Source organism: Scyliorhinus canicula, chromosome 8 (genome assembly GCF_902713615.1).
Source record: "Scyliorhinus canicula chromosome 8, sScyCan1.1, whole genome shotgun sequence".
Lineage (NCBI taxonomy): Eukaryota > Metazoa > Chordata > Chondrichthyes > Carcharhiniformes > Scyliorhinidae > Scyliorhinus > Scyliorhinus canicula.
In genome coordinates, this window is record NC_052153.1 from 96880397 (window position 1) to 97024575 (window position 144179).

The 144179-nt window shown below is 46.8% G+C and overlaps 1 protein-coding gene across 1 annotated transcript; it reads left to right on the forward strand.

Moving 5' to 3' along the window:
- Positions 1-32792: 32792 nt before the first annotated feature.
- si:dkey-96l17.6 (kinesin-like protein KIN-14I) lies at positions 32793-105811 on the forward strand. Its single transcript, XM_038803882.1, has 13 exons — positions 32793-32874; positions 38804-38970; positions 50735-50868; positions 56266-56363; positions 59178-59279; positions 62431-62530; positions 66057-66249; positions 77784-77964; positions 80252-80462; positions 82980-83140; positions 95387-95589; positions 99462-99540; positions 105647-105811. Exons 2-13 carry the CDS (start codon positions 38882-38884, stop codon positions 105692-105694), a joined length of 1599 nt encoding a protein of 532 aa, XP_038659810.1. The 5' UTR covers positions 32793-32874; positions 38804-38881; the 3' UTR covers positions 105695-105811.
- The last annotated feature ends 38368 nt before the right edge of the window (positions 105812-144179 follow it).

A 144179-nucleotide genomic window follows, 5' to 3' on the forward strand; every position in this document is an offset into this window, starting at 1 on the left:
GACTACAACTTTGCTCTGTAGCACAGGGTTGTTAGTAGTGAGAACTCCTCAACGTATTGCGCGTGATTTAATGGTCTTGTCACGCCCGACTTGATGTTGGGACGAGGCTGTTGAATCTCGCGAGAGGCCTGGATTGAGATTTGTGGCGCTCGAAGTGTCGTGTGAGATTTAACGGAATCTCACAGTGCATCATGATCTGGATCTCACTCTCACTGGGCGAGATCCAGACATACAGAGTTAAATGCACCATTAAGCTTGCCCAATTTACCCAGGGCCCGGATTCACCGGCTGCATCAGCGAGGTCTCAAATGGGCACCATTTGGCACTGGTTCACAAAGTCATGATCTGGTCATGCTGGCACCTCGGGGGGTCTCGCTGGGGGATTGAGGTCCTCGGGTGGTTGGGGACAGGGCAGGGTGGTACCTGGGAACCTTGGTGTTGCCAGCCTGGCACCTTGGCAGTGTTACCCAGGCACCCTGGAGGTACCAGGGTGGCACTGCCAGGCTGGCATGGGAATTGCCAGGATGGCAGGGCCAAGGTGCCAGGTTGCCCATGCCATGGGTCAGGCCCAGCAGGGCCTTGCTGATAAGAGGTGTGGTGAGGGGGATCGAGAACCCCAGAAGAGGCATGTTGGATAAAGTGGGGAGGTCCTGAAGCTGTGTAGTGGCGCAGGGTGGTGGAGGGCGGGAGGGGGGGGGGGTGATGCGGAGTCAAAAGAATGGGACTCCCTTTAAAAATGACCAATAAGTTGAGTTTGTCAGTGCAGCACGTGGCTTAAAGAGTTGCCGAAAGGGGTACTTCATCGCTGAGGCCAAAGTGCTGTTGAATAGCGGGGTCTTTCTCGGTGCTGCAGGTGCTGAGAAACACCCCACTAAATGCACTGTTCAGCAGACTTTAACTTGAGTCCACTGAATAGCGCCCATTAATGAATTAGTTGGGGATTTTCTTCAAACAGCTTTGAGAGAAGTTACAGCTGAGCTCTTACACCATCTAATGGATGTGTTTTTTAAATAAAAAAATCTTTCCCTCAATTAACAACTTGAAAATCCATCTGATCTTTTCCAAGTACAGAAAACGTCAATTTCCCACTCCCTTAAACACTTATCTTCTTTTAAAATTTTCACTTCATCATGCTTTCATCATGTAATGTTTAGAGTTTATAGTCCTAATTAATAAGCTATTCAAGGTTTTAATCTCAACATCTCTGTGTTTGCACCAAAGATCATTTGTAAAAGTGAGTTGATGCTCCCTAAAAGTATATATATATGACATTTTTGTGAGTTTGCTGTGCTACAGGTAAGCAGTTATTTAGTCCACTTCGCCAAGGAACTTCTGCCAGTCTTCTGCCAAATTTACAGCTAGAGAATACTGCAAATTAGGGCCTTACCCTTTCTTGTGATTAGAATTATCATTGTACCTCCATCACAACCCTTTTTATCATCTGTTATACTTTGGAATGTTTGATTTCTTTTTCCAGATAAATAATTTGGAAGCAGAGTTACATTTAAAGGTTATGTTTTAAAGCTGTGTAGGACTTCAGTGGATTTCAATTGAAAGAAATTAGATGAGTGTATAACAAATGGTTGCTCTGCTCTGATATCGGCCAGTCTATGCCCCTGCCAAAGTTGAAAGTTCTGCCAAAAGCCTTTAGTTAAAAGGGAATGAAAAGCAACTCATTAACTTTCCTTGCAATCAGTAAATGGCATACTACTGTTCCTTGTTTGTATGCTCAAACCCATTGTGTTGTAAACATATCGAGTTTAAAAATACAGGCACACCTACTACAGAGGCACAATTTTATCAGGCTCAGAAGGTTTGAATGCACAATCATAGAATCATAGAATTTACAGTGCAGAAGGAGACCATTCAGCCCATCGAGTCTGCACCGGCTCTTAGAAAGAGCACCCTACTTAAACTCACGCCTCCACCCTAACGCCATAACCCAGTAACCCCACCTAACCTTTGGACACTAAGGAGCAATTTAGCATGGCCAATCCACCTAACCTGCACATCTTTGGACTGTGGGAGGAAACTGGAGCACCGGGAGGAAACCCACGCAGACACGAGGAGGAAGTGCAAACTCCACACAGACAGTAACCCAAGGCCAGAATTGAACCCAAGATCCTGGAGTTGTGAGGCAGCAGTACTAACCTCTGTGTTTTTTTTTAAATTTTTTTAAATAAATTTAGATTACCCAATTATTTTTTCCAATTAAGGGGCAATTTAGCGTGGCCAATCTACCTACTCTGCATATTTTTGGGTTGTGGGGGCGAAACCCACACAAACACGGGGAGAATGTGCAAACTCCACACGGACAGTGACCCAGAGCCGGGATCGAACCTGGGACCTCAGCGCTGTGAGGCGGTTGTGCTAACCACTAGGCCACCGTGCTGCCTCTAACCTCTGTGTTACCGTACCACCCCATTAGCGTAGTTGTAAATGATTCTGTCCCAGCGAAGCAAGGCAACTTATTGACTTGAGGAAACATTGTGGTTTAGAAATTCATTCAGGTTATGCCTCAACGTGGGCTGAGTCGCCAGAGCAGGCAATGCTGTGTGCTGCTAACTGTCTGACCCAAGTAGTCTTCTTCATGATAGCATTGGAGAATATTGTGTCGCCATGCAGGTAGTGGTCCACAGCATTGCCTGCTGTCAGGCAATTGACATAGCAGCCCTACGCAAAGAGACTTCTTCCCCCAATATGTCAATTCTTCCAGACTATTGCTTAAAGGCAATTTGTACCGATTGCATTGCGTGACTTTGATCATAACTGTTGTTATGTCTGTTAACTTGTCTGTTTTGGCTTCTCTTAGTTGTTGGTTCTTTTTTGAAATTATTGGATAGAAAAAGGAACACAACCAAAAGTCATAAAAATGTATGACTATTGCATGCCCTTCCAGATGCACATCCATTAATTCAAAGAAGAGCTAATAGTTTGGTTCAAATCACAAAGGAATTCTATTGTCACATCCCTGGGTATCATATAATTATACATCCCTATCATAAAATTATTGGGCAGTATGGGCACACCTTTAAATGCAAGGATCTCAGATTTCTCAGAGTGAATAACTTTGTACTGGCAAAAAAATACCTAAGGCAAGAGCATAAACTTGGAACATAATTTTAAAATGCATTTAGTTATAAGTTAATTTTCTAAAAACAAAAAATACTTTAACTGTTTTCTCACATAAGGGCTAGGAGTGAGCTGCTTTTATTTAGATCCCAGATCAAAATCACGGGTGGGATTCTCCAACCCCCCCCCGCCGGGTTGGAGAATTGCTGGGGGGGGGGGGGGGGGGGCATGAATACCACCCCCACCGGCTGCCAAATTCTCTGGCGCCGGAGATTCGGTGGGGGCGGGAATCGCGCCAGTCGGCGGCCGCTCACAGTGGCCCCCCGGCGATTCTCCGACACGCGATGGGCCCAAGTCCCACTGGTTCTATGCAGGTCCCGCCGCCGTAAATTGGACTAGGTCCCTTACCGGCGGGACCTGGCGGCGCGGGCGGGCTCTGGGGTCCTGGGGGGGGACGCGGGGCGATCTGGCCCCGGGGGTGCCCCCATGGTGGCCTAGCCCGCAATCGGGGCCCACCAATCCGTGGGTGGGCCTGTACCACCACTCCATCCTGCCGGGACCCGCCGCACTGCGGTACGGGAGAATCCCGCCCCACATCTCTTGTATCCTTTTTGGCTTACTTTATGCATTGGTAATCTAGCATCCTTTGTACAAGTTACAATTTCTTGAATTATTCAGTGCAAAGTAAGTACTTATATATGTTGATTTATCAATAATGATAAATCATACTCTTTTAAAAAGTTCTGTATTATTACTTCATAATGAATGATAATGCATCAAGTTATTCTGCAAATTATATGAATAAATTCTTTAATTGTTGTGCCCAATTCATTATGGCTGTGTATAACTAGCATTGCAGTTCGAAGTAGTCATATCAAAAGTAGCTATTACGTTATTATTAGTACCTAGGGAGTAATATTACTGAAAGATAGATGATTCCAGTTTATAATATTACATGCACAGTAGTTTTGTTTATTTTACAGACTGAAATTCTGGGAGGGTTTTCTCAGAAATTGGATCTGTTACATACACATCAGGTTTCAAGTAAGTATTAACTGCCATAAAAAGGCAACATAGCTGTTTGAGTTTTTTTTAATGAACAAATCCTATTCTCAAATACATCTAATTTAAAATTTGCCCAGAAAGATTCATTTTAAAATCTTCAATGATTAGAGGACTTTAAAATAGGATACAGTCACTTGGCGAACTTTTCTGATATTTTTTCAGTGTCACTTGTGAGAAAACCGCAGAGAGTCCCGCTGCTTCATTGGAGGAAAAAGTCGGCATATATTCAGTGCCTTAACCAAAAATCTTTATCCCATGAATTTCACGCTGTGCCCAATGGCTGCCTGCCTCTGATTTGCTCACCCAGCACGGGCTAATTCATAGAATAGAATTTACAGTGCAGAAGGAGGCCATTCAGCCCATCGAGTCTGCACCGGCTCTTGGAAAGAGCACCCTACCCAAGGTCAACAACTCCACCCTATCCCCATAACCCAGTAACCCCATAACCCAGTAACCCCACCCAACACTAAGGGCAATTTATCATGACCAATCCACCTAACCTGCACATCTTTGGACTGTGGGAGGAAACCGGAGCACCCGGAGGAAACCCACGCACACACGGGGAGGATGTGCAGACTCCGCACAGACAGTGACCCAAGCCGGAATCGAACCTGGGATCCTGGAGCTCTGAAGCGATTGTGCTAACCACCATGCTACCGTGCTGCCACGGTGGCTGCAATCAGTGGGGCTCACCATTTAAATACGTCCCCAGTGCTTGTTCCAAGTCCAATCGGGGGAATGGCTGTCAGAAGGACTGCACCACACTTCACCAAGGGAGCCCTCCGCAAGCTTCTTGATGGGGTCCAGCAGAGACGGGAGAACCTCTGCACTTGATCAGCTAGTCATCTGCCAACAAGTCATCAACCCGCCTGCGAGGCTGTAGCAGTAATAGTGAGCTCACTCCATAAGAGGACAGGGCTGCACTACTTCGTCACAAGAAGATGAATGACCTTCCTTGTGCAACCAGGGTAAGTCTGCGTCCTCATGTGTGCCATAGCACCCTTTAACACACTCCTCATACCTCCAGGGAGATCTGACTCCCACACACTTTGCGGGGCCCCAGCACTTGCTGTGTCGCCCCTCCCACCTCCTCATTGTCTCCTCTGTTCCTCACATCCTCAGTGTCACCGCCCATGCATGCCAGAGAGCATGCCAACTGACCTTGCATGATTCTCGCCATCCGACCCATTGTAGGATAAACTGAAGCACAATCTGTGTGATGCCAGCCGGAGTGATGCCAAAGCTGGAGACCCTTAACCCATTTGAGGAACAAGCTCTTGAGCTTGTCAGCGAGGAGCCAGACCGTGCCAGAGCAGAGAGCGAAATGATGGCAAAAGACACAAATGTTAACCCTCAACGCATCTAGCCATGGAGCGAGATTCATGGGAGTTACCTTTCTCCTGTCAATGTTCCCCTGTCCTGCACTAATACCATCTCTCCTCCATTGGAGGTCAATCAGCTGACCAGCGTGGACCATTCTCGTGGCCCCTGGACATCACACACAAGCAGCTCTGAGGGAGGTATCTCGCCGACAAGAATCAAGGAGGCGTCACAGCTGTCACCTGCACCCTCCACCAGCACAGATACTTGCACCTTGGTGGGAATAAGTAGCAGGCAGTTTCTGAGTCACTCACTGGTGAGCGGCTCACATCTGATCAACAGCAGGAGAAAGGAGGAATGTCCCCGAGATCCAGCACTCGGAGGAATGCCGAAGCCCAGGACCCTGCTAAGCCCCAGGTAATGACGTGCCCCCTGGGTATGATCATCCCGGAGCTCCAAGAGCTGGAGAGGCAGAGTCACGAGTATAAGGAAGGGACAACAGCATCCCTCCTTGAACTGCAAGGCTGACTGGAAGAGTTCCATCGTGTTCTGTCCGAGGAGATGGTGCCATCACTCTGATGCAGTTAGGCCAACACCGCGAGTGTGGCAATTGCAGTGAAGACTTTGGTGCAGGACATGCACTGCATGGTAGGTGATGTCTGCTCCATGGTTCAGCTCATTACCTCTATAGCTGAGGGGATGAGCTGCATGGTGTCAGGCTTCAACTACATGATGCAGGTACTGGTGGGAATCCATGTGTGTCAGTGCCAGAGGATGTTGGGACATCTGGATTTCATTCCAACTGCCCATCTATCCCATGGAGGAGCCCACGAGTCTCCGGGCACCCGAATGGAAGAGGGTCGGCAGGAGTGCAGCCCAGAACCTCACACCCAGGAGACCCTGGGGATGTCCAGCCATCTGACACCCCCCTCCGAATGAGCGATACATCTTCAACCCCCACACTCTGAGGAGGGCAGCACTGCAACACATGTGCTGCCTGAAAGCAGGTCAGGACCCGCCAAGGTCAATTCAGGCCACATGACGTATAAGTCAGCAGGCCGCCTCAACCTCGTGGACATAGGTGAAGCTCGGCACTAGTAGAGAAAACTCACCATTGTAAGATGTCGCTTCTATTAAAATTCACTTTGTTCACCCATAAAGTGCCCCCATGCTCCAATGTCATGGCACCATGTTCCACAAACCCCTGTGTAAACTTGGAGTTTCCACCCTAATCAGTGAGAGAATGTCAGCTCTATGCCTCTTCCACCACCCACATTGATGATGCAATAATGTCGCTCGGCTACTGATGCACGTTCCCCCACAGCTCACACATCACACTCAGGCTTTTCATATCTGCCAGTTGTGAGGAGGTCAAGATCTGAAAACATGTGAGAGTCTGTCCACCTCCTCGGTGGACGGAGAATCACACTGGGACCCCAGACCTCGGAAGAAGCAGCAGCAGCTGCCATGTGTCATTCAGCCTTTTGGGGCCCCTAAATCACCTTGTTCAGTAGCACGTTGCACTCAGCTCTCTATCAGGCCGGAGTCGCCATTTCACTGAGAATAAAAGGAGCATCGCTCTGTCCTCACTGTAAGTCATCATCAATCTCCTGCAACATCTGGTCAGTCACTTTAGCTCTCTGCCCATGAATAGTGCCACCATGATGATGATATCCCGCAGGCCCCACAGTAGTGAGAAGGTGTAAGGCTCCATGGTGCGAGAGGTCTTGACACCCTAGACCTTGTTGTCCCCAAACCAAGAGCCAATAAGGACATCTCTAGCTCTGCGCGCCATGCATCCCTGGCCATTGCCCGAGGTCTTCCTCCTTCACCTTCACCGATGTCCTCGGCCTCGTCATCAATCCGAGGAGATGTGGCACTCTTCCATCTCCTCCTCGTCCATCTGCTCGTCCTGCTGCAGTGCCTGGTTGTGCGGAGGGCAGCAGACAACAATGATGTGGATCACCCTCTGTGGCTGTATTGGAGGGTTCCCCCAGACCGGTCCAGGCACCTAACCGCATCCTGAGCAGACCAATCGCCTGTTTGTCCTGTGCATACATAGGCCAATGAGCTTCATTGTACTGAGTCTCAGCAGATGTTTGGGGCATCTGCACTGGCCACCTCCTGATTGGACACTCTTTGGCCCTGAGGAGCTATACCGCCATCTGCTGCTATCCCTCAAAAATTGCTGGGATCTGTGAGCATCCCAGGATGTAGCTGTCATGGACGGTCCCCGGGAAACAGGCACACACCTGCATAATATGCATGGCATGGTCACACATGATCTGAACATTGAGGTACTAGAATCTCTTGCGGTTCACAAATGGATCCCTATCCCACCATAGCCTTAATGTGCTGGTTCACCTGATGTACATATGAGCCCACGCAAATAGCGCACCTGCCACCTGCCTTGTGGATTTATGCACGGCAGACTGGTAGATACTGCAAAGGCCACCTACGCAGCCCTGAAATGAGCCCCTGGCATAAAGTTTCAGAATGGCAGTAACTTTCAAGGCCACAGGCAATGGGAGACCTCCAAGTCCATATGATGCCAACTCTTGCATCACCTGGCATAGGTGATCCACCATCCCCTGGGACAGACGCACCCTTGTTGACACTGGACCTCTGACATTTAGAGATAGGAAGTTCTCTGGTGGTAGACTCATGGCCAGTATTGTCTCTTCCAAGACTCCACCACCTGAGGCCCAGCACCCAGCAGACCTTGCCTCTCCCTCCGCTCAGGACCCTTATCCTGCCCACGTGCAGCGGCACATCGATGTCACTGCTGCCGCACAGGTATCAATTGAACTGCTTGCTCCATCATCTTCTCAAATCAATAACTGAATGGAAGAGAACATAAAAGTGGTATGAGGAGTTCTGACAATTCCCTGATCCACAGTCCTCTCAGGTTCTGGAACACCCATCCATCCAAACCCCCTTCCCTGAATGCCTTTCCAATGAGCCCCACACTCTCCCCTCTCACACAATAGCCAATTCCCCACAACTGCCCTGCTCTTCCTGACAGAAGTGCTGTGAATCTTGAGTGCTTCAGCAGTCCCCCTGCCTCCAGTCTCAAATGGTCGTGTGACTAGCGTGCGTGGTATTGCTTCTCGGACTCTTCTTGCTGGGCTTGTGGCAATTTCTCTGCTGACCGTTTGGCTTCTAGAGTGGCAGCTGGAGGTGGGCGGGAGCGGGTAAAATCACTGAGTCAGCACAGGGAGCGACTTTGGTATCCCTGGGCGGGGTCCTGTGAAATTTAGGTTGCATGGGCATGGTGGGGGCTTCTGACAAGGGATGCTGTGCAGCTACATGAGAGCAGAAAACACCCTCACACAAAGGGGAGGACGAGTGCAGTCAGAATGTACCCCCACCGTCAGGCTGCAAAATGCATCCTCAAGGTATGAGTTGTCTGGATTTATATGTCGCTTGTGGAATGCTGCTGAAGGCTTAACCGGAATATTGCTCCTACGCCCAATTCTCTATGATGCCAGTGGTCTGGGCCAACACGGCATGCGAAACTTCGGACTTAACTGAAGATATCTGGGGCTGGCTCTGGTGTTTGGGATGGAGGTCGTCAGTGACCCTGGACCCTGGACCAACACAGCAGTGGGTGGATTTTCCAACTTTAGTATTTTCATGAGGCCCATCTTCCAACTTCAAGAGTGTTCCTGCAGGTCCATCGTCTTTCTTTAAATGAGGGTCAGTGATGTTGGGGGTCTTTTAAAAATGCATCCATATATGATGATGGGATGTGTGCCATCAAGCCTTCCTCACCACAATGAATGGTCTGAAGGGTGGGGTCTGATGTAGGAGGTAGATGGGTTGGGGTCGGCTCACCCTCATGCATGCATGCTGTGGGGGGTGACCCATAATTACCATGGGAGGGAGGATGCCCTTGTCAGCTGGAGGAGGAGGGGGGGGGGGGCATGGGGATGGGGCGGTGAGAGAAGGATGGGGGGTGGGGTTCAGTCCCCAGACCTCGGTATCGGACCGCCCGCTCAAAATGGCAGCCTGATACCGGGATTCCAACAGACTCCCACAAGTTCTTCTCCATACATACATTTGCATGGAAAAGGAGAAGAAATCGCCCCTGGGTTCTGCCCCTAGCGCCAGTGGAGACGAGAAGCGATTCTACTCTGGCAGGAGTACTTCATCTCCAGAATTGAGATTCGATCCCCTTATGGCATAGCTTCCTGTCGGCCTCTGAAACAGGAAACACTCCCGTCCCTGCCCCCGCCAGATGGGAAAATTTCACTCATGGTCCCAGAGTGAAAGATGTGGACGAAGGAAAACAAATTGCAGGATTTAGGATATGTGCCCATTGATACCAATGCTTTTTTTCTCTTTAGAATATTATGTTGCCTGGCTTTAATTTTCATCTGTTACCCTAGCCCTCAAAGAACTTCAGATGACTAGACTAGAGTTAGAACGAGTACAAGAAATGCTCAAATCCCAGCAAGCGATTATCACAGAAAAAGAAGAGAAAATATTTTTGCAAGCAACTTCAGAACTGAAGATACCAGATGGTCCAGATTTAGAGCCACAGCAGAAGTATTCACAGGAGATTCAAGGATCAAAGATAAACCAAAAGGTAAATGTAACTGACAGCTCCTCATTTTATTTGTCTATCGACTGAACTGTTATAGCGAACAGAAACTGTGAATGTTTTTAATCTTGTTTATTTATCTCAGGCCTGAATTCTGCAGCATTTCAAGGCACTCATGTATACAGAATAACCTCATGAATACTTTCTAGAGTTGAAACACTGACATTAGAAATGATATAAGTTAATTTGTAAATACAATGTATTCATTTGTACAAACATCAAGAGAACATCATCAAAAGTGCATTCAGGGAGAACCACAAAGATAAGTACAGATGAATAATGCCCATCTAGTTTGTCTCTTTTTATTTCCCCTTGACTTCATTATCCAGATGATCTTTCCAGTTATTGATTGCTGTTTGAATGATGACGAGCTTACTGACGTTAATTTTGAATTTCTATTCCATTAATTTGCGCCATCTTCCTTTCACCTGCAGAAATTATTCTCGCGATTAACCCTATATTAGTCTAAAGAGAAATCTTCACTTATGCACTAATCCTGTATTTCAAGTCTTGTAATGCGGTATTTGGAAAATCTCAAATCTCTGAGGATGCTGCATGAGGACAGCTATAGTTACAATACCTGCTTAAACTGCTCTGAGTTAAGAAGATCAGCAGAACTCCAGATATCCACACTTAAAGGCAAACATGGAGTTTTGGTCTGCAGACTTTGACTGCAAGTCAAACTCATGATAATAGAAAAAAACCTGATGGTAAAGTTAAACTTTTTCCATCTGTAAAAAATAATAGTAAGAAGTCTTACAACACCAGGTTAAAGTCCAACAGGTTTGTTGTGAATCACTAGCTTTCAGAGTGCAGCTCCTTCATCAGATTAGTGAAGAGATGGGTTCCACAACCACACATATAGACAAAGTCAATGATGCAAGATAATAATTTGAATGCGAGTCTTTGCAGGTAATTAAGTCTTTATAAGTCCAAACAGCGCAACTGGAGAGAGAGATAATCACAGGTTAAAGAGGTGTGAATTGTCTCAAGCCAGGAATGTTGGTAGGGTTTCGCAAGCTCAGGCCAGACGGTGGGGGCGTGAATGTAATGAGACAGGAATCCAAGGTCCCGGTTGAGGCCGTACTCATGTGTGTGGAACGTGGCTATCAGTTTCTGCTCGGCGATTCTGCGTTGTTGCATGTCCTGAACGCCGCTTAGGAGAATGCTTACCCGAAGATCAGAGGCTGAATGCCCTTGACTGCTGAAATGTTCCCCGACTGGAAGGGAACATTCCTGCCTGCCTCACAATCCCCTCTTACTCCCTATCTTATGTGCTTGGCGTCCCCCTAGCCTGACATCTGGCAGTGTCAACCTGGCACCCGAGCATCTTGGCACTGCCAGTTTGGCAGTACCCTGGCACTATGGCAGTGCCACATGTGCACCCTGGCAGTGTCAGCTGACAGTACAAAGGTGCCCAAGTGCCAGGGGGAGTGCTCGGGTACACCCTGCCTTGATCTGACCACCTAGGGGTTCTTAATGGCCTGTGAGACCCCCTGAGGTGTCATTACACCTGTTCCACATTTAAGTGGACCAGTACTAAATGGCACCCTGGCCAGGTCTCACAGGTGTGGCCATGGGTTCCGGGTGCTGGGTGAATCCTAAAGGCTCATTTAAATATGCATACCTGAATCTCTCCCAGTGAGGGAGAGACCCAGGTCTCACGGGTGGAGCAAGCTACGTGACTCACAATCAGCCCAGTTCCAGGTTTGGAGCACGATTCAGGGCTCTTGCGTGATTCACCCATTGCACCAAGATCCCCGCTAGTCACGACAGGGGTCATTGAATTGCACCCAATGTCTCAAGATATCTATTCTCAAGGGAATCACCAGCAATCATAATACAATTACATTTGGCCTCTCATGGTTGAAATGAATGATGAACTCACTTTTACAACATCTTAATTGCACATTTTGCAGCCACATAGTCTGGATACCTTAACCTATATTCCTTAATAATATTGCTGCAACAGTTTATACACCTGAACTCAGGCTTTTAAAAACATTACTGCAACAGATATAAAATACAATATATATACCAATTTCTTACATTAATTACACTAGCAATAATATTTTTTTTTAAATGTGCTTAAATTATATTTTCATTGCAGCTCCCCAAGCTGCAGGCAACACGATTCTATGATTGGTGGTGGAACCATTTCCCTACCTTCTTCATTAGGTTGGCAGCCAGGTGGCAGAAGAAATGCTTGGAACCCTCAATGTAAAATTAAATAGGTTTGACATTGGAATGTCCATTGGGGTCAGTGCTCAGGGAGGCAAGTAGTGTGAAGCTATCTTGATTAATAAGGCAATTAGGGGTTACGGGGAGAAGGCAAAAGAATGGTGATGAGGAACATATCAGCCATGATCGAATGGTGGAGCAGATTTGATGGGCCGAATGGCTTAATTCTGCTCCTTTGTTTTATGATCTTACAAACAATCCTATAGAATTACTGCCAGGTTAATAAAAACACACAGAAAGCTCAACGTGTCTATATCTACACTAACTACCATGCAGATCACCCCGTCCAATATAATGATTTGATTGCTAAGAATTCCTTGTGAACAGTTGAACAATTAATAAAATAGCATATGTCCCACTCTCCTGGTACATATTGTACAAAGAGAAAGTGATTGATTTTGGTATGCTGCATTAAATGGCCAGGTGGCAGGCATTCTGACCTCCCACTCACTCCGCCACCCACTCCAGAACAGGCTTCACTCACATGCAGTTGATGAACTGCAAACATTAAACAAGCACAAAATGGCCACTCACTGTCCAGCTGTTAGTGAGAAAGGGGGCTTGCAATTCTAGTGAGAAGAGGGCTGGCATTAAACAAGAGTCTTCACAGCCACTGGCAGTGGGTTCTGGGGAAATGATCGGTTAACTTGTCTTGAATGATGATGATTGAAAATTGAAATGAAACACATATTTCAACCACTGTTTAGCTTTAAGAAAATCTGTGAAGAATGTTCAAAAACATATTTAACTTGAGGTCTTTTTTTTTTCTGGCAAGAATTGATCTGAGAACTTCTATGTTCCCCTCGAGGATTTCACCTGTGACAATTGCAGTTTTTCTCTCATCATTTCTAATTTCTTTCTGTAGAATTTTGTAAATAAATTTGGAGCAACGAAGATTACAGCGATAGAAAAATGGGCTATGGTCATAGGACCACCAGAAGAAAATGAAGAAATGGATTTGTGCATTAATGGTTCAGAGGTAGGATTATTTAAAAATATGTGAAAAGTTAAATTAAAACTGTGCAGAAGTAATGATCAGCTCATAACACAATCTTTGAATTCCAATTCAATTCACTACTTGTGATATCAAGAAAAGAGACTTTATACAGAAAAGACTATGGGCCCTATAAACATCCCAGTAGTAGTACTAAAGACTGTACTCCAGAACTAGCCATATCCCTAGACTTGCTACTCCATTAGAGCTACAATGCTGACATCTATCCAACGGTTTAGCAAAATCGCCCAGGTCCCTGTCCACAAAAAGCAGAACACTTGTCTGGAAGAATGCAGCTCCAACATTATTCAAGAAACTTGACACCATTCAGGCCAAAGCAGCCGACTTAATTGGCACTCGATCCACCACTTTCAACATCCATTCCCATCAACATCAGCGCACATTGGCAGCAGTGTGTACCATCTACAAGATGCACTATAGCAACTCACCTCGGCTCTTTCGATAGCACCTTCCAAACCCGTGATCTCTACCACCTCAATGGACAAGGGCAGCGGATGTATGGGAAAACCACTACCTGCAAGATCCCCTCCAAGCTACACACCATTTTGACGGAACAATATCACCATTCTTTCACTGTTCCTGGCTCAAAATCCTGGAACTCTAACAGCACTGTGGATGCAACTACACTACATGGACTGCAGCATTTTGAGAATGTCACTCACCACCATCACCTTCTCAAGGGTAAATACGTATAGGTGATTCAGATCCATCAATAGGCAATAAACAATTGGCACTGATACACACAAGATATGAAATAATACATTTTAAAAAGTCCAAACTGATCAATTATAACCCGAGCAGTCTATTCAATATCATCAAAGTGATAGAAGGTGTGACCAACAGTGCTATCAAAAGGCATTTACACAGCAATAACCTGTTTATCAATGCTCAGTTTGGCTCTGCCAGGGTCACGCAGCTCCTGACACTATTACAGCCTTGGTCCAAACAAAACAACTAAATAATGACAAAATAACCAATTCAAGCAGTAAGTTGAAAGTGACTGCCCTTGACATCAAGGCAGTATTTGACTCAGTATAGCTTTAAGGAGCTTGAATAGAATTGAAGTCAATGGGTAACAGGGGAAAACATCTCCACCTGTTGCAGTTATACCTAGCATGAAGGACGATGGTTGTGATTGTTGCAGGCCATCTCAGACCCAGAACATCATCTTAGGAGTTCACTAGGCTTCCCTGCCTTCAAAATACGTGGGCTATAAAATTCAGCCCTATATGTACCCAAGCATACTAGGCTGATGGTCATTCAAATTTAATGCAAGTTATGGCCCTTCCCATGATGAAACCAAAATGGCTGCGCAGTACTCTGGTTGCAAAGAGCAGAAATTAACCACCCTCCACAAAGTAGGATAGGAGATTTGAGGGGTTGGGAGGGTCCATAACCTCATGGAGAACTGTGCCCAATTGGCTCCTGGCATGTTTCACAGTCAAAGAATTTTACATTCAGACTGGCTGACTGTCCCAAGAGTGCGGGAAGCCTATTTGAATATGCAAGGGCCCTATAAGGGCATATACCAGGCCTTTGCCTTTTTGCCAAATTGAGCTAGTCTCTGTTAGAGCAAACTCCCAAGTCTGTTCGTGAAGAAAACACTGCGACGAGGATGCTTTGCCAGAGATGTTTATTAATAACCACAGAGCTTGCTAGGAGGTCTTGTGGCACATTGGTAGGACCACTACCTCTGGACCAGAAGTTCTGAGTTCAGCTCCAATGTCAGGAATTGTTGGGCCACGGAAGGAATATTTGAAACATGGTTGAATGGACTGATGACCAGTTCAGGAATCCTTCCACCACTTACCCCACCGTTCCCCAAAGAGAAAAACAGTGTGGGTGTGAAATTACACTGAAATTAAACAGAGCTTGCTTCTCCACTCTGATACCCTCTCCCCCCAGCTCTGGTTGCCTCTTCTTTATATACACATCTGAATATAATGAACTAATCAATACCCAATACCTGGTCATCTTATTATCATAATCTACAAGGTATTTCTCATTCCTGTCCACTGAGATGGAGCTGGGGAGGCTGAAGGGGGCAATCCAATGTCATCTGATCCTTTATACTTCTAGTAACATCTTGAAATTGCCCATATATTTCCCTCAAATGTTAATTGACTGCATCACCAAACTTTTTTTGAGTCTTTGTTCTCAGTGTAGTTTCCTCGGGGCAGTTATTTTCTTCCCCTCTCCCTCCCTCCTTCCCCCACCCACATTACAGGGTGAATGGCCTATTTTATGGACGAGGTCTTGATTGATGTTTAGACCCTGATACAGGGGAAGGATATGTATTGTTACAAAACATTGACTTCTGTCTGGCCTCTTGCTGCAATGTGCAGATTAACTCTTTCAGACCCCTCAGATTGTTTGTTTCTGACGCTCTCCGATTATAAGTGATGATGAATGCATGTAGTTTGCTTACAAAAGCTGAATGGGATATTTCAAACAAGATGGTTAGAGTTCTGCCTGTGGTGTTGGTTTAGAATGAGCCCTTAAAGGAACTCCGTAGAAAAGTAACAATTTTTTCCATCTAGGATGACTGTCCCTCTAAGAGGGCCACATCCTTCTTCAATGTCTTTTCATGGATCTCCAATCAGTATCAGTGACTCAATGCAATTTATAATTGCAGAAAAATACTTTTCACTGTACCTCGGTACACGTGACAATAAACAAATCGAATCCAATCCAATCCAATTTAAAAGGAAAAAGTCTGCTATGCCTGAACTTTCCATTATCTTTGGAAATAGGTGAGCAGTGAGAGCATACAGCCAGCGGTGGTCTTCGGGTGATCCCACCTTTTCCTGGCGCCACCTATGAGGCCCTGATTGAGGTTATGGCAGACAGGAGAGCTGTACATTTCCTTCTATCTGGAAGAAGAGCCCCGGTAAACCAGATCAACCAAGCATGGAAACACATGGTTGTGTATTCCAGTAGCCTCACATTCCTCTCAAAGCAAGCTTCTCAGCTCTAGTAATTGTAACTCTTTGCTCATGCATGAACAACCATGTTTAAATCTCCCCTCTTATATAGCTTCACATTACTGCCATGAGCACGAAAGGCTCCACACTGTGTTCCCAACAGCTATGCTCCAACACATCCCAGATCCTCGGAGCTCCCCATCCTTGCTACTTGAAAATTGCTAACTGTTTTATCTCAACACTTCAAATGAGTTCGGCAACTAGCCCAACAGCAACTAATTGGGGATATGTGGGTTGTTGGTCCCTCCCGCCCTCCCTCTGAAAACTTAATCATGAGTGCACCACTTATGGTCCCACCAGAATCCAAACTCACACCCACAGGTTATTGAAAATTCATCCTCTGGAACATATCAGCTTTTGAGCCTGATGATAGAATGCTTATAGAAGGTAATTCAACCTTTGAATTCCATACCTACTCTCTGCAAGGACAATTCAGCTGTTATCATTCCACTGCTTTTTCCCCAGAACACTGCATATTTCAAAAAATAGTCATTATAGTTTTAATTTTAACGAATTATTTTTGTATATTTATAATTGACAGCCATAAACGTGATGGGCTATGTTATCATGTATTACATTAGGAAGATGACCAAGCAAAGACTCGCACTATGTCATCACTCCATCCGGAGAAGACCTACATGACAGAGGAGAGCGCGCTGGGGACTGATCAGACAGAAATCGAAGTTGTACAGGTCAGGTTGGAGAAACTGAAACGGACACTGAGTAAAAAGGAAGAGGAAATTATTGAGCTTTTAAAAAACAAAAATAAACTAGAAAATGATTTTGCAGCATGGACCAGAACACAGATTGTCCAGGTTGACACATCAAGTGTAGTACTATTGAAGAGAGTTTTAGAAAAGGTGAGTTTTAAACGTATAACATTTTTACTGTTCAATGCAATCATGGTAATTTTTATGTAATGATTGTTCAGTTGGTCTGACCAATTCCCATTAACTGTGTCACATTAACTAAATTGCTTATTATCATTCATATTTTCAAGTCAGAAAGTTATGAGTTCAATCCCAATCTTGTAATTAACCTAACTGGTATTCCAGTGAATCTTTGAAGGGATGTTTCATTGGCTGAGGTGATGTCTTTATGATGAAGCATTAAGCTGAATTATTTGCGAATGACCATTCCTTTGATGTTCCAGTCCTGATGGTTAGATGGCTGAGTGATAGAGTGAAAGCACTTGCGGTTCATGGCTACATAGTTGTGGTGTTCAGGTCCAAATATGTTCAATCAATGGACTTCGAAAAAATCTACGACTTAAAAGAAAACCCAGTATTCTCGGTGCTGTTGCCAATTGTTCATAGTAACAAATAAATTGCTGGTTTCGGTAAACAATGACTCAGGCACTTGTTTGATATATCTCTTTACTGATTGACTGATTTTACTGGGTTGCATTTTGAGCCCACGTTAACCATCAATGAGGATGGTGACGCAGGCACAAAGTCCCGTGAGAATCGGAAAACTTGATTCTCGCCAAGATTGGGTTTTCCGATTTTTCATGCCCCTCTTCGATGATGCAGCAAACGGCGGGAACTTAATTTAAATACATTATAATATCATTAATGGGCCCTCCCGCTGGTACTTTTCACATTCATTGCACACTGGCGTGATGTCACGTGCCATGATTTACATCAGCCATATGAAAACGAGAACCTGGCGACTTCACCTCTGAACAGGATATCGGAGATGAGTGATCAGGCTGCCATCACCTTCCAGGGTGTAAATTGGAGAGGGGCAACCGGATAGGATGCAGGGGCACCCAGATAAGTAGAACTCCGGTCCGTCATTGTGGATGGGGAGGAGGATGGGGATGGGGACGGGGGTTGTGCCTCAGAAATTCAGGGGGAGGGGGTTGCTCACGGGCCTTTGGAGTAGAGACAACCCCGGTAACTATAGACCAGTGAGCCTTACTTCTGTTGTGGGTAAAGTCTTGGAAATGTTTATAAGAGATAGGATGTATAATCATCTGGAAAGGAATAATTTGATTAGAGATAGTCAACATGGTTTTGTGAAGGGTAGGTTGTGCCTCACAAACCTTATTGAGTTCTTTGAGAAGGTGACCAAACAGGTGGATGAGGGTAAAGCAGTTGATGTGGTGTATATGGATTTCAGTAAAGCGTTTGATAAGATTCCCCATGGTAGGCTATTGCAGAAAATACGGAGGCATGGGATTCAGGGTGATTTAGCAGTTTGGATCAGAAATTGGCTAGCTGGAAGAAGACAAAGGGTGGTGGTTGATGGGAAATGTTCAGACTGGTGTCCAGTTACTAGTGGTGTATCACATTAAAGATGACCTGGAGGAGGGCGTAGAAGGATGGGTGAGTAAATTTGCAGATGACACTAAAGTCAGTGGAGTTGTGGACAGTGCAGAAGGATGTTACAAGTTACAGAGGGACATAGATAAGCTGCAGAGCTAGGCTGACAGGTGGCAAATGGAGTTTAATGCAGAAAAGTGTGAGGTGATTCATTTTGGAAGAAATAACAGGAAGACAGAGTACTGGGCTAATGGTAAGATTCTTGGTAGTATGGATGAGCAGAGAGATCTCGGTGTCCATGTCCATAGATCCCTGAAAGTTGCCACCCAGGTTGAGAGAGTTGTTAAGAAGGCATACGGTGTGTTAGCTTTTATTGGTAGAGGAATTGAGTTTCGGAGCCATGAGGTCATGTTGCAGTTGTACATAACTCTGGTGTGGCTGCATTTGGAGTACTGCGTGCAGTTCTGGCCGCCGCATTATAGGAAGGATGTGGAAGCATTGGAAAGGGTGCAGAGGAGATTTACCAGGATGTTGCCTGGTATGGAGGGAAGATCTTATGAGGAAAGGCTGAGGGACTTGAGGCTGTTTTCGTTAGAGAGAAGAAGGTTAAGAGGTGACTTAATTGAGGCATACAAGATGATCAGAGGATTAGATAGGGTGGACAGTGAGAGCCTTTTTCCTCAGATGGTGATGTCTAGCACGAGGGGACATAGCTTTAAATTGAGGGGAAATAGATATAGGATACATGTCAGAGGTAGGTTCTTTACTCAGAGAGTAGTAAGGGCGTGGAATGCCTTGCCTGCAACAGTAGTGGACTCACCAACACTAAACGCATTCAAGTGGTCATTGGATAGGCAGATGGACGATAAGGGAATAGTGTAGATGGGCTTTGGAGGGGTTTCACAGGTCGGCGCAACATCGAGGGCCGAAGGGCCTGTACTGCTCTGTAATGCTCTATGTTCTATGTTCACTACTTTGGTCCTCCAGGTCTCAAGGGCTCTGATGGCTGGTGTGCCTGATTTCGCTTCTCAGGTCCCCCAGGGCTTGTGGCCATTTTCTCCGCTGAGGGATTGTCCTTCTAGAGTGGCAGCTGGAGATGGGTGGGAGTGGGTAAAATCACTAGGTCAGCACAAGGGGCACCTGTAAGGTCCCTGGGAGGGGTCCCATGAAATGCCAGGCTGCATGGGCAGTGTAGGGGACTCTGAAAAAGGATGTTGAGCAGCGACATGAGAGCAGAAGACACTCAGCGGGGAGAACGAGTGTGGTCAGAATGGATCCCCAACCCTCAGGGTGCTAAGTGCATCCTCAGGGCATGAGCTGTATGGAAGGCAAAAGCCACGGGTTATGCGGGCCAGATCATCAGGAACTAGAGTCTGGGTGACTGGCTGTTCAAGATGGGAGGCTTGTTTCATCCACGGACCATGAGAGCTGGGGGAATGAGTCTGCCACCTAAGGATGAAGGTGACTGTAAATTGATGCCTCAACATGAATCAGGTGTGCCTCGCCTGACAAACAGGGAAGCCAGATGCGTACCATCTCCCTGACCCTTCATTGATGAGTCCGCTGTGCCAATTTAGTCAGCCCAGCTATGCATTAGTGTGTCACTGATTAGCAGCCAATGGTTAACCCTTTGGGAGCTGAGCCCCCAAGTATTGAACACTAAGGTTTATACCCACCTCTCCATGAGGAGAGGTGTCACACATGGCTCCCTAATGCAAGGTGGAAGGGCTGATATGCACATCAATCACCCTCTTCAGGACAGAGAAACATGGAAACATAGAAAATAGAAGCAGGAAGAGGCATTTCAGCCCTTCAAGCCTGCTCCGTCGTTCATTATGACCATGGTTGATCATCAAGTTCAATATCCTGCCTTCCCCCCATATCTCTTGATCCCTTTGGCCCCAAGAGCTATATCTAATTCCTTCTTGATATTACGTTTTCATAGAATCATAGAATTTATAGTACAGAAGGAGGGCATTCGGCCATCGAGTCTGCACCGGCCCTTGGAAATAGCACCCCACTTAAGCCTACACCCATAACCCAGTGACCCCACCTCACCTTTTTGGACACTAAGGGCAATTTAGCATGGCCAATCCACCTAAACTGCACATCTTTGAACTGTGGGAGGAAACCCACGCAGGCATGAGGAGAACGTGCAGACTCCGCAGACAGTGACCGAAGCAGGAATCGAACCTGGGACCCTGGAGCTGTGAAGCAACTGTGCTAACCACTGTGCTACCATGCTGCCCTGGCCTCAATTACTTACTATGGAGTGAATTCCACATATTCACCACTCTCTGGGTGAAGAAATTTCTCCTCACCTCAATCCTAAAAGTTTTACATCTTATTCTCAAACTATGACCCCTAGTTCTGGACTCCCCCACCATTGGGAACATTCTTTCTGAATCTACCCTGTCTAATCCTGTTAGAATTCTATACGTTTCTGTAAGATCCCCTCTTACTCTTCTAAACTCCAATGACCATAATCCTAACTGATTTAGTCTCTCCACATATGACAGTCCCACCATCCCAGGAATCAGCCTGATAAATTTCCGCTGCACTACCTCCATTGCAAGAACATCCTTCCTCAGATAAGGACAGCAAAACTGCACACAATATTCCCGGTGTGGCCTCACCCATGCCCTATACACTTGCAGTAAAATATCTCTATTCCTATTCTCAAATCTTTTCGTTATGAAGGCCAGCATACCATTTGCCTTTATTACTGCCTGTTGTACCTGTGTGCTTACTTTCAGCGACTGACACACAAGGACACCAAGGCCTCGCTGAGTATCCACCTCTCTCAATTTACGCCCATTTAAATAATAATCTGCCTTCCTATTTTTCCTACCAAAGTGGATAATCTCACATTTATCTACATTATACTGCATCTGCCCTGCATGCTCCACTCACTCAGCCTGTCAAATCCCGCTAAAGCATCTCTGCATCCTCCTCACAGCTCATCCACCCATCCAACTTTGTATCATCTGCAAATTTGGAGATAATACATTTTGTTCCCACGTCCAAATGATTAATATATAATGTGAACAGCTGGGGTCCTGTCATAGATCCCACTAGTTATTGCCTGCCAATCAGAAAAGGACCCATTGAGCCAACGTTTTACTTTCTGGCTGCGGACCAGCTTTTTATCCATCTCAAGACCCTACCCGTGATCCCGTGTGCTTTCATTTTCCACATTAATCTGCTATGTGAGACCTCATCGAAAGCCTTCCGAAAGTCTAAATAAACCACATCCACCACTTCTCCCCTGTCAATTCTATTAGTTACATCTTCAAAGAATTCTAGTAGATTTGTCGAGCATGATTTTCCTTTCATAAATCCATGCTGACTTTGTCTGATTACACCACTGCCTTCCAAATGCTGTGCTATGCAATCCTTGATAATGGACTCCAGCAACTTCCCTACTATCGACGTTAGCCTCACTGGCCTATAGTTCCCTGTTTTCTCTCTACCTCCCTTTTTTGAATAGCAGGGTTACATTAGCTACTCTCCAATCTGTAGGAACCATTCGGAGTTCAAAGAATTTTGGCAAATGACCACCAATGGGTCTACTATTTCTAGGGCCACTTCCTTAAGTACTCTGGGATAAAGATTATCAGGCTCTGGAGATTTGTCCGCCTTCAATCCTATTAATTTCCCCAACACCATTTCTTTACTAATACTAATTTCCTTCAAATACTCACTAAAACTTGTGCGTCTCAGAACTTCTGGTACATTATTCATGTCTTCCTTTGTGAAGACAAAAATAAAGTATGAATTTAGTTCCAATGCCATTTCTTTGTCCCCTGTTATGAATTTTCCCATTTCTGACTGTAAGGAGTCTACATTAGTTTCTATTAATCTTTTTCTCTTCACATACCTATCAAAACTATTACAGTCAGTTTTTAAGTTCCCTGCTAGTTTCCTTTCAAATTGTATTTTCCTCTTCTTAATCCCTTGGTCCGCCTTTGCTGAATTTTAAACTGTGCCCAATCCTCAGGTCGATTGTTTTTTCTTTCTAATTTGTATGCTTCTTCTTTGAATCTAATACTATCTCTAATTTCCCTTGTACACCATGGCAGTGGCAGTGGCTCATTTCAGGATGCACATGCCACCTGTGCAGTATCTCCCAGTCTGCCACACACAAGTGCACATGGCATGTGACAGAGGCGCTATTTGCAAGTGTCCATCTGTATGTCAACTTTGACTGGGACCAGGCAAGCCAAGATGTCAGGGCCATGGGTTTCACCCACAAAGCTGGCCTATGCAGGTGTAGGGCATCATCAAATGTACCCATGTGGTTCTGCGTTCCCCATGGCAGCATGGACGTCGTTTGTGAACCAAAAGGAATATCACTCCCTGAATGTTCAGATTGTGTGTGTTGCACCATGCACATTATAGAGGTGTGAGCCTGTTTCCCAGGCATCGTCCATGACAGCTACACCCTGAGATGCTTGCAGATCCATTTGTCTTTGAGGGAGAGTAGCAACTGGAATTATGACTCCTCAGGGCCAAAAATACCCACTCAGGAGGTGGTTGATGATGCCGCTCTGGAGGCCACGAATACCCGCTGAGACTTGATACAATGAGGCTCGTGTGACAACACATGCACTGGTCGACTAGGTGATAAACCTGCTCAAAATGCTGTTCCGCTGCCTGGACTGGTCGGAGGAACCCTCCAGTACAGCCCCCAGAGGGTGTCCTGCGTCATTGTGGTCTGCTGTGCTCTGCACAACCTGACACTGAAGCTGAGCGAGTAAGTGGACCAGAGGGAGATGGAAGAGCACCACACCTCCTTGGGTAAGGTGGAGGTCAAGGAGGGGGGCAAAGAACAACCCACGGAGGTTGGGTGATGGTCAGTGACTGCATGGGGTGCAGGGCCAGCAACGCCATCGTTGTCTCTCAGTTTGCAGACAACCAAGACTAGGCAGAGCCGGACTTACAATGAAACACATTGTGCCTCGGCCCTGACCAATGAGGGTGTCTGTTGGGCACCAATCAGGCCCTGATAGCTCTGTATTTTCTGATAGACTCAGAGTCTATGAGCAGGCAATACAGAGCAACATCAGATCTGATTGTTTGACTCCCCATCGAGCAGGAAGACACTGGTGAACATTAAGGCGAGTAGGAGGGAGAGAGGCAGCAGTCAAGGCGAAGATATCCTGTGTTTGCTTTCCTTGCTTTTTGCGGATTTGTGAAAAAAGCTTCAAAGGTGGAAAGTGGTGTGCCACAAGGGTGGGACTCAGAAGTATGGTGTCATTAAGGAGAGCAGGGGTGATCTGATCCACGGGCCAGGACTGAGGAGGGCTGAGCCAGCTATAGCTAGGCAGCCGACGCAGCAGCGAGGCAATGTTGTTGACGTAAGGTGTGAGGCCCTGCTTGGGCTGGGCGAATTGGCAAGAAAAGCCATGAGGGAGGAAGGTGGTAGGTCAGCTAGCCAGTCAGGACCAGGGATAGCAGTTGTCGAGGAACAAGGGGAGCAGGGGCATCTTGAACCCAGGGCTGAGGAGGACAAAAAAAGCCTGCTTTTTCAGAAAAGTCATATTCATTAAAATCAAGAAAGATCAGTTAATGTGAAGCAACGCTACAAATCTGGCAGAACAAAACACAGAAAATTGAAGTCAACAGGTCGAAGCTAGGCAAAAAGACAGTTTATAATTTTACTTTAAAAAGTTTGAAGTATTGATCAGTGTGCAAACTTCACATTCATCCTCATCCACCCAAAAGTATGAGTGAATTATCTCATCACTTAGACTTGCTGATTTCTGTAGAAACCACATTGCCTGAAAAAGTTGAAAAAGAAGTGGAATCTAAAATGGCGATGGAACTACAAGATATTTATTCAGTTGAAGTGAATAAAGAAACCTACCCTGAAGACATTGTCGATGGACAAAATCTGTACCACTGAGTATGATGGAATATTTTTTACTAAATAAACCAGAAAACATAGGTAATATGGGAAATTTGGAAAAAGAGTTTGTGCTTGGAGGCCAAAAGCAGGTTAGAAGTCTTCACAAGTTCCATTTTCTGAGGGCAAAGAGAAATGGGATGACAGAACTCAGTAATTGCATTTTTTTCTGGAAACCTCTAAGGCAGTCTACTGTTATGTTTGCAAATTTTTCCCTGCCCCTGGTAAATGTAAACAAGCGTTCGTCGATGGGTACGGTAACTGGAGATGAAGGAGTTGCACTCCGAAAGCTAGTGACTTCAAACAAACCTGTGTTGTAAGGCATCTTACTGTGGAGAAATTTTGGAAGTGATATTGCCAATAATGAAACTTCCAAAGCTCAAAATAAAGCTATGTGTGCATTTGTTCAAAGATGTAAATTACCTGGAAGAATTCAGTTTGAAAAGAAGTGTTCTTATTGAAGGAAAGTACTGAGACGAGTTGTTGCCACAGTCAAACTGCTGTCTTCTTTGGCACTACCTCTAAGAGGACATGATGTGTTATCACTGTCAACTCGAAGTGGTAATTATTTTAGTCTGCCTTGAATATCTCAGTGAATTTGATGAGCTTCTCAAAGAGCATTTGAAAATTTATCAATATTGTGGCTCAGGGAAGACCAACATTTTAATGCACAGAACCTACAATGACTTCATCACTATAATGGCAGAGCGGCTCACAAATCAATTCACTAATGAAGTAAAAGATGCTACACATTGGCCGGGATTCTCCCCTACCCGGTCTCCGCACATTTAGGGGCCAAACCCTAACATTGAGGGGCTAGGCCTGCGCCTGAGTAGTTGGCGCTCCGCCGGCTGGCGAGGAAGGCCTTTGGCGCCACGCCAGCCGGGGCCAAAGGGACTTCGCCGACTGGCGGAAGTCCGCGCATGCACCGGAGCGTCAGCGGCTGCTGACGTCATCCCCGCGCATGCGCAGGGGAGGGGGTCACTTCCGCCTCCGCCATGATGAAGACTATGGCGAAGGCGGAAGGAAAAGAGTGCCCCCACGGCACAGGCCCGCCTGCCGATCGGTGGGCCCCGATCGCGGGCCAGGCCACTGTGGGGGTACCCCCGGGGCCAGATCGCCCCGCGCCCCCCCCCAGGACCCCGGAGCCCTCCCGCGCCACCTGCTCCCGCTGGTAAGGTGGGTGTATTGATCCATGCCGGTGGGAGAAGCATGACAGCGGCGGGACTTCGGCCCATCGCGGGTTGGAGAATCGCCGGGGGGTGGGGGGGCACGCAGACCGGCGCGGAGCGATTCCTGCCCCCGCCGAATTTCCTGTGCCGGAGAATTTGGGACACGGCGGGGGCGGATTGACGCCAGCCCCCGCCGATTCTCCGACCCGGCGGGGGATCGGAGAATTCCGTCCATTATTGCATTATAATTAATTTACCACATTATGCGACTCATGTGGACTGATTAACATTAACGTTAAGCTATCTGACCAGCAATGGTGAAGTTGTAGAGCAATTTCTTTGTTTTGCCCAGCTACACTCCAAGATGTCTGAGTGTTTGGAATTCATCGCAAATCTAGGTTTGGACATCAAAAGTTGTCACGGGCATTGTCAATAATGCCACAAACATGGCAGGAAAAGTTTCAGCTCTACAAGCAAGACTAAACAATGCATGCTCCTGTGCATTATTCATCCAGTGTTCCAGTCACTCTTTGAATTTAATATGCAGCGCTGCAGTTGAATCCTGTGAGAGCTGTAGTTTTTTGACTTTGTTCAAAACATGTATGCCTTTTTTCAGTTTCCATACATCAATAGAATATGTTGCAAACACGCTTGGAATAAGTGGATTGAAAACATTTGATGGTCAAAATAATTTGTGACACTAGGTGGTCCGCTCATGCAGATGCTGTTTTGGCTTTGAAAATGAACTTTGTGGATATAAAAGAAACCTTATGCGATAGAGTTGCATCAAATTCAGAAAAAAACATATGTGAGAGCTGAAGTCACATATGAATGATGGTATGAATTCTTTGTATGAATACCATATGTGAAGTCACTTCGCAGAGAAGTTTGAAAAGTATGATACTACTTTTGTTTTGTGGAATCATTTAATTTAAAGAATTCATACCATCAACAAATTGCTGCAAAATGTTGACACAACTTTATTCATAGAATCATAGAATTAACTGTGCAAAAGGAGGCCATTCAGCCCATCGAGTCTGAACCGGCCCTTGGAAAGAGTACCCTACTCAAGCTCATGCCTCCACCTTATCCCCATAACCTAGTAACCCCACCTAACATTTTAGACACTAAGGGGTAATTTAGGTTGGCCAATCCATCTAACCTGCAAATCTTTGGACAGTGGGAGGAAACTGGAGCACCCAAAGGAAACACACGCAGAGACGGGAAGGAAGTGCAAACTCCACACAGACAATCACCTAAGGCCGGAATTGAACCCGGGTCCCTGGAGCTGTGATGCAGCAGTGCTAACCACTGTGCCACCGTGCCATCCATTATTGGATGCTGCAAAATTGTTAGCCTCAGTTAACAGTTTTGTCATGGAAGTTCAAAATGACTATAGCTCAATGGAAGCAGAGGCACAAACATTCACAAAAAATACAAGTCCCTCTGATGAGGAGATGCATGTAAGATGCAGGAAGTTGTTTTTCAATGAAACTAGAGGCAATGAAATCACTTTAAAAGGGAAAGAGAAAATCATCATTGAGATTGTCAGTGTAGGTGTGACACAATAATAGTCATAGAATCATAGATGTTTACAGCATAGAAACAGGCCCTTCAGCCCAGCTTGTCCATGCCACCCAGTTTCTATCACTAAGCTAGTCCCACTTGCCCGCATTTGGCCCATATCCCTCTATACCCACCCTATCCATGTAATTGTCTAACTGTTTTTAAAGGAGAAAATTGTACCCGCCTCTACCACTGCCTTTGGCAGCCTGTTCCAGATGCTCACCATCCTCAGTGTGAAACAACTTCCCCTCTGATCTCTTTTGCATCTTTCCCCTCTCACCTTAAACCTATTCCCTCTAGTTCTAGAATTGCAGAGTAGAAGTGAATCTCAGAAGAAAATTGTTGATTTATTTTAAGACCATAAGACATAGACATAGGAGTGGAAGTAAGGCCATTCGGCCCATCGAGTCCACTCCACCATTCAATCATGGTTGATTTCAACTCCATTTACCCGCTCTCTCCCCATAGCCCTTAATTCCTCGAGAAATCAAGAATTTATCAATTTCTGTCTTAAAGACACTCAATGTCCCGGCCTCCACCGCCCTCTGTGGCAATGAATTCCACAGACCTACCACTCTCTGGCTGAAGAAATTTCTCCTCATCTCTGTTCTAAAGTGACTCCCTTTTATTCTAAGGCTGTGCCCCCGCGTCCTAGTCTCCCCTGCTAATGGAAACAACTTCCCTACGTCCATCCTATCCAAGCCATTCATTATCTTGTACGTTTCTATTAGATCTCCCCTCAACCTCCTAAACTCCAATGAATATAATCCCACGATCCTCAGACGTTCATCGTATGTTAGGCCTACCATTCCTGGGATCGTCCGTGTGAATCTCCGCTGGACCCGCTCCAGTGCCAGTATGTCCTTCCTGAGGTATGGGGCCCAAAATTGCTCACAGTATTCTAAATGGGGCCTAACTAGTGCTTTATAAAGCCTCAGAAGTACATCCCTGCTTTTATATTCCAAGCCTCTTGAGATAAATGACAACATTACATTTGCTTTCTTAATTACGGACTCAACCTGCAAGTTTACCTTTAGAGAATCCTGGACTAGGACTCCCAAGTCCCTTTGCACTCTAGCATTATGAATTTTGTCACCGTTTAGAAAATAGTCCATGCCTCTATTCTTTTTTCCAAAGTGCAAGACCTCGCACTTGCCCACGTTGAATTTCATCAGCCACTTCTTGGACCATTCTCCTAAACTGCCTAAATCTTTCTGCAGCCTCCCCACCTCCTCAATACTACCTGCCCCTCCACCTATCTTTGTATCATCGGCAAACTTGGCCAGAATGCCCCCAGTCCTGTCATCTAGATCGTTAATATATAAAGAGAACAGCTGTGGCCCCAACACTGAACCCTGCGGGACACCACTTGTCACCGGTTGCCATTCCAAAAAAGAACCTTTTATCCCAACTCTCTGCCTTCTGTCTGACAGCCAATCGTCAATCCATGTTAGTACCTTGCCTCGAATACCATGGGCCCTTATTTTACTCAGCAGTCTCCCGTGAGGCACCTTGTCAAAGGCCTTTTGGAAGTCAAGATAGATAACATCCATTGGCTCTCCTTGGTCTAACCTATTTGTTATCTCTTCAAAGAACTCTAACAGGTTTGTCAGGCACGACCTCCCCTTACTAAATCCATGCTGACTTGTCCTAATCCGACCCTGCACTTCCAAGAATTTAGAAATCTCATCCTTAACGATGGATTCTAGAATTTTGCCAACAACCAAGGTTAGGCTAATTGGCCTACAATTTTCCATCTTTTTTCTTGTTCCCTTCTTGAACAGGGGGGTTACAACAGCGATTTTCCAATCCTCTGGGACTTTCCCTGATTCCAGTGACTTTTGAAAGATCATAACTAACGCCTCCACTATTTCTTCAGCTATCTCCTTTAGAACTCTAGGATGTAGCCCATCTGGGCCCGGAGATTTATCAATTTTCAGACCTTTTAGTTTCTCTAGCACCTTCTCCTTTGTGATGGCAACCATATTCAACTCTGCCCCCTGACTTTCCTGAATTGTTGGGATATTACTCATGTATTACTCATGGCAGCAGGGTAGCATGGTGGTGGGGCAGCAGGGTAGCATGGTGGTTAGCATAAATGCTTCACAGCTCCAGGGTCCCAGGTTCGATTCCCGGCTGGGTCACTGTCTGTGTGGAGTCTGCACGTCCTCCCCCTGTGTGCGTGCGTTTCCTCCGGGTGCTCCGGTTTCCTCCCACAGTCCAAAGATGTGCGGGTTAGGTGGATTGGCCATGATAAATTGCCCGTAGTGTCCTAATAGTAAGGTTAAGGGGGGGGGGTTGTTGGGTTACGGGTATAGGGTGGATACGTGGGTTTGAGTAGGGTGATCATGGCTCGGCACAACATTGAGGGCCGAAGGGCCTGTTCTGTGCTGTACTGTTCTATGTTCTTCTACTGTGAAGACTGACGCAAAGTACTTATTAAGTTCCTCAGCTATTTCCTTGTCTCCCATCACTAGATTACCAGCGTCATTTTGGAGCGGCCCAATGTCTACTTTTGCCTCCCGTTTGTTTTTAATGTATTTAAAGAAACTTTTACTATCATTCCTAATGTTACTGGCTAGCCTACCTTCATATTTGATCCTCTCCTTCCTTATTTCTCTCTTTGTTATCCTCTGTTTGTTTTTGTAGCCTTCCCAATCTTCTGACTTCCCACTACTCTTTGCCACATTATAGGCTCTCTCTTTTGCCTTGATGCATTCCCTGACTTCCTTTGTCAGCCATGGCTGCCTAATCCTCCCTCTGATAACCTTTCTTTTCTTTGGGATGAACCTCTGCACTGTGTCCTCAATTACTCCCAGAAACTCCTGCCATTGCTGTTCTACTGTCTTTCCCACTAGGCTCTGCTTCCAGTCGATTTTCGTCAGTTCCTCCCTCATGCGCCTGTAATTACCTTTATTTAACTGTAAAACCTTTACATCTGATTCTACCTTCTTTCTTTCAAATTGCAGACTGAATTCTACCATATTATGATCACTGCTTCCTAAGTGTTCCCTTTTATCAATTCTGGCTCATTACATAACACTAAGTCCAGAATAGCCTGTTCCCTCGTGGGCTCCATCACAAGCTGTTCCAAAAAGCCATCCTGTAAACATTCAATGAATTCCCTTTCTTTGGGTCCACTGGCAACATTATTTACCCAGTCCACCTGCATATTGAAGTCCCCCATGATCACTGTGACCTTGCCTTTCTGACATGCCCTTTCTATTTCGTGGTGCATTTTGTGCCCCTGGTCCTGACCACTGTCAGGAGGCCTGTACATAACTCCCATTATGGTTTTTTTGCCTTTGTGGTTTTGAGTGCTTTTAGGCAGAAATTTGGTGATCGTCACTGCTGTAAGAAATTAAGTGAATTCTACTGGGAGGAAATTGACACAAATCTTTTTGAAAGTGAAGTGAAAAAAAACATTCATTTCATTGATAAGGATGAGTCTGTGCTTCAAGAACACCAGCTGATTTATACTGACTTTTATGTGATGGTTTGCATGTGTAAACCATTCTGAACATATTTTTAACAATACCCGTCACAGACGCTTTGGGAGAACTTTCTTTTTCTGTATTGAAAAGAGTTAAAAATTATTTGCAAAATACAATGATTCAGGAACATTTGACAAGTTCAGCAATATTGACGATTGAAATTGCATCTTTACAAGATTTTACCTGCAATTATGCAACTGATGATTTTGTGCAGAAAAAGTATTTTAAAAATTGTCATGCCAACAAGGGATGAAGCAAGAAAATCCTTAAAAGCTGTCCATCTTCCATATTCTCTTTAAATTCTGTTTTTCAAAATGAATAATTGCTGGCCTGATTTAATGGCTGTAGATGGTCATTAGCTGATAGTTCTCACCACCATTGTTCTCAAGAAAGTCTCTTCAGGACAAAGAATAGAATCCTGAAGACAGAGCATTTGATCTTGGATTTGGATTCACTGGATACGCCACTCACCTGAAGGAAGTTAACTTTTGAAACTGAATGAGAATCTGAACTATACTGACGAGCAGCTTATGCATCCTTTGGTTGGAGTATTTACTCCTGCACTGGACTGACTTATTCTGTCCTACACTGACCTATGCTGCGGTGATGTCTTTGGCTGATATTTCTATCTCGTTGCTCATTAGAAAGTTCCATGTTTGCATACCTCAAGACACACATCGCAATATTGACCATCTTTATTGTCATTTTGGCAAGAGGTGAGCTTGAAATTCAATGCAACAACTATGAAGACAGTTGTGTTTTCACAAGTTAAAAATGCAGTAAAGTAGGGTAGCACAGTGGCACAGTAGTTAGCACTGCTGCCTCATGAAGCTGAAGTCCCAGGTTCGATCCCGGCTCCAGGTCACTGGCTGGGATTCACCCCTACCCGGCGGGGCGGGGGGTCTCGGCGTAGCGGAGTGGCGCCAACCACTCTGGCGTCGGGCCTCCCCAAAGGTGCAGAATTCTCCGCACCTTTAGGGGCTAGGCCCGCGCTGGAGTGGTTTCCGCCACGCCAACTGGTGCCAAAACCGGTGCCAATGGCCTTTGCCTCCCGCCACCCGCATCGGGGGCTGGCCGAAAGGCCTTCGTAGGGGGGTCTCTTCCGCCTCCGCCATGGTGGAGGCCGTGGCGGTGGCGGAAGAAAAAGAGTGCCCCCACGGCACTGGCCCACCCGCCGATTGGTGGGCCCTGATCGCAGGCCAGGCCACCGTGGGGGCACCCCCCCCCCCCGGGGTCCAATCGCCCCGCGCCCCCCCAGTACCCCGGGGGCCCGCTCGCGCCACCAATCCCGCCGACACCAGAGGTGCTCCAATTCCCGCCAGCGGGAGAAGCCTGTCAGCGGCGGGACTTCGGCCCATTGCGGGCCAGAGAATCGCCGTGGGGGGCACGCCGATCGGCGCGGGGGGAACGCCGATCGGCAGGGCGTGATTCCCGCTCCCACCAATTCCCGGGTGGCGGAGAATTCCGGCCATGGCAGGGGCGGGATTTACGCCGGCTCCCGACAATTCCCTGACCCTGCGGGGGGTCGGAGAATTCCGCCCACTGTCTCTGTGGAGTTTGCACATTATCCCCATATTTGCCTGGGTTTTGCCCCCACAACCCAAAGATGTGCAGGCTAGGTGGATTGGCCACGCTAAATTGCCCCTTAATTGGAAAAAATGAATTGGGTACTCTAAATTTAAAAATAAAATAAAATAAATGCACTAAAGCAGTTAAGCAGTGATCAATTTGTGTAATTTTGTGGCTTTCACCTTTACATTCTGTAGGGAAAGGGTGGGCGGAATCTGGGGAGCATGACATCATTGGGGGCAGAGCTGTGAAGTCATAGGTGGAGGGATATGATGTCATTGGCGAGGCCCAGAAATGAAGGGGCCCCAGGAAGTCTTTGTCCACTACCTTCGCACCATGGAGCTCTTGCATCTTCTCACTACTGTGGGGCTTTGAGATGGTAGCTCCATTCATGTGCAGGGTGCTAAGTGATTGACTCAATGCTGCAGGAGAATGATATTAACTTAGTGTGGACAGAGCGATGCTCTTCTTAACCTCTGCAAAATGTCTGACTCCTGCCTGACAAAGAGCTGAATGCGATCTGCTACTTAATGGGGTGATCTAAGGGCCCAGAGTGGCTGAATTACACATCTCAGCTGCTGCTGCTTCTTTTGAGGTCAGCCCCAGTATGTTTCTCCAGCTAATGACGATGTGGACAGACTCTTACATGTTTTCAGCCAAAGGCATCCTCTTAACTAGAGAATGGTGGAAGACATGAGAAGCCTGATTGTTGATGTGAGGGGGTGGGAAATCTCTATGGATGGGGTGCTGGGGTTTGGGGTTGGGGTGCCTGCACCGAGAGTGGTGTGGTATTACTGCTTTGTCAGTGTGGGAGATAGGAGAGACATAATGCTACCATTCTGACACTGCACCGAGAGGAAGCGCTATGTTTGTGCAGGGATTTGCAGGCATGGGATCATGACATGACAGTATGGAGGCCTTTACAATAAATCAAATATTAATAATAATAATCTCTTATTGTCTTATTAGGCTTCAATGAAGTTAGTGTGAAAAGCCCCTAGTTGCCACATTCCGGCGCCTGTTCGTGGAGGCCGGTATGGGAATTGAACCCGCTCTGCTGGCCTCGTTCTGCATTACAAGCCAGTTGTTTAGCCCACTGTGCTAAACCAGCCCCACTGGATCATGCCCTCACTGCACGTGATCATAATATTTAAATAAGCTATTGCCTCATTTAATTATCGGGCGCTGCACGTGAGTGACTCGGAATCACAATGAACAAACTATTTCAATTCTGAAAGAATGGTTCAGGTGCTTCGATTGGACAGGGGACGCCCTCCAGTGCAATCACTTGGTTGCCACAATTTCTATTCTTCAAAAAGGCCTTAAGCTAATAAGTCCAGAGGAGAATTCAGCGATAGACAATGATATTGTGTATGTTGAAGATCAAGCCCGGGAGAGAGAGCAGCAGATTCAGCAGCAGCAAACAAAAAAAGTGATGATTGTTAATTTAGGCAATTCAGATAATTGTAACCTAACCTACGTCCTGTTAAAGCAATAGAATCAGCTTGGTTGCTCAATTTACATCCCACTTAAGTCAATGGAAAATGAAATTTGATGGAGTGCAAAATGGCAGCTGATCTAATCCTGTTCATTCCCTGTTGGATGGATTAAGTAACAATTACCACCATCTTTCCTGTTGTCAGGGCAGCACGGTGGCCTAGTGGTTAGCATAACCGCCTCACGGCGCTGAGGTCCCAGGTTCGATCCCGGCTCTGGGTCACTGTCCGTGTGGAGTTTGCACATTCTCCCCGTGTCTGCGTGGGTTTCACTCCCACAACCCAAAAATGTGCAGAGTAGGTGGATTGGCCATGCTAAATTGCCCCTTAATAGAAAAAATAATTGGGTAATCTAAATTTAAAAAAAAAAAAATCTTTCCTGTTGTCTAATCAATTATTTCTCACAACTCATGACCCAATACTGATTAATTGCATTTAACAACTGGAGCTGGATTCTCAGGTCCTCCAGCTGCATATTTCTCGGTGACGTACCATTCTCTGGAGGCGGGATTCTCTGTTCCTGCTGCTTGTCAATGGGATTTCCCACTGAAGCGACCCCACACTGCCGGGAAACCCACGGCGGGGGTGCAATGCCAGCATGAACAGAGAATCCCAATGGCTGGAGAATTAGAATGAGTCATTGTTACTTGCATCTCGCAGTGACAGGAGTAATCAGCACAAAACAAAACTACTATTACATACTTTGCCAATCTAACAAACCAAATTGCAATCATTCAAATAATTTAGTTCAGCATAATCAAAACAAATTCATTTGTTTCTGAATGAAGTCCTACCTTTAGCCAGTTGTACTGCTTTCTGTAAGTTCCATCTGAGGGTTGGTAATGTGAACATCCTATGCCACATTAGAATGAGCCTTTTGGGACAGCCATGCGTCTCTTCTCGTTATGGGAAGTGTACTGAAACGTGTTCTGTCAACACAATCACAGATTTAGATCATCTGGTTCTGAAAATGATGCACAGATTAACAGTATACAAGGTTTTATTGTTTTATAACAATTTCCTTAACAGTCCTTGGTTACAGAAAATAATTAAAATACATTTTAATAACTATTTGAACATCATCTTAGCTTCTGAAGCTGGGTGGGTCCATACCTTTATCACAGTTTCTCATTGCTGCCTGGGGAAAGAGAAAGTTTGAGAAAGAGAGAGGTGACAAGAACATTAACTAAATTCTATGAGGAGTCAGCCCACTAAGTTAAAAATCAAACTTACTACACTGAATTCAATATTTATTCTTTCACTTGTGAGCAAGTGGTAGATACCATAGCATATGCCTTAGTTAAACTCATATTTGTGTGAACAGGAGAAGGGATCGGAAGTCATCTCCTTGCTGTAGTTTGAAATGTTTGCAATTATAGGTAACAATTGTACCTATTAATTAACATTCAAAATCACTATTGCTGAAACTAGTTCCAGCAGGTCTGTTGTTGAAATAAGAGTTGAAGTAATACAGAAATATTAAATGCATATACATAGATTTACATAGAACATACAGTGCAGAAGGAGGCCATTCGACCCATCAAGTCTGCACCGACCCACTTAAGCCCTTACTTCCCCCCACTATCCCCATAACCCAGTAACCTCTCCTAACCTTTTTATTTCACTAAGGGCAATTTATCATGGCCAATCCACCTAACCCGCACATCTGTGATAGCGAGGCTAGGAATAGGGAGAGAGTGCAGTTGAACACGTGGCTGCAGGAATGGTGTAGGAGGGAGGGCTTCAGGTATTTGGATAATTGGAGCGCATTCTGGGGAAGGTGGGACCTGTACAAGCAGGACGGGTTGCATCTGAACCAGAGGGGCACCAATATCCTGGGGGGGAGGTTTTCTAGTACTCTTCGGGAGGGTTTAAACTAATTTGGCAGGGGAATGGGAACCGGATCTGTAGTCCAGCAACTAAGGTAGACGATAGTCAGGACGCCAAAGCACGTAGTGATGCAGTGGGGAAGGTAACAATGACAAAGGAGAGTACTTGCAGGCAAGGAGATGGGTTGAAGTGTGTATACTTTAATGCAAGAAGCATCAGGAATAAGGTGGGTGAACTTAAGGCATGGATCGGTACTTGGGACTACGATGTGGTGGCCATCACGGAAACTTGGATAGAAGAGGGGCAGAAATGGTTGTTGGAGGTCCCTGGTTATAGATGTTTCAACAAGATCAGGGAGGATGGTAAAAGAGGTGGGGGGGTGGCATTGTTAATTAGAGATAGTATAACAGCTGCAGAAAGGTAGTTCGAGGGGGATCTGCCTACTGAGGTAATATGGGTTGAAGTTAGAAATAGGAAAGGAGCAGTCACCTTGTTGGGAGTGTTCTATAGGCCCCCCAATAGCAGCAGAGATGTGGAGGAACAGATTGGGAAACAGATTCTGGAAAGGTGCAGAAGTCACAGGGTAGTAGTCATGGGCGACTTCAACTTCCCAAACATTGAGTGGAAACTCTTTAGATCAAATAGTTTGGATGGGGTAGTGTTTGTGCAGTGTGTCCAGGAAGCTTTTCTAACACAGTATGTAGATTGTCCGACCAGAGGGGAGCCCATATTGGATTTAGTACTTGGTAATGAACCAGGGCAGGTGATAGATTTGTTAGTGGGGGAGCATTTTGGAGGTAGTGACCACAATTCTCTGACTTTCACTTTAGTAATGGAGAGGGATAGGTGCGAGCAACAGGGCAAGGTTTATAATTGGGGGAAGGGTAAATACAATGCTGTCAGACAAGAATTGAAGTGCAGAAGTTGGGAACATAGGCTGTCAGGGAAGGACACAAGTGAAATGTGGAACTTGTTCAAGGATCAGGTACTGCGTGTCTTTGATATGTATGTCCCTGTCAGGCAGGGAAGAGATGGTCGAGTGAGGGAACCATGGTTGACAAGAGAGGTTGAATGTCTTGTTAAGAGGAAGAAGGAGACTTATGTAAGGCTGAAGAAACAAGGTTCAGACAGTGCGCTGGAGGGATACAAGATAGCCAGGAGGGAACTGAAGAAAGGGATTAGGAGAGCTAAGAGAGGGCATGAAAAATCTTTGGCGGGTAGGATCAAGGAAAACCCCAAGGCCTTTTACACATACGTGAGAAATATGAGAATGACTAGAGTGAGAGTAGGTCCGATTAAGGACAGTAGCGGGAGATTGTGTATTGAGTCTGAAGAGATAGGGAGGTCTTGAACAAGTATTTTTCTTCAGTATTTACAAATGAGAGGGGCCATATTGTTGGAGAGGACAGCGTGAAGCAGACTGATAAGCTTGAGGAGATACTTGTCAGGAAGGAAGATGTGTTGCGCGTTTTGAAAAACTTGAGGATAGACAAGTCCCCCGGGCCTGACGGGATATATCCAAGGATTCTCTGGGAAGCAAGAAATGAAATTGCAGAGCCGTTGGCAATGATCTTTTCGTCCTCGCTGTCAACAGGGGTGGTACCAGAGGATTGGAGAGTGGCGAATGTCGTGCCCCTGTTCAAAAAAGGGAATAGGGATAACCCTGGGAATTACAGGCCAGTTAGTCTTACTTCGGTGGTAGGCAAAGTAATGGAAAGGGTACTGAGGGATAGGATTTCTGAGCATCTGGAAAGGCATTGCTTGATTAGGGATAGTCAGCACGGATTTGTGAGGGGTAGGTCTTGCCTTACAAGTCTTATTGAATTCTTTGAGGAGGTGACCAAGCATGTGGATGAAGGTAAAGCAGTGGATGTAGTGTACATGGATTTTAGTAAGGCATTTGATAAGTTCCCCATGGTAGGCTTATGCAGAAAGTAAGGAGGCATGGGATAGTGGGAAATTTGGCCAGTTGGATAACAAACTGGCTAACCGATAGAAGACAGAGAGTTGTGGTGGATGGCAAATATTCAGCCTGGAGCCCAGTTATCAGTGGCGTACCGCAGGGATCAGTTCTGGGTCCTCTGCTATTTGTGATTTTCATTAACGACTTGGATGAGGGTTGAAGGGTGGGTCAGTAAATTTGCAGATGATACGAAGATTGGTGGAGTTGTGGATAGTGAGGAGGGCTGTTGTCGGCTTCAAAGAGACATAGATAGAATGCAGAGCTGGGCTGAGAAGTGGCAGATGGAGTTTAACCCTGACAAGTGTGAGGTTGTCCATTTTGGAAGGACAAATCTGAATGCGGAATACAGGGTTAATGGTAGGGTTCTTGGCAATGTGGAGGAGCAGAGAGATCTTGGGGTCTATGTTCATTGTTCTTTGAAAGTTGCCACTCAAGTGGATAGAGCTGTGAAGAAGGCCTATGGTGTGCTAGCGTTCATTAGCAGAGGGATTGAATTTAAGAGCCGTGAGGTGATGATGCAGCTGTACAAAACCTTGGTCAGGCCACATTTGGAGTACTGTGTGCAGTTCTGGTCACCTCATTTTAGGAAGGATGTGGAAGCTTTGGAAAAGGTGCAAAGGAGATTTACCAGGATGTTGCCTGGAATGGAGAGTAGGTCATACGAGGAAAGATTGAGGGTGTTAGGCCTTTTCTCATTAGAACGGAGAAGGATGAGGGGCGACTTGATAGAGGTTTATAAGATGATCAGGGGAATAGATAGAGTAGACAGTCAGAGACTTTTTCCCCGGTGGAACACACCATTACAAGGGGACATAAATTTAAAATAAATGGTGGAAGATATAGAGGGGATGTCAGAGGTAGGTTCTTTACCCAGAGACTGTGGGAGGAAACCGGAGCACCCGGAGGAAACCCACGCAGACGCAGGGAGAACGTGCAGACTCCGCACAGACAGTGACCCAGCAGGGAATCGAACCTGGGACCCTGGCACTGTGAAGCCACAGTGCTAATCACTTGTGCTATCGTGTTGCCCTATAGAAATCAACTCGGGCAACATGAGCAAGCTCCAATATAACATATATAGTATATTAGTGTATTCAGTGAAGATTCTAGAAAAACAATACTCAGAACAGAGATGTGAGTTATGCACGTTTTATTAAAACAAACATAGATTCTATCCTTTGTACAATCCTAGTTTTTCCATTTTTATTAAAATATTTCTGTCTACTTTCTGTCAGCTTCATTTTGTTTACAGTGAAGTTCCTGAAGCACAGCAATTCATTGAAAGCCTCCTAAATGACAGTCTCGGGAAAACAATGGCAGCCAAGGAGACGCTGAACAAAGTACAACAAAATGTGAAAAACTCTCAAGGGACTTTTGGCAGAAAACCCACAGATTCCATCAGGTAGAAAATTTATACAGTCCTTCAGGTGAAATGGTCTGTTCACTCATTGCAGCCTACCATTCAATTTAGACTATTCCTCTGGGAGCCTGTGTTCAGTTTCTCCACGCACAGCACAGAGGAAAAAGTTTAGACACTTTGGTTCCGAGTTTCACGCAGTCCGTTATTCCCCGCCCGATTGCCATTTCCAGCCATTTTGCTGGTGCAGGATTAGGGTGTGAGAGCTTGCCCGCACACAGCACTCATGCTCTTGCTGTCTCTATCGTGACGGTGGGCAGTTCAACCCTGTCCACACCCCAAAAGTTTGGAGTCAGGGCCCTTGGCAAGAATATGTGGTTCACAGCACCTCAGAGGAGTTATGAACCCTGGGGACCCTCAGTCCAGAGGCTGGGAACCAGGAAAAGCCCTGCTCCTCATTCATTGATAGGCTTTGAAATACAAAAATAAATCTGTTCCTAGATGCTTTCTTGTAAGTCAGATGTGCTTTTACTACATTGTTTGATTAGAGTACCTTGTCCTGCAAAGATAAGTTGATATATGTTTTGAGATGCATTTGCACGCTTCAAAGCTGAAGAAAGCTGCGCTTGGAAACTTTAAATTTCATGATCTGAAGTTATTTATAGCACAAGCCCTTTAAAATTAAGGAAAAAAACTGACCTGCAGCTTTCCCTTGGTTAAAAAAACAGACAAATGCTTCTGGAATGCACTGATTGACAGGTCGTTTGGTGTAACTTAAAAAATACTATCGCTATCCCCAACCAGGGAAACAACCTCTCTACATCTATTCTGTTTAGCCCTGTTCGAATTTTATATGTTTCAATCAGATCTCCCACTGAACTCGAGTGAATACAGGCCCAGTTGAACTAATCTCCCTTCATAGAACAGTGTGCCAATCCCAGTATTAGCTTAGTGAACATCCGCTGTAGTTCTTCTGTGGCAAGTCGAAAACTGCAAACAATACTCCAGGTGTGGTCTCACCAAGGCCCTGTATAACTGCAATAAAACATCCCTGCTTCTGATCTATGACCAAGTTTCTATTACCAAAAAAAGCTTTCAATTACATGCCTGGTGATGAATGGGATGAATGCCATCTTAGAAGATTTCAGTGGCATGAACATTTAATACCATTGTGACCATAGAAACCAAACTCAGGGCTGAACCTATCGTTAATCTGTTTGTGATTCAGGCTCCAGTTTGCCGCATAACTGAAGCAGCCTCTTTGTGATGTATTGATAGCAAAACCATGGATGGAATTTTACAAAAAAATGGCAAATGTCAGGTTTTGACTGAAAATTGCCGTGTTTCTCCCCAGAAAAACAGCCAGGTTTTCTTCTGATACTCTATCAAACAAAACTTGGGATGTGTGGTTTGCACTGTCACTCTAATGGGGCAAGGCCTGATAGAGTTAGCAAACACGGCTCCACAGAGATCGGGGCTTCTTTTTTAAAGGGCGCTCCAATCTCAAAGTTAAGTTAAAGCCCACCCCCTAACCTTAGACATCCAGACACTCCCATGGAAATCGGGACCCCCAAAAGACAAGAGAAACACCCCCCCAGTCTTTGCATACAGAGGTGCACCCCCCTCCCCTGCACTCAAAGATTGGGGAAACCCCCACACCATGCAAGCATCAGGGTGACCTGACTCCCCCCCACCTCCGCCAGCATTGGGGATCACCGTGCCCCCTGATAGCATCCGTGCCCAGCCGCAATTCACAGTCTCTACAGCCCCCTCACTACAACCCAATGCAGGTAAAACCTTCCCCCAGTAAACCATTGAGCCCACCCTACACACAAGTGGAAGCCCCCCTCCCTCAAGGTAGCTGGCATTGCCCAGCCATGTCCCTCACCACATGGGGGCTATACCTCCGCGCCACTGGCATGGTCATCGCAACTTGTTTTTGCTATCAAAAACCAGTAGTGATTCTCACTGGTGTAATGTCACGCCGGCGGGGGGAGCATTCAACTTGGCCCAAAGCAACGGTGTTTAATAAGATGTAAATACATTTAAATTCATGGGAATCACAGCGTGAACCTGATCATATCACTGATGGGGGTCAGGGAAGATCTCAAACTGGGATCTCATTGATGCAAATCTCGTTATAGCTCTCATGCAATATTTAGCAGCCATAATGGGACTTGCGCACATGGTGAACGGGCCCGCTAAATCCCGTCCCACGGTCTCGACATTAACCCCTTCCCCACAACAGGCGAGAAACAGTCAGGGTAAAAAGTGAAACATGCGCAACCTGATCCCAACCTACAGTACACCCACCATATTTTTCAGGACAGTGGAATTCAGGACCACGAGATATTATATCATTTGAAAGTCACAACACTTCATTTGATATTTAAATCCAGCCTCCACAATGCAATTTGCAACCAGATTTAATTTTGGCACATTCATGTTAATGCACAGATTTCCCAAGAGGCATAAAACTTGATAGTGAAAGACAGCTGAGAGTTGGAAGCTACAAGCTCCACAAGAAAGGTGCCTCTTTCAGCACTTCTTGTGGGCCAGGACGATTAGCAGTGCCCACACCCACTCCCGACTGCCACAAGGAAGCCTTCCACAATTTTCCTGTCAGTCCTGATTGCGAACCCACCTCCCCCAGCCCTCTAGATCATGGGTATCTCCAACCTCCTTATTGTCAGGTACCATCCACAAGAGTCCTCTGGTGTGGCTCCCTCCTGCTGGTGTTCCCACCCACCCATCAGCTAGCTGTCCAATCAACCATCATCTGGGCAGGAAATTGAGCTAAAAATGTTAGTCAGGCCTTGCTGTTAAGACAGGCAATGTGTCTGCATAGCCAGCTTTGCCAGATTCTTCTATCAAATTTTGACTCATTTGCACCATTCTGACTTGGAATTATATCACCATTGCCTCACTGTCACTGAAAATTCTGGAACTCCTTTCCTAACAGCAATGTCGGTGTACCTACACCAGATGGACTGCAGCAGTTCAAGAACACGGCTCACTACAGTAGTCCCCCGTTATACCGCGGGTGTTCGGGTCCAAGACAGCCACCCGCGTTGTATCCGAGCCGCGGATATCCAAGATGGCGGATATCGAAATGAATGAACGAGAGGAAACATCGCTGACTGTGCTGAACATTGCTGAATGGAAGGGCGTTTTAAATAAGAAACAGCAAAGTTCGTTCAAGTCTTAAATCAAGTTTTAAATTTATTAAAATATATACAATAATATATACATACAATAATATACTTAAAATTGTACTTACAAGCATATTTTTAAAAATCATTTAAAAAAGTCTGTGAGTTTCTTCTGGCACATCCCCTTCCTCATCTTGACTTGTGCTTGCCTCTGGAGGTTCTTCAGGTGTAGGATGTATATCGGGTCGAAGTCCTGTTGCTCTGTGTATGCTATGAGCCACTTCAGGTGCGTGATGGCATCCGAGTGGCTCTTTGCCACTGTGGGCTGGGGTTCTTCTTCTTCTTCTGCCTCCTCTTGGGTGACCTGGTCGATGATCTCCTCCTCTGTGAATGTTTCTGCGGGTGCCATGTCGTCCTCTGCTGCTGACCACCTGTTCACCCAATCCTGGAGTGTTAGGTTCTCATCCAGGTGGTCCTCTAGCCTCTCCTCAGCTGCCCTGATCTCTGCTTCAGTAAAGCTTACAAAGTCCTCGTCATCCGGGTAATGTTGGGGTCGTGGGAGTGCTGCTCCTAGGGCCTTGTTCCAGCAGTTGGCGATTGTCTTCTCCATCACAGCTCCCCAGGCCTTCCCTGCCAGATAACAGGCATCCTTGATGGTGATGGCTTTCAGGTAATCTGGGACAGTGAGAGGAGAGTCTATCATTTCCAGGATCAGTTCCTTTTTGTACACAGACTTGAAGGTCTGAATGATGCCAGCATCACATGGCTGGATCTTGCTGGTGGTGTTCTTTGGGAGATAGAGCACTTGGATCTGCCCATCCCTGGTCTTGAGAACATCTCCCTGAGGGTGGGCTGAGCAGTTGTCCAGTAGGAGTGTGGCCTTCTGCGGTAAGTTGCGGGCACTAAGGTGGTCCCTGACACTGGGTACGAAGAACTTGAAGAACCACTCCTCAAATAAGGAAACTGTCATCCAGGCTTTGCCAGAGTTCCAGTAGGTAATGGGTAGGTTCTCCATGTTGATGTGGTGAAAGCATCTAGGAGACTTGAATTTGCCCACAATCAATGGCTTCAGCTTGTGTGTTCCCGTGGCATTGCTGGCAAACAGGATGGTGAGCCTGTTCTTGACTTGCTTGTACCCCAGAGTCTTGTGGGCATCATCCTTGACAGCTAGGGTCTTGTCAGGCAGCATCTTCCAGTAAAGCCCTGACTCATCTGCATTGTAGAGTTGCTCTGGGGTCAGCTCCTCTTGCACCATGTAGTTCTTGAGGATGTCGGGAAAGGCTGCTGCTGCTCCTGAGTCGGCGGATCTCTGTTCACCACTGATGGTAACTGCTCCTATCCCATGTCTTTTCTGGAACCGATGGAGCCAACCCTTGCTGGCTACGAAATTGCTGTCCTCTGGGTGGAGCTGGTGATGGAACTTCTCAGCCCGAGTCCTGATGATAGGTCCAGATAGGGGGGTGCCACCAGACTGTTCCTGGACAAACCAGGTGAACACAGCCTTCTCCAAGTTAATGTCACTAGCGTTCCTTGCCTTTTACCTGGTAAGCCCTTCACTCTGAGAAACTGTCCCAACATATGCTCTTAAATTGGGCTCATCTTTCACCCACCCACGGAGGGTTGACTCTGGTACACCAGTCTCTCTGGATAATTTTGCCTTCGTTTCCCCGTTTCGAAGCCGGTCTATCAAATGTATCTTTTGCTTCACTGTGTAAGGCTTGCGCTTAAACATTTTGAACGACAGTAACTGAACTCGAAGATACCTGCACTGGAAAAGGTATCCTTTTATGGCTGGGTAATCGGGCTAATCGGTCGCGGCTACTCATCGCGGCTAATCGTTCTACAGTAATCATCGCGGGTAATCATCGCTGCTAATCGGTCTAATCATCGCGGGTAATCATCGCTGCTAATCGGTCTAATCATCGCGGGTAATCATCGCTGCTAATCGGTCTAATCATCGCGGCTAATCATCGCGGCTAAAAAAGGTGCTGTTTCAAAAAGAGTTTAAAATGAGTCAAGTAAGTTGGGGTCCATAAGCCCCCCCGCCGTATATCGCGAACCGCGGTATTGCGGAGCGCGGTATAACGGGGGACTACTGTATCACTTTTTCAAAGGGAATTAGAGATGGGAAATAAATGCTGGCCTTGCCAGCGATGTCCACATCTGATGAAAAAATTAACAAAAAGCTCTCTCCACCGCTCCTAAATATCAGGGCCCATTTCTCCAGATACGTCCAAATAGATATTCCTAAACTTGAACATCTAGCTCCTGGGACAAGTTGGAACTTGTAATTGCATCATTTGCTGAAGGAGTAATCACACTAACCTTTGTCACCTCTGATTGAACTCCTCTTCCATTTCTTAAATTTAGCGGCGTATGGAAGGCTCAATGGAATTGCGATGTTTAAAACAGGATCTACTGCTATGAAACTGATGTGACCATTAATTCACTAGACACACGATTGGAAGTAAACTGTGGTTTTAATAGTCTTACAACTGAGCCCAGCCTGCGACCAGAGGAACTGAGAGCAGACTTACGGCTGCAGCACTTTATACTTCCGGTTAGTGGGAGGAACCATGGGCGGACCATGGGCAGTGCCAAGAGTGAAGCCCAGTACAAACTCCTTATCTCCCTCTATGGGCAGAGCCGCGCAACGGCTCACATACAGAGCCCACAAGGACATAATACAATGCAATGCAATACAGTGTGAATTACAATGCAGTATAATTCACCACATTCACCCCCTGTAAACAAAATCAAGTCCGGCGGGGGTGACGGGTCTACAAATTGAGTCGGTCTGGTGGCCGAGTCGTCCTTTGGGATCGGGGGAGCACCGGGGTTGCAGCCTCTTCGGGTGGCTGGGTGGTGACGGTCGGTGAGGGTACGATGGTGGACTCCGGGGGTGATTCGGTCTGAGCTTCATACCTGACCGGTGCGACGGGCGATAGGGGGTGCAGGAAACCTATAGGCGCGGGGGAACAGAGCCTGGGCTGGGAACCTATAGGTGTGGAGGCGCAGGGCGTTGGGGGTTGGGTTGGGTGTAGTGTGAGGGGTACCTCGACGGTGGTGGTGGTGGAGTTAGATCCTGCAGACGCCAGGTCCCGGAGGGAAACGGTGTCCTGACGGCCATCGGGTATTCAATAAAGGCGTATTGGGGGTTCGAATGGAGTAGTAGCACTCTCTCTACTAGTGGATTTGTTTTGTGTGCCCGGACGTGCTTCCGGAGGAGAACCGGGCCCGGTGTCCTCAACCAGGATGGGAGCGAAACCCCCATGGTAGTGCCCCTAGAGAAAATAAATAGTCGTTTGTGAGGGGTCTGGTTGGTGGCGGTGCACAGGAGGGACCTAATTGCATGGAGCGCGTCGGGGAGGACCTCCTGCCATTGGGAGGTCGGGAGATTCCTGGACTGGAGGGTCAGTAGGACGGTCTTCCAGACCGTCACGTTCTCCCTCTCCACCTGCCCAGTACCCCTGGGGTTGTAGCTGGTAGTCCTGCTCGAGGTAATGCCCTTGTCGAGCAGGTTACTGACGCAGCTCGTCGCTCATAAAGGACGAACCCCTGTCGCTGTGTACGTAACTGGGAAAACCGAACAGGTTGAAGACACTGTGCAGGGCTCTGATGACTGTGTGGGATGACGTTCAGAAAGTACACAATTCGATTGGTCGAGGGGAGTGGCCCTTTGAAATCGATGCTCAGGCGTTCAAAGGGCCAGGATGCCTTTACCAGGTGGGCGTTGTCTGGTCTATAGAAGTGTGGTTTGCACTCCGCGCAGATCGGGCAATCCCTGGTGATGGCTTTGACCTCCTCGGTGTTGAAAGGCAGATTCCGGGCTTTGACGTAGTGGGCAAGCCGGGTCACCCCCGGGTGGCAGAGGTCATTGTGGATAGCTTTCAGGCGGTCGTCCTGCACGCTGGCGCACGTGCCGCGGGACAGGGCATCTGGGGGCTCGTTGAGCTTTCCCAGTCGATACATAATATCGTAATTGTAGGGGGAGAGTTCGATCCTCCACCGCAGGATTTTATCATTTTTAATTTTGCCCCTTTGCGAGTTGTCAAACATGAAGGCAACCGATCTTTGGTTGGTGATGAGGTTAAACCTCCAACCTGCGAGGTAGTGCCTCCAGTGCCGATGGCTTCCACAATGGCTTGAGCTTCTTTTTCGACCAAGGAGTGTCGAAGTTCTGAAGCGGAGAGGGTTCGGGAGAAGAAGGCGACTGGTCACCCTGCCTGGTTCAGAGTGGCGGCGAGAGCGACCGCTGAGGTGTCATTTTCCACCTGGAAGGGGACGGATTCATCCACCGCCCGCATGGCGGCTTTGGCGATGTCCTCCTTGATGCAGTTGAAGGCCTGGCGGGCCTCAGCTGACAGATGAAAGAGTGTGGCTTTAAATAGTGGGCAGGCTTTGTCCGCATGCTGAGGGACCCACTGAGCATAATACGAGAAAAATCCCAGGCACCTTGAGGGCCCTGTTGCACATTTTACTTGAGTGTATTACGCGTTTTATTGGAGTGTATTAACACGCCTCCGTTTAAAGGCCGTGTGCTTAACACTACTACAGCTCTGTGTATGTAATTCTGCTCGGAGTCGCCAGGTGCCGTATTTAGACACCTCACAAGTATATCAAGGTCAGGTTCAAAGTAATAAATCTGTACACCGATTAGTAAGTTCAAACGATTGATATTTATTATAACCAATATAATAAATACACATGCATACGCTAAAGACTAAGTTACTTCTAAACTAAACGACTAAAATACTTATCTAAACAGGAACAGGCAAGGTCAGGGAGCGAGGCCTTCGTCCCGTTCTTGGTCTGCAACTCTCAGAAAGTTAGAGGTCGTCAGGGTCTAGCAAGTCTGGTTCACGTAGCGAGCGTCGTGGTGAAACTTACAGTTCGATGGCTGGTGGCTCAACGGCTGGTGATGGAACTGGAGTCAGGATGCGATGTATCAGCAAGCGATGAAGACAGCAGAGAGCTGGAGCCAAAACAACAGCAAGCCGGAGCAACAACAGCAGAGCCGGAGGCAAACAACAGAACGGACCATGTGCGGGGTCTACTTTTATAGGTTCCCCCCCCCAAAGTCCGTGCCTCTTTGGGGCGGTCTCTACCTGCTGTATATCGATTGGGTCTTCTCCCAATCGATATTTTCCAAACCCCCCAATCTGAGGGTCTCTTCTCGATGGGTGGGGCGGTTTCTATGGTGCTTTGTGATGGATACTTATGATGCCGTTTCGTCTGGGCGTCCACTCAAAGTATCCATTCAAACCTAAATGTTTCTATTGTGTGGGCCTAGATCTGGATCACCTCATTACTATGCAAATCGTTGTTGCCATTTACACCTTTAGCTGAGATTCTGCACCTGGCCACAAACTGGTTTCTGTACGTGCAGAATGCTAATTAGCCTTCTGCAAACTGCTTGTCCTTGCTAAGACTGTTTTCTCCCTGCAGCCTTAGCAGTTCTCCATTTTGCAGCCCAGTGTCCATCTTAGGTGGCTACAGCCTGGGACAATGAGGTTGAGGGAGTTGTAAGAGGGGGCGCATATGGTCCGGGTCGGGGCCCAGGAATCCGTTTTCCACGACATAGCCGAAGATGGCTAGCCTGGTAGTGCGGAAAACGCATTTCTCCGTATTATAAGTGAGATTAAGTTTCTGGGCAGTTTGGAGAAATCGGTGGAGGTTGGCGTCGTGGTCCTGCTGATCATGGCCGCAGATGGTGATGTTATCCAAGTACGGAAACGTGGCCCACAGCCCGTACTGGTCCACCATTCGGTCCACTGCTCGTTGGAACACCAAGACCCCATTCGTGACGCCAAAGGGGACTGCGAGGAAATGAAAGAGGCGGCCATCTGCCTCGAACGCCGTGAAGTGGCGGTCCTCCGGGCGGATTGGGAGCTGGTGGTATGCAGACTTCAGATCCACCGTGGAGAATATGCGGTACTGGGCGATCTGATTAACCATGTCTGCAATCCTGGGGAGGGGGTACACATCGAGGAGCGTGAACCGGTTAATGGTTTGGCTATAATACACTACCATTCGGAACTTTTCCCAGGTCTTGTCGACCACCACCTGAGCTCTCCAGGGGCTGTTACTGGCCTCCATGACTCCCTCACGTAGGAGCCGCTGGACCTCGGTTCTGATAAATACCCTGTCCTGCAGGCTATACCGCCTGCTGCGAGTGGCTATGGGTTTGCAGTTTGGAGTGAGGTTAGCAAAGAGTGGAGGGGGTCGATTTTTAGCGTCGCTAGACTGCAGATAGTGAGTGGAGGTAGGGGTCCGCCGACGCTAAGTGTGAGGCTCTTGAGATTACATTGGAACTCGAGTCCAAGTAAGAGTGGGGCGCAGAGTTCGGGGAGTACGTACAGCTGGAAATTAGAGTAGCTGGTGCCCTGAATCATTAGGGTCGCAACGGTGCGCCCTTGTATGTGGACAGAGTGTGAGCCCGAAGCAAGGGAGATCGTTTGCCGTGCAGGGAAGATAGGGAGCAAACAGCGTCTTACCAGGTCAGCGTGTATGAAGCTCTCGGTGCTCCCGGAGTCGAAGAGGCACGGTGTCCTGTACCCGTTGATTTTAACGGACATCATCGAGCTCTGGAGGTGTTTCGGACGCGACTGGTCCAACGTGACTGCGTTGAGTTGCGGGTAGTCGGCTGCTCGATCAGCTGTGCTGGAGTGGTCCCGTGATGACTATCCGCTGAGGTCGTAGTCGCTGAGATGAGATTCGGAGGCTGGAGAGGATAGCATCCAAGATGGCCGCCCCCATGGATCGCACGTGGCGGGCGGCGAGGAAGATGGCGTCCAAGATGGCGGCCCCCATGTGTCGCACGTGGCCAGCCGCGTGGAGGAGGGTTGCCAAGATGGCGGCCCCCATGAGTCGCACATGTCGAGTGGGGGTGGAGTCGGCAGACACGCTGCAGCATTACGGGACCTGCGAGTTTGGGAGGCGAGTGCTCTGGACTGCGGGGGAGTTTGGAGTTTACGATTTTGCCAGGCATACTCGGGCATAGTGTCCTTTGCGCCCGCAGCTGCAGCAGGTCACGTTGTGGGCCGGGCAGTGCTGCCGTGGGTGTTGGGGCAGTCCACAGAAATGGCACGCTGATGCTGCATAGTGGGTGGGTGGCCATGCGGCGCAGGCCTGGGGCTGTCGCTGGTCGGGGGCCCACGATGGGGGTCGCCTGGTCCGCGGGGAATGAGTTCAAACTGCGGAATGAGACCTCCATAGTTGTAGCTAACTCTACAGTGTCCTCCAAGTTCTGGGCCCCTTTTTCAAGCAATCGCTAGCACACATAGTTGGACCTGAGCCCTGCAACGTATACATCACGGACAGCGAGTTCCATATGCTGGGCGGCTGTTACAGCCTGGAAATTTCAGTCCCGAGCAAGGGCTTTTAAATCGCGCAGAAAGTCTTCCAGCACCTCCGCGGGGCACTGGCGGCAGGTCGTGAAAATGTGCTGCGCGTAGACCTCGTTGATGGGCCGCACGTACATTTGGTCGAGCATGGCCAAGGCCTCAGTATATGAGGTGGTACAATTAAGTTGCGTCGAGATACGATGGCTCACCCTTGCGTGCAGTAGGCTGAGTTTCTACTCCTCTGTAGTCTCGGAAGTGCTTGATTCAGCCAGGTAGGCCTTGAAACATCGGATCCGGTGTAGGAAGATTTCCTTCACCTCTGCAGCCTGCGGGTTGAGTTCTAGTCGGTCAGGTTTGTAGGCTGATTCCATAATAGTTTTCTTCAAGTTTTCTAAGACTATTAAATTGATGTGACCATCAATTCACTAGACACACGATTGGAAGCAAACTGTGGTTTAAATAGTCTTACAACTGAGCCAGCCTGCGACCAGAGGGACTGAGAGCAGGCTTACGGCTGCAGCACTTTATACTTCCGGTTAGTGGGAGGAGCCATGGGCGGACCATGGGCAGAGCCAAGGGTGAAGCCCAGTACAAACTCCTCATCTCCCCCTATGGGCAGAGCTTCGCAATGGCTCACATACAGAGCCCACAAGGACATAATACAATGCAATGCAATACAGTGTGAATTACAATGCAGTATAATTTACCACAGAAACATCTGCTGCAAAGGAATAATAAGGCAGCTTTAAGCTCCAAACATAACTTGAACAATAAATACAATGCAAATTAAGATATGTAAATGCCTCAAAAGCCTAAAGTTGCAACATAGCGGAAGTTAGTGCACATTTTAAAAAAGAATTTGAGTACCCAATTCACTTTTTCCAATTAAGCGGCAATTTAGTGTGGCCAATCAACCTACCCTGCACATCTTTTGGGTTGTGGGGGCCAAACACATGCAAACACAGGGAGAATGTGCAAACTCCACATGCACAGTGACCCAGAGCCGGGTTCGAACCTGGGATCTCGGCACCGTGAGACAGCAATGCCAATCACTGCACCACCGTGCTACACAATAATTGCAGATTTTGACATATGTTTAAAGTTGGTATAAATGAAAAAACTTCTACTAAAATATGAACTTCCCAAAACAAACAGCAGAAGGAGCTTTAAGAGCACATGTTCTTGATTGATCCCAGGAATTTATATTCTCTCCCAAACTATTCAACCAGGTGACACAGATTCTTCAAAATGTCCTGTACCTTTCTTCATATGCTTCAGGGAGTACTTAGAGCTGGTTGACCTGTTTTGTAGGGCTCAGATTCCAGAGGAATTCCAGAGTCTGGAAGAAGCACAGGCTGATCTTTGGGAAGCGGAAATGGTGGTGAAAGCACTGAACAGTGTCAGATCTGGATGTATTTCTGATCATCTAAACTCTATTATGGCAGGTAAGTCACCTAAATACTAATAGAAAGAGTAATTTAACAAACTTACTTATCATTTAAATGATTCCAAAATACTACAGTGCGGCCTGGTAGAACAATGGTTAGCACTGCTGCCTCACAGCACCAAGGCCTTGGGTTCAATTCCAGCCTTCGGTGACTGTCTGTGGACTTTGCATGTTCACCCTGTGTCTGTGTGGGTTTCACCGGCTCAGGTTTCCTCTCACTGTCCAAATATGTGCAGGTTGGGTGGGGTTGTGGGAATAGGGCAGAAGAGTGGACCAAAGTAGGGTGTTCTTTCTGATGGTCGGTGCAGAGTTGATGGGCCGAATGATCTCCTTCTGCACTGTAGGGCTTCTGTGAATCTATGGATTTGCTTTGAAAGTGTTAATATTTATTAGAAGTTTTGCTGCATGCTCTCTTGATTTCCAAGTGCTGTTTTAATAACATAGATACAATTCTCTTAGTATATCGATCCAGAAATGTTCTTGGATTGAATCCTTCTATCTTGGCATCCAGGCATGAACTTGGTACTTAGACTGACTGTGGAGATACTCTGGTATCTGCTTAACACTTGATTATTCATATTACATCTGAGCAGGTTACAGGGTAGGTATGGAGCTCTTAGGCATGATGTCAACCTCGCTCTCTCGAGTTTAACACATGACTGGCAGTCAGTGGCATATTATCATCCAAGCTTTCTGTTAAACCTTTTTACCACAACGTCTTCCATGTTATCCTAATTTTTAACAGCAGCGTGAAACAATAGACTGAATTTTTTGGATGGCGGCATCGTGCATCCTGCCTTCTGAAGAGTCTCTAAGTGCCCAGCAGCCATTTCACACTCAAAAGAATGTTAAGTGGCTGCAAGCAAGACTTCTGCCCCTCACTCAGAGGAAGTTCCACCTTAGAGAGCTGCCAGCCAACAGAGGTGGCCAGCAGCTCTCCAGTCCCTGCAGTGATAAAGCTGCAGTGGACTGAAGAGGAAGTGCATAAAGCGACCTGAAGCTAAGTCTGACCACCAGACACCGAGGTAAACATAGAAAAATAGAAAATAGAAGCAGGAGGCCATTTGGCCCTGCGAGCCTGCTCCGCTATTCATTATGACCATGACTGATCATCAATATCTTGATCCCGCTTTCCCTCCATATCCTTTAATCCCTTTAGCCCTAAGAACTATATCTAACTGATTCTTGAAAACATTAAATGTTTTGGCCTCAACTGTTTTCTATGGCAGAGAATTCCACAGGCTCACCACTCTCTGGGTGAAGCAATTTCTGCTCATCTCAGTCCTAAATTGTTTAACCCTTATCCTTAGACTGTGACCCCTAGTCCTAGGCTGTCTAGCCATCAGGAACATCCTTCCTGCATCTACACTGTCTAGTCCTCTTAGAATTTTATAGGTTTCTATGAGATCCCCCCTCATTCTTCTAAACACCAGCGAATATAATCATGAACGTTTCAATCTTTCCTCCTATATTTGACTCGCCAACCCAGGAATCTATTTGGTAAACCTTCACTGCATTCCCTCCAAAGCAAAAACATCCTTCCTCAGATAAAGAGACAAAATCTGTACAAAATATTTCAGGCATGGTCCTGTGTAACTGCAGCAAGACTTACATCCCTGCTCCTGTATTGAAATCCTCTTGCTATGAAAGCCATGTACCATTTGCATTTTTCACCATCTGTTGCACCTGCATGCCTATTTCCGCTATTGGTGTACAAAGACATTCAGGTCTCATTGCACATTCCCTTCTCCCAATCGCTAGCAATTTAGATAATAATCTGTCATCTTAGTTTTGCTGCCAAAGTGAATAACATTATATTTATCCACATTATACTGCATCTGCGATGCCACTCACTCAACATGCCCCAAATCAGACTGAAGCATCTTTGCATCCTTCTCACAGCTCACCCTGCCACCCAGATTTATGTCATCTGCAAATTTGGAGATATTACATTTTCTTTCCTCCTCTAAATAATTAATATACACTGTGTATAGCTGGAGTCCTATCACTGATTGCTACAGTAATCACTGCCTGCCACTTGGAAAAAGGCCCATTTATTCCTACTCTTTGTTTCCTGTCTGTAAATCAGTTCTCTCTCCAGCACAATATGCGACCCCCAATCCCATGCACTTTAATTTTACATGCTAATCCCCTATGTGAGACCTTGTTGAAAGGTAACAGAGCCACATGTCTCCCTATGGGCAATGAGAAGAATTGCTGAGAAAATGGAGACAAGACAGCCTCATCTTCTATGATGAAATGAATATCCCATGGAACATTTCCCATGGAACATGGGACAGGATTGCTGCACAGGATTCTGCAAATTCAGGTGTGCCCGATATTCTGCTACAGCGTCTGTGCTGACTTCCAACTCTGAAGAGAAGACTTTCAGCTAGGATGAAGTGTAGGTGCCAATTGACACTAACCCAGAGAAGGTACCAGCTCTTCAGCAGGGTGATCTTCTATGGATTCAAACCTGAACTCAGGGAAGGCATCTTCTGTGGAAGGCTTTGCATGAACAACAGGAAATACAACAGGAGAACAATGGTGGCACAGTGGTTAGCACTGCTGCCACACAACAGCAGGGATCCGTGTACGATTCTGGCCTTGGGTGACTGTGTGGAGTTTGCACTTTCTTCCAGTGTCTGCGTGGGTTTCCTCCGGGCACTCCATTTCCTCCCATAGTCCAAAGATGTGCTGGTTAGGGTTATTGGCTATGATCACTGTGCAGGGTTGTAGGGATAGAGCGGGGGTGTTGGTTAGGTAGAGTACTCTTTCAGAGGGTTAGTGCAGACTCGATGGGGGGAATAGCCTCCTTCTGTGCTGCAGGGATTCTCTGTGCTGTAGGTGATGCATCAATATATTCAGGGGAACTAAGTTCTGAATGCTGCTCAGCCACTAAAAACACAACTGATTTTTTCTAGAAAGACAACAGAGACATCATAAGGTGCATCCAACAATGATGGATCATTTTCCAGGGCCTCACCCTCTAAGTGATCACTCAGTACTGCAAAGGATTCTGCCTCATCACTCTCTAGGAAGAGACATTTCAACTTCATCAGGTCTTCATGGAGATAGTCATTGTCTGCTGATTGCCTTCTGCACACTGCAACTCTTCACCTTACTTCATGAAGAACTGAGAAATTCATAACTTCCTTATCTGCCCAGGGTCTAGTGGATGGTAGATCTATGAAAGACAGCAACTCACTGCTGGATGTACGAACATTCTCAGCTGTTTTTTTTCTAGGATTCCTAGAAGTATGCCAGCATCGCCACTCAAAAAGGATGTACATTTATTATGAAGAACATGGGTGGAATGAATGATCTGTCGCCCCTTGTACCTAAAATGAGCAATAATCCTGCCTTTGATTGGAAGGTCTATGCCACCTTCTCCTTGCATCTTGATGTCTGATGGATAAAGGGCCATCAGCTGAAGCCAGTCAAGCTCGTCTGCTAATATGTTAACAGCCACTCCAGTATTAATGTTAAAGTAATATTAAAGCCTTCAACTTGGATTGTAACAGGCCAGTTGTCTGGATTAAGACTATCTACTTCCCCGAGGAACTCTAGCATTGTTTTCTGGATTTTCCAGTTCTTAGAAGAACTTAAATATCGGCTGGCATGTGACCTCAATTAAAGTTGTTGGATTTGCAGAAATGCTTGAAATGTTCACTTTCGCCACACTGGAAGCAGTCTGCATCCCAAGCCGGGCAGTTTTTTCATCTAGTCTGGGTTTTCGTGTCACATTGCAAGCATCTCAAAATATCTGTCAGCATTGGACTTCCCATCCTTTAGGTTAGTTTGGCAGGCTTTGATATGATGGGGTCACTGCCTGAGGACCTACCCAATCAGCAGTCATATCAAGCCTTGGAGTTGCCATGAGTTATAGCTAAATTAAATGCTTAAAGCTCAGCATGTCTTGCATACTGGACCATAAGATCATCTGCAGAAAGTCAGAGAATTTTTCATTCCAAACACCGACGACTATGAAATCAAGGATTAACACATTTTTCAGCACCCTGTATCCGCAAAATCTAACTGGGCGACTTCAGTTTGGAATAATACAACCAATTTCCCACGTCATTGGGAGCACTGGTTAAAATGTACTTATTCAATTAGTAAATTTTGCTTCAGGCTAAAATAGAGGTCGAAGGCTTTAATAATGGTATCAAAATCGACAGTGGGCTCCTGCACACATTGTTTAAGAGAACATCATCTGCTGCTGGACTTACTGCATCAAGAAAATAACTAATTTCAGTTTTTGCTTTTTGTGAAGACCTGATGCTGCTCACTACTGAGTTCACTGGCTCAGAAGTGATGATTCCACGGGGTGGCACAGGGGTGCAGTGGTTAGCTCTGCTGCCTCACGAAGCTGAGGACCGGGGTTCGATCCCGGCCTTGGGTTACTGTCCTAGTGGAGTTTGCACATTCTCCCCGTGTCTACATGGGTCTCACCCCCCACAACCCAAAGATGTGCAGGGTAAGTGGATTGGCCGCACTAAATTGCCACTTAATTGGAAAAAAAAAGTATTGGGTACTCTAAATTTAAAAAAAAGAAGTGATGATTCCACAATTTTCAGCAGCATTAGCGACTCCTCAGACAATGAAGCAGTCCATGTCCAAATGCAGCAAGACCTGGACATCCAGGCTTGGGCTGAGAAGTAGCAAGTGACACTCAGGCCACACAATTGCCAGAAAATGACCATCTCCAACACTGGAAAATCTAACCATCACCCTTCACATTCAATGGCATTACCATCACCAAATCCCCCACTATCAACATCCATCGGGTTATCATTGACCAGAAGCTGAACTTAACTAGCCATATAAGAGAGCAGGTCAGAGACACTGACCAGAACAGGAATCTACCAGGCCATGTACATACCTGTTGTAAATAAAACTCCGTTTCTTTATTTGACTTGGTGTGTCCTTATTAAATTTTTCTTGCGTCATGTTCATGACCCGAAACCGAAAATTCTCCCTAGTCTTTCAGCTAATAATGAATAACAGGAACTGACATTTGAAAATTAAAATAAAACCTGAACTTCGGCAATGGTAAGAGTGAGAACAAACTTGTGTTAAATATAATAGACAATCAATATCTATTAATTTACGATTGAAACTCTTCTGCTCTGTGCCTAACAATAATTTTTTTGGGGTGGAAAATTTAACTGGGCTGTTAATGCAGAGTGAAAGCATTTTCATTTAACCAATTTGAATCAATTTTAAATTATTTTTTCTCCTACCTTAGATGATTAATGTCAAAAAATTATCTCCATCTTTTTGATTGAGCTTAATAGAAATGGTTTTGCCTCACTAATTGCATCAATTAAACAATGATCATAAAATTGCAGCAATCAATAATAATTATTGTAAAACATTCTGTGTATGAAAGGATCTAGAAAGACACAAGAGACAAAGTTGAGACTTCATCTGGGACAGGAGGAAATTAAACAACTATTTTCTGCTGATAGCAACACAATTGATGGACAGGTGAGAGAAAATTGCCCTATATTTACCTTAAATGATTGGCATTTTATTAGAAAGGTGAATTTTTGTGTCAATTGTATGTGAACATTGGGCAGCCTTTAGAGAAGAGTTGGTTTGTGCACAGACAAGGTATAGACCCATGAAGTGGAAAGGCAGGGCAAACAAATCCATAGTTTCCTGGATGATAAAAGGGATAAGACGAAGTAGAAAAATGTGCTTACGATAGATGTCAGGTGGATAATAAAAACAAGACCCAGGCTGAACAGGAAGTGAAAAAGCATATAAGAGAAGCAAAGAAAGTGTATGAAAAGAAAACAGTTGCTAAATGTTAAACAGAGTCCCAAAATCTTCGAAAGGCACATAAATAGTAATGGAGCAGTAAAAGGCAGAGTGGGGCCAATGGGGGACCAAAAAAGGGAAATTACACAGGGCGGCCAGGGCATGGCTGAGGTATTGAATTAATACTTTGCATCTAGGAACAAGATGCTATGAATGTCACATTGAAAGAGGAATCTTTAAAGTGTTTAAAATTGCTAAGGAAGAGGTATTAGGTAGGCTGTTGGTTCTTGGAGTTGATAAGGCACCAGGATCCAATGATATCCATCCAAGGATACTGAGAGAAATGAAAGTGTAAATTGCAGAGGCACTGGTCATTATTTTCCAGTCTTCCTTCAACAGAAGGGTTGGTGCCAGAGGACTGGAGAGTTGCATATGTTATATCTTTGTACAATGCTGTGAAGATTATTGGTATGGCAGTGGACTAATAAAGTTTTAGAAACCAGCAAAGTATGAAAGAAAATGGAGGACATTTGAAATCAAGCAAGAATATATAAGAACATATGTTAAAAACGTAAATCAGGACATAAAAAGAAAAAGAGCAGCAAAAGTGAGCCTGGAGAATTAATAATCGGAAACAAGGAAATTACAGAGATTTTGAACAAATAGTTTGTATCCACCTTGACAGAACAAGGCACAAAAAAGCATCTCAGGTATCGTTCAAAAGTAAGAGGCAAAAGGGAGAGAGGAAAATAGAATAATCACTCTCACTAGTGAAAAAAATAATGGGAATGCTGTAAGATTTAAGACTGACAAGTCCCCTGGACCTAATGACCTGTATCTGAGGCTCTTAAAAGAAGTGGCAACAGAGATATTGGGTGTAATCCTCAAAATTTCCCGACAGTCTATAAGGTCCCACTAGATTGAAAAGTGCAAATGTAACAACTATGTTTAAAAAAGGAGAGACAGAATTTTTAAAAATCAAAGGCCGGTCAGCCTATTGTCTGTCATTGGGAAAATGCTAGAATTCTTTACTAAAGAGGTACCAGCAGGACTTTTAGAAAATCGTAATGCAGCATCAACATGGCTTTGTGAAAGGGAAATTATGTTTGACAAATTTATCAGAATTCTTTGAGGATGTAACAAACAGTGGATAAAGGGGAATCAGTAGATGTATTGTATTTGGTTTCCAAAATGTATTTGAAAAAGTGCTATGTAAGAGGTCACTACACAAGATAAGAGAATGCGGTGTTAGGGGTGATTTATTAGCACAGATAGGGGGCCGACTAACCGACAGGAAACAAAAAGTCAAGATAAATTGATCTTTCTGTTTGGTAAACTGTAACTAATGGAGTATCACAGGAATTAGATTGGGCCTGAAACTTCAGATCAGCCCACAAAGATTTCCACAACCAGATACTGCTGCGCATTTCTTCTAAGATCTTCCAATCCCGGCTGACACAGAAATGCAAGGCACAATGTTTGCTGCGGAACTCCATCGGAGTAGAATAGAGTTAGTGGAAAGAGAGGACATGCCCCATTTTATGGCACTAGCTGCTGTATTTTGATAAGCATTTAAAGGTTCAGTCTCATAATAAATGTTAGTGGGTTAGTGTATGAGGTGGAAAGGAAGGTAAGGTAGGTAGGTGGCTGCGGTAGGTAGGTAGATGAGGTGGGTGAGGTTTGTAGGTCATTAGTTGGGTGAGTGGGTAGTCAGGTCAGGAGTAGTCAGGTGATTGGAGGGTAAACGAGTCTGGTCAGGACGGTAGTCAGGTGGTCAAGGGGTACTCAGTTTTTGCAAAGTAAAGTCGAGTTGGAAATGTAATCAGGTGGTCGTGTAATCAGGTTGGATCAGAGGGTTAGTGGGAGAGGGAACTCAGATAGTTATGGGGGGTTATCGGGTGGTTCGGGGCGGGGGGGGGTTGAGGTTGGGGGTCATTTTGTGGAGCTCTTCAGGTGTCAGATTAGCTTTTAATCTATAAAACATTTCCTGGGTAATTAATTAAAAATACAGGTCAAGGCATTGATGTGAAGTTCTTATTCAGATTCCATTTAAAAATTGCTTTTGTTATTTAAATTTTAATTAATTAATCAAAAGGATTCTGAAATGTGGTGGATTATCAGCATAGGAAATGAAATGAAAAAATGAAAATCGCTTATTGTCACGAGTAGGCTTTAATGAAGTTACTGTGAAAAGCCCCTAGTCGCCACATTCCGGCGCCTGTCCGGGGAGGTTGGTACAGGAATCGAATTGTGCTGCTGGCCTGCTTGGTTTGCTTTAGAAGCCAGTGATTTAGCCCAGTGAGCTAAACCAGCCCCTGGTTTGCTGAAGATGAAAATTGGTGTCTACTATTGGAGCAAAGTTGTTAAACATTTGAAAATAACTTAGTTAATGACCCTGCTAAAATAGCAGAAGGAGTTTTAGGTACGACCATTATATATTCAGACTTTAATATTCTACACACTCATTTCAGATCCAGTGTTTATTTGTAGTTACATTTTACAACAAATTTTCTTTGCAATTTTATATTCTGGACTTAGGGGCTGAAGGACGAATTGGATAAAAGGACATCGGGTATGGAAGACTCAGCAACAACGGGATGGACAAGTGCTGCTAATAAAGTAGAGACCTTGCAGGCGGAGGTTAGTTAGCATACTCTCACTTGAGCATAACGTTAATTCAGCAACTACATTGCGCCCGGCCCGATCTGAATTATGGCCTCGCTGGGTGTGATCCAGGTCAGCATATGTAAATGTACCGAGGAGTCAACAGCTACAACTGCGAGACCTTGTCAGGGTGCCATTTGGTACTGGTTTCCACAAATGTGGACCAGGCAAAATGGCACCTTGGAAGGTCTCACAGGCCAATAGAGACCTCCAGGTACTTGGGTACAGGACAGGGTAGGACCATGTTGCTCCATCTGGCACCAGGGCACTGTGGCACTGCCAGCCTAGCTCCCTGGCAGTGCCACCCGGGCACCCCAGCAGTGCACTCTGGCACTGACAGATTGTTTGGGTGGCACTTCCATGGTGCCGGGTGCCTGCCAGGGTGCCCGGCAGGCAGTGCATGGATCTCTGAGCATGGCACTGACCGGCACGGGCCTGGCAGGGCCAAGCCCATTGAAGGGGGTTCCCAGAGGCCTCAACAAGGTTTGAGGGTTAATTGGGTGCAGAATGCAGGTGGGATCTGAAAGGGGGGGTCATGTAGAGATCGGGGTTGCAATTCAAAATGGTGCCCTGATCTATGAGGAGCTGTTTCTGCAGAAAATTGACTAAAGTGTGGTTTCAGTGGGAGAAACTGCCCAAATGGAGGTAGGAACAAAAGAAAATAGCTGCCGAGTGGTCCACCCTGAGGTCCCAGCTTTTCTTCCATCCTTGGACATTTTCACAACTTCCAGGGAGGGAGCAGACCCCAGCACCCACCTGCGTCTAATATGGAGGCAATAAACAGTTTTGTGGATTTATTAAGAATGCATCTCTGGTAAGTTTTTTAAAAATTTCATGGAGGTGGCCAAACTTTAGCAATTGTCAAATGTTACCCCAGCTGTATGGAGGTGTGAATCATGCATTGGAGGCAGAAAGAGTTTAAAAGTTAAGTAAAATGGTTTTCCCTCCTTTGGAGTTTATCATAAAATGCTGTAGCAAGAGTTGTGTATTTAAAAAGGGAATTTTATGGGCTCTCGGCTACAATCGAACCGCCTAATCATTGTACAAATACTAGACACTGTTTACACAGCCAGATTGAAGAATCTGTTTACTTGGAGAGTTTTATAGGCTATTCAACAGCTTCCAAATGTGAGAATAGAGTTGGTGGGTATTGTTCATAAAGTGGATAATGGATGAGGGGTTGAGGGAGTAAGGATGAGGTTGAGAGGGTGGCAGGTTTCAAGGGGTCAGAAGGCTCAACTGTACATAGATGAGCTGCTGATTGCATCAGAAGAACTGGGCAGAGATCCTTTTGGGACCAGAGGTGACCTTTTAACCTGTTCCCTTTGGACTCTTCCACCTCCATTTCCACCTCAGGCAGGTAGACTCATTTTCCGGTCGACTATGGCCTGAACCCCCAGAAAATCCAGTATCCAGGCAATCTCAAGACAGGGGTGGGAGCAGGCGCTTCCAATTTCACTAAGCATGGTCGAGTAACATAAAATTCTGGCCATAGAAAAAGATGAAAGCAGAAGTTATAACCGAAAGCCGTTGAACGCGATGTTGACTACAGAACGGTGTAGAGTTGCAAGTAAAAAGATAAATTGCTGTTCCTCAAGCTTATGTTGAGCTACACTAGAACCATTGTAGCAAGCCATGGACAGAAAGGGTAACGTGGTGCAAGATGGAGAATTAAAAAGACAAGCAAACAGAAGCTTAGGGTCATGCTTGCAGACTGAATGGCGGTGTTCCACAAAGCAGCCAGCTAGTCTGCATTTGCTCTCCCCAATGTAGTGGAGACCACATTATGTACAGCAAAAATGGTAGACTAAATTGAAAGAAGTAAATCACTGTTTCACCTGGAAGGAGTATTTGGGTCAATGGACAGTGAGAAGGGAGGAGGTGAAAGTACAGGTTTTGCATCTCCTACACTTGCACTGAAATGTGGCATAGGGAAGGGAGGGATTGTTAGGGGTAACTAAGGAATGGACTAGGTTGTCATGGAGGGAATAGTGCCTTTGGCATACTGAAAGGGGAGAGCAGGGAAGCTGTGCTTGGCAGCGACATGACACTGGAGCTGGCGGAAATGGAGAAGGATAATCCACTGAATATAAAGACTGGTGAGGCGGAAGGTGAGAACAAGGGCGACCCTATCATGGTGCTGGGAGGAAGGAGAAGAGATGAGAGCAGATTTGCTAAATGGGTAAGTGAAGGATCCTGTCAACCACACTGAATGGGAGACTCAGTTGAGGAAAATGGAAAACATGCCAGAAGCACTGGCTCATCATTATTCATGAAGGCCCTGCCTTCTCAACCTTGCCCCTCACCTGAGGTGTGATGTTTCTCAGGTTAAATCACCACCAGTCTGCTCTCTCCCTCAAAGGGGAAAGCAACCTACAGTTATCTGGGACTATGGTGACTTCACCTATCGTACTGGCGCATCATCAGGACTGATGCAGCAGAGATAGAGAAACTGGAAAATTGAATGGAGTCCTTACAGGAAGCAGGGCATGAGGAAATGTAGACAAGGTAATTGCGGGAGTCCATAGGTTTGTAGTGAACATTAGGAAATAGCCTATCTCCAGAAATGTAGACAAAGAAGTCAAGGAAGGGAAGTCAGAGATGGACCTGATGAAGGTGAGAGAGAGGCAGACATTGGAAACAAAGTCAGTGAAGGTTTCCAGTACATGGCTAGAGCAGGAGGCAGCACACGGTCATCAATGTAACGGAAAAAGGGACTACAGAGGCAGTTTGGCTGTTCCACATATCCCACCAAAACCCAGGAATAACCAGGATACATGTAGGCATACTTAGCAAAACCTTTTGTTTGGAGGAGGTGTGTGGTGTTGAAGGAGCTGTTGTTCAGAGTAAGAACAACCTCAGTCAGGTGGAGGAGGGTGATGTTGGTCGGGGATGAGGAAGTGGAGAACTCCGAGACCACCCTGGTAGAGGATCAGGGTGTAGAAAATCAGTAATCTGCGTAAGGTGTTATCAACAGTGCTATCAAGAGGCACTTTTCAGCAATAATCTACTTGCTGTCCATTAGTTCGGATTCTGCCAGGATAACCCAGCAACTGACCTCATTACAGCCTTAGTGAGAGCATTGAAGATCCTTTCGCCATCATGCAATGTTTTTCTTTCCGTGTAGTTAGAACATCTGAAGTTGGAAAATAAGAACCTGGTAAAGAAATTTAATACCGAGAGGACTCTAAGAAAGAAGTACTACAATATGTTGGAGGATTTAAAAGGTGTGTATGAACATCATGTGTAGAATACACTGTCATGGCAGACTTCATTACTCTTGCTATGCTTGGATGGAATTAACATTCATTCCTGCAAAATAAGGAAGAGTATGCAAAAAAAGTATCAATTTAGTCTGAGATGTATGCATTACTTGTGGCCTCATATCCTGAGGTACATATCCTGAATGAGGTATTGTTTAATGTATATATAGTGACCATATATAATTTCTGTTCAAACTCTTATTACTTTATATATTTACATACATACAGGTCACAACTGTTCATCAGTGTCAGCATCATTGCATATCAGCAAAATGGCTGCTAGTATTTTCATGAAGAGTTTCAGTCAGCAAACAAATTGAACAAAGAATATTACAAAAATATGTATATTTATATCAAAAAATACCTTTGAGCTCAAGCAGCAGTTACAAACATTTTGCTCTCCCAGCTTATGACATCTAGGATCATTTCTTAACCTTTGTACAAGGTGCCTCTTATTCACATCTAACTAATTTGTAGTTTATATATTAACATACATAGGAGCGTAGGAACATAGGAATAAGACAATTTAGCCCTTCAAGCCTGCTCTGCCATTCAATCAGATCATGGCTTCTCTCTTCCTGGTCTCATTCCAACCTCCCACCTGTTGCCTATATCCTTTTAACCCATTTTTTAAATCAGAAATATATCTATCTCCTGCTTGAAAACATTTAATGACGCAGATTCCACTGCACTATGGGGTAACAAGTTCCACAAATTCACCACCCTCTACAAAAAGTAGTTCCTCTTCATCTCAGTTCTAAATCTACCTCGCAACCAAATCTGTGACCTCTCGTTCTAGATTACCCCAGAAAGGCATTTGGTCTGTGTTTACTTTAACAATCTCATGTAGTGTTTTATACATCTCGATGAGATCCCATCTCATCTTTCCAAACTCTAGCGAGTATGAGGCCAAACTGTTCAATCTCTCCTCAAACGCCAACCTTTTCATCTCTGGAATCAATCTGGTGAACTTTCTCTGAACTGCCTCCAATGTCACCACATCCTTCCTCAAACAAGGAGACCAAAACTGGACACAAACCTCCACATGTGGTGTCACCAATACCCTATACAATTGCAATAACACTTCTCTACTTTTATACCCCAGTCCTTTTGCAATATTTACATTTGTCTTTTTAATTACATAGTGTACCTACATACCAGCTTTCTGCGATTCATTAACAGACACCCAGATTCCTCTGCCCAGACGCATCTTGAATCTGCTTTCCATTTAGATAATAATTTGCTTTTCTATTTTTTTGGCTAAAATGAATAATCTCATACTAATCTACATTAAACTCCATCTGACAAATTTTGTCCCAATCTCCTCGCCTATTTATATATATGTAATATCTTTATCTCATCTTCACTGACCGCTTTCCCACCTATTTTTGTATCATCTGTAAATTTTTACACTCTGTCCATGCTTGCAAATCATTGATATAAATTGTAAACATTTGAGGTCCAAGAACTGACCCCTGCGGCACCCTGCTGGTTATAGTTCGCCAGCCAGAGAAGGACCCATTAATCTTGACCCTCTGCTTTCTATCAGTCAGCCAATCCAATCTAGGATTAAGTATGCCTCTTATTGGCACAATGGCGCAGTGGTTAGCATTGCTACCTCATGGCGCGGAGGACCTGGGTTCTATCCCAGTCCTGGGCCAGTGTTCATGTGGAGTTTGCACATTCTCCCTGTGTTTGTGTGGGTTTCACCCCCATAGCCCAAAAAGATGTGCAGGGTAGGTGGGATTAGCCACTCTAAATTGCCCCTTAATTGGAAAAAAAAATTGGGTACTCTAAATTCATCAAAATAAAATTAGTATGCCTTTTATTCATTGGTGATCAGAAAAGATTTTGATAATCATGATATAGTTGAAAAACAGATATATTTTCCATTCTTATCCAGGGTGCCCTGGTCAAAAAAATCACAGTGCAGGTCTTGCACAACAGAAAGGCCTCACAGAAATGGCCATTTTTAATTCCTAATTTCTGAAGGAATCTAGGCAATAGTAAATTGTTTGCTCCAGCGAGAACAAAATTTAATGTGGAGCCTCAGATGTACCAATACTGGTGTTATCTGACCTGTGGACTTCAGAATAAATCAGTTATTTCCATCACAGCGGGTCACACGTCCTACTGTGCCATAATTACATCAGTCAAGAGGGTTAGCAAGATTCTGAGCCTTTCATTTCCTCCATCCTCAGTAACAGTTCTCCTTAGATTTGAACCATTTAAGGCCCAATGGCGTTCCAATGAGGTCTAGAAGACACAACACAGCTACCTAGTGTAGCCACCTGGGGTGACCACTGACCAAACACAAAATGGAAGATTGCAGGGAATACAGGGAAAATGGACATGTTGTAAAAAGCAAGCAGCTTGCAGAGCGCTTGTATATTTGGACTGCTGCAGAAACCAGTTTTGGCTGTTGCTGAAACCAGACAACGCTATGAAAAGATACAATTAGCATATTAATGAGGCGATACCGGGCGATCCCCAGGCACAAAAGACACAAGTTAACACTAATCGATACATTGAATGGAAGGCCAGACCTTTCGGCGCCAAAGAAGCCCAAAACAATGAGTCCCAAGAACCGCCCCAGTGATCGAGATACTGTCCCGTTATTGGGGAATTCAAATCAATCGATTGGGAAGAGACCCAATCGATTACAAGAGTATAGAGAGTCTGCCCAGGTGGGCACAAGACCCTGAGAGGAGTATAAAACAGAGACCCTGACCCCAGCTCGCTCTCTCTGTCAGCCTCTCCTTGACCAGCTAGCCCTCCCAGCAGAACACCGTTGCAGCAGAAGAACCTTGTGCAGGAGAGGTCTGGACAGAAGCCGCCAGCAAGTAAGTCACAACGCACGCTATGGGAATAGACACTCCTGACCCCTTTAGACCATAACCACTGGAAGCCTGCGGACCCTGGACAAAGCTAGAAGCCATTGTTCCCTGATCCGGCAGTCCCCTTATCCAGATAAGTATTTGGCCTAGTAGTGGTAGGATCAGCCTAGTCTTATAGTTTATATGCATGATTAGTAGATTACTGTAATATAATAAACGTGTCTTGTTTGAACTTACTAATTGGTGTATGGTTTTATTGCTTTGAACTTGACCTTGAAACTTGTGGCATTATCTTAACGATACCTGGCGACTCCAAAGCTAACGAACGAAACAGAGCCAAATTGAGTGTTAAGCACACTCACCCAGAACGAGCAACACTAGCTTGAATGTATCTGATTTCTCGTGTATAAAACCTTTGCAGCATCATTTGGTGACCCAAGCACACTGGCCTGGACAGCTACAGTGCTAAAGGTACCACACAGGCCCCATAATAAATGTGCAGAGATCAATATGGACGATTATTTTGATTACTTTCTTCTGAAAAATATAGCAAGCAACTATTTGCAGGAAAAGAGTTGCAAAAACATTCGACCTGAAATCATGAACGTTACCACAATGAATTGTTCTAACACCGATCACTTTGTATTCTATAGGAAAAATCCGTGTTTTCTGTCGTATACGGCCTTTGAGTAAATCTGAGCTAGACCGTGGAAGTCACTGTATTGTCCATTCACCTGATGAATACACAGTGACCATCAAAAGCAGTCGTGCTGTGAAGGAGTTCCAATTTGATCAAGTTTTCAACTGTTCAACTTCACAGGAAGAAATCTTCAGAGATACAAACAGGTTAGTTTTAATTATTATCAACTCTCCAGACAGTCAGTGGCTTGGAACCTCTGTCAAACAGAAACAGTTTCTTAGCCTTTGGTTTTGACTCAATTTAAAAGTAATTTTATCGTTATCTGTGATTTCAATTAATGACTCCCATGATTTCTCAATATTACCCAGCGCAAATCTGAGGAATCACTGTACCCTCTTTTGATGCTGTCAGAAAATATCTCTCACAAAGGCCTCAGACATTTACTTTCTGGATGTTAAAATATTAAGAAATGTTGTCATTTTTGCATGTAATTCAATTCAGACTTCACAGCTATTGGATTAATGCATTCTTTGACCTTGATGTGACCATCAATTCGCATGAAACGAAGAGTTGAAGTGAACAGTGGTTTTAATAGGCTAGATCTGTGCCTGCCTGCGACTGCTCTGTACTGAGTGCCGCCTACAGGCTTACAGGTTTATGTACCACCCCCGAGCGGTGGAGCCACAGGCGGAGCCCACAAGGGCATCAACATCATACTACACAGTACATTGTAATAGCATACGTTCACCACATTCACCCCCTGTTAAAAAATTGAAGTCCAGCGGGGGTGAAGTGGGATCACAGATCGAGTCTGTCCGGCCCCTTGATCGTTCTCCGTGATCGCCTCAGCTCCGACTTTGCTGCGGGCACCGGTGTTGAACTCATCGCTGCGGGCACGGGTGTTGGGCTTGTTGACTCCAGGAGCGTATCATCTGGAGCTTCATCACTGTAGGTCGGCGATGGGGGGAGGGGGGATGTAGGGACGGGGGAGGTGTCCAGTGTAGGGTGGGGGGGGGGGGGGGTAGGTGATGGTCGCAGGGGAACCGGCGGGTGCCAGATCCCGGAGGGAGACTATCTTGTCGGCCGTCGTGGTGCGCCATGTAGGCATACTGAGGGTTGGCGTGAAGAAACTGGACCCTCTCGACCAGGGGGTCGGACCTATGGCTCCTCACATGGTTTCGGAGGAGGACAGGCCCCGGTGTTGTCAGCCAGGACAGAAGTGAGACCCCGGAGGTGGATTTCCTGGGGAAAACAAATAGGCGGTCATGAGGGATCTCGTTCGTGGCTGTGCAAAGGAGCAACCTAATGGAGTGCAGCATGTCGGGGAGGGCCTCCTGCCAGCGGTAAACTGGGAGAATTCTAGACCGTAGGGCCAGAAGGACGGCCTTCCATACCGTTGCGTTCTCCCTCTCCACCTGTCCATTTCCCCGGTGGTTGTAGCTGGTAGTCCTGCTCGAGGCAATGCCCTTACCGAGCAGGTACTGACGCAGCTCGTCACTCATGAACGAGGAGCCCCGGTCACTGTGGACGTAAGTGAGGAAACTGAACCGGATGAAGATGCTGTGCAGGGCCTTAATGACAGTGGCCGCAATCATGTCGGGGCATTGTATGGCAAAGGGGAAACGGGAATACTCGTTAACGTCATTAAGAAAATACGCGTTGCGGTCAGTGGAGGTGAGGGGCCCTTTGAAATCGATGCTGAGGCGCTCAAAGGGACGGGATTCCTTCACCAGATGGGCCTTGTCTGGTCGATAGAACTGCAGCTTACACTCCGCACAGACTTGGCAGTGCCTGGTCATGGCCCTGACCTCATCGGTGGAGTAGGGCAGGTTGCGGGACTTGCTGAAGTGGAGAAGTCAGGTGACCCCCGGGTGACAGAGGTAATTGTGGATGGCCCGGAGTCGGTCATCTTGCGCTCTGGCACATGTGCCCTGGGACAGGGCATCTGGGGGCTCATTGAGCTTCCCGGGATGATACACAATATCGTAATTATAGGTGGAGAGTTCGATTCTGCATCTCAAGATTTTATCATTCTTAATCTTGTCCCGCTGTGTGTTGTTGAACATAAAGGCTACCGACCGTTGGTCGGTGACAAGGGTGAACCTCCTACCAGCTAGGTAGTGCCTCTAATGCCGCACAGCGTCCACAATGGCTTGAGCTTCCTTTTTGACTGAAGAGTATCGAATCTTGGAGGCGTTGAGGGTATGGAACAAAAAGGCCACAGGCCTACTTGCCTGGTTAAGGGTAGCGGCCAGGGCGACATCTGAAATGTCGCTCTCCACCTGGAAGGGGATGGATTCGTCCACCACATGCATCGCAGCCTTGGTAATGTCTGCCTTGATGAGGCTGAAGGCCAGGCGGGCTTCAATCGTCAGGGGAAGATAGTGGCTTTGATAAGTGGGCGGGCTTTGTCCGCATAGTTGTGGACCCAGTGGGCATAATATGAAAAGAACCCGAGATATCTTTTCAGGGCCTTGGGGAAGAGGGGGAGGGGGAGTTGCAGAAGGGGGCACATACGGTCGGGGTCAGGCCCCAGAACTCCGTTTTCCACGACATAGTCGAGAATGGCTAGTCGGGTTGTGCGGAAAACGCATTTGTTCTTGTTGTAGGTGAGATTGAGGCCTTGGGCAGTTTGGAGGAACTTCTGAAGGTTAGCGTTGTGGTCCTGCTGATCATGGCCGCAGATGGTGACGTTATCCAACTACGGGAACGTGGCCCGCAGCCCGTACTGGTCCACCATTCGGTCCACCATTCGGTCCACCGTTCTTTGGAAGACCGAGACCCCGTTGGTGACGCCAAAGGGGACCCTGGGAAAGTGGAAGAGGCAGCCGTCTGCCTCAAAGACTGTGTAGTGTCGGTCTTCCGGGCAGATTGGAAGCGGATGGTATGCAAATTTCAGATCTACCGTGGAGAAAACCCAGTAGTGTGCAATCTGATTCACCATGTCCACTATACAGGGAAGCGGGTACGCATCGAGTTGCGTGTACCGATTTATGGTTTGGCTGTAGTCTACAACCATCCGGTTCTTTTCCCCAGTCCTGACGACCACCACTTGGGCTCTCCTGGGGCTATTGCTGGCCTCGATGATTCCCTCCCTCAAGAACCACTGGACCTTTGACTTGATGAAAGTCCTGTCCTAGGCACTGTACAGCCTGCTCCCGGTTTACAGTCCACGGTGAGGTTCGCGAAGAGCCAGGGTGGGGGGGGGGGGGGGGGGAGACCCTTAGGGGTCGCAAGGGTACATACGGTGAGAGGGGGTAGAGCTCCGCCGAACTTCAGGGTCAAGCTCCTGAGGTTGCACTGGAAGTCCAGTCCTAACAGAAGAGGAATGCAGAGATGGGGGAGGACATAGAGTTTAAAATTGGCGTACTCGGCACCCTGTATTGCGAGGTTCGCGACACAGTACCCCCAGATCAGCATCGAGTGTGATCCGGAATCGAGGGAGATTGTTTGGGATGCGGGGGAAATCTGGAGAGAGCAGCGCCTTACCGTGTCTGGATGTATGAAGCTCTCTGTGCTCCTGGAGTCAAACAGTCAGGGCATTTCGTACCCATTGACCCAGACGGTCATCATCGAGTTCTTGAGATGCTTGGGCCGTGACTAGTTGAGGGTGACAGCACCGAGCTGCGGGTAGCTGGTGTGGTCGGAGGTAGCGGGGTGGTCCCAAGATGGCAGCCCCCATCGGCCGCACGTGTCGGGTGGCGTTGAAGATGGCGGCCAAGATGGCGGACCCCGTCGGTTGCACATGTCGGGCGACGTTGAAGATGGCGGACAAGATGGCGGCCCCCATGAGTTGTACGTGTCGGGTAGGGTTAAAGATAGCGGCCCCCACGGGTAGCACGAGGCAGTTGACGCGTCAGAAGGAGCCGGTACCGGCAGGCACTCAGCCTCGCTGCGGGGTCTGTGGGCCTGTGAGTCTGTGAGTCGGGCCTGCAATTTAGGAGCTCTGGGTCGGGTCAAGCAGACTGTGGCAAAGTGTCCTTTCTTGCTGCAGTCGCTGCAGGTCGCGTTCCGGGCCGGGCAACGCTGCCTGAGGTGCTGGTTCTGGCCACAGAAATAGCAGGGCGGCGCCCCGGGTTGGGCGGGCAGCCGCACGGCACAGGCCTGGGACATCCTCCACGAGGGAATCGCGCGGTCGGAGGGGAAAGTATTTAAGCTCTGGAAAGCTACTTCCAAGGAGGTAGATAGTTTTACCGTCTCTTCTAGGTTGAGGGCTCCCTTTTCAAGCAGGCGCTGTCTGACATAGTTGGACCAGACTCCAGCTAGATAGTTGTCCCGGATGGCAAGTTCCATATGCTGCGATGCCGTGACGTCCTTGTAATTCCATTTTTGAGCGAGTGCCCTCAGGTCGCGTAGGTATTCCTCCAGCGATTCTCCGGGGCCTTGGCAACGAATGGTGATGAGATGCTACGTTAATTCACCGGCCGCACGTAATGTCTTTTCAGGATCGCGATCGCGTCTGCGTACGTGGTTGCTTCCGCGATTAGTACGGAGATTTTGTGGCTCATCCGGGTGTGGAGGAGACTCAGCTTATGTTCCTCGGTGATGGTGGGTGAGGAGGAGACAGTGAGGTAGGCCTCAAAGCAGCAGAGCCAGTGCGAAAAGATCTCCTTGGCTTCGGCTGCCTGTGGGTCAAGTTCAAGTCGGTCAGGTTTGAGGGCAGCTTCCATTGCGATATCTTAGCGCATTAAATTGTTGCGACCATCAATTCACACGAGATGAAGAGTAGAAGTGAACAGTGGTTTTAATATGTGAGATCTGTGCCTGCCTGCGACTGCTCTGTACTGAGTGCCGCCTACAGGCTTACATGTTTATATACTACCCCCAAGGGGGTGGAGCCACAGACGGAGCCCACAATGGCATCAACATCATACTACACAGTACAGTTGTGAATTGTAATAGCATACGTTCACCACAGACCTATTCTGTCAAATGTTTTAAATAAGCCATCGATATTTAGCATTACTATATAATGAAATGAAAATCGCTTATTGTCACGAGTAGGCTTCAATAAGCATTTTAGATTTGAACTGCTTAAGGTGTTCTCTTCGAAAGGTAATAGTCAGTAGGGTGGGCCAATGCAGTCCATTCACTACTTTACCTACTAAAGTACTAATTATGGTACATTGATGAAGCAATGTAGAGGAAGATTCACTTCCTGTACTGTACGTGCCATGTTGTTTGATCTTGACAAACATGAAACAGATGCTTCCTTTCTTCGGCAGAACTTCTTGTAACATACCTTTAAGGAACAGCAGCATAATATCACCTCTAAGGAAATGTGTTAGGTCATCCAGTCTTAGTTTCACTTTTGTTTTGAGCAGAACACACACACAACTCTGATGCCTTAAAGTTTTATAGCTTTGTTTAACCATTCTCATGTCTCCTCTGACATGAACCAACATGGTGTTTACCTAATCCCTTATCAGCGATAGGTGTATATACCATAGAATCCACAGAATCCCTACAATGCAGAAGGAGGCCATTCAGCCAATTGAGTCTGCACCAACCTTGTGAAAGAGCACCCTACCTAGATCCATTCCCCCGCCCTATCCCAGTAACCGCACCCAACATGCACATCTTTGAACACTAAAGTGCAATTTTAGCATGATCCATCCACATAACCTGCACATCTTTGGACTATGGGAAGAAACCGGAGCACCTGGAGGAAACCCATGCAGACACTGGGAGAACATGCAAACTCCATACAGTATCATTACAAAAACACAATCCAATTAAGTTCAATAAAACACAAGGTAGATAAAACAAATTCTGGGCTTTGCAGCATCTATAAGAATTTCCATGTTGGATGAGAAACTCAGATAAGCAATTCCTCTTGTTCAATTGGTTTTATGCAGTCTCTTTAATTGCTCTTCGTTGCTGTACAGTTATGCAAACTTAAAGTTAAGTTAATCTCAGTAGTTAAAACTATTCATTTGAGAATTGGTAAGAAACTAAGGATGAAATTGTGGGAACTCCATTACAAGTCTGATCACTGGGTTACGGGTGGGTCGGGGGTTGCCTGGGAATTAGAATAAAAAGCAGTGAGCTCAGAAACAACAGATATGTTATTTTGTCACTCAGTGCAGATATTGTTATGGAAACTTATATTAAACATGAGATCATGGAGCATCTGGGTTGAAATAAAATCCTAAAGAAATGATGAAAATGCGATCAGGAAGATGAGCTTATGTCCATCTAATTTGCTGGTTTTCTTCCAGAGTGTGGCAAAGGAATTTAATAGTGAATGTGCTTTCCTTGGATTACAGTTAGGCCTTAGATACATTTCCTCTGGAATAGTTGAGAATAAAACTAAAGAAATCAGGAAGTGTTTTCTAATTGCTATGTAATCAGACTTATGGAACCCAGAATGCAATGGTACACAGATTGCCATCAGCCTCAAAGACAGCCTGGGTGGCCACATGGGCCCCATTGTGTCAGGTCTCCGCATCAGACACCGGCCTCTGTATTGGCATCATTAGCCAGGTCCTCAGCAGACATCTCTTATCACCAAGAGCCAACTGACCATCCTGGGGATGTCCTCAAAGAGGCCGGGCATGTGCGGCTGCCTCAGGACGTAGTTGTCATGCACACTCCCTGCGAAACATGCACACTCATGCATGATCCTCATGTGATGGTCATACATGAGCCGGATGTTCAGGGAGTGGAACCTCTTCCTGTTGATGTAGGGCACACCCAGACGGCCCAGTGAGCAAAAGATGACATACGCGCCATCCACTACCATCTGGAGCTCAGGCATCCTGGCGATGGCGGAGAGTCCTGCTGTCTGGGCATCTTGCCGAGCCTGGTATATAAAACATAGAACTTACAGTACAGCACAGTACAGGCCCTTTGACCCATAATGTTGTGCGGCCTACACCAATGTGACCCTCGCTGCCCTGATGTGAGCTGTGTGCTCAGGGTGTGAGGCAGGGTCCTGCACATGGGCCTCCACTCATATCTCTGTTACAGGGTAGATAAATTGCCTGGAGAGATGGGCAAAGAAGAAAGTGGCAGAGGCATCAGAATGGTTGTGCAAAAAGTTGTTTAATGTGCTGTACACTACCCCATTCCCGATAGTGCCCTATCCCCCAACACCCCCTCCCCACCTCCACCCTACCCCCACCCTGTACCCCTTACCTTAGTGCCCTCAGTGATCTTTAATGTGCTGGGCCCTCCTAGCTCTACCACTATGTCTTGGTGTTTCCCCAGGATGCACATCTGAGGTGGAGGCAGCCAGCTACTTACCTCGTCCCATGGTTCTCAATGCCCCTGGCGGGCGTGCTATGGGGCCGGAGGGCCTCGACTAACGTGTTGGCCGCAAACACACAATCAAGCTGCCCTGTGACCACATATCCATTCTCCTGCAGGTCCTCCAGCCGTGTCCCGTGTGCTTCCTGCGAGACACGGCCTCATCAGAGGTGTGGAACTCGAGGGAGCTGATGACCACCGTCGCCACTCCATGGGGGAGTCCAAGTTGGCAATCAGCGCCCCCTCCTCCCGATCGGTTCCCACAGGGCCCTGGGGTTAACTTTGGGATGGAGGGGCAGGTGGTCTGAGCCCTGGCTGCCCCTGCATCATCTGGCTCTGCCAGCCCTGATGGTTCCCCATGGTCCACACCATGGTGTCGACGCCCTCAGCGATCATCCTCAATGTCTGGGACACATCCGCCAGTGACCGGGCTGTGCTCTGCTGTGCCTCAGCCATGCCCACCTGCAACTGGGACAAGCTCCGCAGCACCTCAGCCATTCCCATCTGAGAGCGAGACCTCATCAAGGTCGGCCTGGTACTGGGTGACATTCCCCAGCGAGGTGGTCATTCTGCCGAGACCCTCAGCCATGGCGTCACTGACTGCGCGATACCTTGGTCGCCTTCACTCATGGTGCCAACGTCGTGCACCAGGCTCTTCACAGCGGTCGCTACCCTTGCATTGTTGGCCTTGGTGCCACTCATTGCCGGCGCCAGCCCCTATTCCCATAGCCTCTGGGATTCCTCCAAGCGGCTATGGATCTGCTGGAGTGACGCTGACATCACCCTCGGAATGTCCCGACCGCTCCCTATCATCTCCATCAGCTCTGGGTAACTGAATTCCAGAGGCTCAGCATCAGGCTGGGACCCAGCTGTGTCCTGGGTTCCAGCAGCCCTCTGACTGCTGTCTCGCCTGGGGGTTCCCCTGGATTGTGTCCCGTGAGGCTGACCACTAACATGTTCCACCGAGATATGTGTATCTGCGCTGGTGGGGGGTCGGGGATCACAGCTGTGACGTGACTATTATGGTAGCATCCTCAGAGCTCTCCTCCAAGGTGTTCTTCTCGGAGTCAGGAGAGTGTGCCGTCTGGGATGGGTTGGCGCCATCGGCTGGAGGACCTGCAGGAGAATGGATATGCGGTCACTGGGAGGGGTGGGTCAGTCAGTAAGGCAATCACTACTCAAGTTTGACAGGTCCTCCGGGTGGAGCCTGGTGGTTTCTCACCTCTGCAGCCTCTGCGTGGGTGACCAATCTGTCCTACGCCACACCAGTCACCTTCAGGGCCCGCTCTTCAATGCAGGTGAGGAGTCTTAAGTCCGGTGCCCCACAACCAGTCTTGGCCCTCTCCCACTGATTGTGGGAGAGCTTTTCCTGAGGAGACACAGAGAGAGCACCGCTAGCCACACGTATGGTTCAGTGGTGGGAGAGGGGGTGTGAAGGCGGGGGTCACTTGGAGAGTTGGTAGGGGGGGTGGATTCTCCCCTTGGGGCGGGGGGGGGGGGGTGCGTGGTGCCTACTCATTCGTGCTGCCCGGTGTAGGTCGTTGACCTTCTTCCTGCATTGCTGGACAGTCCTCTTGCTCATACTGCTGTAGCTCATGGCTGCTGCCATCTTGTCCCAGGCAGCACTGGCTGCCTTGTGGCTCACCCTCCAGGACCCCCTGGGGATCAGGACGTCCCTCCTGGTGTCTACCGGATCCAGGTGCCTCCCCAGCTCAGTGTCCCTAAATCTTGGGTCCGGTCTCCTTGGCGTCATTATTGTGAGCTGGTTGGGGTTGGCTGAGCAAGTGCAGTTTAAGTGCTGCTCAACCTTGTTAGCTGGGGGGGGGGGAGGGGGGGCTGACGAGCACGGTCCCGGCAATCAGCTGGCGAGGCGTTCTTTGTGGCGAGAAGCCAGTGAAGCCTCGTTATGTAGACCACTTAACATTGAATTGCATTGCCGGTTTCGCTGGGCCGAGCGGCAGGAAACTGGCGGCTATTCCCGCTCGCTACAACACTTGGAAATTTTTCCAAAGAATTGGGCCCTCAGTATGATTAGATAGCGGTGGGGAACTTGCCGATAGAGCCGAGAGAAACTCACATTCACAACCCGCCACAAATGTCACTTGGAAACTTTTCCACTTGATCGTGCCCTTGGGGAATAGCTAGGCAGGTGGCAGGTAACAATCAATAAAGAGTTGCTTCACTTGGAGACAGCAAGAAAGTAGTACTTACATTGAAAGAATTTAATGTGGTTGAAAAAGGAAAAGGATCTGAAGAATCTGAATGATAATCAATTGAAAATACCACAATATGCTTGGTAACAATGAGTAATCAAGATCAAATTTTGAGATGTATAAAAGCAGCTCAACATTGAACTGAAAGAGTAAGGGCTTGGGCTAGCCGAATGGGAATAGAGTCCCGTAATGATCATGCTAGCAACGCCAAGAAACACCACGCTATCTACTGGAACTCTAATTCTATTCGGGGCCTCAGCGGGGAATGCACCATCAAGGCCACACTTAGTGCCGTTTCCTGCACTGAGGAGCTCCACTCACCAGAACTCCTCAGTGCAGGAGGAGATCAGCACGCCATTTTAAAATGGTGTCTCAATTTCTCAGCTGAACCCCCCCAAAAGTCCCAACTCCCGTGTAAGGGGGGGTCCTCAGGACACTCCCGCACCCACACAGGAAAACCCCGGAACCGATCACCACATGGGGAAAAATTACAGATTGGCTCCTTTGCACTTCCTGCCAGGTGCCAGGCTTCCAGTGCCAAGTTGCCCAGAGGACAAGCACCTGCGCACATTGAATTCCCTGGGAGACCTCCATGAGTGCCATTCCATCTAGTCCCCATTTGTGGAGACTAGCACTGAACGGCCCTCGCCCGAGGTCTCCGAAACCAGCTGTCTCACTCAAGTATGCAGATTTGCAAAATAATGCTCCCACCCACAATGGGGGGATTCATATTGCGACATGGCAAACCGGGTAGATTGTGGAAGAAGGATCTCCCTGCATCTATCGGCCGTGCCATGCTGCCTTTCGGGAGCAACATGGCCAGTAGATCGTGCCTTAAATTAAATCTGCCACTTCATAAATCGTTGGTAGACCATGGATTTAGAATGCTATATACAGCTCTGAGCTGCAAGGTACAAGAAGAATTTCATAACTGTGATACAGCAAAGAACAAGCAGAAGGATTGAGGAAATAGAGTGATTGGAGGATGCAAGTGAATACATAAATTGGCATGTTTTCCTGGAAAAAGGATGGTTGAGAAATTATATGAATGCTCTTTTTAGGGTTCTAATATAATCCATAATAAGCTATTTCAATTTTTCAAGAACAGTAGAACCAGAGAAAACAAACGTTCTCGGAAGGACTGTGAATTCAAAACTAATCTACAAAAGCGCTGGGCAGAAATTTCCCAGGCCGTTGGAAATGGGTTCAGGAGGGGGCAGGGTGGGGAAATCCCAGAAAGTAATGATGTGATCCTACCCTCTGCCAGCTTTCCTCGGGATGGGATTGAAGGAGATCTGGGATTGGAGTTGGGCTGGGAATCCCCTTGGATTTGTCACGTAAATAATCAAGAAGTGTTTGAAGTTGTTAAAAAGTTGTTAATAAGCTGATTCAATGCTCAATCCTTAATTTTCCAGGCATCAAACATGTTTTCCAACCTGTCAGCAATTCATCAGGGTCACCGAAGTGAGCACACAGTGGACAGAGTTTCTTCAATGAAATTGTAGAGTTGGCAAGGTTTTATCCAGTTACTTTGAAGAACTCCAGTCATGGCCATTGAGAGACAGTTGTGTAAAGCTCACACATAGTACTTTCACCACTTGGCAGGTGATTGTCAACTTGTCAGAAAGCACATCACCTGTCTAATACTTCACTCACTTTCAGCTGCACATCCATGCTGCCAGACTTCACCATGACACGGCAGCAGCTTATGCAGCTCCATCTCTGTAGAGGGGTAAGAGCAGAAGCTACATCAGTGCCAACAGCATCTTACAATGCTCTCATTTTGTATGTATTCATATGTTTTCAACATATTATCAATGAGTACTGTTAAGGTGTGGCAGAAGAAATGGCTGTGCGCAAATGCTTGCTGTCATGTGTGTTAATGCTGTCACTCCATGACTACTTACAGCCCCTACTGGCTTAAACCCTCTGAGTCACAATGTTTTGCCATGACAGTGTGATCATGGTACTATTCATTATTCATCCACCAAGGCATAGCGGCAAACACCTTACAAGAATAGTCCCAAAGATGAGAATCTTCAGTTATGAGGATAGATTGGAGAGGTGCTGTTCTTGTTCTAGTTTGCTGATTACAAGGTTTTAATGTTCCCTTTAGGACATAAGATGAAGTCATCATGTAAAGAATCAGATGGCATAAACTAATATCTTGCTTATGTATTAGATTAAAATAGGCCTGTGCATTACCATTAAAAATGTAGTTTTTAATTGTAAAATATCAATCTTGAGTCAATAATTAATGTATTTTATACCAACAGGCTAATCCAATCAGCTGTAGATGGCTACAATGCGTGTATCTTTGCATATGGTCAGACGGGCTCTGGAAAAACATTCACAATGACTGGCGAGAAGGAACCTGCAAATCTAGGAATAATTCCCAGAGCGTTCAAGAGAATATTTCAAATTACAGATGAAAACCAAACCAAATTTTCATTTAAGGTGTGATGGTAAAACAATCTAGAATTATCATTTTAAAATATTAGTTCAACTTGCTCACATGTCTGGAATGTTTTATTATTTGTCTCAAATTTAAATGACACTATGGTGACACATGTGGAGTAGTCTAAATCTTGCACGTGTGAGGTACTGATGCACAATATTAAAAATTTGTGGATTGGAACTCCAGGGCCAGCTGAGTCACGGTCCCTTAGGGCTGAAATAATAACAGAATGTGTTGGAAAGGCTGAGCAGTGTTGCAACATCTGTATCAAGAGGAACAGAGTTAATGCTCCGAGTCAAATAGGGCTCTTCTTCAGAACTATGACACTACACACTGTGTTCTGTTCACAGATGCTGCCTGACCTGCTGAACATTTCCAGCACTAGGTTTTCATATCTGATTTCCATCAACCATTGAATTTTGTCTTTACTTTCCCTTCGGGCTGAAACCTTATTACCATCTCAGGTTATTTGCTGAAATACAACCTTTCAGCTGCATTATGCAACCTGCTCAATGGATGGACTCACCAAAGAGACAATCCAGATACGAAGGGAAATACTTTCTGCCTTTCACAGTGCCAATCCTGTCCTGAGGTCTGATGATCACCATTACTACAGGGAGACAGGCAATGAGAAGCAACAGGTTCTAACTGACCTTAGGCATTGGTAATGGCTCCATTTCTACAGCTATCCGATTCCCCTATATAATTTCTCAGCAACTAGCAGAAAGTAGGGCCAGTTTGGCATATTTTATTCATTAATTCTCAGGATGTAGATGGTACTGAGCACTTTTCCTTGCTACACTAACTGAGTCATTACCTTTATGAGTCAGGTATGGGGCAGTGCTTTCTACTGAAATGTGATGCCGGCAGCATGGTGACACAGTGGTTAGCACTGCTGCCTCACGGCGCCAAGGTCCCAGGTTCAATCCCGGCTCTGGGTCACTGCCCATGTGGAGTTTGCACATTCTCCCCGTGTTTGCGTGGGTTTCGGTACCACAACCCAAAGATGTGCAGGTCAGGTGGATTGGCCATGCTAAATTGCCCCTTAAATGGAAAAAATTAATTGGGTACACTAAATTTATAAAACAAAATGAGGATATTCCTGCCGCTAAGGCTGCACTTTGACATATCAGTGAGATGGTAAAATGGAAAGGTATATGCTTGCTGTGACAAGAGTATTTGACACTTTACCTTGAGTGTAGCAAAAATGAAAATTGTGTGGAAGTACAGAAGCTAGAAGCATATTATTGAATGAAAAACCCATACCAGCCTCCCCAGACAGGTGCCGGAATGTGGCGACTAGGGGCTTTTCACAGTAACTTCATTGAAGCCTACTCGTGACAATAAGCGATTTTCATTTTTCATTTCATTTTCAGTGGAATAAAAAAACATTCAAATACAGAAAAACAACATATATCATCTTTATGAACTCCAATTAAGTAGATTTAAACTGCTGTCGCATTGATGTTTTCACAGATGCATGGAATCTTACCCACACTTGTGAGACTTCCTCAGCAGAATTGATCGTGTTAACTGACCTATTCAGTGTTCACAACATTTTAAATATTGTTTCAGATTTCTAACCTCTACAGTTCTGTTGTTTCGATCAAGAGGAAGACAATAAGAGCCATGCAACAGTTTTTCCCTCCTAAAATTTACTATCCACAATAATGCATGTGTTACAATAGGCTGGTGAGAAACTACATAAAGTAGTGCACAAAAATAATTTGACGTGACTTAATTTCAAAGAATGTAGTCTGTTTCTTTGGTAAACAACAATGGCTCTTTATACAGGACTTATGATCAAAATATGATCTATTTTTGGATTTTCCAAACATAATATCTGATGTGGAGTCTGGGCTTTGAGGCACTGCTATTGTTGATTGCGGGAACAAAAACTTATTCTGGCAGATGTAAAGTAGAATTACCATAGCCCCAGATGGCCTTAGGCTGCTTTCCCCTTTGAGGGAGAGAGCTGACTAGTGGTCATTTAACCTGAGGATCACCACACCTCAGGAGAGGGGCAAGGTTACGTATTTTCTTTTCATATACTAAATGATCTGTTTGAGCTGCGCGCAGAAAAATACTTTTTACCTGGGTACATGTGACAATAAACAAATCCAATCCAATGCAGGTTGAGAATAATCTGAGCCAGTAGGGGAATTGAACCGTGTTAACCTCACTCTGCATCACAAACCAGTTGTCCAGCCAACTGAGCTAAACCGTCATCTCAGTACATTATTTTAGCATTTTTTACTATTTCTTGCATTATCTTCTTTAATTCAGATCTTGGCCTACATGCTGGAATTATATAATGATCAACTTTTAGACCTTTTTATCAACCCTTGTGAAGGTTCCACCACAAAGCTTGAAATTAGGAAGGACAAAAAAGGATTTGTATACATCCAAGGAGCAGAAATAAAGGAGGTCATCAGTGCAGAAATGCTCTGTGGATTGTTTGAGCTTGGTTGCACAAATCGCCACACAGCAGCCACAAGTAAGATCACCACATGATGCTTGAAAAGCATTTATTTAGCAGATAAGGCCAAGTTTTACGTATCTTTCTCTTAGTATGAAGCACAATGTTATTTTGAACGTGCCTTGTTTATTCCATTATATTATCTAGGCTTGACATCTATTTGCTAATTATATATTGCATTTATATTGAAGAAGGGGGTGGGGAGAAAGAGAAAAATTTACACTGTAGTGATGGTTAATGATGCATCCATCATAAATATAAAACATGCATTCCACTAAATCCACCACATAATGGAATCTGCATAGCAATATGCCAGATGGTTCAAAGTGCACACTTGTGAAGATGAAATTTATCATAAAGAATGCATTGTTACTTAATCCCACTTCCTCCTCAATATTTTGGTCATTAACCCAGTTTACTGTGATTTTTTTCACAGTTATAAAAAAATGACATACTAATCCTCACCTCTTGTTATTATAAAGATCCTTTCAATTTATTCCACGAAAACTATTTTCATTATTTATTACAGGAAATTAGATGCCAGCAACACATATGAAAAATATTTTTTTATTGACTATTACCCATTAAGATGCCCAAGGATGGATTTCTAAATTGCACTTAGGCCGTTACATATTTGCATACATAACCCAACATTTCCTCTGGCGTTCTCCCAATCATTTGCTGTAGGCTTGGCAGGTTTATAGGAAACTCCGGATAGATGTATAAACAAGTTTTGTTTTGCTGATTTTCCTCTGAAGGATCAGTAGCTGATCAATTTTCCCAGTTTGGGTTTCATTCAGCAGAACAAGCTCCCACTAATATTAATTTCACTAAGGAGGGGTCAACAGCAGCAAAATTCAACTCCATGCAACAGGATTATATTGACATTATATAGACATAGAAACATAGAAAATAGGCACAGGAGGAGGCCAATCGGCCCTTCGAGCCTGCTTTGCCATTCATTGTGATCATGGCCGATCATCCAACTCAATAGCCTAATCCCGCTTTCCCCCATATCTTGTGAACCATTTCACCCCAAGTGCTATATCTAACTGCTTCTTGAAAACATACAGGGCTGGATTCTCTTCCTGCAATGCCCAAAGCGTGTTTCCTGATGGGGCAGAGAATCGGGCTTCAGGGGAAAATTAGGAACGGCGCCGAGCGGTGAAGAAATTTCTCCTCCTCTCTGTCCTAATTGGTCTACCGCATATCCTCAGACTGCGACCCCTGGTTCCGGACACCCCCACCATCAGGAACATTCTTCTTGCATCTACCCTGTTAGAATTTTATAGGTTTCGGTAAGATCCCCCTTCATTCTTCAGAACTCTAGCGAATACAATCCTAACCTACTCAATCTCTCTGCACTCCCTCTATATCAAGAACATCCTTCCTCAGATAAGGAGACCAAAACTGCACACAATATTCCCGGTGTGGCCTCACCAAGGCCTATATAATTGTAGCGAGATATCCCTGCTCATGTACTCAAATCCTCTCGCAATGAAGGCCAGCTATCATTTGCCTTCTTTACCGTAAGATGGACCTGCATGCTTACCTTCAATGACTGGTGTACGAGGACACCCAGTTCTTGTTGCACATTCCCCTTCCTAATTTATAGTCATTCAGATAATACTCTGCCTTCTGCTTTTTGCTACCAAAATAAATAAATTTGCATTTATCCAAAAATAAATTTCCGTCTTGGTCTTATGCTGACACAGAAGAGTATGTCCTCCTTTTGTTCTTGCTTAGACCCTGTTCCAAATTCTGTAGAGAGGGCCATTTAATTAACATGGTGGGCACACACACCAATACCTATGCTGTTAAAGCAGCAGCTCATTGGGCCATTAAGATTTTAAATGGCATCCTGTCAGGGGTAGAATGATCCTCACAATTCTGAATCCTAACATTATAACGTCACCACAAGGGAAAGTGCCAGCTGAAGAAGCAACCTCCTTTCAGGAACCTCAATCAGTATTTGTCTCAGAGCCAGAAAGGGGCAGAAACCTGGCATATATGGATTCTGTCCCAAATTCCTACTCCTCCTCTCTCACTCCACCAGTTCTTCATCTCTTATGTTTTATGGGGTAGAGGAAACGGTGGCGTAGTGGCATTGTCACTGATCTGGTGATCCAGAGACCCAGGCTAATACCCTGGGGACCCATGTTTGAATCCCATCACGGTAGATGGTGGAAATTAAATTCAATAAGTATCTGCATTGAAAAAAAAGTCTAATGATGACCATGAAACCATTGTCGATTGCTGTAAAAAAAACAGCTGGTTCACTAATGTCCTTTAGGGAAGGAAATCAGTTGTCTTTACCTGATCTGGCCTACATGTGACTCCAGATCCACAGCAATCTGGTTGACTCTTTAAAAGAAAATGCCCTCAGGGATGGGCAATAAATGCTGGTCCTGCCAATGACGCCCACATCTCATGAACAAATAAAAAATAGAATTAATAACTTTCCTAGATATAACAAATAGACAAATGCAACATATTTTATGTCAGTTCACTCACTTGATGCTATTTTTTTTTCAGAAATGAATACTGAAAGTTCACGTTCCCACTTGATTGTTGGAATAACAATAAAAAGCACCAATCTGACTAATGGAACTGTAACTTATGGAAAGCTCAGTATGGTCGATTTAGCAGGAAGTGAAAGAGCATCAAACACTGGAGCAGAAGATGAACAATTAAAGGTCATTCTTCACCACACTTTCAAATTGATATTTTTTAAAAATGGATCATATTCTTGGTGGCATATAGAAGATGTGGGGCATGATTCAGCCATCAGGTTGCACCTGGCGCAGAGCTGGACGCAATGGATGAATCACGTGAGAGCCCCAAATCAGGCTCCGTGCCAGGCCAATCGCGAGTCTCCCGATCTGGATCACGCCCTCCCTGGTGCTGTGGTGCACAGTGACATTGCTAGGGTACCAGGCTGGCAGTGCCAAGGTAACTGGGTGCCAGGTTGGCACTGCCAGGTGTCAGGGCTGTGGGGCGGCCTTGCCCATGAGAGGGGGTGAAAGGGGGTTGCAGCGGCCACGAAAATGTTGGTGGGGTGAAATGGAGTTCTGAAAGCGGGGAGGGGGGGGGGGGGAGTTCTGAAAGGGTGTGTAGAGATCCAGGCTGCCATTCAAAATGGCGCCCCAATCTGCAAGGAGCCGGTCCTGGGTACAGGAAACCTTCTTAAGTGTCACCTCGACAAAAAGAAACTCCCGAGGACCCAAAAAACCAGCAAAGTACCAGTGAATAGAAGGGTGAATCTCAGTGTTGCAGCCATAGAGACCAGTCTGCCAAATGCTCCCAAAAGCAGACTTTCATTTATTTCTGCTGAATCGTGGCCTTGTTTCTCTAACTAATCTACCATGGATAAATTACACATGATCATGGGGTCCATGCAGTCATAAAATATTCTGATATTTCAGCACACACATGATGAGCTGAATGTCCTCCTGCTGTGCTGTGAATTTCTTTAAACTTGTGATTAATTTTCCAACTTTATGCCAATAGGGGAAAACTTCATCCACTGAAAGTGCATGTTGGGATTTGAAGAATTCACTTTGTCTAATTTATTATTGGTTAAAATGGTGCGTTGGGTTCACCTGAATTTTCAATGTGCCAATCTCTCCGCAATAGCACAGTCAAACAAATACAACCTACATGTGTACTATACTTCCAAACAGGATATGTTTAACATGTTAATCTATGATACTCCAGTCCATTATTCCTGACATGTCAACTTGGCTGAGTTCATAGCACTCTCGCCTCTGAATCAGAAGCCTCTTGTACAGAGGCTCTGTACAAATTCTAAACCCACCCTGTAGTAGGGCAGCACGGTAGCACAGTGGTTAGCACTGTTGCTTCACAGCTCCAGGGTCCGAGGCTCGATTCCCGGCTTGGGTCACTGTCTGTGCGGAGTCTGCACGTTATCCCCGTGTCTGCGTGGGTTTCCTCCAGATGCTCCGGTTTCCTCTCACAAGTCCCGAAAGACGTGCAGGTAGATAATTTGGACATTCTGAATTCTCCTTCTGTGTACTTGAACAGGTGCCGGAATGTGGTGATTGGGGGTTTTCACAGTAAGTCATTGCAGTGTTAATGTAAGCCTACTTGTGACAATAAAGATTGTTATTATTAGTGAAGAGGGAGTGCCGCATTATTGATGGTGACATTCTTTACTTAAGGCATTAAATTATAATTATTTTTGTCTTTTCACCAGAAATTAAAGATTTCACAATACTATTTGAAAAAGAGCAGAGAATTTTTCCAGGGTCCTGGCCAACATTCCTCCCCCAACCAGAACTAAAAATACATTGGGCACAATTCAACCACTGTGTTCCGCCCGGCTTGGATCTGGGTGTGCTGGTTAAATAGCAAAAAACAGCAAAATCAAAATTTGCGCCGGGTGTGAGCCATTTTGCAATTCACCCGGCCTGCTCCCGATGAAGAGTTCCGTATCTTGCCCAAAAATGGCGAGTTTATCATTAACCCTAATTTGCATTTGTGGTAGTATGACTAGGGGTATTATGGTACCTGGAAGTGAGCTGCTATTGGTGCAGGGGACTCGCTGCCCATTGGCCCGGGTAAGTAATGTGCCTCTCAGCCGATTGTCTGAGAGGTAGGTAGCTCCGCCTACGAGGCGGGATATAAGAACCAGTGCTTCCCGGCAGTCGGCCTTTCTTCTATACGTCTGCTGCCGGGCACACTTCTTGTGCATTAAAACCTATCATTTGGATCTCCCCTACGTTTCGTGTCCATTGATTGTACATCAATTTAATGCACAAGATTTTAAAGGATGGAGCTTCGTATCAAGCCGGAGTGCCTTCGACTCAGCCCGCACGCAGCAAATGCAACAGCAGCATGGCTTGCTTCAATAGCTACTTGAGCACAGCCGAAAACGTCCCGATGAGGGAACAGAAATTACACATCCTCCACTCATGCGTCGGCACCCCGTGTACACGCTCATAGAGGACACGACAGACTACGACGCGGCCATGGACTTGCTTAAAGGACATTTCATCCGGCCGGTGAACCAGGTCTACGCTCGGCACTTACTGGCCACGAGGCAGCAATTCCCTGGTGAGTCTTTAGACTAATTTTACCGGGCCCCCCTTGTTCTGGGGAGGAACTGCGGCTGCCCACAAGTTTCTGCGGCCGAGCACACCGAACGTTTAATCAGAGACGCTTTCGTTGCGGGTATGCAATCTTCCCAGATCCGCCAGAGACTTTTAGAGAAAGAAACTTTAAGCATCACCGAGGCACGGGCCCTCACCTCATCCCTAGATGTCGCCAATCATAAAGCCCGCGCGTATGCTCCTGACCGCGCGGCGGCCCCCTGGGCAGCATGGAGCGCGACCCCCCTCACCTCCGCAGACTCCGACCCTCCCAGGTCTGTGCCGCAGGGCGCCCCGATAAACCCACGGGGCCCCGCTGCTACTTTTGCGGCCAGGCAAAGCACCCCTGCCAGCGCTGCCCGGCCCGCACCGTAACCTGTAAAAGCTGTGGCAAGAAGGGCCACTTTGCGGCTGTCAGTCAGTCCAAAGCGGTCGCTGCGGTCCCGAACAGCGACAGCGGGTCCTCCTCCCCGCTCTCCTCAGGGCCCTGTGCGGCCCGCGGACCTCGCTGCCCCCACCCCCCATCGCCATGTGTGATCCCCGGGCGCCGCCATTTTGGGCCCCCGATGGCACGTGCGACCCCTGGGCGCCGATTTCCAGTGCAACCTCCAGAGTTTAACATTCAAATTCGACGGCCCTATGCCCCCCCTTACTGTCTGCAGCCTCGCGTCCCTCAAGGTCGATCCCCCATCCTTGTTTGTAAACCTCACCACGGATTGCAAACCCGTCGCCACCAGGAGCAGACGGTACAGTGCCCAGGACCGGATCTTCATCAGGTCCGAAGTCCAAAGGCTTCTGAAGGAAGGGGTTATTGAGGCTAGCAACAGCCCCTAGCAAGCACAAGTGCTGGGAGAAAAATAGGATGGTCATAGACTACAGTCAGACCATCAACAGGTTTACGCAGCTGGACGCGCATCCTCTCCCACGTATCTCCGACCTGGTCAACAGGATCGCGCAGTACAAGGCATTTTCCACGGTGGACCTCAAGTCAGCCTACCATCAGCTCCCCATCCGCGCGAGTGACCGAAAGTACATTGCGTTCGAAGCGGATGGGCGACTCTACCACTTTTGAAGGGTTCCTTTCGGTGTCACAAACGGGGTCTTGGTCTTCCAAAGGGAGATGGACCGAATGGTCGATCAATACGGTTTACGGGCAACCTTCCCGTATCTTGATAATGTCACCATCTGCGGCCACGACCAGCACGACCACGTCACCAACCTCCGAAAATTCCTCTGTACCGCAAAACTCCTTAATCTGACCTACAATAAGGATAAATGTGTGTTTAGCACCGACCATCTAGCCATCCTCGGCTACGTAGTGCGTAACAGAGTGATAGGCCCTGACCCCGAACGCATTCGCCCCCTGATGGAGCTTCCCCTCCCCCACTCCCTCAAAGCCCTCAAGCGCTGTTTGGGCTTCTTATATTACGCCCAGTGGGTCCCCAATTCAGCTGACAAAGCCCGTCCACTCATCCAATCAGCCACTTTTCCTCTGTCGATGGAGGCTCGCCAGGCCTTCAGCCGCATCAAAGCAGACATTGCAAAGGCCACGATGCGCGCTATCGACGAGTCCCTCCCCTTCCAAGTCGAGAGCGACATGTCCAATGTAGCTCTGGCGGCCACCCTCAATCAAGCGGGCAGACCTGTGGCCTTCTTCTCCCGTACCCTCCACGCTTCCGAAATCCACCATTCCTCGGGCGAGAAGGAAGTACAGGCCATAGTCAAAGCTGTGCGACATTGGAGGCACTATCTGGCCGGCAGGAGGTTTACCCTCCTCACAGACCAATGGTCAGTGGCTTTCATGTTCGATAACGCACAGAGGGGCAAGATAAAGAACGATAAGATCTTGCGGTAGAGGATTGAGTTGTCCACGTACAACTACGACATCTTGTATCGTCCTGGGAAGCTAAACGAGCCTCCCGATGCCCTGTCCCACGGCACCTGTGCCAACGCACAAGTGGACCGCCTCCGAACCCTCCACACGGACCTCTGTCACCCGGGGGTCACCCGCTTTTTCCACTTCATAAAGACCCGCAACCTGCCCTACTCCATCGAGGAGGTCAGGACAGTGACCAGGGAATGCCACATCTACGCGGAGTGCAAGCCGCACTTCTACCGCCCTGAACAAGCGCATCTGATAAAGGCTTCCCGCCTCTTTGAACGTCTCAGCATGGACTTCAAAGGTCCCCTCCCCTCCAACAACCGCAACACGTACTTCCTCAACGTGATTGACGAGTACTCCCGCTTACCTTTCGCCATCCCCTGTCCCGACATGACCACACCCACCATCATCAAAGCCCTCCACACCATCTTCTCCCTGTTCGGTTACCCCGCCTACATCCATAGCGATTGGGGGTCCTCATTTATGAGTGACGAGCTGCGTCAATTCCTGCTCAGCAGGGGCATCGCCTCCAGCAGGACGACCAGTTACAACCCCCGGGGAGATGGACAGGTCGAGAGGGAGAACGGTACGGTCTGGAAGACCGTCCTACTGGCCCTATGGTCCAGAAATCTCCCAGTCTCCTACTGGCAAGAGGTCCTCCCAGACGCCCTCCACTCAATCTGGTCACTTCTCTGTACCTCCACTAACCAAATGCCTCACGAACGCCTTCTTGTTTTTCCCAGGAAGTCTTCCTCAGGGACCCCACTCCCAGCCTGGCTGGCTACCCCCAGGCCCATCCTGCTCTGGACGCCGGTGCAGGTGCACAAGTCGGACCCGTTGGTCGAAAGAGTCCAGCCACTCCACGCAAATCCTCAATACGCATATGGAGTATCCCGACGGCCGACAGGACACGGTCTCCCTTCGGGACCTGGCACCCGCCGGATCCTGGCTACACCCCCCAGCACCAGCAATCCCCCCCCCAACCCCAACTGCTCCCAGCAACCTCCCCGCCCCCCACCCCCCGGCCCCACCGACACCCCCACGACCCAGCGGACAGGACGCCCCTCCCCCGGCCTGGCCCCCGCTAGCTCCGACCAGGGGTATGGACACAGGAACACGATCATCGCTCCTGGAGTCACAGACGACCACCGCTCCGACGTCGCCGGCACAGCAACACAGGTCAAGCAGGACATCAAAGGCGCCCAATCGACTGATTGAATCGATGTGACCTGCTAGTGGACTCTTGCCTGCGAATGGACTCTTGTTTTCCTTGCCTGTTCTCCATTCCCCCCCCCCCCCCAATTTTATACACTGTACATAGATGTTGTATTTTGCAAAAAATTGCGGGCCAGTGGGCAGCCATCAATACAATGGTACGACCTAAACATGTCTAGTCATACTACCAGTCTCTCCCTTACTCACAGGACACGCCCCCCCCCTCATGTCCGCGTTTCCTGTACCACCCCCTCCCCCCCCCCCGGTTCTTTTTCAACAAGGGGTGAATGTGGTAGTATGGTACCTGGAAGTGAGCTGCTATTGGTGCAGAGGACTCGCTGCCCATTGGCCCGGGTGAGTTATGTGCCTCTCAGCCAATAGGTAGCTCCGCCTACGAGGCGGGATATAAGAACCTGTGCTTCCCGGCAGTCGACCTTTCTTCTGTACGTCTGCTGCCGGGCACACTTCTTGTGCATTAAAGCCTATCGTTTGGATCTCCTCTATGTTTCGTGTCCATTATTGTGCATCAGTATTCATTTCAATCTCATTAGCAAAATTGAAGTCGAATGCAGTGGCCTCCCGGGAATTAATCGACTCCGCAACAAGAAATCACACAGGCGTCGTTTAGTACAGTGTTTTTCAAATGTTTTCCCGGGACCCACTTTTACCAACTGGCCGACCTTTGCTACACACCGTCGGCCGACCTTCGCGACACACCATTATTACTCACCTTTAATGCGACTGGTGAGCCTGCTTGGTCCTCACGATCTCACTTGCTTTGTTATTCAATGTTACATTTCTGCCAAGGACTTCAGCAGGAGCTGTGAAGCAATTGTGCTAACCACTATGCTACCGTGCTGCCCACTTTTAGGGGCTGTTTAGCACACTGGGCTAAATCGCTGGCTTTTAAAGCAGACCAAGCAGGCCAGCAGCACGGTTCGATTCCCGTACCAGCCTCCCTGGACAGGCGCCGGAATGTGGCGACAAGGGGCTTTTCACAGTAACTTCATTGAAGTCTACTCGTGACAATAAGCGATTTTCATTTTCATTTCATTCATTTCATTTATGTGCTTTAAAATCACTTTTATGTTGCTTTGTTCCCGATTTCAGTTTTTTCTTTGTCGGCTGTTCACCAGAGGCCCTGGAGCTCTGTACAGAGGTAACACTAGCACTGCTTTGTCTTGCCGTGGACTCTCCAGTGCAGCTCTTTCCAGCAGCTTTAGTTGTGTGTGCCTGGCGAGGAGGTATACTGCCTGTTTGTGTCTCTGGCCCGCTCTTCCTTATGATAAAATGATCCATCTCCAGTTCTTCACAGTCCTGTTGCTCGCAGCTAGAAAATGGAGGAATCTCTCCTCTGTAATTTTGCACCAAAAGCACAAATGTACAGAACATGTGACGTCAGTGTACATGACAGGCATATGACCTGCTCTCTGCCGCCGCTTCTGGTGGGAAGGCTGCATTGTTCCATTTAAAAGCTGGTTGTGGCTGGCATTCTCAATTTAAAATCCAGTCATGGCCGTTGAGTGCTTCTCCCGCGATCGGAAACGCTGTGCAAACATTGCGACCAATCATTCCGCTACCCTCCCGACATCCACAAATCGTGACCAGCACTTTGAAATTCATGGTTTCGTACACCTTTTTAAAAACGTGAAGCTGGTGCAATGCCAGCTTTGACAGGAGTCAGACGTTGGCATAAACTGAGGGGGACCAGAGCTTTTCTCACAGTGAGTTATGATCACTCTCCTGCCTTGTATATTGACCCGCTGACAGTGCCGACACAGGTCCATCACCCTGTGGTGATGTCGCACAGACCCTTGGAGGATGGAACAGTGTGGTTGAAGGGGGGGTTGTGTGTTGGGGAAGGAGGATATTGGTGCGAAGGGATTTGGAGAGAGGGGATGAGAGGGGGGACGGAAGGAAATTGGGGGAGGGGATTGGGGAGCACAGGGGGGAATTGACGGTGCCACACTCAAGAGTGCCTTGGCAATGTCCATCTGCATCTGGGACATGTCCCTCAGTAATTGGGCCATGCTCTGCAGTGCTTTGGCAATGTCCACCTGCATCTGGTACACATCCTTCAGTGACTGGGCCATGCTCTGCAGTGCTTTGGCAATGTCCATCTGCATCTGGGACATGTCCCTCAGTAATTGGGCCATGCTCTGCAGTGCTTTGGCAATGTCCACTTGCATCTGGTACACGTCCTTCAGTGACTGGGCCAAGCTCTGGTGTGCCTCGGCAATGTCTACCTGCATCTCAGACACGTCCATCAGCAACTGTGACATTATGTTGAGGCCCTCAGCCATGGTCGGCATAGACTGAGCCATGCCTTGGACATCAACTCTCAAGAAGTGGATAGCGTGCTGTAGACTTCCCACTGCAGTTGCCATCCCAGCAGTGTTGACCTTGGTGCCACGCATAGTGTTGCTCGTCCTGGGTGAGTGTGCTTAACACTCAATTGGCTCTGTTTTATTCTTTAGCTCTAGAGTTGCCAGGTATCTTTATGATACCACCACAAGATTCAAGTTCAAGTTCAGATCAATGCCTCAATACACCAGTTAGTAAGTTCAAACAAGACACGTTTATTATTACACAGTTATTTACTTCTCATGCATATAATACTAAGACTAAACTATTCCTACCACTACTAGGCCAATACTTATCTGGAATAAGGGAACTGCCGGATCAGGGAACAATGGCCTCTTGCTCTGTCTTGGATCCGCAGGCTTCCAGTTGGTGTGGACTAAAGGGGTCAGGAGTGTCTACTCTCGTAGCATGCGTTGTATGACACTTACTTGTCGGTGTAGCAATTGGCCAGGCCTCTCCTTCTCACATTCAAGATCCTGGAGAGCTGCTGCAAAGATGTTCTGCTGGGAGGGCCGGCTAAGAGAGAGGAAGGCTGGCTAAGAGAGAGAGCTGGGGTCGGGGTCTCTGTCTTATACTGTTTTGGGTTTTGCGCCCATCTGGGCGGACCCTCTATAAACTTGCAATCGATTGAGTCTCTTCCCAATCGATTGATTTGAATTTACCCAATAACGGGGCTGTTCCTCGACCACTGGGTGGTTCTTGGGGCTGTTTGTATCTTATTGTCCGGGACTCCTGCTGGCGATGAAGAGTCTAGCTTGGCCTTTGTTATTCTTAATTGTGTCCATTGTGCCCGGGAATCACCGGGAATCGCTCAATTAGTATGCAAACTGCTAGTTCCTATGCTGTCTGGTTTCTACACAGACAGAATCCACAGAGAGCTTCTGCAACCTGCTTGCCTCTCTGACATTGTCCACTTTTTCCTGCATGCAACTCAATGTTCCATTTTATGTCGGGAAGTGGCCAGCTTCGGTGGCTACAATAGTCAGCAACATTTCCTGTGACCGAAGCCTTTGGGACTCCTCCAATCGGTTTGCAGTTGTTGGACTGTCACTAACATCCTTTCCCGAATCTAGAACATGGAACATAGAACAGTGCAGCACAGAACAGGCCCTTCGGCCTTCGATGTTGTGCCGAGCATTGTCGGAAACCAAGATCAAGCTATCCCACTCCCTGTCATTCTGGTGTGCCCCATGTGCCTGTCTAATAACCGCTTGAAAGTTCCTAAAGTGTCCGACTCCACTATCACAGCAGGCAGTCCATTCCACACCCTAACCACTCTCTGAGTAAAGAACCTACCTCGGACATCCCTCCTATATCTCCCACCCTGAAACTTATAGTTATGCCTCCTTGTAACAGCTGCATCCACCCGAGGAAATAGTCTCTGAACGTCCACTCTATCTATCCCCCTCATCATCTTATAAACCTCTATTAAGTCGCCTCTCATCCTCCTCCGCTCCAAAGGGAAAAGCACTAGCTCCCTCAACCTTTCCTCATAAGACCTTTCCTGCAAACCAGGCAGCATCCTGGTTAATCTCCTTTGCACCCTTTCCAATGCTTCCACATCCTTCCTCTAGTGAGGTGACCAGAACGGCACACAATACTCCAAATGTGGTCTCACCAGGGTCATGTACAGTTGCAGCATAACCTCATGGCTCTTAAACTCAAGCCCCCTGTTAATAAATCTCACGGTTGTGTCCTAAATTCTGCATCAGCTCTGGGAGAACCTGGTACAGAGGCTGAACATCTGACTGGAAACCAGCTGTCGTGCTCACCAGATTGTTCCCCAGAAGCCGGTCCACTTGTGTCGCCCGCCAAGGTGTCTCTCTGTGCGGTGGAAGGTGCGGGTGATATCTCTGACACCCCGCCTTTAAATACGGGTTGCGGTCTTGCCAATGCGCCCGCCAAATCCGTCCAAAATGACACTCTGAAACGTTTCCACTAAATTATGCCCAATAACTGGTCATATATCATTGGGCTGGATTTTTCCACCTTGCCCTCCACAAAATTGCCACGGTGGGACGCGGACCATGTAAAGATCCATTGACCTTGGGCGGGAATGTCCAATCGGCAGGCGGGCACGGCTGGAGAATTCCGGCAATAATATTCTTTAATGGGGTATTTCTATGTACCGTATGGCTGTTATCATTGCATCCCAAATAACAAAGCATTGTGATACATCACCGAAAGCTGCAAATGAGGTACTATCATAAGGTAACAGTAAGGTAATAGCAAATTATTTTTAAAGTCCATCTTGGAGCAGTGTAGCTCAACACAAACGTAGTTGACACTATTCCTTGCTGATAGATGCTAATCTGATGTACTCGATCAGTCACTAAACATTTGTAGTTACAAAATAAAATTATAATAAATGCCAACATTTTTTCAACTGACAATCTGCTAGAGATGCATTTTAAGATTTTTTAATTTGGCAGAGTTAATGATAAAGGAAAAAAGTGGTTGGCCTAGATTTTGTGGTCAGCAGCGAAGGAAGGGAACTCTCCATGGGCCTTCAGGAGAACTGTTCACACAGATCGAGTGGTTTGTGTTCCAGCAATTTCCCCATTGCTGACTGCAGTCTCAGTGACCTCAGCCACTTGGGCAGCCGATTGGATTGAAGTATTAACACACACAACTTTAGCAAGTTAAAAGCACATACAGTCTTGCACTCCTAATTTGTCAAATAGCAAAAATAAATGATTAAAAAGCTAAAATAGCGATAAACAAACTTTAAAAAGTATTTCTTTTAAATGTGGAATGTATAATAATTATTATTATAGCTGAAATTGATATTCCACACACATAAAGTTAGCTTTTTTGGGTCACTGAGATGTTACACCTCATTCAACAAAGTGCAAGTTTTCATGGTAGACACAGCACAACTAAGGGTGGATGTTTCTGTCAATTCCATTCATTTCCATGATTGCAGACTGAGGAAGTGGCTCAATAGTACACCGGCTGCAGAAGCGATGTTTGAATTTCCACATCATTCTGTGATTGTGCACACTCCAAAGGTTTCTGTCAATTTCAGTGGAGTGTGCTGACCATCGCCCATCATTAATACTGCAAAAATATGAGCTATTAATAAACAAGGACTTTGAGTTTGCTGGATAGGCACAAGCCAAAAGATCCAGCTGACGTTAGACCCAATTTGTCAAAGCTAAGAAGCTACAACCGTAGCTTTCTTCTTTTGAGTCTTAAAGTTGAAACTCATTTAACCATCATTATTATACATCATGCATAACATGTATAAGAACCTGCAATCCATAGGTTAGGTTTGCAATTTTTAATGAAACTTACACTTTACCATGAAAACGCTAAAAGAATAAAGGTGATACAGAACAATGAGAATAAATTTACAAAAACTGTTCAATAAATTCACTCAAAAGACCTGAAGGATGATTTGTTTCAACCTGTACCTGGAAATTTGAATGCAATGTTGATAGATCTCCCTCGCTCCTTTGTGTGGGTGGAGACTTATTCGAATGGAAGGTTTGATGGATGATAGCGGAGACGTGGATGGATTGTAATTACACAAGTATCTGTTCCATCCAAAATTCTACTATTTTTAAGTCGCATCTTTGTTTTGTGACCAGGTCACTGAGTGGAAATGTAGATGTAAAGTCAAAGGCAAGTGACTGTCATGGTATGCACTCATGCACATAATGAGATACAGACAGGCAGTGGCAGACACCCAGGACAGAACGCGACCAATCACCAGGCAGAACACTAGAGGGTGGTCTGCCACTATAAAACACACAAGGCATCAACACTCTGCCTCTTTCCACTGGTGACAACTGTAGTGACAGTCAGGGTGTACCTTCTACACGTGGATCAGAGCTAGTCTGGTCTAGTTAGTTATAACAAGCACGCTTAGATTAGTAGAGTGTCAAACCCACAGCGAACTGTGTGCACTGCTTAACAAGTTCAATAAAGCGTATTGAACTAACATCGAAGTTTGGAGTCTACTTTCAAGTACAACTGCATCCAGTTGCAGTCCGTGTTACCCCAGGGTGAATAACACGACAGTGACCAATCGGAAGCGATGTCTATAGAAAATATTCGGTTTTATTCAGGTTGCTGTACACTCCTCCTACTCCCCAAAGGGTCTCCCAAACCCTAGCCCTGGGGGTTAGCCCCGCCCCCTCATCTGGGTAGATCATATTCAGGTGAGGCCTCAGGGATTCTGATGTTGCAGATCCCTGGACCTCCTGCAGGGTTATAACAGTAGAAGCATCTCCATACCAGATACTTCTATTAGGCCAAAATATTAAAACATGACTGCTTAAAATCAAATTATTTAATTGTTTCTCTTCATGCAGAAATGTTAATTTAATGTTCACCTATGTACTTTTATCTTTTGAGGATTACAGGAAGCCAATTCTATCAACAAGTCACTGAGTTCACTGGGAGATGTCATCTCTGCCCTCTCAGCAGAACAATCTTTCATTCCATACCGTAATAACAAACTCACACTGTTGATGCAGGACTCACTGGGTGGAAATTCGAAAACACTCATGTTAGTGAACATTTCTCCAGCAGATTGCAATGCTGAAGAAAGCATCAGCTCATTGATGTAAGTATTCAACCTCAGGAAAATTGTAGTATAGAGTATACAAGGTGTGTTGTTGCCCTTTACGACTCAGAGAAATCAAAATCCATATATTATTCCAATCTGAGGCTCATGATATAATACTCTTCTCACATCCCAAGCTGGATGCCATGTGCAGTAACACTGATAGGTATGCCACTCTAGCTCAAGTCTACACAAACAGAGGGCAGCACGGTGGCGCAGTGGGTTAGTCCTGTTGCCTCATGGCGCCAAGGTCCCAGGTTCGATCCTGGCTCTGAGTCATTCCCCGTGTTTGTGTGAGTTTCCCCGCACAACCCAAAAGATGTGCAGGCTAGGTGGATTGGCCATGCTAAATTGCCCCTTCATTGGAAATAATGAATTGGGTACTCTGGAAAAAAAAAGTCTGCACAAACAAGGATTAAAATTCGGATGCATGTGATGTTCAGTGTTTAGTTGGATTTCTGCCTGACTTGTACATGACTATTGGTGTCATATGTACATTGGTGTAAATCAGATTTTAAGCAGCCCCAGTGAAGCCTGATTTCTCATGTTCCCAAACGGGCATGCAGTCAATAAGCAGAATGACTACTGGCGGTCTCATAATATTTAGCTGCCTGAACAAATTTCATATTGTCCCGACAGCTGTCTCATTTTTGGGCACATTCAAGTTTCTAAGTCCATCGCTTTTTTATTAGGTTCAGTATATGAGGTGCCCCTTTCATTAAAAGCTCATTTTCTGCTATAGGTGGTGTAGTGCTATATATTTTTCATGCTAAAGTTGTGACCTTTTTTTCTTTAGTCTTTCATTGAGCATAGGTGTCGCTGGTAAGGGCAGCAATTGTTGCCCCTCACTAGTTGGCTTTGAACTAAGTGGCTTGCTAGACCTTTAAGAGTTGACCACTGTGGGTCTGGATTCACATGTAGATAAGCTTGGTAGATTTCTTTTCCTAAAGGAGAAACCAGATGTGTTTTTGACAACAATCGCTGATAGCTCTATTACTGGGACTAGATATATTCTAGATTTTATGAATAAATATAAGTTCCTTTACCAGCTGTGGTGGGATTTGAACCTGTACTCCCAGTGCAATAGCCTGGGCTTCTGCTCCAGTGAAATTAGCACTGCACCATTGTCTCCCAGATGACAGTAAACTGATGTATGATAGTGAAGATAAATCGCCCTGTAATTGTGGAATCTCAATACCAATTTATCACAAAACATTCCAAAGTTTTTTTGATATTTATATTTTATCCATACACCAGTTTTTCCCAGAAATGTTCATTTCTATGTCATAATAACACTTCAAACAAAACAAAGGAAAATTCAAAATTTTCTAATTCTCAGCAACATGATTATCTTTATCAGCTGCATGTTTCAGTTATATGTTTCAGTCCCTGAATTAAAGCTTTTCATTGAAGGGCTCAGCCTCTGTCAAAAGTTGACAGAGTAGCAATGCAGGACTTTCCCACTCGTCACTGATTTGAGAGTAAACTACAAGACACAGTTGAATGAACATCATCGTGCCCTCATAAGGCTCTACCATTCTCTATGCCACAGAATGGCAAATGCAAAATTCATTATTTTCAAATGTCCGTATGACCATGCCCCACTCTGCTCATCTAACACCGGACTGCACCTCGTTCTTCAGTTCTGTCATTAATAGCCACACTTGCAGCCAATTTACTTGAGCCTTCTGCTTTGCTGTTTCTTTTCCTGCATTCAAAACTCTCCTTTTATACCACGTTGTCAGTTTCCCATCCTGACTTCTCCAATCTTTTTAATTTTTCCATTCTACAGTGTCCACTGGATCCTTTTCCTTTTTTGGTTCTGTCTTTCTACATCCGAAAGAGGCTTTTTAAGACCAAACTTTAGGAGTCATTTTCAGTGAGGCATGGAAACATCAACAGTGCAACCACAATGAACACTCTGCCCTCTCTCTCACCCCAGGATGATGAGAGAGATGGAAACCTGACATCTATTCCCTATTTAGCTGTTTTTTGTTTTAGAATAAACAGATGCCACTAACTTTAATTGTTTCTCAAACCTGGGGATAAGACTTCTAATTACTCATTCACCAGAACAGCAGGGCATTGAGATTGATGATGTCCTTGCAGCCCATATTATTCTAAAATGCTTAAAAGAAGAACACAGATTTAAATACCCTCTAAATGGGTTGGATATAACCACATTAAAGTTAATTGGAGTTCAGTCTTTGAACATGCCAAGCAAATATTATCATGCTTTGTTCTTAAGCAAGAGAATTGATGTTTTCTGTGTTTTTGTAAAGTATTTACATACGAACATACAAATATATGAGCATAATAATTAGGAGCAGGAATCGGCCACTGGGCACTTTGAGCCGGCTCCACCATTCAAAAGATCATGGCTAATCTAGTTGTAACCTCAAACCTACATTCCTGCCTAACCCCGATAACCTTTCAACCGCCTGTCAATAAAGAATCTATCTACCTCTGCCTTAAAAATATCCGAAGATCCTGCTTCCACTGCCTTTTGAGGAAGAAAATTCCAGAGGCTCATGGCCCTCTGAGAGAAAATATTTCTCCTCATCTCCATCTTAAATGAGTGGCCCTTTCTTTTTAAACAGTGTACCCCTAGTTCTAGATACTCCGACAAGAGGAAACATCCTTTCCACATCTACCTTGTCAATATGTCTCAGGATCTTAAATGTTTTGATCAAGTTGCCTCTTACTCTTCTAAACTCTACTTACTTTTTAACTTTTCCTATGTTTAGTTTCCCAAGCCAGACATCATTCCTGACAGACTGTGGCACTAATAATTGCACTAAAAGACGAGAGACAAGTGCAAGCGAGGCTTTATTGCTGTGTGATGCTATTCCTCCGGCTGCAACTGTAGACTAGGGTCTGAGTGATTCACACGCATATTTATACACAAGCTCCCTGTGGGCGGAGCTAGCCGGCAGGGGCTTACCGGAGGAACCTGTATTACAGGTACAGCCATACATCCCCCTACTGCAAGTATGCATATCTACAGTGGTTATCACCACACAAACTGCTTCCCTGCTTTCTGTATCTGATTACCAGAAGATCTATTTAATTTACTAATTCTCAGCACGTGGTTGTTGATGGCAAGGCCAGCAATTTCTAAAATGCCCCCAATTATCCAAGGCAAAGTAGCGCTAAGCTGCCTTCTTGAACCACTGTAATTCTGAAGCAACTAAGGGTCTTGCTAGGGCCATTTCAGAGGCCCAGAGTTATGAATCAACGACATTGCCATGGATCTAGAGTCACAGGTGGACCAGACCGAGCAAGGGCAGCGGATTTCCCTCATAGAATCATAGAAGAGAATTCCTAAAGAGCAGAAGGAGGCTATTCAGCCCATCGAGTCTGCACCAACCCGCTGTTAGGACACCATACCTTGGCCCAATCCCACCTAACCTTTGAACACTAAGGGGCAATTTTTTTAGCATGGCTAATCCATCTAACCTGCACATCTTTAGACTGTGGGGGAAACCAGAACACCTGGAGAAAATCCGTGGAGAACATGAAAACTCCACAGTCACCTGAGGTCGGAATCGAACCCAGGGCCCTGGTGCTGTGAGGCAGCAGTGCTAAAGGACATGAGTGAAGCTGTTAAATTCTTAAAGAAGTTTATAGAAATTCATAATATTTTCTTCCTTGTGAAGAAGCACATGGGGTTCTGCTCTGCTTGCACTTACCCACAATAGCACAGCTAAATTAGGAGCTCTCAGTAATTCTTCAGACAACATGCTGAGCCCAATGTATTGCACCACTCAATCTCTTGGGAGCGAATTGTTATTTACAAAGTTTTATTATTCTCCATGTGAAAATATAGGATGAAAATTGCTCAAATTTATATCTTTATTTTAACAAAACAGTTATGCATCTCGTGTTAAGTTGATAACAAATAATGCACAGAAGAACTTCGAGACCAGAGAGATAGCTCGACTGAAACAGGTAATACGACTTTTTATAAACATTGAGAAAGACCGTCAATAGTTTTAAACCCCCCCCAAAACAGATGGGTTTGAGTCAGGTAGGAAGTTAAAATGTAGGCAATCTCAAAGCTGAACCCAGTCTCCCTCAAACACCTCAATTTCTTTTTTAATGAAGATGGGACCAGGGATGGGCAACTCACTAATTTCTAATAGACAGATCACTCATTTAAGTATTTTAATGAGCCTGTTTGCCTACGATTTCATCTTTGTTTCTGGCTTAATGCTATCTGTATCGGTTTTTTGAGGCTTTGGAAACTTGGTACCATACTGCATGGAATATGTTAGTGCTTTTTCGACAATCATTGTCAGCCAGGAGGAGCAGGGGATCTACCCTTCACCCAGGTTACCTACGCTAATCCAGTAATTAAGGCCACTTCCTAACCTGCAATGATTGACACCCTTATAACGGACTCACTGTTACATCCAGAGCCCCATGTGATCACCAATCCTTCTCCACCAGCGATTTCCCCCACCATTACTGATCATCCTTCACCATCACTGACCATCCCCAATCATCACTGACCATCGCCCACCATCACTGACCATCCGCACCATCACTGACCATCCCCAATCATCACTGACCATCCCCCACCATCACTGACAAGCCGCACCATCACTGACCATGCCCACCATCACTGACCATCCCCACCATCACTGACCATCTCCCACCATCACTGACCATCCGCACCATCACTGACCATCCCCACCATCATTGACAATCCCCCACCATCACTGACCATCGTTCATCATCACTGACCATCCCCAATCATCACTGACCATCCCCCACCAATGCTGACCATCCCCATCATCACTGACCATCCTTCACCATCACTGACCATTCCCCACTGTCACTGACCATCCCGCACCATCACTGACAATCCCCCTTCATCAGTGACCATCACTCACCATCACTGACCATCCCCATCATCACTGACCATCCTCCATCATCACAGACCAAGCCCCACCATCACTGGTCATCCCCCATCATCACTGACCATCACGGACCATCCCTCGTCATTACTGACCATCCCCAACTATCACTGACAATCCCCCAACATCACTGACCATCACTGACCATCCCCCATCATCACTGACCATCACTGATCATCTCCCATCAGCATTGACCATCCACACCATCACTGACAATCCCCCACCATCACTGACAATCTCCCACCATCACTGGCCATTCTCCTGCCATCACGGACTATCTCGCCATCATCATTGACCATTCCCCACCATCACTGACCATCCCCCATCACTACCTCTTTCCCAAAGCCCCACCCATCCTTCTAATCTCTCTCTGATATCCTTTTGCTTCTCTCAAAACTCCAATCTCTCCCTGAAAATGCACCTGTCCTGATATCTCCTTCAATCTCCATCTCACCTTCTGAGCTCTCCTTGGTCCTTTATGACTGCATCCCAACCATCCAAATTATAATCCCTCCTTACAATCTCTAACACAAGCAGGAGGACATCTAATTGGTCCTGGGCTGTGAACTCTTCTGAAGCATTCCTGCCCAACATTAACCTGGTTGGTCAATCTAGCTGGCTTCAAAATGCAATGCCAGAGTTAAAACTCCACAGCATTCGGGGAAACCTAAACTTCTAGACTGGATCTATCCTGACTTGAAGATCTCAACCTAGCAAATATCTGGACTACAGTTTCAGGAGTGTTGATAAGATAGTGCTAAGGATTTTCATTTTGTGTTTGTATTGTGCTTTGAAATTGAAATTTGTAGAGTTTGATAAACTTTGGCTCTCCCACCAACTAAAACCTACCAAGAAATTGGGTGCGGTGGTTGACTGTTGCTTCCCTGCCAAAACCCTACTTTCTTCTACATTTTTGATGAATAGGTGGGGTTACTGAGTTACAAGGATGGGGTAGAGGTGTGGGCTTAAGTAGGGTGCTCTTTCCAGGGACCGGTACATATGGAACATAGAACATACAGTGCAGAAGGAGGCCATTCGGCCCATCGACTCTGCACCAACCCACATTAAGCCCTCACTTCCATCCTATCCCCGTAACCCAATAAACCCCCCCACAACCTTTTTGGAAACTGAGGGCAATTTAGCATGGCAAATCCACCTAACCTGCACGTCTTTGGACTGTGGGAGGAAACCGAAGCACACGGAGGAAACTGACGCACAAATGGGGAGAACGTGCAGACTCCTCACAGACAGTGACCCAGCGGGGAATCGAACCTGGGACCCTGGCGCTGTGAAGCCACAGTGTTATCCACTTGTGCTACCGTACTGCCAAATGGGCCGAATGGCCTCCTTCTGCATTGTAAATTCTATGATTCTATGATTCTATGAATGCATCTTTCAAGCCCACTGCATGGACTTCTGGCAGGGAAATGTGGCCTGAGTTCCTCTCACCTTCCTTATTTACTCCTGTTAATGCTTATTCCAGGGCAATCAGGTGAGGTTTGGGGATCCTCCCTGAGGCAAAAGTGGAATGTCCTGAAATATGAAAAAGGAGGGAGAAAGTCAAAAAGTGGTCTCTTCTCCCTCCAATACCTACATTTGTAGGTCTCAGTCTCATATGAAGTCGAACGAAACTACAGTTAGCTGCTTCTTAAAAGCACTTTGTCTCTTTTAAATGCCCTCTTACCTATTCCACTGCTGAATCAGCGGTCCCTCTGTAATATCGAGGACCCATTGTGAATAGATCATGACCATGACCTATGCACTAGATGCACAGAGCTGGGAGAATTTACTAAATATAGTATTTGGATTTTGATGAGAGGAGAAATTCCGTGCAGAGGTGGTACTAACAAATTTAAACCAAGAGATAACAGTAAATATAAATGAAAAAGATGAGGACTTTTTCATTTATATTTCGGGGTCTTGAAAAATATTAAGGTGGATAAGTCCCCAGGGCCTGATGGGATCTACCCCAGAATACTGAAGTAGGCTAGAGAGGAAATTGCTGAGGCCTTGACAGAAATCTTTGGATCCTCACAGTCTTCAGGTGATGTCCCGGAAGACTGGAGAATAGCCAATGTTGTTCCTTTGTTTAAGAAGGGCAGCAAGGATAATCCAGGGAACTACAGGCCGGTGAACCTTATGTCAGTGGTAGGAAAATTACTGAAGAGAATTCTTCGAGACAGGATCTACTCCCATTTGGAAGCAAATGGATGTATTAGCGAGAGGCAGCACGGTTTTGTGAAGGGGAGGTCGTGTCTCACTAACTTTATAGAGTTTTTCGAGGAGGTCACAAAGATGATTGATGCAGGTAGGGCAGTGGATGTTGTCTATATGGACTTCAGTAAGGCCTTTGACAAGGTCCCTCATGGCAGACTGGTACAAAAGGTGAAGTCACGCGGGATCAGGGGTAAGCTGCCAAGGTGAATACAGAACTGGCTAGGTCATAGAAGGCAGAGAGTAGCAATGGTAGGGTGCTTTTCTGATTGGAGGGCTGTGACTAGTGGTGTTCCGCAGGGATCAGTGCTGGGACCTTTGCTGTTTGTAGTATGTATAAATGATTTGGAGGAAAATGTAACTGGTCTGATTAGTAAGTTTGCGGACGACACAAAGGTTGGTGGAATTGCGGATAGCAATGAGGACTTTCAGAGGATACAGCAGGATTTAGATCGTTTGGAGACTTGGGCGGAGAGATGGCAGATGGATTTTAATCCGGACAAATGTGAGGTAATGCATTTTGGAAGGTCTAATGCAGGTAGGGAATATACAGTGAATGGTAAACCCTAAAGAGTATTGAAAGTCAGAGAGATCTAGGTGTACAGGTCCACAGGTCACTGAAAGGGGCAACACAGGTGGAGAAGGTAGCCAAGAAGGCATACGACATGCTTACCTTCATTGGCCGGGGTATTGAGTATAAAAATTGGCAAGTCATGTTGTAGCTGTATAGAACCTTAGTTCGGCCACACTTGGAGTATAGTGTTCAATTCTGGTCGCCACATGACCAGAATGATGTGGAGGCTTTAGAGAGGGTGCAGAAGAGATTTACCAGGATGTTGCCTGGTATGGTGGGCATTAGTTATGAGGAGACCTTGAATAAACTCGGTTTGTTCTCACTGGAACGACAGAGGTTGAGAGGCGACCTGATAGAGGTCTACAAAAGTATGAGGGGCATAGACAGAGTGGATAGTCAGAAGCTTTTTCCCAGGGTAGAGGGGTCAATTACTAGGGGGCATAGGTTTAAGGTGCGAGGGGCAAGGTTTAGAGGCGATGTACGAGGTAAGTTTTTTATACAGAGGATAGTGGGTGCCTGGAACTCACTGCCGGAGGAGGTGGTGGAAGCAGGGACGATAGTGACATTTAAGGGGCATATTGACAAATACATGAATAGGATGGGAATAGAGGGATACGGACCCCGGAAGTGTAGAAGATTTTAGTTTAGACGGGCAGCATGGTCGGCACAGGCTTGGAGGGCCGAAGGGCCTGTTCCTGTGCTGTACGTTTCTTTGTTCTTTGTATATCAAAAGTAATTTATTGGATCTAATTGGATTTTATTAAGCAAAACTATGGATCAGCTGAGACCTGTTGTCTGTGATTCCCAACTGGAAACTCAGAGATGCTGCATATAATGTGGATAAGCAAATGTTGCTCGGACCACTCAGCTTGAGGAGCAGTTAGCGACATTGTAAGGTATACAGGAGGCTGACAATTTCCTAGAGCACATGTTCCAGGCAGCTATGGAGAGGTCAGGCGAGTGTGCAGCAATGCAGCAGGGTAGGCAGAGTCAGGTAGAGCAACAATCCTCTGAGAGTTTTATACTCACCAACCAGTTCACAGCACTGTTGAAGTACATTCTATGGAATAGCCACAATACTGTGGAGCGAATAATTGTGCAGGAGGCCACAACAATATGTAGAAATATTATGGTGATAGACAATTTGAAAGTCAGGCATTTTTCCAATTGTTGGCGTGAGTCCAACATGATGAGTTGCCTGCTTGGTGCCAGGATAAGCAGCAACACTGAGGTTGTAAAACATTTTGAGGGGGGAAAGGGAATCGGCGGAAGTCACGGCCGATTTGGGAATTAATGACCTATGTGGGAATAACATAGGAATGAAGAACATTGGAGGTCCTACAGTTAGGGTTTCAGGAGCTATAGGATGGATGTTAAAAAAGAACATTCTGACTTTTACAGCAGAGAGCACTAAAGGTCAGAGGTGAGCCTGCCACCACTTGGCCAATTTATTCTAAAGACATTTAAGGGCCATAAGACTGTAAATTGGCTTAAGGCATGCCTTCCTCAACCGTCGAGGGAGGAAGTTCCACCACCAAATTCTGCAGGTCAATCAATCTGCTGTCCATCTCTGATCCCAGCAGCACCACCGGTGGCCTCTGCTGGGACTACAGCCAATCCCGAGAAAGGGGATAGATTCAGACTTTAAGGTGAGGTCTGTGGTTTCACCGGAACCAGGCTGGCAGGCACCAGTGAGGTTGTGGACATGTCAGAGGAAGGCCTCAAATGGGCACACGGAGGCAGTAAAGTTGGTAATCTCCATAGAACCATCGAATTCCTACTGTGCAGAAGGAGGTCATTGAGCCTGTATTGATCCTCTGAAAGAACACCCTACATAGGCCCATTCCCTCATCCTATCCTTGTAACGCCATAACCCCACCTAACCTGCACATTTTTGGACACTAAGGGCAATTTGGTATGATCAATCCACCTAACGTGCACATCTTTTGGACTGTGGAAGGAAACCGAAGCACCAGGAGAAAACCAACAAAGGCACAGGGAGAAAGTGCACACTCCACACAGCCACCCAAAGCTGGAATTGGGTCCCTGGCACTGTGATACAGCAGTGTTGACTACTGTCTTAATGTGCCGCCTGTTGGATGCGGGGAAATGGGTGTGTGTGTCACTTAAATGGCAGGCAAAGAATCAATTTGCAGTAATAACGCATGCCTTCTGCAATGTTCACCAAGATAGGAAGTATTGAAACTATTTAGCAGATTTTTCAGAAGAGAGTTGGAATTTGTTTAATTAGTTAGCCTCGGGATTTATACCCCAAACTGTCACAGTCACAATACATTTTAAAGCTGCTTTTTTAAAAAATGCATACACTGTTTGCTTTCTTTTCTAGATTATTACAAAATTGAAATCTGGGGAATCTGTAGAAGAAGGATACTGAACGGTGCTCCGTTTTTGACATGAAACAAATTGGTGAATCGAAGCAAACCTAATGAAAGAACAAGAAACCAGTTTTCATTAGCTTGATGCACATTATGAGGCTAGATTTTCATCCTATTAAAAATCAGATGAAATGTACCTTTGACAACATCCTTTATGCACCGGCTATGAGTAATTACAGAGAATGCAATTTGGTTAATCGTATAACAAGCATGATTTTGTAATTATTTTCAAGCAGGTATCAAGTAACTCCACTGATATAAATTTCAATGTTTTCTACTCCAGCTATGCAGAACAGAGTCCTTGAGAGTGGCAAGTGCACAGAATGTGCCCTAGGTGGGGAGCTCAAATACCATTACCAATGGTGGCAAAGTAGTTTCATTGCTGATTGAGATGGATGAGTCCTGAAGGACATATCTGTTGGACTTGGCTTGTGGCAGGTGGTGAGAAAATCAACAAGGGGAAAAAAAGTGTTTTACTGCATCTTCGCCAATTTGTCTGTTGGAGATGCACATGTCCATGACAACAGTGGTAGGAGGGACCACTGCACAGTCCTTGCGGAGACTAAGTCCTGTCTTCACTCTTCCATTGTGTTGTGTGGCACTGATGGATTCTCCCATCTCTTCAATGAATGAGAGTTCAGCAAGGAAACAAATTGTTTACCATCTAGGTTGGCATCATTTTATAACTGAAGCTAAGTCAAATCTTGATTTGCAGATCTGATTGCAAATATTACATCTGAAGTCACTGTTAAAGGAGTGGGTGATGACATTGGCTTTGTGTTGTGTTCATTTGTCCTTTGAGGTCCTGACTGTGTTCTCAAATCTTCAGATCCACCGCCTTCTCATTTAGCAATATGTGTGGTCATGGTGTCTATTTATGTTCTTGTAACTCAAACACAATCTAACACATGGAAACTGAGCTAATACTAGCAACCATTGCACTTGTGCTTCAAACTACTGAGCTAGTAGTATTTATTCAAATCATTGAATCTCTTTCTCCTAGGTACATGTGGACTTGATATAAATGTGTATTAAATTCACCAGTTGACCTTCCCTCACTCCCACCCCACAAACACCACAGGGTGAGTTTTATAGCCCCCCCCCCCCCCCCCCCCCCCCTCCCCACCCCCCGCAGGCGTATTTGAAGAGTTGGGGCATGTAAAATAAAGTGGGTGGCCTGCCCACACTCATCCCACACCCAAACTTTCCTGAAACCTGAACGTGCTCCTCCTGCCTCTAAAAATATGCCAACACTGATTTGCTCTGGGACGCACTCGCTATTAAAAACCTTGCTTTACAACTCTTGTGTATTCGGAAAAAGGGATTTAATGATTTTTACTGAAACATTCAATTTTGATTTTAGAAGGCCAACAAATAAAGAACCTGGCCTACATCCCCAACTAAATATTCTAACCCTATCATGTAATAGCCAAATTCATCGTCATTTCAATCTCAATACTTCCATTACAACTGATTTCTGGAAAGGTTGAATGAGAGTCAAGTAGCAGAGAGCTAGCACAAATGGTGAAGATGTCTTCTCATAAGTTGCAACATGCACAACAACTGGCTGACCTTTACAAATAAGCCCAGATGTGTCAAAAAAAATCATACAGATTCAGACAATAATATGCACGATATCTGTGTTTGCACGGTCATCTACTAACCTAGCACAAGAGAGTACGTCATCTTCTATATGTGGTTTATACTGATACCCAGTAGCCATTTATCCTCATTCCTCCTCCAACTAGGCAACCACTTTGAAGGAACACATCTTTAGGAAGTGGATGGTACAAACCATGCACTTTCAGTAACTAGTCGCACTCAGGGAAAATAGTAAAAAGATGTTCTGCACTCCTTTAGGATGCATTGGGTTAAATGGTACTTTCAATGTGTCATGAGTGTTAATTTTGAAAGCGAGAAAGTAAAGGTTGTGGGATAATTCAGTGGTCTTGGATGCTTTTAACAGAATGCTGAAGGGAATGGCCTTGACTCTGTTTCTTCCCAGGGTTTTGGGAATTTATAGAAACATAAAATGATACAGCACAGAAAGGTAGAGAAAGAGGGAATTTGGCCCAGCATGCCTCTCCCAGATCTTTGAAAGAGTTATCCAATTAGTTTCATTCCCCTATCCTTTGTCCGTAGCCCTTCAAATTTCACATCCTTTCAAATATTCGTACAATTTCCTTTTAAAAGCAATTGAGTCTGTGCAACTCACTGTGTAAAACAGATCCCTCACTCCCACCCCACACACACCACAGGGTGAGTTTTATAGCCCCCCCCCCCCCCCACCCCCCAGGCGTATTTGAAGAGTTGGGGCATGTAAAATAAAGTGGGTGGCCTGCCCACACTCATCCCACACCCAATCATTTACTGATTACTTTAAATTTGTGTCCTCTGGTCATTGAACCACTGAAAAATGCCTCTCCCTTGTTCCTCTATCAAAACATTTCACGGCTTTGAACACATTCTCTGCCCCAAGGATAACACCCCCAATTATTTCATCTCTCCCCACATAGCTGAAGTCTGATATCCCTGGCTTTCGAGTAAATCTCTGCATTTTTCCAAGACTCTGACATCCTTCGTGAAGTGTGATGTCTGGAATTAGACAAATACATCATCTGGGGTTGATCTAGTGATTTATAGTGACTTATAAACGGTTAGAATATTTCCTTGCTTTTGCACTCTGTATAGGCAGAATTTACCACCCTCACCCCTGGTAGGTTTGGCAGGGTGGGGACATTTAATCAAGGGGAAGGGTGGAGAGTGAGGAACCTGCTGGATTCTCGCCTTCTTGCCTTGTCACCATTGAGGCCCTTAAGTGGGCAACTAATGTGTTTAGCTATTAAAGGTGATACAAGACAATGACCTGATAAAGGCATGTAAAGATATATCACAAAATCATGACACAGGAAATATAGGGCGAGATTCTCCCATATGGGGAGAAATCGTAAGCCTGGCGTCAAATCCGGGCGGGTTTGACGCCAGCCCCCCCCTTCCCGACTGGGAACCGATTCTGGTCCCCGGTCGGGGCTAGCATCCCGACGCCGTAAACTCCGGCATCGCGGGCTTAACGAATTTCGTTAAGCCCGCTTGCCAGAGTTAGCGCCGGCTGACGCGTCATATGACGTCAGCCGCGCATGCGCGGATTGGAAGACACCAACCCGCGCATACGCGGATGACGTCATCGCGCATTTGCGCGAAACCCGCGCATGCGCGGGCCGGGATGCCCCTCAGCCGCCCCGCGAATGGATACTGCGGGGCGGCGGAAGGACAAAGAGTGCGCGGGCATCGGGCCCGCTGCCCGCGATCGGTGCCCACTGATCGCGGGCCCATGGCACCCTTGGCACGGCCGTGGTACTGCCGTGCCAATCGGTGCCATGGTTTTAAAAATCGAGAGTTTATGGCCGTTTTTACGAACGGCCAGACCAGGTGTGTTTGCCGTTCGTAAAAACAGCCGTAAAGGGCTGGGAACTCGGCCCATCGATCAGCTGAGAATCGCTGCCGGCCGTAAAAAAACGGTGGCAGCAATTCGTATCGGGAGTCGGGCGTGGGGGGGGGGGAGAATAGCGGGAGGGCGTCGGAACAGCGTGGCCGTAAAATTTTACGAGCCACGCTATTCTCCGCACCGTCGGGAGTGCGGAGAATCTCGCCCATAATCTTTTTTAAAATATTTTTATTCTCCTTTTTCACATTTTCTCCCAAATGTACACCCACCAACAATAAACAATAATCAGCAACAAATATGTCAATCCCCATAACAATAGCAACGATCCCATCCTCCCACCAACCCCCAAACATTAGCCCGCATGTTTACATAAACAAACGACAAAAAGGAATCAGGGATTACCCATGGTCACCCTATCCACAGCCCCCCCAACCCTCCCACCCATCCCCTCCAACTATTGTTCGATGTTATCCAATTTTTGAAAGTGCATAATGAATAATGCCCATGACTAGTAGAACCCCTCGGTCCTTCCCCTCAGTTCAAACTTAACCTTCTCAAGAGTCAAGAATTCCAACAGATCCCCCCACCATGCCAGGGCACAGGGTGGAGAGGCTGCTCTCCATCCCAGCAGGATCTGCCTTTGGGTGAACAACGAGGCGAAGGCTACGATATCTGCCTCCGCACCCGTTTCCAACTCTGGCTCGTCCGACACCCCGAATATGGCCTCCTGGGGACCCGGGTCCAGTTTCACATGCACCACCTTGGAAATTACCTGAAAAACCTCCTTCCAGTAATCCTCTAGCTTTGGACAGGACCAAAACATATGAACGTGGTTAGTGGGCCCTGCCTCCCCGCAACGCTCATCCACATCTTCTACTCCTTCAAAGAATCGGCTCATCCTCGCCCTCGTGAGGTGCACTCTGTATACCGCCTTCAACTGTATCAGCCCCAACCTCGCACATGAGGTGGAGGCATTTACTCTGCGGAGCACCTCACACCAGACCCCCACCCCCTCTATTACCTCTCCCAACTCTTCCTCCCACTTTGCTTTGATCCCTTCCAGTGGTGCCTTATCCTCTTCCAAAATAGCTCCGTACACCACTGACACTGCCCCCTTCTCCAGTCCCCTTGTCGTCAGCACCTCCTCCAACAATGTGGAAGCCGGTTCTTCTGGGAAGCTCTGTATCTCCTTCCTGGCAAAATCTCGAACCTGCATGTATCTAAACATTTCTCCCTTCTCCAGCCCATACTTTGCTTCCAGCTCCTTCAATCCTAAAAACCGAACACAAAGAAACAAATCTTTTAGCATCTTAATCCCCTTCTCCTCTCATTTCTGGAAATTTCCATCCCACCTCCCTGGCTCAAATCTGTGGTTCCCCTGATTCGGCATTTCCTTGAGCCTGACCCCAACGCGAAGTGTTGGCGAAACTGCCTCCAGATTTTCAGTGAAGCTATTATTACCGGACTCCCTGAGTATTTCCCCGGGGCCATCGGGAGCAGCGCTGTTGCTAGTGCTTTCAGCCCCGACCCCCTGCACAGACTCTCCTCCATTCTAACCCACTGGGAATCAACCCCTCTGACCCAGCTCCGCACCTTCTCAACATTCGCCGCCCAGTAGTAGTACATCAGTTTCGGGAGACCCAAACCCCCTGCCTGCCTTCCCCTCTGTAGCAGCACCTTTCTCACTCTGGCCACCTTCCCTCCCCATATGAACGAGGTAATCCTTCCCTCAATCTCACTGAAAAAAGCTTTTGGCAGTAAAATCGGTAGGCATTGAAAAATAAACAGAAATCGCGGCAACACATTAATTTTAACCGCCTGTACCCAACCCGCCAGTGACAGAGAGAGACCATCCCACCTTGTCAGATCGGCTTTCACTCTCCCCACCAAACTAGTGATGTTGTACCTGCGAAGCCTCCCCCACTCCCAGGCAAGCTGCACCCCCAAATACCTAAAGTGAGTCCCTGCCCCACGGAATGGCAGTCCCCCCTCATCCCTGCCCCCACCCCCGGCCGAGACACCACAAAATACTCTTGTCTCGGTTCAGCCTGTACCCCGAGAAAGACCAAATATCCGCAGTAGCTCCAATATTCTCCTTACCGACACACTCGGTTCCGACACATTTAACAGCAAGTCGTCGGCATATAAGGACACCCTATGCTCTATCTCCACCCACCCCTCCCCCACCCGCACTATTCCTTTCATTGCTCCCGAACTTCTTAATGCGATGGCCAACGGCTCAATCGCAAATGCAAACTGCAGGGGGGGGGGCATAGGACATCCCTGCCTCATCCCACGGTGGAGAGAAAAGTATCTCGAGCTGATGTTGTTTGTGCGGACATTCACCTTCGGCTCCTTATATGGTAGCTTTGCCCAGTTCACAAATCTTGGTCCAATTCCAAACTGCTCCAGAACTGCCATCAAGTACCCCCATTCTACCCGGTCAAGCGCCTTCTCGGCGTCCAATGACACAACCACCTCTGTTTCCTTCCCTTCCGCCGGTGCCATGACGACGTTCGAAACTCTCCTAATGTTCGAAAAAAGCTGCCTCCCTCTCACGAACCCTGTCTGATCGTCAGCTATCACCTTCGGGAGGCACTCCTCCAGCCTACCTGCCAGTACCTTCGCCAATACTTTTGCGTCCACATTCAGAAGTGATATGGGCCTATACGACCCACACTCCGTCAGATCCTTATCTTTTTTTAGCAACAGTGAAATCAATGCCTGCCCCAAGGTTTGTGGCAACACCCTCTTCCCTATCGCCTCTTCAAACATCCCCACCATCAGGGGTGCCAGCTTATCCTTGAATATTTTATAATATTCCACCGGAAACCCATCCGGCCCTGCCACCTTCCCCGACTGCATCCTTCCAATCGCATCCTTTATCTCCTGCTCCACTATTGCTCCTTCTAATGTAGCTCTGTCCCCCTCCCATAGCCTCGGGTACTCCAACCCATCTAGAAATTCTTGCATCTCACGGTCTCCCCCGGGTGGCTCTGATCTGTACGACCTGTCATAAAACTCCTCGAAAAACTTGTTAATCAGCTCCGGAGCCACCACCAACTTCCCTGCCCTATTTCCCTTGCCGCTGCTTCCCTCCGGAGCTGACCTGCTAACATACCTTATCTCCATGTTCATAAACTGCACCCCTTGCCCGTCCCAGTTGGCGCACCGCCTTCCTGGTGGACAGTCGGTCGAAGCTCGCCTGTAGTTCCTTCCTGTTTTCCAGCTTCGCTGGTTCCCCATCTTCTGCATAACTCCTATCTACCTCCAACATCTCATCTATTACCCTCTGCCGCTCCAACCTCTCCTCTTTGTCCACCCTACCCTTAAACAAAATTATCTCACCCCTCACCACCGCCTTTAGAGCCTCCCAGACAACTGCCTTCGACACCTCACCCGTACAGTTGAAACCTACATATTCCTTAATTACCTTTTCAATTTTCTCACAGAACACCTGGTTCCCCAGAAGCCCCACATCCAGTTTCCACCACGGCCTCTGCGCTACCCCCTTCTCCAGTACTATATCCACCGAATGCAGAGCATGATCTGACACTGCAATTGCCAAGTATTCCAACCCCTTAACCCCAGCCAGCAAAGCCTTCCCCACCACAAAGAAGTTGATCAATGAGTATACCTTATGGACTGCTGAGAAAAACGAGTACCCCCGTTCCTTTGGGTGCAGGAACCTCCAAGGGTCCACCCCTCCCATTTACACCATTAGCCCAGCCAGTGCCCTCAGCCACCCCCCCCCCCCCCCCCCCCCCCCCGGGATGGGACCAGCAAGCGCGGCCGTGATCTGTCCAACCTTGACTCCTGCAACGAGTTCCAGTTCCCCCCCACACTCAGTTTGTGTGTCCAAGTCGTCGGGGATGGCCGCAAACACCTTCTTCGCGAACCCCACATCGTCCCAATTGGGACCGTAGACACTTAACAGCGCCACTAACCTCCCCTCTGCCGCCCCTGTCACAATCACATATCTACCCCCCTGAACTGCTACCACCTTCTCCATCTGGAAGCGTACCCTTTTGCTGACCAGCACTGCTATCCATCGAGCCCTTCCGTCAAATCCAGAGTGAAACACTTGGCTAACCGCCCTTTTTAAGTCTCACCTGGTCCTTCACCCTCAAGTGAGTCTCCTGCAGCATTGCCACATCGGCTTTCAAACTTTTAAGCTGCACAAGCACCCTTGACCTCTTGACCGGACCTCCTAGCCCTCTCATGTTCCACGTGACTATCTCTGACCCCCCTCACCCTTCTTATCCACCGTCATCATACCACCGGGCCCTGCCCCATAAGCCTGACCCGCCCCTATCCATTATTAACATCAAACCCCTTCCCCCTCCCAAAAACCCCCCCTACATTTCCCCTTGAAAAAAACATCTCCCAGCATCAATCCCTTCCCCCCCACCCCTCTCGCTCGCCTCGTAGGCCCATTGAAGCCTGCTATCCAGGCTCCAACGTCCGCAACCCTCCTCTCACCTCACCTCCATTCACTAGCTGACTTTAGTTAGCGAGTGCGGGTGGCTCCCCCCGTCAAAACATATCATCCCCTTCCACCCAGTCCCAGAGAAAGAAAAAACAAAACCAACAATCCAACCCATAGAATTCACTAACATAAGATTTAACCGTCGCAACACAGAACGCCAATCAACCCACTATTAACTTGAACTCTGTAACAATGCAAAGAGAAGTAAATTACAATACACATCAGTAAAAAGAAAGTTGTAGCATTTATACATTTTCCAGCAGCCCAAACACAGTCCACAGTCTCTCTTTCAGTTCCGCTCCTCACGTCTGCTGCAAGCTTTCTGCCCTCACGAACGCCTCAGCCGCCTCCGCTGTCTCAAAATAAAAGTCTTTGACGTTATACGTTACCCTCAGCTTCGCCGAGTATACCATACCAAATTGCACCCCCTTTTTGTACAGTGCAGCCTTCACCCGCCTGAACGCCGCTCGCCTTTTTGCCAACTCAACCATCCAGTCCTGATAGATCCGAACTCCACCACGTTCCCACTGCACCTCGCGCTTCTGCTTCACCCAGCTTAGCACCTTCTCCTTCATACAGTACTTATGGAAGCAGATAATTACTGCTCTTGGCAGCTCATTCACCTTGGGCTTCGGCCTTAATGACTGATGAGCTCGGTCCAGTTCGTACTGGGAGGAGTTCTCATCCTCCCCCATCAGCTCCGTCAACTTCTTAGTTCCCTTCGGACAAGCCCACAATTCTCAGATTGTGTCGTCTCGCTCGATTCTCCAAGTCCTCGAGATTTGCTTGGAGTCCTCTGTTAACCTCCACCACTCTCCGCAGCTCGTCCCCCATTGAGGTAAGTTGGTCGCTGTGCTGCGACACGGCTTCCTCCACTTCCTTCAACTTCTCGCCCTGCTCTCTCACCTCAGCCGATGTCTTTGCCACAGTTACCCTCACCAGGGTGATTGCCTCCTCCACCAATGATTTCAATGCGACCGCCGTCTCCTTCCTCAAAGCCTCCATATGCCTCGCAAACTGCTTTTCCAGCTCCACCATCATCACCTCGGTCATCTTTTCCACCGTAAGTAGTGCGGTCCGGCATCCGCTATCTTGTCAGCGCTTTTGCTGGCCTTCTCATTCAACGGTGAACCAGGGTTTTCTTCCTTCTTCCTAACTGCTTTTCGCATCCTCTAACGACTTATTATTTCTTCTTTCTTTCTTCAATCCGAAAATAACTAAATAATTATTTTCACAAATTTTTTTCCCAAAAATTCCAAAGTCAAGAAATCTCTTCCCCCGGAGACCGGACTTCAAACTCCTCTGGACCCCTCCCCTCAACATCGCGTTCTGGACTCAGGCTGCCACCTCGATTGCCTCGCCTCGTGTCAAGCTCCGCCCACGCATCCGACCTCTGGGTCGATGCCTCCCGCTCCGGCCGCTGGACACTCCCGCGGGGCTCCTCACCGGCTCCAAACCGGACCAACCCGACGCCTGTCCCTCAGGCCCCAAAAGCCGAAGAAACCCAGGAAGAGAGAACCACGGGGAAACCCCCGAAAAAGTCCAAAAAATCGTGGACCGGCGGAGGCATTTTCTCGACGCAGCCATTCTGCTCGCGAGCACCACCGGAAGTCGGAAATATAATTCTAACAAGAGGTCTATGTATTTGCCAAAATTCCTATGTATTATCGATGGATCGCCATAGTAATGCTCAGAATACATCCAAAGATATACTATGATAGAAATTTAGGCCCATTTTCAGGTTTGAAACAGATTGAGTGCACCAGAAACTGGAGGTCTAAGGCTCTTTTGAAATTGGGTCACATCAGCAGATTGTTGACAATTCAGCAGATGCCAGTCAGCTGTAGCTTGCTGGATCAATGATGATGGGATTAGGCCAACTGCCACGCTGGCATCAGGGGGCAAGGAGAATATGAGGGGAGTTTTGCTAACTCCTGCACATTACGCACACCAATTCAGGTAAAAGTAAGTTCAAAACGTAACTTACTTCAAGAACACATAACAAATCAGCATGACCCCTTAGGCAGCATCTTCCAAATCCACAACCACTACTATCTAGAAGGGCAGCAAGTATGTGGGAACACCATGACCTGCAAGTTCTCCTCCAAGTCACCGACCATCCTGACTTGGATATATATCGCTGTTCCTTCACCGTCGCTGGGTCAAAATCTTGGAACTCCCTCCCTAACAGCCCTGTAGGTTTACCTGCAACCCATGGACTGCGGCAGTTTCAGTCATGAAAGAATAAAGAAAGGAACCAGAAGACTGAATGAAGCAACCTGTTCCACTCAGTACCGAGTAGTTTTACGAAAAAGATCTTAAAGCATGAGCACCCTCATTAACATATTTAATCATAAGACCATAAGATGTAGGAGCAGAATTAGGCCACTCGGCCCATCGACTCTGCTCCGCCATTCAATCATGGCTGATATTTTTCTCATTCTCATTATCGTGCCTTCTCCCTATAACCCCTGGCCCCCTTATTAATCAAGAACCTATCTATCTCTGTCTGCGGGAAAGAGTTCCACAGATTCACCACCCTCTGGCTGAAGAAGTTCCTGCTCATCTCTAGTTTAATGGGGTCTGACCAGAGCCTTATACAGCCTCATAAGTACATTCCTGGTCTTGTATTCTAGCCCTCTCGACATGAATGCTAACATTGTATTTGCCTTCCTAACTGCTGACTGAACCTTCATGTTAACCTTAAGAGAATCATGAACAAGGACTCCCAAGTCCCTTTGTGCTCCTGATCTCCTCAGCATTTCCCCGTTTAGAAAATAGTCTATGCCTCCATTTCTCCTTCCAAAGTGTATAACCTCACACTTTTCCACATTGTATTTCATTTGCCACTTCATTGCCCACTCTCCTAGCCTGTCCAAGTCCTTCTGCAGCCCGCCTGCTTCCTCAATACTACCTGCCCCTCTACAGGTCTTTGTATCATCTGCAAACTTGGCAACAATGCCTTCAGTTCCTTCTTTCAGATCATTAATGTATATTGTGAAAAGTTGTGGTCCCATCACAGACCCCTGAGGCACACACTAGTCACTGACTACCATCCTGAAAAAGACCCCTTTATCCCCACCATCTGCCTTCTGCAAGTCAGCCAATCTTCTAACGATGCCAGGATCTTACCCTTAACTCCATTGGCTCTTAACTTATTTAGCAGTCTTTAATGTGGCACCTTGTCAAAGGTCTTCTGAAAATCTAAATAAATCACATCCACTGGTTCTCCTTTGTCTAACTTCCTTGTTACTTCCTCAAAGAACAGGTTTGTTAGACATGACCTGCCCTTGACGAAGCCATGGCGACTCAGTCCTATTTTATCAAGCACTTCCAAGTACTCCGCAATTTTATCTTTAATAATCGACTCTAAAATCTTACCAATGACCGAAGTCAACCTATAACTGGCCTATAATTTCCTGTCTTCTGCCTCCCTTCCTTCTTAAGCAGAGGTGTTACATTAGCCACTTTCCAGTTCTCTGGGACCCCAACTGCCTCCAGTGATTCCGGAAAGATCACCACTAATGCCTCCACAATCTCCTTAGTATCTCTTTTAGGACCCTGGAGTTTAGTCCATCCAGTCCAGGTGATTTATCCACCATCAGACCTCTCAGTTTCCCCAGAACCTTAGTGATGACCACTGTACTCACCTCTGCCACTTGATTGTCCTGGAGCTCTGGCATCCCACTGCTGTCTTCCACCATGAAGACTGATGCAAAGTTACTATTCAGCTCCTCTGCCATTTCTTTGTTTCCTATTAGTACTTCTTCAACTACATTTTCCAGCGGTTCAATGTCTATTTCTGTCTCTCTCTTACCTTTTATATATTGAAAAAACTCTTCCTATCTTCTTTTATATTACTAGCTGTTTGAGGATGGATGCCTGAATATTATACAAGTTTAATGTGGCATCCTTGGGGCACAACACAGAGCCATCCCAAAAATGCCCTATTTGTCCCTGTTTCCAATTGTCAAAACAAGATCGACTTTCTGCCCCACTCTTACTATCATTGGCAGCACGGTAACATTGTGGATAGCACAATCGCTTCACAGCTCCAGGGTCCCTGGTTCGATTCCGGCTTGGGTCACTGTCTGTGCGGAGTCTGCACATCCTCCCTGTGTGTACGTGGGTTTCCTCCGGGTGCTCCGGTTTCCTCCCACAGTCCAAAGATGTGCAGGTTAGGTGGATTGGCCATGATAAATTGCCCTTAGTGTCCAAAATTGCCCTTAGTGTTGGGTGGGGTTACTGGGTTATGGGGATAGGGTGGAGTTGTTGACCTTAGGTAGGGTGCTCTTTCGAAGAGCCGGTGCAGACTCGATGGGCTGAATGGCCTCCTTCTGCACTGTAAATTCTATGATTCTATAATTCTATCATCTGAGTATGTTTTGTCCATGATGATGCTTTATCCTGTCTCTCCCCTTTTGCTACTCTCCTCCTCTTCTACTTGTCCATTTTCTTTGTTTTTCTGTCTGGATGTCAGTTTCTAGTTTGTCTCTCTGCTTGTTTCATCTCCCTTTCTCCCCGGAAATCTATCTAGACTGTCGGATGGTCAGGATTGCAAGGGGAATTGAGAGGAAATTTAAATGAAACCAGTAAAATTATACAGTAACAACCAAAATCTATTCATTCAGAAAAGAGAAAAATATATGAAAAGCAAAATGACCTGCAATCAGATGAGAGACTGTAAGATACACGAGAACTATACAGTTGAAATTTAAAATGTTTCATCATGTTCTGCAATTCAACAATTCAATATTAATTTCTTTCACATGTACTCACAAAATAAGGCGTGTGTAGGTTCAATGAGCAGGGTGGCATCAGCATACTTGAGAGCTATTGCCCTTTTGTTTGGTTGGCCGTTCTCTGAGGTGGAGCTTGCCGCCCCGATGGCAAAAGTCCTGCTTCAAGCTAATGAGTGGCTAGAAAGTCATTAATTGGGTCCTGGTTCACAGCATAAAATTCAGCCCATAATTGGAAATGGACATAAATGATTCAAGTACACTATTAAAGGAAGAGCAGGGACATTTTTGCCAATATGCTGCCCAATATTTATCCCTCAACCAACATCATTCCAAGCAATAGATGATCTGTCATTATTTCAGTACTGTTTGCAAACAGACAAACTCCTTGGGATGGAGGGGAAACTGGAGTGAGCTCCAGAAATCATCTAGCGCTCCCGGAGGCTCCCCATTATTTGCAGCATGGTGTCGACGCCCTCAGAGATGGCCCTCAGTGACTGGGCCATGCTCTTGAGTGCCTCACCAATGTCAACCTTCGCCTGAAGTATGTCCCTCATCGAGTGGGAGGAGCTGCGAGGAGAGTTTCGATAGGCTGCGGTTATTATCCTTGGACCAAATAAGGCTGAGGGATGATTTAATTGAGGTGTGCAACTTATGAGGGGAAGTAATAAAGTGGACAGGATAAAATTATTTCCCTTGGTGCAGAATTCTAGAATCAGGGCACATAGACTTAAGATAAGTGGCAGAAGGTGTAGAAAGGACATGAGGAAGAACTTTTTTTACGCAGAGAGTAGTGGGAATCTGGAATTCTCTGCCTGAGTTGGTGGTGGAGGCAGAGACCCTAAACTCTTTTAAAAAGTACCGGGATCTGCACCTCAAGTGCTGTGAGCTACAGGGCTATGGGCCGGGTGCAGGAAGGTGGGATTAGTAACAGCACCTGAGTGTCCTTGGGCTGGGATGACTAGATGGGCTTTGCTTTAGGGTTTTAACGTTTCTATGGTTTCTATGATGTCGAGGCACTCAGCCATGGTTGTCATAGACTTGGTTCCCACCACTCAAGGCACGGACATTGTGCTCCAGGATTTTCACTACATTTCCACGCTAGCAGTGTTGGCTTCGGTGCCACGCTTTGTCGGCCTCATCTCCAATGACCGTAGTCTTTGGGACTCCTCCAATTGGCTATACACTTGCTGGAAGGTCGCTGACATCCCATCGTGAATCTCACAGCTCTGGCCTCATCTGCATCAGCTCAGGGAGAAACTAGTCCAGAGGCTCGACATCTGTTTGTGACAGAGCGATATTCTGGGATTCAGCAGAGCTCCAACTGCTGTCTACCCTGGATGTTCCTGCCTCCACCTGATGTGCATCAGCAACTCTGTGGTGCTCACCAGATGGTGCCCCGGATGCCTGTCCACTAATATCACTAATATCGCCCTCCACGCTGAGCTGGTGGAAAGTGGGGATGGTAGCTGTGATGCCTCGATGGTGGTCTCCTCAGAGCTCGTCTCCGAGGCACTCGTTTGGGTGGCGTGGGGTGAATAACTCCAGATGGCCGCGCCCCATCAGATGGAGATCCTGCAAGACAATGGAGATGTGGTCAGTGAGAGGGAAAGATCATTTTGTCTGACTTGAGCAACTCACTTGAGACAGGTCAACTGAGTGAAGGGGCAATGGATCATCACCACTCTGGTACAGGCAAACCTCGCTGTTGGTGACTGCTCTCTCCTCAGTCAACCCCGCAATCTCCAGGACCCGTTCCTCATAGGGGCTGAGGACTCCTCACCCACCTTTGCCCTTTTCCTCTTATTATGGGCTATCTTCTCCTGCGGGGACAAAGGGAGGACATTGTGAGTCGCCCGCTTAATGGGTGGGGGGGGGGGGGGTGCCATAAGCAGATGGCATATGTGAGTGCCACAACTGGACATGAAGGGGTTGTGTTGATGGGTGCCAGGGGGTTCTGGGAAACAAGCTTGAAGATCAGATGTCGGGAGGGTGCAAGGTGTCAACCAGTAGATTGGGGAGGAGAAAGGGGGATATGGAAATTTGAGGAATGGCAGGCAGAACTGATGCCAGGAGAGAGGTGGTAACTTGCCCTTGCTGCTCATTTGAGGTTGTTCATCTTCTTCCGACATTGGGCGGCAGTCTTCCTTGTCATGTTGCCCGTGCTGACAGCCGCAGCCACTGCCTCTCAGTTCGCATTACTGACCCGGCGAGGGAGCCAGGATGGTGAGATTCTCTTGGGAGCTCATTTTTGGTACAAAGTGCCGTTAAATACAGGCCGCAATCTCACCAACACAGCTGCCGAGAAATACCCCGCCAAACATATCCAAAAGTGGACTTAGAATTATTTCCGTTGAATCGGGCCCAAGATATGGCACTTGATTAATCTTGATTCAAATCAATCCCTAAGTGTACTTTTATAATATTGTTAATACATATAAAACGTAAAACCAGCAGAGGGCAGCAGAGCAGAGCTACTGATCAGCTGTTCTGGGGAAATTTGCATACGTGCAGTGCGGTCAGCCTAAGTTGAAGGTGAACCTGCGAAGAAGACCCAAGGAGTTTGAGTAAAGGCAAGCAACCAGCAGAGGGCAGCAGAGCAGAGCTACTGATCAGCTGTTCTGGGGAAATTTGCATACGTGCAGTGCGGTCAGCATAAGTTGAAGGTGAACCTGCGAAGAAGACCCAAGGAGTTTGAGTAAAGGCAAGCAACCAGCAGAGGGCAGCAGAGCAGAGCTACTGATCAGCTGTTCTGGGGAAATATGCATACGTGCAGTGCGGTCAGCCTAAGTTGAAGGTGAACCTGCGAAGAAGACCCAAGGAGTTTGAGTAAAGGCAAGCAACCAGCAGAGGGCAGCAGAGCAGAGCTACTGATCAGCTGTTCTGGGGAAATATGCATACGTGCAGTGCGGTCAGCCTAAGTTGAAGGTGAACCTGCGAAGAAGACCCAAGGAGTTTGAGTAAAGGCAAGCAACCAGCAGAGGGCAGCAGAGCAGAGCTACTGATCAGCTGTTCTGGGGAAATTTGCATACGTGCAGTGCGGTCAGCCTAAGTTGAAGGTGGTTTGTGGAGGGGCTGTTGGCAAGTGACAGTTAAACCCGAAACACTTTGTGAGTGTTTCCCACCCTACCTCCTCCTCTAACCAACCCCCCCACCCCACGGTGGTTGGGAAGCGGGAGCAGGGGCCTGTCGTGAAGGTGAGTGAGTGCCTTTAAATTTGCTTACCTTTCAGCGGGAGCAGGGTTTGAGGTAATATCAGGTAAGCTCTTCCTTTCTTTTTCTTTTTCTTGTTTTTTTTTAATCTAGAGGGGATGTCAGGGAAAGCAGTACAATGCTCCTCCTGCAGAATGTTTGAGGTGAGGGATGCCGTTAGTGTCCCTGCTGATTTCATCTGTGGGAAGTGCACCCAACTCCAGCTCCTCAAAAACCGTGTTAGGGACCTGGAGCTTGAGCTGGATGAACTTCGGATCATTCGGGAGGCAGAGGGGGTCATAGATAGGAGCTTCAGGGAAGTAGTTACACCAAAGACTGGAGATAGATGGGTAACTGTAAGAGGGACTGGGAAGAAGCAGTCAGTGCAGGGACCCCCTGCGGTCGTTCCCCTGAGTAACAAGTATACCGTTTTGGATACTTGTGGGGGGGACGACTTACCAGGGGTAAGCCATGGGGTACGGGCCTCTGGCACGGAGTCTGTCCCTGTTGCTCAGAAGGGAAGGGGGGAAAGGAGTAGAACATTAGTAATTGGGGACTCAATAGTCAGGGGCACAGATAGGAGATTTTGTGGGAGCGAGAGAGACTCACGTTTGGTATGTTGCCTCCCAGGTGCAAGGGTACGTGATGTCTCGGATCGTGTTTTCCGGGTCCTTAAGGGGGAGGGGGAGCAGCCCCAAGTCGTAGTCCACATTGGCACTAACGACATAGGTAGGAAAGGGGACAAGGATGTCAGGCAGGCCTTTAGGGAGCTTGGATGGAAGCTCAGAGCGAGAACAAACAGAGTTGTTATCTCTGGGTTGTTGCCCGTGCCACGTGATAGTGAGATGAGGAATAGGGAGAGAGAGCAATTAAACACGTGGCTACAGGGATGGTGCAGGCGGGAGGGATTCAGATTTCTGGATAACTGGGGCTCTTTCTGGGGAAGGTGGGACCTCTATAGACAGGATGGTCTACATCTGAACCTGAGGGGCACCAATATCCTGGGGGGGAGATTTGTTAGTACTCTTTGGGGGGGTTTAAACTAATTCAGCAGGGGCATGGGAACCTGGATTGTAGTTTTGGGGTGCGAGAGATTGAGAGTAGAGAGGTCAGGAGCACAGTTTTGACTTCGCAGGAGGGCGGCAGTGTTCAGGTCTGTGGTTTGAAGTGTGTCTATTTCAATGCCAGGAGTATACGAAATAAGGTAGGGGAACTGGCAGCATGGGTTGGTACCTGGGACTTCGATGTTGTGGCCATTTCAGAGACATGGATAGAGCAGGGACAGGAATGGTTGTTGCAGGTTCCGGGGTTTAGGTGCTTTAGTAAGGTCAGAGAAGGGGGCAAAAGAGGGGGAGGTGTGGCGCTGCTAGTCAAGGACAGTATTACGGTGGTAGAAAGGATGCAAGATGGGGACTCTTCTTCCGAGGTAGTATGGGCTGAGGTTAGAAACAGGAAAGGAGAGGTCACCCTGTTGGGAGTTTTCTATAGGCCACCTAATAGTTCTAGAGATATAGAGGAAAGGATGGCGAAGATGATTCTGGAAAAGAGCGAAAGTAACAGGGTAGTTGTTATGGGAGACTTTAACTTTCCTAATATTGACTGGAAAAGATATAGTTCGAGTACATTGGATGGGTCGTTCTTTGTACAATGTGTGCAGGAGGGTTTTCTGACACAATATGTTGACAGGCCAACAAGAGGTGAGGCCACTTTGGATTTGGTTTTGGGTAATGAACCAGGCCAGGTGTTAGATCTGGAGGTAGGTGAACACTTTGGAGACAGTGACCACAATTCGGTGACCTTTACGTTAGTGATGGAAAGGGATAAGTATACCCCGCAGAGCAAGAGTTACAGCTGGGGGAAGGGCAATTATGATGCCATTAGACATGACTTAGGATGTGTTGGTTGGAGAAGTAGGCTGCAAGGGTTGGGCACACTGGATATGTGGAGCTTGTTCAAGGAACAGCTATTGCATGTTCTTGATAAGTACGTACCAGTCAGGCAGGGAGGAAGGGGTCGAGCGAGGGAACCGTGGTTTACCAAAGAAGTGGAATCTCTTGTTAAGAGGAAGAAGGACGCCTATGTGAAGATGAGGCGTGAAGTTTCAGTTGGGGCGCTTGATAGTTACAAGGAAGCGAGGAAGGATCTAAAGAGAGAGCTGAGACGAGCAAGGAGGGGACATGAGAAGTCTTTGGCAGGTAGGATCAAGGAAAACCCAAAAGCTTTCTATAGGTATGTCAGGAATAAAAGAATGACTAGGGTAAGAGTAGGGCCAGTCAAGGACAGTGGTGGGAAGATGTGTGTGGAGGCTGAGGAGATAAGCGAGATACTAAATGAATACTTTTCGTCAGTATTCACTCAAGAAAAAGATAATATTGTGGAGGAGAATGCTGAGACCCAGGCTATTAGAATAGATGGCATTGAGGTGCGTAGAGAAGAAGTGTTGGCAATTCTGGACAAGGTGAAAATAGATAAGTCCCCGGGGCCGGATGGGATTTATCCTAGGATTCTCTGGGAAGCCAGGGAAGAGATTGCTGAGCCTTTGGCTTTGATTTTTAGGTCATCATTGGCTACAGGAATAGTGCCAGAGGACTGGAGGATAGCAAATGTGGTCCCTTTGTTCAAGAAGGGGAGTAGAGATAACCCCGGTAACTATAGGCCGGTGAGCCTAACGTCTGTGGTGGGTAAAGTCTTGGAGAGGATTATAAAAGATACGATTTATAATCATCTAGATAGGAATAATATGATTAGGGATAGTCAGCATGGTTTTGTGAAGGGTAGGTCATGCCTCACAAACCTTATCGAGTTCTTTGAGAAGGTGACTGAACAGGTAGACGAGGGTAGAGCAGTTGATGTGGTGTATATGGATTTCAGTAAAGCGTTTGATAAGGTTCCCCACGGTCGGCTATTGCAGAAAATACGGAGGCTGGGGATTGAGGGTGATTTAGAGATGTGGATCAGAAATTGGCTAGTTGAAAGAAGACAGAGAGTGGTAGTTGATGGGAAATGTTCAGAATGGAGTTCAGTTACGAGTGGCGTACCACAAGGATCTGTTCTGGGGCCGTTGCTGTTTGTCATTTTTATAAATGACCTAGAGGAGGGTGCAGAAGGATGGGTGAGTAAATTTGCAGACGACACTAAAGTCGGTGGAGTTGTAGACAGTGCGGAAGGATGTTGCAGGTTACAGAGGGACATAGATAAGCTGCAGAGCTGGGCTGAGAGGTGGCAAATGGAGTTTAATGTGGAGAAGTGTGAGGTGATTCACTTTGGAAAGAATAACAGGAATGCGGAATATTTGGCTAATGGTAAAATTCTTGGTAGTGTGGATGAGCAGAGGGATCTCGGTGTCCATGTACATAGATCCCTGAAAGTTGCCACCCAGGTTGATAGGGTTGTGAAGAAGGCCTATGGTGTGTTGGCCTTTATTGGTAGAGGGATTGAGTTCCGGAGCCATGAGGTCATGATGCAGCTGTACCAAACTCTGGTACGGCCGCATTTGGAGTATTGCGTACAGTTCTGGTCGCCTCATTATAGGAAGGACGTGGAAGCTTTGGAACGGGTGCAGAGGAGATTTACCAGGATGTTGCCTGGTATGGAGGGAAAATCTTATGAGGAAAGGCTGATGGACTTGAGGTTGTTTTCGTTAGAGAGAAGAAGGTTAAGAGGTGACTTAATAGAGGCATACAAAATGATCAGAGGGTTAGATAGGGTGGACAGCGAGAGTCTTCTCCCGCGGATGGAGGTGGCTAGCACGAGGGGACATAGCCTTAAATTGAGGGGTAATAGATATAGGACAGAGGTCAGAGGTGGGTTTTTTACGCAAAGAGTGGTGAGGCCGTGGAATGCCCTACCTGCAACAGTAGTGAACTCGCCAACATTGAGGGCATTTAAAAATTTATTGGATAAGCATATGGATGATAAGGGCATAGTGTAGGTTAGATGGCCTTTAGTTTTTTTTTCCATGTCGGTGCAACATCGAGGGCCGAAGGGCCTGTACTGCGCTGTATCGTTCTATGTTCTATGTTCTATGTTGCTTATCTTAGAATACTCTATTCTATGTGTGAGAAAAATTGGTGTTTCTGCAGCGTACAGTGCCATCTGGTGTCTGTTTAATAAATTACTCTCGTCTCCATTTCAGACATTTATTTTAATCACTGAGATGGTCGTAGTGATTGGCTCTGAGAGCTGGCTCTCAGAAAGGAAAGAAGATCAATTGGAATATACAGTAAATTGAGTGGATGGGATCAGAATGTTGCAAAGAGATTATAGACAGTCTAAGTGAGCAGCAAAAACTGTGGTGAATGGAAATCACTGCAGGGTTATGTGCCAAATTTTGGGTCGATAAACAACAAATTACATTTTTTTTTCAAATTTTGAGAGAATAGGTACAGTGGAGGAAAAAGAATTTGGGAATCAAGTTACAGAAATCACCTAAAGCTACAAAAAGTTGTAAAATTATAAAATAATATTGGTCTTTATCTCAATGGGTTTGGAACACAAAGGAAAGTTATGCTTCAGTCGTTCGAAGCCTTGGTCAGAACGTATCTGGAGTGCTACAACCAGCATCTTCTCCAGCTCCAGGAGATCCAATGCCGCAGTGGCTTTGTTCAAAGTCCTGAGCAAATTTTCTTCCCCTGCCAAATTCTTTTGACAAATTCTGTGGCAACCTGCCATATCATAAGATTATGGTGTGCACCATGGTAGTCAACTCTGCATTAAACATCACCTGGTGTGGCTCAGGAATCCCTGTCTCTGCCACATCTTCCGCAGGAGAAGGCAGTGGGCTGAGATGGTGCACAATTCACTGGCCTCTGGTTTCTCTGGACCATTTTCTCAGCAACCTGACTTATTCATTTCCACACCTCTTTTATAGGTCTACAAAATTATGAGGGGCATAGACAGAGTGGATAGTAAGAGGCTTTTCCCCAGGGTAGAGGAGTCAATTACTAGGGGGGCATATGTTTAAGGTGTGAGGGGCAAGGTTTAGAGCAAATGTACGAGGCAAGTTTTTTACACAGGGGGTAGTGGGTGCTTGGAACTTGCTGCCGGAGGAGGTGGTGGAAGCAGGGACGATAGTGACGTTTAAGGGGCATCTTGACAAATACATGAATAGGATGGGAATAGAGGGATACGGACCCCAGAAGTGTAGAAGATTTTAGTTTAGATGGGCAGCATGGTCGGCGCAGGCTTGGAGGGTCGAAGAGCCTGTTCCTGTGCTGTACTTTTCTTTGTTCTTTGTTCACTGCCCTTCCAAACAGTCAGTCTCCAGAGATCCTGGCCAGCAGTAACTGTCACCTAGTTGTCATTGGCAATCTCTGCCACCTTTATATCTCGCTTGCAGGTGCCCTTGTAGCGGAGATATGGATGCACACAAGGTCATAACCCAATGGCTAATTCACCATATAAAATCTCTTTATAGGTCACCATCCATCTGATGAATGGGGCTGAAGCAGCACAGATATCGTTGACTTAGTGATGAGTGTGCACCGATGGAATTGACATGTTCTTGGACATCTGACGTGGTGACCTTAAAGATATCGAAGATATGTCCTACGACTGAAGCATAAGTGTAGAGCAACTTTTTGATGAGGACTTGGCACAGCTTTGTCTTGTGTCTCAGGTGAGCAAAGCTGAACTGCTTTCCCTCAGTTTTGGTATATAGGTGCCCAGGTAGCTACGGGAGTGCCAGGGAACCACCCTGCCCAGAGCCCAAACACCTGGGGGCCTCTGATAGCCTGGGAGACCCACCCCTCAAGTGCCATTACGCCAGGTCAATGGTTGTGTGGACCAAAGCTAAACAGCGCCATGGCGAGTTCTCCCAGGCACGGGCGTTCATTCTCGGGCCTCGGGAGAATTGTCACCGACATATTTAAATGAGCCTAATGGCTCACTCAAAAATGTTGACCTGGATCTGATCAGCAAGGGCGAGATCCAGATTGTGATGCATTGTGAGATCTAATGAGGTCTCACAAGGTGTTCTGAGCATCAAAAATCTCGCCAGAGATCTCACGTGATTTAACGGCCTCATCACGCCATCGAGTCAGGTGTAACGAGGCAGCTCAATCATACCCATAGGGTTAGTATTTGGAGCATTGCCCTCAGCAAGTGAGTCAATAGATTTGCTAAGCTCCTCTACAGTTGGTCCGATATCCAGCTTTGCTATGACATGTGGGCTTTCTACTGTGTCAAGTGCTTCCTTAGTGCATTCAGAGTTTCCTCACTCAGAGCTCTACTCTAAGTAGCGGGAGCTGATCACTTGGCTTCAATGGTAAGTTTCATCAGTGAAGTTAGTCTCGAACCAGTCAGCATTTTTCCACTCTTGTTTCCCATGTGTTGCGAATGTGGTATCATAAATAATGTCTCAAATTATATTCCATTTCTTTTCTGCATACTGTGTGGAAATACCAAACCAGTGCCTGTTCAATTGATTGAAGGAACTGTTGGTGTTTATTTGGGTAACCAGTATGGCTGATGTTGATGCAAAGACAGAGGCCGAGATTCTCCGAAATCCCGGCCAAGTGTTGACGACAGCGTAAACATCGGAGTGATGTATGCTGGCATCAATGGGCTTCCTGGCTCAGCAATGCACCGCTGTTCAAGGGGCTAGCATGGCGTTGGAGAGCCGCGCTGCTCCGGCGCTGGAAGTCGGCCCTGCACGGCCGGGGCAGGTCCATGCATGCATGCGCCAGCCATATCTGCGCGGCCCCCATGCAACATGGTGCAGCCCGACAGGGGCCCGGCGAGGAGGAACATAGCCCCCCACCCCAGGATGAGCGCGCGCTCCAATCGGTAGCCCCCGATCGCGGGCCTGACCACCGTGGAGTGCCCCCCTGGAGTCAGATCCCCCCACCCCACACCAGGATGGCTCCTACAGCCAGAACACTGAGGTCCAGCCGGGCGGGACCACATGTGAACCATGCTGGCGGGAGTGCGGAGAATCGCCACAGGGGCCGCTTTCAATGTCGACTGCACGCATGCGACTGGCAGGTCTGCGGGAATCGTGGAAGCGCCGTCTTGCCGGATTTCCGGCGTGAACGGCTATTCTCCACCCCCGCGCCAGCCGCAATTACAGCGCGGAGGGTCGGAGAATCCCGCCCAGAGACTTTGATTCTCCATTCCTTCACACCGGCGGGATTCTCCAGTCCTGCTGCAGTAAATGGAGATTTGGCTGAATACCAAATTCTCCATCCTCGCTAGCAGCTAGCGAGGCAGACTAATGTTACGATACCCTGGGCGAGTGCATGGTCAATTCCAGCCCCACAGATCCCCGGAGTCCCAATATCGTGAATTAACCAATAATTCATGTACCTTCCTGAGACATTTGACCCTTGACTGTTCCAATGAGTTACATGCACAGATTTGTAAGTTCAACATTAAAAAACTGTTTATTTATATCAAGGAAAAAGATGAACATATAATGGTAAGAATGGAACAATGGTCTGCTAATATAATTATTCCCCAAAACCGCTTCCCACCCTCGAGACACACAGGACAAACATATGGTGCCATAGGGAAAGGATTGAAAATAACAGGGATTAAAAGGCATGAGATGGTTCTTTGCTGCAGAGGTAGTGGTCTCTGTAGCCAGCGATCTTCTAATGGTCGTCTTCAACTGCAATCTGCAGGCTGTAGAATGCTCTCTGGTAAATCACTTTCACTTTTAAAAATCACACTGAAAATTCCCCCTCTATGGTTGGCTAAATGCTGACAGGCCTCCAACAGATTGACCCCAATCTCAATGAAACAATTTTAGCATTCTCGACCTGAGAATTGAAACAAAGATTGTACGTCGCTCCACACATTGACCGCTTGTCTGCTGTTTATGCAGATCAAGATTCACTTCTAGAGACCATCCATAGGTTCAACTGACTGCAAAGAGGAAGCTCAGTTTCAGCTCCCTAGCCTTCAAATCGAGATTTAAACCTTGACAGCCCTGATAGGGAGAGAGTGCTTAACCCAGTTCCTGGGTGATCTTGAGGTCTGAACAGAACTGAGAGACAAAATAGAGATTGTCATCTGACCCGTCTTTCTTCCAGAAGGTTCTGAATGGCTCCATCAATCGCAATCGAGAACATGGGATGTCCTAGACTGATTGGCTGCTCACCAAATCCTTCAAAATGGCATCATGGGCTATGCTTCAGAGCATCAAGGGGAGTACTGGGCCAGTACATTAGACCATGGGTGTTTTCAGTTTGATCAAAGTCTGCAATTTAAAACAAAATCTGCAAAGTTGCAAGACAGAGATTTAAAAAACAACACAGAACAAAGATTTAACAATTTCCTGAGACTAGCAATGGAGAATCCCGCCCAGCATTTCTGTTTTGAATGAAAAGCTTCAAGGATTGCACCCTTACACCGCTCCACACCAGGAAGTGATCTGAATCATAGTCAATGCTGTGATAGCTATGTGTGTTGTTCAGAGGGTCACGTATGGTGATGATCAGATCCAGCTTGTGTAACCCTGATCTTTGATGCTCTATGACACCTTGCAGCCTGGTTTGTTCATAGAATTTACAGTGCAGAAGGAGGCCCACTCAAGGGTAATGGAGGGAAGTTATGTGTGGAACGACAAGAAGTGGGTGAAATCCTTAATGAGTACTTTGCATTTGTATTCACTCGGCAGAAGGACATGATGGATGTTGAGGTCACGGATAGGTGTGTGAACGCTCTTGAGAACGTCAATATAGCAAAGGAGGAAGTGTTGAGTATCCTAAATTGTATTAAGGTAGACAAGTCCCTGGGGCCGGATGGGATCTATCGCAGGTTACTGTGGGAGGCAAGGGGAGAAATAGCTGGACCCTGAACAGATATCTTCACATCCTCTTTGACCACAGCTGAGGTTCCAGAGGACTGAAGAATAGCCAATGTTATTCCCTTGTTTAAGAATGGAAGCAGGGATAATCTGGAAAATTATGGACCGGTGAGCTTGACATCAGTTGTGGGGAAGCTTTTGGAAAAGATACTGAGGGACAGGATAAATGCCCATTTAGAGCAAAATTAGCCAGTTAGTGTCAGGATAGTTTTCTAAGGGGAAGGTCATGTCTCACCAACTTGATTGAGTTTTTTGAAGAGGTTACAAAGAAAATTGATGAGGGATGGGCTGTGGATGTAGTTTATATGGGCTTTAGTAAAGTGTTTGACAAGGTCCCACATGGCACACTGGTACAAAAACTAAAATCACATGGGATTCGGGGTGGGCTGGCTAGATTGGAACAGAACTGGCTTGGTTATAGAACATAGACAGTAGCGGTAGAAGGGTGTTTTTCAGAATGGAGATCTGTAGCTAGTGGTGTTCCGCAGGGATCAGTGCTGGGTCCTCTGTTGTTTGTAGTATATATAAATGATCTGGAGGAAAATGTGGATGGTTTGATTAGTACGTTTGCGGATGACACAAAGATTGGCAGAGTTGCTGATAATGCCGAGGATTGTCAGAGGATACAACAGGATATAGATGGATTGGAGACTTGGGCACAGAAATGGCAGGTGGAGTTTAATCTGGACAAATGCAAGGTGATGCATTTTGGAGGACCAAATCTAGGTATGAATTATACTGTAAATGGCAGAATCCTTAGGAACATTAACATACAGAGGGATCTGGGCATGCAGGTCCACAGTTCCCTAAAAGTGGCAACACAGGTGGCCAAGGTGATTAAGAAGGCATATGGCATGCTTTCCTTCATCAGCCAGGGCATTGAGTCCAAGAGTTGGGAAATCATGTTGCAGTTGTATAAATCCTTGGTTAGGCTGCATTTGAAGTATTGTGTGCAGTTCTTGTCATCACATTATCAGAAGGAAGTGGAAGCTTTGGAGAGAGTGCAAAGAAGGTTCAACAGGATGTTGCCTGGCGGGTGCTGGCTATGAGGAGAGATTGAATAAACTAGGATTGTTTTCACTGGGAAGCTGGAGGCTGAGGGGAGACTTGATAGAGGTCTACCAAAGTATGAGAGGCATAAACAGGGTGGATAGTCAGAAGCTTTTTCCAAGGGTGGAAGTGTCAATTACAAGGGGGAAAGTTTAAGGGAGATGTGCCGGATACGTTTTTCACACAGAGAGTGGTGGCTGCCCAGAACACTCTGCCAGAGGATGTGGTGGATGCAGGGCCATAGCAACATTTAACAGGCATCTGGATTGATACATGAATAGTGGGAAAATAGAGGGATATGGACTGAGTAAGGGCAGAAGGTTTTGTTTTTAGTTAGGGCACCATGATCAGCACAGGCTTGGAGGACTGTTCCTGTGCTGTACTTTTCTTTGTTCTTTAACTCATCAGGTTAGTTTCCAGTCAAACTGGTTTAGTTTTTATTAAAATGGCTTCTATCAATTTTGCAAAAAAATGCTTAAGAACATGTTCATTCAAGCTACAACATGATAATCGCATTAAATCTACTGATTTTGAAATTACCAACAGTGGCTCTACCATCGAGAGTAATGAGTTCCCAACAGTAAAGTCTACACCTTGCTCACATGTTTCTTATGAACTCTTGCCCAGCTGGATTAATAAATAAAGAACAAAGCCTGTACCGGTCATGATCTGCTCTCGGTGATCTGCTCTCTATGATCTGCTCTTGGTGATCTGCTCTCAGTGATCTGCTCTTGTGACCTGCTCTCAGTGATCTGCTCTCAGTGATCTGCTCTCGGTGATCAGCCCTCTGTGATCTGCTCTCAGTGATCTGCCCTATGTGGTCTTCTCTCAGTGATCTGCTCTCAGTGATCTGCTCTCAGTGATCTGCTCTCGGTGATCTGCTCTCAGTGATCTGCTCTCAGTGATCTGCTCTCGGTGATCTGCTCTCGGCGAACTGCTCTCAGTGATCTGCTCTCGGTGATCTGCTCTCGGTGATCTGCTCTCAGTGATCTGCTCTCAGTGATCTGCTCTTGATGTTCTGCTCTCGGTGATCAGCTCTCTGTGATCTGCTCTCGGTGATCAGCCCTCTGTGATCTGCTCTCGGTGATCTGTCCTATGTGGTCTGCTCTCAGTGATCTGCTCTCAGTGATCTGCCTTCTGTGATCTGCTCTCAGTGATCTGCTCTCGGTGATCTGCTCTCGGTGATCTGCTCTCAATGATCTGCTCTCGGTGATCTGCTCTCGGTGATTTGCTCTCGGTGATCTGCTCTCAGTGATCTGCTCTCGGTGATCTGCTCTCGGTGATCTGCTCTCGGTGATCTGCTCTCAGTGATTTGCTCTCAGTGATCTGCTCTCGGTGATCTGCTCTCGGTGATCTGCTCTCGGTGATCTGCTCTCGGTGATCTGCTCTCAGTGATATGCTCTCAGTGATCTGCTCTCAGTGATCTGCTCTCGGTGATCTGCTCTCAGTGATCTGCTCTCGGTGATCTGCTCTCGGTGATCTGCTTTCAGTGACCTGCTATCGGTGATCTGCTCTCAGTGATCTGCTCTCGGTGATCTGCTCTCAGTGATGTTCTCTCAGTGATCTGCTCTCAGTGATCTTCTCTCGGTGATCTGCTCTCGGTGATCTGCTCTCAGTGATCTGCTCTCAGTGATCTTCTCTTGGTGATCTACTCTCAGTGATCTGCTCTCAGTGATCTGCTCTCAGTGATCTTCTCTTGGTGATCTACTATCAGTGATCTGCTCTCGGTGATCTGCTCTCAGTGATCTGCTCTCAGTGATCTTATCTCGGTGATCTGCTCTCAGTGATCTTCTCTCGGTGATCTGCTCTCAGTGATCTTCTCTCGGTGATCTGCTCTCGGTGGTCTGCTCTTAGTGATCTGCTCTCTGTGATCTTCTCTTGGTGATCTGCTCTCGGTGATCTGCTCTCTATGATCTGCTCTCAGTGATCTGCTCTCAGTGATCTGCTCTTGGTGATCTGCTCTCGGTGATCTGCTCTCAGTCATCTGCTCCCAGTGATTTGCTCTTGGTGATCTGCTCTCGGTGATCTGCTCTCGGTAATCTGCTCTCGGTGATCTGCTCTCAGTGATCTGCTATCGGTGATCAGCTCTCAGTGATCTGCTCACGGTGATCTGCTCTTGGTGATCTGCTCTCAGTGATCTGCTCTCTGTGATCTGCTCTTGGTGATCTGCTCTCGGTGATCTGCTCTCGGTGATCTGCTCTCTGTGACCTGCTCTCGGCAATCTGCTCTCAGTGATCTGCTCTCGATGATCTGCTCTTGGTGATCTGCTCTCGGCGATCTGCTCTCGGTGATCTGCTCTCAGTGATCTTCTCTTGGTGATCTGCTCTTGGTGATCTGCTCTTGATGATCTACTCTCAGTGATCTGCTCTCGGTGATTTGCTCTCAGTGATCTGCTCTCAGTGATCTGCTCTCAGTGATCTGCTCTCAGTGATCTGCTCTCAGTGATCTGCTCTCGGTGATCTGCTCTCAGTGATCTGCTCTCAGTGATCTGCTCTCAGTGATCTGTTCTCAGTAATCTGCTCTCGATGATCTGCTTTCAGTGATCTGTTCTCAGTGATCTGCTCTCTGTGATCTGCTCTCTGTGACCTGCTCTCAGTGATCTGCTCTCGGTGATCTGCTCTCAGTGATCTGCTCTCAGTGATCTTCTCTCGATGATCTGCTCTCAGTGATCTGCTCTCGGTGATCTGCTCTCGGTGATCTGCTCGCTGTGATCTGCTCTCAGTGATCTTCTCTCAGTGATCTGCTCTCAGTGATCTGCTCTCGGTGATCTGCTCTCGGTGATCTGCTCTTAGTGATCTGCTCTCAGTGATTTGCTCTCAGTGATCTGCTCTCCGTGATCTGCTCTTGGTGATCTGCTCTCAGTGATCTGCTCTTGGTGATCTGCTCTCAGTGATTTGCTCTCAGTGATCTGCTCTCAGTGATCTGCTCTCAGTAATCTGCTCTCGATGATCTGCTTTCAGTGATCTGCTCTCAGTGATCTGCTCTCAGTGATCTGCTCTTGGTGATCTGCTCTCGGTGATCTGCTCTTGGTGATCTGCTCTTGGTGATCTGCTCTCTGTGATCTGCTCTCGATGATCTGCTCTCGGTGATCTGCTCTCGGCGATCTGCTCTTGGTGATCTGCTCTCAGTGATCTTCTCTTGGTGATCTGCTCTTGGTGATCTGCTCTTGATTATCTGCTCTCAGTGATCTGCTCTCGGTGATTTGCTCTCAGTGATCTGCTCTCAGTGATCTGCTCTCAGTGATCTGCTCTCGGTGATCTGCTCTCGGTGATCTGCTTTCAGTGATCTGCTCTCAGTGATCTGCTCTCAGTGATCTGCTCTTGGTGATCTGCTCTTGGTGATCTGCTCTTGGTGATCTGCTCTCAGTGATCTGCTCTCGGTGATCTGCTCTTGGTGATCTGCTCTCGGTGATCTGCTCTTGGTGATCTGCTCTTGGTGATCTGCTCTCTGTTATCTGCCTTTGGTGATCTGCTCTCAGTGATCAGATCTCGGTGATCTGCTCTCAGTGATCTGCTCTCAGTGAACTGCTCTCGGTGATCTGCTCTTGGTGATCTGCTCTCGGTGATCTGCTCTTGGTGATCTGCTCTCAGTGATCTGCTCTTGGTGATCTGATCTTGGTGATCTGCTCTTGGTGATCTGCTCTCTGTGATCTGCCTTTGGTGATCTGCTCTCAGTGATCAGATCTCGGTGATCTGCTCTCAGTGATCTGCTCTCAGTGAACTGCTCTCGGTGATCTGCTCTCGGTGATCTACTCTCAGTGATCTGCTCTCGGCGACCTGTTCTCGGTGAGCCTCGTCTCTTATAGGGATGCTATGTCGATGTTCAGCATATCGAGTTCCATATCGACCACAACTGTCTTGCACACATTATGGACTGGCTATATGTTGTCAGTCAGTCCTGTGTGAAAAGTCCTGATGTTCGAATTTGCCAATCAAATGATTGGCATCTTCGTTTTTGTTGTTTTGTTTGATTGCCTGGTGTAATGGATTCAGTCCATGTCTTGAGCGAAATTTCTGTGGTGTAAAGCTCCCATAGAAACAGATGGTGAATCAGAACGTTCCTACTTGGGGTTGCCCAGCTTGAGCTGGGCGGTGGGTGACCAGTGGGACATAGCAGACTGTCCCACTTTTGGAGACAGCCTGTAGCATCCATTATTTGCACTAATCAATTTTGTGTTAACTCTCTGCAGCGAAATTGGAGTTCCCTCTCCAGAGCACAAAATGGGACAAAGTTTATGGGGATCCTGGGCTGCCCAAACATCAGGGCCTCTGTCCAGACACTGCGCTTAGACCAAAGAAATGCAAAGCACTACATTCATCACTAGCTTGGTCACAGGAGTTGCTGAAAAATGACAGATTCAGACAGCAGTGCACCTTTGTCGGGGTTTACTACCTTAGCTTTCAACTCTCCCGAGATATCCACAAGGCAGTGCAGCTATTCGCCCATAGCTGAGAGTTTTGGCTCATGAACCCCAGGGAATACCCATATGCCAATGGGCCTGCATACTACATGTTTGCAAGCCAGACCTCCCCTGAGTGCCTCAGAAGCTTTAACCTGGGGCCACGAGGGGCCCGTTTCCATGTGGCACCATGAGGAGGCACAGTTGAGGACTTGCTGATGGAGAGGTTGTGTACTGACAGGGAGAAACTTCTAAAAGCAAATTACTGCGGATGCTGGAAACTGAAAACAAAGAGAAAATAGTGGAAAATCTCTGCAGGTCTGGCAGCATCTGTAGGGAGAGAAAAGAACTAGGGAGGGATTCTCCCAGCCCGGGGCTGGGCTGGAGATTCCCCGCAACTGGGCCATGCCGCCCCGACGCCGGCACGCGATGTTCCGCGGAGAGGAGAATCGGCGCCATTGGCGCCGGTGCATTTGGCCGAGATGGGCCAAGCAGCCGCTCGGAGAGTCCCACATGCGCCGTTCACACCTGGTCACAGCCGGCGGGAACTCTGTGCGCGGAGTCGGGAGCGGCCTATGGTGGGGGGGGGGGAGGAGGGGGACTCAGACCCCGGCGGGGCCTCCGATGGGGCGTGGTCCACGATCAGGGCCCACCAATCGGTGGGCCGGCCTCTCACTCCCTGGGCCTATTTTCTTTTGCGCCAGCTCCTGAACTCCCGCGCCATGTTGCGTCAGGGCCGGCGTATTGAGGGAGTCCACCGCGTATGCGCAGATCCTGCGGCACACAGTTCGCGCCGGGATGGGAGGCTGGAGCGGCGTGAACTGCTCCAGCGCCATGCTGGCCCCCTGTAGGGGCCAGAATTTGTACTCCCAGCGGCCCATTCAAGCCATCGTAAAATGCGACGGCGTTTCCGACAGCATGGACACTCTGCCGCTGAATGGGTGAATCCCGCTCCTCATGTTTCGAGTCCAGATGATCCTTTGTCAAACCAGTTTTTCAATGATAAGCATTGACTTCAATTTTGCTCAAGCTCCTTAAAGCAATACTCAAGTCAAATACTGCCTTGATGTCAAGTGCAGTCACTTTCAACTTACTGCTTTTTTGGGCAGGACTATGTCATAGTCCAACAATTGAGAGGCGTGGTACTCTTGCTGATTACCCCTGCTCGTCCTGCTAAATTCAGAACAGGGAAACATAAAACATTTTTTGGGCCTCTCCATGAGGCCACTGTGGCAGATGCTTCATCCACTTCCAAAAAAGTGTCTGGTTATAATGACATCAGCTGGATCACATGAGGAGCGCAACAATAAATACACAAGCACTAAGTTAACCATACACCTACCCTGTTCTTTGGGCAGGAAGTACTAAAATTGGTTGCTATGTTCTTGGCCATAAACGGCCCTAGAGCAATTAGCCTTGGACAATAAATATTGTCTTGCTTTTAGAGGCCCCAGTTTGCACAACGTGTTCTACCATACTGAAAAATATATCAACTAGATACATTATTCCACAGAATGGATGAAGCCAAAACCACTATTGTTGTTTTCTTTGGAGCTGATGTGCAAATAAAAAGAAAAAAATACAACCACTGGAAATCTTGATTTAAAAAAATAGAGAAGAATAGAAATACACAGTAGGCCAGACAATTTCTGCATCCAAAAGAGAAATAGCATATATATACAGATAAGTAGATCATCTGAATGCTGGGTAAGTGGAGCAAGAATTGTTCAAAGGCAGCAGGCAGATTGTGCTTGAATAGAAAGCTGATTATCATTGCATGATCTTTGCCATCATCACTGCGCTGAGGTCTAACTGTCCGTGACAGTTCTCTCCCAGATCACAGCTCTCACTCTGTCTGTGCCTCATCTACATCCAGCAGCATGAGTAGCGTTTGTGACCAGCAATCATGGCGAACCAGCAAAATAGTAAGGAAACATGACTCTATAATACAAAATTCAGTGACAGGAGTAAACCTTCTAAATAATATCCACACAGAAAGAGATAAAAGAAATACAAAAGAGGAAATTGGGCAGAAAAAGTAAAAATGGTGTTGTAAATTAAAATGCAGGATTAATAGAACAGAAAGGTGATTCTATCATAATTATTTCATATTGAAATAAGTGAGCTTGCATCAAAATTTCTTCTTAATTGGTGCATTGCATGCACAGACTTATCAAGACTGAACAGATTTCTCTGTGTTTTATTTTTCAAAGAAATGTCAGATATATTAAAATTCAATCACAAAACACATTTCCCTGTCAGAACACAACACCTCCTTTGACCTGCTACGCCAGATTGCTTCATTTCTTTTCAAAAACAGTTGGCAGCAAAGATTGTTTGATAAATGTCAGAAAGGATGTAAGACTGAATGCCTGAGTCACATAACACATAAATTAATTCAGGTGGAATGATAAATGTTGTCCTGTCCTTCATGTGAAAGCCTGCAATGGAAGTGCCCAAATTAATAAAGCATCTCGTAAAATCTGCACCATTCCTGGAATGATCATGTCTTTATGGAAATTGAGCAAAGAAATATATTTAACTGCTGGAATAAAGCAATATTTTTGTTTGTTCAATTTGTTGAATAATTTATCAATGCGTTAGTTTATAATCTTGACACCAATTTGTGAAGAAAATCAATTTTCTTTTAGAGTAAATTTATCTTAGTCATTCATTATTTGGCTGAGAAAATATGAACATTCAAGATGTTATCAGTTAGCTTTATGTCTAACACAATTTTCATTCTGTATGGAGTGTGCTTTCAGTTAGAAATTCCTGCCTATTTTAATAGTATTCTAAGAATTAAGGGAGATATATCAAAATATTGCTTCATAAATTGGCTTTTTATTGTCCAAGAAAATAATTTTAGTAACTGAAAAAATTGATAAACCATAAAGTTGAAATTGGATCTTTTTCACACATTTTACAGACATAAAATGTCCACAACGAGGGCCAGTTTTAGACAACTACGTCCCTTGGCCAAATGTTTCCTGACAGTTGTTTGGCCTGATATTGAGGTGGGGGGGGGGAGGGGGGGGGGGGGGGGGGGGCAATTTTCAGGCATCCCTGGCAGTCTTCTAAAGCGAATGCTAGGCCGCTGACAAATCAGATGACTAATGTCTATTTAAAGGCTCCCCACTAATTTAAACATTGCAGGGCAGGTGCCTATCATCTTGGGCTCAAGGTTCCTCATTAGTCAACACAGCTTAAGCCGTAGTTGCCCCAAGAAGGTTTATTTCTGAAAACAATTTTTAAATATTCCTGTGAATCCAGGAGAATCAACACTGCCCCACTGGTTCCACAGTACCATAATCAGCACGGTAGTGTAGTGGTTAGCAGTATGGCTTCACAGCGCCAGGGTCCCAGGTTCGATTCCTGCTTGGGTCACTGTCTGTGCGAAGTCTGCCCGTTCTCCCTGTGTCTGCGTGGGTTTTCTCCGGGTTCCTTCCACAGCCCAAAGATGTGCAGGTTAGGTGGATTGGCCATGCTAAATTGTCATTAGGTTAGATGGGGTTGCTGGGTTGGGTTCCAGCGATAGGGTGGAGGTGTGGGCTTAGGTAGGGTGCTCTTTTCAAGAGCCGGTGCAGACTCGATGGGCTCAATGGTCTCCTTCTGCACTGGAAATTCGAAGATTCTGTGATTCTATGATAATCGAGTCCTTCTCTGACAGTTGCTACTGAACTCACCTCGGGCTTACATTCAGCCACATCAAGGTAAGCTACATGAGATTCCCCTTTTTAAACTGGTTGAGTTGTCTGTGGAGGCACAGGACAGCTCCTCCAAATCATCATACTGAGGATTAACAAACAACTGCATGTGCAGCATCCTAAAGCAATTCAGGCCTAAAGCAATTTTTACTTCCATGTGCCTAGAATTTAAATTGAATAATGTTTCTGCCTTACATGAAGCTCAGCAACAAAAATATGAATATAAGTTGTTGAGTGGCTATTTCGGACCTAGTCAGGAGCTTCGGCAGGATCATAGAGATTTTAGGGTAGTTTAGCCTCTTTTTGGGTCAACATGGGGAGAAGTGAGATATTCCCAATTATTGCCTGGTGGCAGGGAAGGAGTTTTGGTGGCGCTGCCGCTTTGCTGGCAAGGGCACGTTTTTGTTATCTTGGAACACAAGTGGCGCAGAGTTGGGCCCAGCTGCGTAAGTTGAATTTGGGGTAGTCAGTGGGGGACATAGAGGCAGACTTTAAGAGGTGGGATGTGCTGCCATTGTCGTTGGCTAGTTGGGTCCAGACGGTAAAGGTGACGGTGTTGCCGAAGTTTTTGTTTGTGTTTTAGAACATTTTCTGTTTGGGTCTGGGGTCTTGGTTTAAAGTTAAAAAGAGGGGGCATGTACTGGGGTGGCAGCAGGTTGAGTGGGGGGGGACTATTTTTGGGGTATGCGTAAGGATGTTTTGGCTGTTTGCTGTGGCCGCGGTTGGCTTTCGTTTTTCTTTTTTGTTATGTATATATTTGAAAATACCTCTAATAAAATATTTTTTTTAAAAGACGTCGTTGGGTGACGCAGTGGCACAGTGGTTAGCACTGCTGCCTCACAGCTGCCTCACAGCACCAGGGACCTGATTGTCTGTGTGGAGTTTGTACATTCTCCCCGAGTCTGCGTGGGTTTCGGTCTCCGCCCAAAGATAAATGGTCACTTAAAGGCCTTCGTAGGTGAAAGAGCAGTTTTCTCACCTGAGGTCCTGTCTGCAAACACATAAAATTACATCTGGGTTCTGGGGGAAATCTGTCCATTCAATGTTACACTCCCCCCCACCCCCACCTCATAACCCACCTAGGTGAGCATAAAGTTCTGCCCCATTGTAAAAGAACAGTGGGCGGGATTCTCTCAGCCCGGGGCCGGGCCGTAGAATCACGGCGACCAGCGCAAATCGTGCCGGGATGCGAACCGGCAACATTGGCGCTGGCGCGGTTGGATGACGCCGGTCGTGGGCCGCTCTATACAGCCCACCCCCTCCTCCCGTCCGATTCCTGGACCGGGATGCGCCAAACGGCTGTAACAAAAATCCCGTGTGGTCTTAGCCGGCGGGACCTCGGCGTGGAAGGGTCTGGGGGCGGCCTGTGGGTGGGGGTCCCACCCGGGTCCCACCGCGAGGGGACCTCCGCTGTGGCCTGGCCCGCGATCGGGGCCCACTGATCGTCGGGTCGGCCTCTCGGGCTGGGGGCCTCCTTTCTTCTGCACTGGCCCCTTTAGCCCTACGCCATATTGTGTCGAGGCCGGCGTGGAGAAGGGAGCCACAGCACATGCACGGACCCCATGGCGTTCTGGGGTCAGCAGCTGGAGCGGCATGGATCGCTCCAGTGCCTTGCTGGCCCCCTTTAGACGACATTTCCGACAGCATCAACACTTAGCCTGAGGATCAGAGAATCCTGCCCAGTACTCATATTAAGTTTGAGGGTGACAGACATTAGTACAGTTAAATTACATAAAACCAAATTCATAGGTATGAGGGATGAGTTGGCTAAGGTTGATTCAGAAATTTGATTAAAACTCATGTCAGGTGAACATTTGAATAAACATTTTATAATTCTCAATGGCTCACAATTCCACTGAGGAACAGGAAACAGATATAAAATTCTGAGAGCGTTTGCTAGGGCTGGATTCTGATAGATTGTTTCCCCAATTAAGACAACCTATTTTCACCTCCGTAACAATCCCTGCCGCACCTCAACTATGTGTTTGTTACCTCTCGACTTTACTATTTCAGTGCAGCCCTGCCAGTTTTTCATGTTCTACCCTCTGTAAACCTGAGGTAATTCAAAATTCTTCTGCCCATGCCTTTATTCACACCAAGTTTTGTGCATTCATCACCCATGTGCTTTCTGATCCACATTGGCTCTCTGTTAAGCAACAGCTTGATTTGCAAACTTTCATCCTTGTTTTCAAATCCCTCCATGGTTTCACCACCCTATCCGTGTAATTTCCTCCAGCCCCATGATCCTCCAAGATATCAACAATCTTCCAAATTTAATCTCGTGAGCAGCCCCAATTTTAATTATTCCACCACTGGTGGACGCACCTCCAGCTAGTTAGCACAGTTATGAAGGAGGTTTCTTGATATAAGGCATGATCTACTGGAACTGAATATTCAGGGTTTCTCATCATTTAAGAAGGATAGGTGGCGTGAAAAGGGAGATGGGGAGCAGCACTCTTATTAATGGAAAAGATCAGTACACTTAGGTCGAAGGATCAAGATGTAGGATCATTTTGGGTGGAGTCTAGAAGCAGCAAGGGACAGGAAACATTGATGGGAGTTGTTTCTCGGCCACCAAACTGTAGAGGTAATATTGGGCAGGTATAAATCAGGAAATTAGAGCTGCATGTAACATAGGTAATATAGTAATAATAAGTGACTTCAAATTACATATAGACTGGGTAAACCTAATTAGCACTAATGCTATTGAGGATAAAATCCTGGAGTTGTACGAGATGGGTTTCTAGAGGAGTACATGAAGAAATCAACAAGGGATAGTATTTTCTAGTGAGAAAGGGCTAAATAATAACCTTGCTGTAAAGGAGCCAGTGGAAATAGTGACCATAACATGAGGAAGTACGTTTTTACGCAAGGGTAGTGGGAATTTGTTGTCCGTGTTGGTGGTGGAGGCAGGGACCCCAAACTCTTTTAAGAAATACCTGGATCTGCACCTTAAGTGCTCTAAACTACAGGGTTATGGACAGGGTGCAGGAACGTGGGATTAGAAAGGTCGCATGGGTGTCCTCGGGCTGGCATGGACAAAATGGGCCAATAGCCTCCTGTGCTATAACGTTTCTATGATTCTATGTTTCTATTCTAATATGGTAGAGTTTTTCATTAAGTTTGAAAGTGGTGCAGTTAATTTTGAAACTGGGGTCCTAAATCTGAACAAATCATGGTGGCAAGTGAGGCACGTTGGTTATGGTGGATTTGGAAAATAATTTAAAAGACTTGACAGTAGACAGGCAATGGCTAGTACTTAAAGAAGTATTACATGGGGCTTGATTGTCCATTCCTGAGGCTAAGTGCTGACAACAACGGAGCATCTGTGGTGTTTCACGACGGGAAAATCGGCGCGAAACCCTCACCAATTCCGGTATTGGTGAGAGGCTACCACCAGCACCACATGAAACACCTGCAGAATGCGCAGAAAACGGTTGGAAAATCACCGGGTCCTGGGCCGCACATATGCAGGACTGACAAGCTACAGCTGTGCATGCCTACACACCCCCACACATGCACCGGTCATGCCATAAAGCATGGCGCCGGTTGTGCTGGACCACGGACCTCCCCACCCTGACCCCACAGTCCATGTCCTGGCCACCACCCCCCCCCCCCCCCCCCCACCCCTACCACTCCCCCAGCCCTAGAAGAAGCCCCCCAGCTGTGGCACAGATCTCAGCTGAGTGTGGCGGCGCTGGACACTGTCTGCAGCCGGCACGCCAGGTTCCCGACCGTTGGGACCACACGTGGCCTGCGCCGTCAAGAGCTCAGACCATCAGAGGCAGAGCATCGCGACTGATGACGCTCCGACGGGATTGAGACTGCGCGCAGCACATGACGTTGATTTGGAGGGCGCGGAGCCTCGCGTACCGGCATCAAACCACCGCCTGCCCCGAATTTGGCGGTGGGAGCCATTCTCCGCCGAATCGCCATTCTCGATCTCAGCGTTGGGCTACGGAGAATCCCGCCCATGGTCTACAACAAATACACATTCCTCCGACCTGCAAAAATCAAACAGGAAAGGTGAATCAACCGTGACTAACAAAATAAGTGAAAAATTGCTTTAGATTATCAAAAGTGGCTTGTAAGGTTGCCAGAAAAAGTGGTAAACCTGAGCACTGGGAGAATTTAGAAGGTTAAGGGGTGACCTGGTTGAAGTTTTCAAGATATTAACAGGGAAAAACATTTCTAAATGTAATTTTGGGCATGATTGGTGAGATGTTTGTTGACGGCTGTGGTCGCGGGATTGCGACCCGTATTTAACGACAATAGTGCAGAAATGAGACTCCTTTAGATTCTCGGCATTACTGGCTGTCAAGCCGACTGATTTGCTAGACACACGCTGCAGCGTTTTGCCGTTAACAAGGGCGAGCTGCTTTTAAACTCTCTCTCACCATTCAGTCCAAGAAAACACACAAGCATGGCAGCGCACAGATCTGCTTCTCCCTTTGGGGATGCCAACCTGGACAAGCTTCTTGACGCTGTGAATGAGAGACAGAGCATCATATTCCCATGTCGGGGTCGGAGGGCCAGCAGCAGGGTCACCAATGCCACCTGGGAGGCAGTGGCAGGGCTGTCAACATGGGCAGCATGACCAGGAGAACCAGAGCCCAATGTCGGAAAAAGACCAATGACCTCCACCGAGTTGCAA

What these genes read in the sequence shown, in the direction of transcription:
- si:dkey-96l17.6 (XM_038803882.1), top strand. Translation starts at nt 38,882, where the DNA reads ATGGCAGCCAAGGAGACGCTGAACAAAGTACAACAAAATGTGAAAAAC. An exon ending in TCTAAACTCTATTATGGCAG is followed by an intron (nt 50,869 to 56,265) that starts GTAAGTCACCTA and finishes TGTGTATGAAAG; the next exon opens with GATCTAGAAAGACACAAGAG. An exon ending in GCAACACAATTGATGGACAG is followed by an intron (nt 56,364 to 59,177) that starts GTGAGAGAAAAT and finishes TTCTGGACTTAG; the next exon opens with GGGCTGAAGGACGAATTGGA.